Raw genomic sequence first — 114,012 nt, forward strand, 5'->3', positions numbered from 1 at the left:
CCAATCACTAGTGTTCTAGACCCCAATAAATGATCCAAAGATCAGGTTCAAGCCCAGCCCGTTCGTGCTCTCCTTATGCATACAAGGGTGTAAATTGGTTGGTTCTCTCCGATTTCGGTCATGCTTAAGGGCATCAAAACCTAGCTTGAATCGATAAGACCGATTGAAAAAATCCGGATTGAATCGAACGAAGATCCTTACCGAATTAGTTTTAAACTGGGGTATGATGGGACCGACTGAAAATTGGATCACATCAAACCGACCGATATGCAAATCGAAAACTGAACCGAATAAAACCGATAAAAAACATTGAGTATAATGTATTGAAGAGGTGAATTGATTATTCATTGATTTCCATATTAGTGAGAAAATTTCTGATTGCAAGGGAATTGTTATATATTATAACCACTTGCGTATGAAGTTATGAATATGAAAATTGATTTGTAACAATGCTTCCATTGATCTCCTTGTTGACCATACAAAATTAGATGGATAGTCACGTGAATGATTTGATAGTAGAGTTCTTTTTGTGATTTCAATATTAGTTATCTTCTCAATGACTAATTATTCATTGATTTCAATATTAGTTATTTTCTCTTTACAATTAATAATAAATAATGATATGATTTATAACAATGATTGCGCTACAAAATCTATTTATCTATTGATTTCATTATTAGTTTTTTTCCCCGTACAATTTATTCCTCTATGTTCGGATTACAACATGAACACATCAAACCAATTTTCTTATCCATGGTTGTTTACTTGTGTAAACACTGATTTTTTGTCACCCCCTAATTGACGATGATGACAACGGGACATGGACGATGGACGACGCACTCTCCCTCTTTTTAGACCCAAGATACATGACCCATAAGACCAAGAACCATGCTGAACACAAAATGGTCCATTTTAAGCCCAAAAACAAGGAAAAATGGCACTGCGCTCCCACGGCACCGTGGACGCCTTCCCACGACACTGTGGGGATGTGTACCGGATTTCCATGGCGCCATGAGGGGGTATGACATCAGCATGCTGACGTCACCCACGGCGCCATGGAAAAGTACCCCACGGCGCCGTGGACATCTCCACGGCGCCATGGAGGACTTATCCGGCCAGGAGAGAGAAGGGGTCCCTCCCTATAAATAGGAGGGTCCCCTCGCACAGTTCCCAAGGAAGATTGGGTGGAGAGACCCTCCCCAAGTGATTCCTAGCCTCTTTTCCTCCATTTCTCCTCCTCTCATGAGAGTGAGTGCTTGAAGTTTTCTTATGGCGGACAGATCATTCGATTGTCCCTCTGAGTATAGAGCGTTTTGGCTCCTTGGCATTGTTATCCCGTCTGTGCACGGATAACCATCAAAACTCCTTTATTACAGACATTATTCTGTCTGTTTACCTCTCTCCAAATTAGTTGAAAGAGCCGTTACTCTGCCAAGAAAGAATCGGCGTCAGTCCATTCGTCTATCTCCCCTGAGCCAGGGGAATACAACCATACAGGTATAATTACTGCATTTTTGTTGATTCAATGTAGTCCTTTCATATTTCATCATTTTAGTCCGTATTTTTCATATATGTAATGTAGTTTATTATGCTTTAGTTCAATTCATAGCATCTGAATGTAGTTCATAATATCCCCCATCCCCGTAATAAAAAAGATTGAACATTCGTCCTTATGAAGCAACTAACACAGAGAGACCGGCTTCGGCCGGGCGAGGTGGGTGTCTAACACCTTCTCACACTCATAACCTGACCCCTTACCCGAACCTTTGGTCGGACCATATGGAGTCACGTAGTCCGATTCCGCTCACAACGGGTAGGGCTACACTTAATGGGTCCTAGGCCCTAACCCTAGGTGGTGACTTCACATTATATTAGCATATTTTAATGCATGATCCCAATCCCCTATTTATCAATATTATATATTGACAATATTACCATATCCATATACACACATACATCTCACAAAATCCTATGTCGCCATATACCATAAAGGCTGAGGAACCCTCGTCTCGAGGGACCACGATACTTACAGTGGTGACTTCACTGGGGACTTGGTGGACAAATGTCCACCCGAGGTCAAACTCTCTAAATAGGTGCTATCAATAAATGACAGAATGTTCTCTCTAAACTTTTATAATAAAAAAAAAATAATAATAATAATAATAATAAATATATATATATATATATATATATATATATATATATATATATATATATATAATGTACAAAATAAAAAATAAATAAATACAATAATATGTTTGTCTGGCTAACCCCTGTGTGTACTAACCGCATCATGCATAGTGCTCGAAGTGAAATCAAACGGCGAGGGTACTCTCTGTCGTGCCTTTACCCCCGGGGAGGTGAGGCATGTCATACTAAGTACTCTGAGATCGAATGATAGCCGCTTCTTGTACCACTTTTGTGCACACACGCACTGCATGGGAACACTCTTATCCCCGTAGTTAATCGTTGGACCCCATGAGTAGTCATGGGTAATTCGCGGCGAAGCTACAGCCTTTGATATTTACTGTACGAGCTTAGAATCACCAGCGAGGGTATTCACTAGTGTGCTGTGGGATGCTTTAGCCATTCAAAAAAGGCACTAGCATGATTACTCTGAGATTGAGTGACCTACTCTCCAGGTATATTAAAAGAACCACGTACCCGTAATTCACAACCACGAGCGATAGGTATATCGGTTCTGTCAAGGGTGACCTTTTTCTGTCCTAGCAAGCCTACCCCTTACATGCATCATGTAGGAAAATAGACCATAGATGATTAGGGTACGACACAAACTAACCCTTGTTAGCTGTAAGAAAGACCGAGTTTAAGGTCGTTTGATGATTAATCTGGCCTCAATACGAGACGCCGCCCAAAGTGAGGAATTCCATAGTCCTGCGATAGTCCCTCGAAGAAAGATGGGAGCCCACTCTCGTATGATGGATTCCAACATGTCCCCCATAAATGGGGCACCTCGTATTGATTCAAGATATAATCATCAGGAACCTGAAACTCGGCTTTCTTTTTTGTTTGTTTATTTTTCTTTTTTAAATGTTTGGGCGACGATGGCATTTGAAGTATGGTCTGAGAGAACTTCTACAATATCAGAAGCTCCAATGACGACTTCGATTACTTGAGCCAAATAAAATTAAAAAAAAAATGATAAAAATAAAATACCGAAAAAATGTTTAAAATAAAAAAAATATTTTACATACTCAAGTAAATTCCTTGTAACCTGAAATAATTCTCTCTGACTTATGTAAAGCACAATTCACATCAAAAGACTTCTTGTTACCCGCGTGAGCCCGTTATGACAATAGGCTAACCCAAATTGGTCCAATCCAATTCAGAGGTGTTCAGGACTTCCCCTTCTCCACCCAACATCGTGAGGCAGAGTTCGATCAGGCTTTTCCCAGATAGAATCACCATGGATTCGTTAGGCAGTGATCCACCCGAAGTACGATTAGGTCGACAAATGGACCAATTACAGGCTGAGGTGGCAGAGATGAAGCAATTTATGGTGCAAATCTTGCAAACAGTACGAGACATGTCCCAAGGAGGCACAATACCTACTTTCAGGGAGCCGAAGCATGCTCAGCCTATGACTGGCAGAGTAGTCCCGATAGTGTCTAGGTTACCCACCAGGATTATGATGGAGGAAGAAGATGCCGTGATCAATGTAACTCAGGAGTATCTCGAGACTGAAAGGGAGCATATGATGAGGGAGAAAATTGAAAAGCTTGAAATTACTGTCAAGGACACGGTTCACGAGGAGCTTGAAGATAACTTGGTGTTCTTCCTTGAAGGAAAGATACCCGAAGACTTCAAATGGAAATTGGATAAATTTGATGGTTCAGGTGATCCTAAAGCTCACTTCAAAATCTTTGCTACAGTGGCTAAATCTTGGGGCCTCACGAAAAATCAAATGGGGTAGACTTTTCTCTACTCGCTTACTGGACCTGCTTTACGATGGTTGACACAGTTAGATCAGGCACAGACTCAGACTTGGTCAACAGTGCTGAGAGCCTTTACAAAGCAGTATTCATACAACACTGAAGTGGATGTCACACGGAGAGAGTTGGAGACACTAAAGCAAGGCCCTACTAAAGGGTTCTACAATTTCATTATGAGGTTTAGAGAGAAGGCCGTAAAGATGTGGAATCGCTCGACAGAAGCAGAATAGGTGGAGATGATCCTGGAGAATCTGTACGGAGAATATCACGATTGCCTTTACTACCAGGACCTCAAGACTTTTGAAGAACTAATGGCCGTAGGGAAGCGTATTGAAGATAAATTGTTCAGAAAGGTATATGGCCAGTATAGCCACACAATGCAATATCAGAGCCAAAATTCAGAGGTGAATATGACAAATTCAAGACAACGTGAGTTCGCCGATTTGGGTGTGGCTAGGTCTCTTGCATATGCTGAATTGAAGAAGCTGGGACTTCTGGGCACGGTTCCTCCGCGACCGCTCAGGGATCCTCCACCATTTTGGTATGACCCAGATCAATACTGTGACTATCACACTTAAGAAGGGCTCCCCACAGATGAATGCATTGCACTCGGGCCTGCTATCTAAGACCTGCTGGAAGCAGGAAAATTCAAGTCAGGGGCAAAATAACAGTCTGTTAATCAGACAATCAATGCCCTCGAAGAAGAGTTAGAAGGGTTTGATCCCACCTCCTTGATCCAAGGTTTGCCAGTTCCTTTAGAAGAGGTAGTGACAGGTCAAAAGTCTCCATCAATGATGTTCGCCCAGGATGTTTATGAATCCTCTCTTCCTTCAATAACTGATCTGACCAAGCTGAATGGGTTTGAAGGCCATAAAGAGATCAAGGAAAAAGAGGTTTTAGCAGGATTGCAGTATCGGATTGACCTTTTACCTCTCCATCTCCAAGAACAGATCATGCATCAGGTCTTACAATCAAGGAGTGAAGATTGCCTGGATTTGTTTCATGAAATTACTCTCCTCAACCGTGGGAATGACGACCTCCGAGGACTTCCTGTCCATCCAGATTATCCTTTCTTCAATATTTTTGGGATAAGAGACATCTACCAGTTGTCTACCGAAGGCCTTTGTTTCTTTTTGTACCTTTGCGAAAGGTACGTGGTAGCATTTAACTTTCGTATTCCAGAATTGTTGACTTATATGAGCCATGACGAATTGCATCCAGAATTTGTTCCTCCTCGGTCAAACACAATGAAATTTCTTCTTCGGTTTCAGATACAGACTCAATGGCTCGAGCAATTATTCAGTTGTGCAAAATGGAATGTCCTCTATACCCTCCATAACCCATATTGGATACAGGAGTCACGAGAAGAACCAAATGCGAATCTGATCAAGCGTCAACCTCACTGCACCTTTCATTTTGGTACAACATTCAATTTGGTGGATTTCTTTAATAGAGGATACAGAAAGGATGATTGGGAGAAGATAAGGAATCATTTGTGTGAGATTAACGGAGTCCCTAAGGAGCAGATTCCTCCAGGATTATGGAAAAATCCTTTTGATGCTACCACCAATTTTCAAAGAGAATACTTCTTTTACATTGCTAGCCTGCAAAGTGGTAGAATCGCCGAAGAAAGTTTTTCGTATTCCTCCGATGGAACAGGGGCAGACACTGACTAAGGATATCACTATAGTCCGAAGGCGTTAAACTATGATCATTAACTTGATGAGTATCAGTTTTGCTGGCCGACTTAAAATGGATCCAACACTCAGCTCTAGTTGAAAGGGCATTTTTCATGGTACAAACTGCATAGTCCCATGACAAAGCAGTAACAGTACTTCACTCTTGTGTAGACAAGATCGCACTGAAGACATCATTGGGTCTGCATCCCTTAGTTCTTTAGGTCTTTTCATTCAGTCAAATTTTCTTCTGTAAACTCATCTACCGTATATTTTCCATTAGCTGTCAATGAATATGTTCTCTTGTACATCTACTTGTTCTCTTTCTTTTCTCTTTCATCCAAATAATAGTTTATGATGATCTCATGACTGCTAGTTTAAAAAAAAAAAAAAAAAAAATACTACCCTTCTTTCCAATGTCAAAGTCTTGATGGTCTAAGATCTGGAGCTTTTCATACATCTGATCCCCTTCCAACGAGTCGGGAAGTCTGGATGAAGATTTCATCTCATAAAGCTTGTTAAGGGAGGCCCCCTTTGGCCGCTAGTCATCTCAAATAAACCCTGAGACAATAAAATCCGCTAGTCCCCCAATTGTGCCTTAGCCGTTCCCTTTTAAAAAAAAAAAAAAAAAACTCACTTTGGCCCACCCACACCTCATTATCCTTATGTCCTCTTACTCATCAAAATTTCCCATTGGCTTCTAGGGTCTGACCGGAAGAGGTCTCTCGGTGAAGCAAGATGTCACAAGGGCAATACGTTTTCGAAGGATGCAAAAAAAAAAAAAAAAAAAAAAAAAGAAAAGAAAAGAAGAGAGTAGCTCTGTCTCCGCAATCAAAATTGGGCCAATCTAAAAAAGAAAAAAATGAGAGTTCAAAATAAAAGAACAAAAAAAAAAAAAAGAGAGAAAAGGGTTCAAAAAAAAAAAAAAAATGAACGACAGCAAAAAAAAAAAGAGAAAAGAGGAGGCATTGGCTCAAGGCATTGCAAATAATTGGGAGCACTTAAACCATGGGGCAAAAATAGCCACTCTTCCTTCGGAGACAATATTGTCAAAATTATCAGAGTTAAAATTACCAAAGTCTTCAATTGAGACACGAGAGGGATTGCCAAACTTCTTGATTACATTATTAAAAAAGAAGAAATTCCCTAACAAGTTCAATTACCAGAATCTTGGTAAAATTTTGGAAGCAGAAGTGTCGAGTCATGGTTAGACCCTAGGGGCACATTTGAGCCTTTACCATCCTTTGGAACCTAGTCCTAAGCCCCATAACAACCTAGTAAAGCCCTCCCGGGCCAAATGGTGATGAGACTCTCGTCCACAGCTTCGAGCTCACCCGGCTATGATGGAACTTAATCATCAAGGCTTTGACATTAAGGCATCTTTGTCCTGAACTACATTCAACCTGATCCCTATTTGGGGTACGTAGGCAACTTGAAGAAGTAATAATCAAGTTCGGTCCTCCCACATGTACAGTTTTCCATTCATCCATGTACAACTTTTCATTTTTGCTCACTTGCGTCATATCTATCATATTTCTACTTTTTCCCCTTTCTCACTAGTATCCCTCTCTCTTTGATGCAATCTGATGATGTGAAGAAAAAGAAGCACGTCTACCAAGATCATGAAGATTTCTGAAGAAATGATTAGGGGATTAAATGCCAGCAGCATTGTACTCACTCTCCCAACCAGTAAGACGACCAGAATAATTAACTTGTCACTGAGTCAATCTCTATCCAAGATAAGAAGGACAAATGAGCATAAGGAAAAAGGATTTGTTTCCTTGAGGCAATCCACCAGGCAAGAGCATGTGAAATTAAAGGGGCATGTTGTCCATGAGGATCGACTCTCAATCATGAAGAGTCTCAGCCTAAAAGATAAAATGACCGTACAAGCAGAGAAGGATGATACTGTCTGGGATAAACTGCCATGACTCTCCATGAAAGAAGGGAAGAATGACCTATCCACCCATCTTGTTCATACACATTCTCTCAATTTACCCTTTTGACTCGCTTTGTCAAAAATTCACCCCACACCAGTTCGATGTTGGACAAACGATGTTTGACGAGTCTACGTGTGTAACGGGATGAGAATAATATGTCTATGTGGAATTATGCATTACTAGGTCAGAATGTGAATAGCCATAAGTTTTCAAAATAAATTTCTCTCATAAATAAGATTGTTTCTTAAAAAAAAAAAAAAGGGTTTGAGTGAATCTCAGATTTCTCTGCCAAAGTATATTTATGGTAACGTATAATTCTGCACTAAGCTTTTGTGAAGGACAAGTGTTGTGCAACACAAAAATGGAGAATATTTGGTAAGTATCTATGTTTGTATGTGATTACTTTTCACTTGCTTGTATTGATTACTTGCATAGAGTTGTGTTTTCCTTTTTGCATGACATAATTTGCATTAGGACTGTGATTCTCTTTGCATGCCAAAAAAAAAAAAAAAAAGGAAAAAGGATTGCTTGCATAAGATTTTTTTTGTTGCATTTTGGATCATAATGCAAACTACCTGAGTTTTAATGATAGACTTCTTTGCCATTGTCATCATGGATCCGTGTGCATAAGATTGCATTTTCCTTTAAGCATTCCAGTAATCCGATCATGACAGCACTCATGTGCTATCCTATTTTCATCATCATAATGCCCATGCACTACTTGGCATCTAATGGTATACATTTTGGATTGCTTTTTCATTTTCATCATGGCTACACATGCATAGGATTGCATTTTCCTGACCAATGTCTTGATCATATGCCATCTGAATTTTCATTTCCGTTGCACTCGCGTGCAACCTACTCAGCCGATCATGGCAGAATTCATATACAGTCTGGGCTCTGATCATTTAGTTCCATTGGACCCTCGTACTTCTTGCACTCACGTGCAGTTGGACTATCTGATCACTATTGAATTCATGTACAACTCGATCTCCAATGATTTGGCCCCATGTACAATTTGACCAAGTCCTTAACCACTTCTGCACTCATGTGCATTTGGTTTTTTGGATCACTGTTAGTTTGATCTTTCGGTTATACCAGATTCACGTATGGTTTCACACTCTCGTGCAATTTGATCCTTTTGATCCCTGCTATACTCGTGTATAGTTCGATTACCATTTGAATCTTCTGGTCCCAGCTGTACTCGCGTACAAATTGATTGAACCTTTGACCCTATTGAATCCTGCTATGCTTGTGTATAGCTTGATCATTCATTGACTTTTTCAATCCCACTATACTCACGTATAGTTTGATCACTCTGTGACCTTTCTGATCCTTGCTATATTCGTGTATAGTTTGATCATCTCATTAACCTTTCGATCTCTGTTGTACTCGTGTACGGATTGATCCATCATTTGATCCTTCTCGTACTCGCGTACAAGTTAATTGTTGAACTTTCTGACCTTCACTCTACTTGCATGTATAGTTCAATCATACCATGAATCTTTAGTCTTTATTGTACTCATGTGCAAATTGACCCGTCATTCGATCCTCATTGTACTCATGCACAAGATTGATCCAGTATCTGATCCCCCTTGCACTCGTGTGCAAGTTAATCTTTGACATTTCTAATCCTCGCTATACTTATGTATAGTTCAATCATCCCATAAATCTTCGATCTCATTGTACTCGTGTACAAGATTGATCCTTTATATGATCCTCCTTGTACTCGTGTACAAATTAATCATTCAACTTTCTGATCCTCACTATACTCGCGTGTAGTTCGATCATCTTATGAATCTTCAGTCTCTATTGTTCTCGTGTGCAAATTGACCCATCATTTGATCCTCATTGTACTCATGTACAAGATTGATCCATTATCTGATCCTCTTTGTACTCGTGTACAAGATTGATCTATTATCTGATTTTCCTTGTACTCGTGTGCAAGTTAATCATTAACATTTTTTATCTTCACTATACCTGTGTGTAGTTCGATCATCCAGTGAATCTTTGGTCTCCATTGTACTCATGTACAGATTGACCCATCATCCTGATCCTTTTTGTACTCGTGTACAAGATTGACCCATTATCTGATTTTCCTTGTATTCGTGTATAAGTTAATCATTAATATTTTTTTTATCTTCACTATACTCGTGTGTAGATCGATCATCCCATGAATCTTCAGTCTCCATTGTACTCATGTACAGATTGATCCATCATTTGATCCTCATTGTACTCGTGTACAAGATTGATCCATTATCTGATCCTCCTTGTACTCATGTTGTCACACCCCTATCCCGATAAGGGATAGAATACAATATCAGGGTATGATTGGGGTGACACGCGTCATCCCACCTCACCGCCAGGATCTCGATGATGGCCAACTCACAGTCATAAATCAATATTAAAATACAATAATATCGAGTACGAAAGACAAAGGAATATTACATTCCAAGACAGTCGAGTTTGCGAAAGCGTAAATGAAATGATTATAAGATGTTCATTGGCTAATGATAATAAGTAACATAGTTACAAAATTCCTATGACCATCAAGTAGCTACCAAAAAGGTAAAACATAAAAGTTTATACAAAGCACAATGCTCTAAAATAATAATAAAATGGGAACGATCCCAAGTGCAGTACAACCCGTAGGCACAATCATCATGGGCAACCATCGCCATGATCCTCGATCCACGGTCTCTCGGCTCCACAAGAATCATCTGCATCAAAATCTAAAAAGAATATGTACACGGGGGTTAGCTCCACCGAGCTAGTGAGAGAGAAAAGGGGATGCACAATCACACAAACACAAATAGTCCATGGTGCATGCTATTATTAATTCATTTACCACCTAACACACAATGCTAAGTCAATGGGTATATGCTATCGCAATAACTCGGGAAGACATTGTGGATCCTTCCATTCTCACCACAATGCAACCTCAATTATTACTATGGAGCCCGCGCCGGCCGTAGTCATCACCACCTGAGGCAGACCCGATAACCATTACTACCCCCGGCCTGGCCTCTCTAACTCTCCACAGGGGTGCTCGCTACCCAACACCTAAACCCCGTTGGTAAGGGTCGTAGCATAGGAACGAGCCTAACCACGGATATACTACATGAATCCTATCGTGTTGAGAGGTACATCCGGGTGTGTCAACGTCCCATTCCATCTAACACCGGTACCAAGACAACACGGCGCATACAGGCAAGAATGAGATGCAATATACAATTCCACGTAATACGGGGTTCCGGTGCAGTACTTCCCGGCACCGTAACCCAACACAAATCCATATCATCCAAATCATCATCATCGAATAAGAATAAATGCAAATATGCAATCATGCTTGAATGATAATGTCACAATATAATTCATAAATGCATGAATAAGCAATAGTAAACAAGCTCAAACAGTCACCCAAACCCACTCACCAATTACTTCAAATAGAATTTGTATAAACGCAACGATTCCCGCTCAAAATCACTCCATTGCACATATGTTGGCGCCTATAGAAGTGAATAAGAGTGTGAGAGAGTGTAGGGGAGGCCTCATAGAGAAACCCCATAGTTTACATAAGTTATAAGCCTAAAACTGGCATCGGAGGCAACGTCGGACTCAAGCAGGCTTGCCTCCGACCTTGCCTCCGACCTTCCTGCAGCTCGGGACACATCGGAGGCAAACATCGACTCACCAGCGATCTTGCCTCCGATGCAACCCAAGTGTGATTTCAAGGTCTTTAAAAGCCGGGGTTGTCCCATTTGGTTCTCTAAGCCTCAAGGGACAAGGGAGGGGTGTCTTGGAGTCTATTTGGGTCTTAGAAACACCCAACATTCAAAGATTTAAGGGGGTTTAAAGGATCAAAAGCTCAAAAATCCAGATTTGGGGTTTTCTTTGGTGGTTGAAACTTTAGAATCAAATAGATTCAGCAAGAGGTCAAATAGAGGTCTTTATAGGATTGTAATGAAAATAGGAAAGCATCCTATAAGGGGAAACTACACATGACTCGAACTAACCCTTTGGGTTTCAAAAAGAAATCCCCATCTTGGGGCTGCAACCAACGAACCACCCAAGCTCAAACGAGCAAGGGGAAGAGAGAAAAATGGGGGAAAAGGGCACTTGGCTTACCTGGTTTGAGGTACACACGATGTGCCCTCTTTAAAGCTCCAAACCCAGAGCCGTTTCCTTCTTCTTCTTCCCTTCCTTCTCCTTCTTCTCCTCCTTGCCGCCTCCTCTCTTCAAAGCTCTCCTCTCCTTTTCACGATTAGGTTAGGAAAGAAAAGAAAAAGAAAGACTAAGGAATAGTCTTACCCCTCTCTCTCATATAGAAAAATACTTTTATTGGCCTATTTGGATAAGGCCTCATAAGTGTAGGCTAGGTCTGTTTGGATAGGGTCAAACAACCATTCATCCCTACACAAGCTTTAAAATCCTAATTTGGGCCCCAAGGCCCACATAAGGTCAAGTTAATAAAAAGGGGTAAGGGTAGGGTCAAACATGACGGGCACCAATAGTACCTTAGCCATAGGGTCTCACCCACAAGGGTCCTTATTAGCGCATTGGATGTAGGGTCGGAGGCGCCAATAACCTTGCCTCCGATGCGTAGTAGGAAGGTGGTTCCCACCATAAGAGATCAGGGCCTTTGGACCACACTTCGAGGGCTTTGAGAGGGCAGTAAGCACACAATAAAATTTGGTCAACTACTTACCCCTGACACGTCAAGGGGCAACCTCCATGGTCCCGACTAGTTTCCATAGGCAACCTCGTACTATGGTCAATATAGCTGGGTTTGACCACCAATGAGAACAACTCACCGGCATACGTGGCAGTGATAACTACACGTCACGGGGAAGAATTAATAATTAATTATACTCCTGGGGTGCGGGTATAACACATGTACAAACTAATCATTGAACTTTCGGATCCTCTCTATACTCATGTGTAGTTCGATCATCCCATGAATCTTTCGGGCTCCATTATACTCATGTACAAATCGATCCTTTTTAGTCTAAACCCATGGATAATTTATCATCCAAATTATTATTTCATCTGGCCAGTACTGGACTCATGTATGGTTTGATCGTCGTGATCTCTTGACCACTTCTACACTTGTGCATAATTTTGTCATCCAACCATTGTCAAAACTCGTGAATGGCTTATTCCCCAGTAAGCATTTCAGATGAGACTCGTCCCTCACTGAAACCATATCTTTCCCTAGGAACGACTGGAGTGTGTCATTCCACAGGTCAGCAAGATCGGCTATAAGTACGTCATACCATTGTCTTAGATTGACTGAAGAGTGGCTTTCCACGTGCCATCATCGACAAAATGATGTCTATACCATGCGAGCACCTTCTCTGCACCACAATACTTCTTCGGCATAAGGAGGGTCTTACCCCGTAGAACCAAAAAAAAAAAAACCTAAAAGAAAAATATTTTCAAGAAAGGCCCTGAAAAGGGGAAAAACCCTAAATGTTGAGGAAAAGTCCTCATACATAAACTCCAATCATCTATCATGAGTCATATTAACTCTTGTTCAAGATGTTAGCACCAAGATCAATCGAGTCCTCTTGCTCCTAACCAAGATCAATCGAGTCCTCTTGCTCCCAATCAAGATCAATCGAGTCCTCTTGCTCCCAACCAAGATCAATCGAGTCCTCTTGCTCTCAATCAAGATCAATCGAGTCCTCTTGCTCTCAACCAAGATCAATCGAGTCATCTTGCTCCCAATCAAGATGAATCGAGTCCTCTTGCTCCCAATCAAGATCAATCGAGTCTTCTTGCTCCCAATCAAGATCAATCAAGTCCTCTTGCTCCCAGTCAAGATCAATCGAGTCCTCTTGCTCCCAACCAAGATCAATCGAGTCCTCTTGCTCCCAATCAAGATCAATCGAGTCCTCTTGCTCCCAACCAAGATCAATCGAGTCATCTTGCTCCCAATCAAGATCAATCGAGTCCTCTTGCTCCCAACCAAGATCAATCGAGTCCTCTTGCTCCCAATCAAGATCAATTGAGTTCTCATACTCCCAATCAAGATCAATCAAGTCCTCTTGCTCACAATCAAGATCAATCGAGTCCTCTTGCTCCCAATCAAGATCAATCGAGTCCTCTTGCTCCCAATCATGATCAATCGAGTCCTCTTGCTTCCAATCAAGATCAATCGAGTCCTCTTGCTCCCAATCAAGATCAATCGAGTCCTCTTGCTCCCAATCAAGATCAATCGAGTCCTCTCAATCAAGATCAGTCGAGTCCTCTTGCTCCCAATTAAGATCAATCGGTTTATCAAAAGATTTCATCGCAGTTACCCGCCTGTTTGGTAACTCTGGTCGAGCGGTGCCTTATCTAGATCTTAGGTCGAGCGATGCCTTATCACCCTTAAATTTGATCTTTGGGCCGAGTGGTGCCTTATCTAAATCTTCGGTCGAGTGGTGCCTTATCACCCTCAAAATTCTATCCCCAGTGAAATCCCTCAATACTGAATGCTTCGGTCGAGTGGTGCTGTTATACCCGCACCCCAGGAGTATAATTAATTATTAATTCTTCCCCGTGACGTGTAGTTATCACTGCCACGTATGCCGGTGAGTTGTTCTCATTGGTGGTCAAACCCAGCTATATTGACCATAGTACGAGGTTGCCTATGGAAACTAGTCGGACCATGGAGGTTGCCCTTGACGTGTCGTGGGTAAGTAGTTGACCAAATTTTATTGTGTGCTTACTGCCCTCTCAAAGCCCTCGAAGTGTGGTCCAAAGGCCCCGATCTCTTATGGTGGGAACCACCTTCCTACTCGCACGGAGGCAAGGTTATTGGCGCCTCCGACCCTACATCCAATGTCGCTAATAAGGACCCTTGTGGGTGAGACCCTATGGCTAAGGTACTATTGGTGCCCTGTCATGTTTGACCCTACCCTTACCCCTTTTTATTAACTTGACCTTATGTGGGCCTTGGGGCCCAAATTAGGGATTTTAAAGCTTGTGTAGGGATGAATGGTTGTTTGACCCTATCCAAACAGACCCTAGCCTACACTTATGAGGCCTTATCCAAATAGGCCAATAAAAGTGTTTTTCTATATGAGAGAGAGGGGTAAGACTATTCCTTAGTCTTTCTTTTTCTTTTCTTTCCTAACCTAATCGTGAAAAGGAGAGGAGAGCTTTGAAGAGAGGAGGCGGCAAGGAGGAGAAGAAGAAGAAGGAAGGGAAGAAGAAGAAGGAAACGGTCTGTTGGGTTTGGAGCTTTAAAGAGGGCACATCGTGTGTACCTCAAACCAGGTAAGCCAAGTGCCCTTTTCCCCCATTTTCTCTCTTCCCCCTTGCTCGCTTGAGCTTGGGTGGTTCGTTGGTTGCAGCCCCAAGATGGGGATTTCTTTTGAAACCCAAAGGGTTAGTTCGAGTCATGTGTAGTTTCCCTTGTAGGATGCTTTCCTATTTTCATTACAATCCTATAAAGACCTCTATTTGACCTCTTGTGAATCTATTTGATTCTAAAGCTTCAACCACCAAAGAAAACCCCAAATCTGGATTTTTGAGCTTTTGATCCTTTAAACCCCCTTAAATCTTTGAATGTTGGGTGTTTCTAAGACCCAAATAGACTCCAAGACACCCCTCCTTGTCCCTTGAGGCTTAGAGAACCAAATGGGACAACCCCGGGCTTTTAAAGACCTTGAAATCACACTTGGGTTGCATCGAGGCAAGATCTGCGTGAGTCCGATGTTTGCCTCCGATGTGTCCCGAGCCTCGCAGGGAAGGTCGGAGGCAAGGCCTCGGAGGCAAGCTGCGAGTCCGACGTTGCCTCCGATGCGTTTTTAAGGCTTATAACTTATGTAAACTGTGGGGTTTCTCTATGAGGCCTCCCTACACTCTCTCACACTCTTATTCACTTCTATAGGCGCCAACATATGTGCAATGGAGTGATTTTGAGCAGAATCGTTGCGTTTATACAAATTCTATTTGAAGTAATTGGTGAGTGGGTTTGGGTGATCGTTTGAGCTTGTTTACTATTGCTTATTCATGCATTTATGAATTATATTGTGACATTATCATTCAAGCATGATTGCATATTTGCATTTATTCTTATTCGATGATGATGATTTGGATGATATGGATTTGTGTTGGGTTACGTGCCGGAAGTACGGCACCGAACCCCCGTGATTACGTGGAATTGTATATTGCATCTCATTCTTGCCCGTATGCGCGTGTTGTGCCGGTACCGGGTGTTAGATGGAATGGGACGTTGACACACCGGATGTACCTCTCAACACGATAGGATTCATGTAGTATATCCGTGGTTAGGCTCGAGCTCCCTATGCTACGACCCTTACCAACAGGGGTTTAGGTGTTGGGTAGCCGAGCACTGCCCGCCTGTGGAGAGTTAGAGAGGCCGGCCAGGGGGTAGTAATGGTTATCGGGGTCGCCTCGGGTGGTGATGACTACGACCGCGCGGGCTCCATAGTAATAATTGAGGTTGCATTGTGGTGAGAATGGAAGGATCCACAATGTCTTCCCGAGTTATTGCAGTAGCATATACCCATTGACTTAGCATTGTGTGTTAGGTGGTAAATGAATTAATAATAGCATGCACCATGGACTATTTGTGTTTGTGTGATTGTGCATCCCCTTTCTCTCTCACTAGCTCGGTGGAGCTAACCCCGTGTACATATTCTTTTTAGATTTTGATGCGGATGATTACTTGTGGAGCCAGAGACCGTGATCGAGGATCATGGCGATGGTTGCCCATGATGATTGTGCCTACGGGTTGTCGTTATTTGGGATCGTTCCCATTTTATTATTATTTTAGAGCATTGTGCTTTGTATAAACTTTTATGTTTTACCTTTTTGGTAGCTACTTGATGGTCATAGGAATTTTGTAACTATGTTACTTATTATCATTAGCCAATGAACATCTTATAATCATTTCATTTACGCTTTCGCAAACTCTGACCTGTCTTGGAATGTAATATTCCTTTGTCTTTCGTACTCTGATATTATTGTATTTTAATATTGATTTATGACTGTGAGTTGGCCACTGCATCGAGATCCTGGCGGTGAGGTGGGATGACGCGTGTCACCCCAATCATACCCTGATATTGTATTCTATCCCTTATCAGGATAGGGGTGTGACAGGTGCCTTATCACCCTCCAAACTTGATGGTTTCGGTCGAGTGACACCTTATAACCATCCAACTTTGACTTTCGGTCGAGTGGTACCTTATCACCCTCCAAACTTGATGATTTTGGTCGAGTGGCACCTTATAACCATCCAAGTTTGACTTTCGGTCGAGTGGTGCCTTATCACCCTCAAATTTGATCTTAGGGCCGAGTGGTGCCTTATCTAGATCTTCGGTTGAGTGGTGCCTTATCACCCTCCAAACTTGATGGTTTCGGTCGAGTGGCACCTTATAACCATCCAAGTTTGACTTTCGATTGAGTGGTGCCTTATCACCCTCAAATTTGATCTTCGGGCCGAGTGGTGCCTTATTTAGATCTTCGGTTAAGTGGTGCCTTATCACCCTCAAAATTCTATCCCAGTGGAGTCCCTCATATTCGATCTTGTGGGCCGAGTGGTGCCTTATCTAGATCTTTGGTCGAGCGGTGCCTTATCACTCTCAAAAATTGTTTGAGCAATGCTCACAAGATAAAGATTTGGTTCTTCCTAGTTTTTCTTTTGAGGATTATCGAAAGATTTCATTGCGATCAACCGCCTGTTTTTAGCAACTCTACCGCCTTTGAGCAAAGCGTCAGCAGTACATGCTCTTGGTGACAAAATTAGTCAGTCTTTTGTCTTTACCCTTTGGCTGTTGGCACAGGCCTCGGCCAAAGATGGGCAAACTGTAGACATTGATTTTTTGTCACCCCCTAATTGACGATGATGACAACAAGCCATGGACGATGGACGACGCACTCTCCCTCTTTTTAGACCCAAGATAGCTGACCCATAAGACCAAGAACCATGTTGAATACAAAATGACCCATTTTAAGCCCAAAAACAAGAAAAAATGGAATTGCGCTCCCACGGGGCCGTGGACGCCTTCCCACGGTACCATGGGCACCTTCCCACGGCACCATGGGGATGTGTACCGGATTTCTACGGCACCATGAGGGGGTATGACATCAGCCTGCTGACATCACCCACGGTGCCGTGGAAAAGTCCCACACTGCACCGTGGACATCTCCACGGCACCGTGGAGAACTTACCCGGCCAGGAGAGAGAAAGGGTCCCTCCCTATAAATAGGAGGGTCCCCTCCCATATTTCCCAAGGAACATTGGGTGGAGAGACCCTCCCCAGGTGATTCCTAGCCTCTTTTCCTCCCTTTTCACCCTCATTTCTCCTCCTCTCATGAGAGTGTGAGTGCTTGAAGTTTTCTTGTGGCGGACAGATCCTTCGATTGTCCCTCTGAGTATAGAGCATTTTGGCTCCTTGGCATTGTTATCCCGTCTGTGCATGGATAACCATCAAAACTCCTTTATTACAGACATTATTCTGTCTGTTTACCTCTCTCCAAATCACTTGAAAGAGCCGTTACTCTGCCGAGAAAGAATCGACGCCAGTTCATTTGTCTATCTCCCCTGAGCCAGGGGAATACAATCATACAGGTATAATTACTGCATTTTTGTTGATTCAATGTAGTCCTTTCATATTTCATCGTTTTAGTCCGTATTTTTGATATATGTAATGTAGTTTAGTATGCTTTAGTTCAATTCATAGCATCTGAATGTAGTTCATAATATCCCCCATCCCCGTAATAAAAAAGAGAGAACATTCGTCCTTATGAAGCATCTAACACAGGGAGACCTGCTTCGGCCGGGTGAGGTGAGTGTCTAACACCTTCCTACACTCGTAACCTGACCCCTTACCCGAACCTTTGGTCGGACCATATGGAGTCACGTAGCCCGATTTCGCTCACAACGGGTAGGGCTACACTTAATGGGTCCTAGGCCCTAACCCTAGGTGGCGACTTCACATTATATTAGCATATTTTAATGCATGATCCCAATCCCCTATTTATCAATATTATACATTGACAATATTACCATATCCATATACACACATACATCTCACAAAACCCTATGTCGCCATATACCATAAGGGCTGAGGAACCCTCGTCTCGAGGGACCACGATACTTACAACTTATTTGACTTGAAGAAGGTGAATTAAAGTGTTTTCATCAAATCTTTTCTCACTACAACTTAAGAATGTAAAATTTCATTGTGGTTTAAACTCGTAAACAAACTGATCTAAACCGGTATTAACTCGTTATTGAAAAATCGAAACCAACTAAAAATCGATGTTTCTTAACGGTTTGGTTTTTGTCTCACTCATTCTGAGACCAAAACGGTCCAAACCGACCATTTGACACCCCTTTTCATGTTGAATTGGTTTCAATCTGTTACTAGGCTAATCTGAAACCAAATTGTTATGGAAATTTTCAATTTTTCTAAGTTTCGGTTTGATCTGAATTTTTATTTTTGTGTGTGTTATCGATTCGCTCCAATCCGGTTTTGGATTTGCTTGTATACATAAGGAAATCAATGGGAAGATCTTATTTTTGGGGATTTCGATGAATTATCGAGTTATTAATGGTTCGATCTCAATTTTTTATCGAGTTCGATGCGGTTACCAGTATCAATCACCCCAGTTTGATTTTGATAGTTCCGTAAAACCCCAATCTGATATTGGAACTGGTTACTTGTGCATGTTATACCCAAGCAATACCTATCCGCATCTTTATTGTCTCAATTTACCTGCCCGTCAATTTCCTCAATTCCATCTAATAGGAGGCGGAAATGACCACCCTACCCCCTGCCCGAACACACTACCCGGGTGGGGTCCACCTCCCGCTATTAGAGGGAATTGAGGAAATTGACGGGCAGGCAAATTGAAGTGATAATTTTCTATACCTATCCCAGCATTTCATCTTTTCTCATTATTTAATGGTTTGAGGTATCGGTATCGGTTTGGCCGATATGATTGATTTGTATTGGTTTCGACCTACACTAATATCAATTGAATACTGATTTTTTATCAAATTTTTACTCTTTTTTTAAATCCTTAATACCTCGTGTCACTATGCTATTGACCATAGCACCAATTCGGATTGCTATCAGCCCGATACCGATCACTAAATCTGTGATCTCCACTTGCTCAATGGTTTGTCAATGGTTCATAGTTTCAAAAGAATTAACTAAATAACATTCGCAGATCTCAACCGTTTGTCTCTGAAGTCTGAGATTACAGAATGACGAGATAGTAGGACTGCAACAGGGTCGAGTTGGGCCGGGTTTTATAAAATCCTAGCCCAACCTTGAGTTCCCTTACCTGGGCCCAGTCCCGACCCGATCTTGACTCATGGCTTGAAAAATCCAACCTTGACCCGCCCTCATGGTTGGGCCGGGCTGACCCTGATTGGCCCCTGATCATAGGGAGGGGGAAAGAAATGCATGGGTTGGAATGGGCCGGGGAGAAAATGATAAATTTTACGTAAAATAACACTATACTAAAATGTATTATTTCACATACTATCCTCATATATAATATATTATATAACAAAATGTGGCTGACGTTTAAAATTTATAATATATATATAATATCAATATATATTTTATAATATAACTTAAAACAGGGTCGGGCCGTGCCGGGCTAGACTTAGCCTGAGGCCTCAACCCTGGCCTGACCCGACCCTGACTCAAGGCCACAAATTTCCAACCCTGACCCGCCCTTAGGGCCAAATATCTCAACCCAAGCCTGTTGGGCTCAGGGCGGGTTCGGGCCAATAGAGCCAAACTTGCACCCCTACGAGATAGCTGAGGTGTTTTAGCTAAAAAGAAAGTCGAATTGTGGATCTCACGACGGTTATCTCCGTCATTCCTGAAAACTACTCCCATTTATTATTTATCTCTATGGTTCGTGATCTCAGTATCGGTTGGGTCAGATCAGATCGGGATTGGAACGACCAATACGGATTGGGATCGCCTAAACTCGGGCAAATATGACACTTTTGTCACTGTTTTCTTATAAATTTTTTATTTTTTTACATTTTTACCCCTAGCCATACAGCTGGATCGGTCTCGACTGATACCAATCCGATCAGGCCAAAATCGACCGATCCGATCCGGCCAAAATTGACCGATCCAATCCGGCCAAAATCAGTCGATCCGATCCAATACCTCAAACCATGCTTGTCGTGTTTGAAACTTTGAAGAGGAAGGGGCTTTCAAGGAAATTTCCCAAATAACTAGAGTTACTTTTTTTTTTTTTGGTTACCAAAAAAAAAACTAGAGTTACTTTTTGAACGAAATAAGAGAGGAAAATATATTGATGTGTGTGGTTTGTGTGATTTCACTTTCATAAAAAAAAAAAACAAAAGGAATGGAAAATATCGCTTCTTTTTTTTCTTGGTAGGGAAATGTCGCTTTTCACATCAAAGTTTTCGAAAGACCAAACTGAAAATGACGGAAAGCTCCTAAATTCATATTTTAATCATAAAAAAGTCAAGGCTTTTAAATGACATGCCCTGGCTCGAAAGTCTCTGTCTCTTGTGTGTGTGATAGATTGGCCATATTTCATTCGGTGGCTTCATGATCTCTGTGTAAATAAAGCCACTGGTTGTACACACTCCCTCAGCAAAATCTCTGTTTATCAAAAAAGAAAAATGACATTCGGTTCCTCTACAGCGCATCTCGAGTTGCACATCATCCAGCACGTAAGCTCAGGTTAACATGTGGCCAAGATGCTGATCAAATGGCGAGTACAGATGAAGCACATCTGAGAAAAAACCTTTTCTTCATCACATGTGCATCATGCTCAGATGTGCTTCATCTGTCCTCGTTGGTCGATCGACACCCTAGCCACATGTCAACCGAGCTGTCGTGCACGACGATGTGCAACTCGAGGGTGTGGTGCATAGGAGTCGGATCCTCTAAATGATCCTTACAAGAGTATCAATCAGTTCGGTTTTTATCGATTACAGCTATAAAACAATAATAACTCAGTTTTATCCAAATTAAATGGGATCACCATGGATCAATGCCTTCTAATTAGTTTTATTTCAGGTAAGTAATGTCTTTCTTCACTATTTTTTTTAGGATTATTTTATGTTTGCCTTTAGCTCTTTAAGTTCTTTCAATTTGAATCAAATCATTCTTCTGTACTAGAGCATTCAAAGGCCTCCGTTGAATATTGTCATGCATGGTTTTAGTGCATGGTATCAGATCGGCCGTATCAGACAAGTTTGGTCATGATTTCTCTTGAAAAACAAGATTTTTGACTATTTTACCTTTGTACGTACTGTGTCACTAATACAATAACAGCACGATATGGAGATCGGCCACTAACAAACCCGTTACATAATATCGATACCTTAAACCATGTTGTCATGCCACCTAAAATGACTTTTTTATAGCTTATCATATATCACAAAAAATATCAAATCAGTTCTAATATGATTATTCATTACTTTATTCTTCCTAATTTTACCATACATCCATCTCAACATCCTCATCTTCGTTACACTGAGTATATTTACATGAAGCTTCTCAATTGTCCACCATTCCACATAATACTTCATATCGGTTGATTCAAGATATAATATGTATAAATTGAAATCAAATCAAATCGGTTTGGTTTTATTTGGTTCTTATTTGACTTTCATATTTAATTTCATTTGATCCATACCTGTACATGGTATATCGATTCAAGTGGAAATAACCTGCGAAAAAGAATGGAAATAGAATTGTAATCTCGTGAATGTACAAGCACACAATTTTTAAGACAACTCAACAAAGGTAGTTTCACATAAGGGTCTCAATGAGTAACCAGAACCAAATACCGAATCCGGATCTTGACCGAATAACCTAAATCAATTCGGACCCAATTTAATATGGCCAAGTCCTGGGTCTAAAAATGCCTTTATAATTCGGTTTGGTTCAGATCTAGATCTATCCATTAAACCAACAGATCTAATCGAATTCGAACCGAATACCCACCTTAAAAGTTAAATTAAAACCCTAATAATTTATTAGGCTTTGAGTTTTAATGGTTTAAGACTCTAAGTTGACGGTTAATCTCTAGTGCGTTAAAGTATTAGACTCACTTACTCCTTACTCCTTACGTCTTACTAAATATGGATTTCTTTACAATCACGACTTCTTTTGTAACTCCTCAATTCGTCACCTCTTTCTTTTCATGCTCATGAGTCTTGAATAAACACAGTGAAGGCCAAAGGTAGAGCTTGTGGGATCATCCTTCTAGTTCTCTATCTCTTTCTCTCTCCCCATGAGTTTTTTTTGGAAATAGTAACTGAATGTAGTAACCAGATAAGAATCGAATTATAACCAGATCTGAACTGAACTAACCAGTATCGGTTAGAGCATTCAATTCTAGAACTAATTCGAGACTTGATCTGGATCTTGATCCGGATCCCACTGTCACTGCTTGGAACCGAATCAGATTTGAACCGAATATTCGGTTCCGTAATGAATTGACACCTTTCGTTTCACACACAACTCAATAAAGACATGATTGTAAGATAATACACTACAATTATGGACACTTAGTTCGGTTCGATTTGATTCGGATTATACCGATTAAATCTACTCGATTCCATTTAAACAGAACCGAACTATATGAAATTTCACTTTTCAAAATTAAATCGAATCGTTTATTTTTTATTCGATCCTAATTGACTTTAGATACTCGATTTTGATTTTGATTTTGATTTTGATTCTATATTGACATCCTTAAATATATTTTATGAAGAAAATGAAATACCGATTCTTTGTAATTCCTTAATGCCGAGAAGGCTAATTTAGTAATTGCATATTTTCTAGGTACTCTCCTACCCTTCTCCGACAAGTCGCGCAGCTAATGGCAGCTCCCCCATTCTAAAAGAACTGCTATTTAGAAAAACCATTCAAAGAATAACTAAAAGGGTATTACAGTCATTTAACAGTATGGTATAAAAAGTAATTTTAAGGAAAGTAAAGGGGGAACTTTAAATAGAAAAGGAGCCGGGGCCCGGGAGTAACATATTACCAGAGAGGGTGCCCTAATCCTTCACGAATAGGGTTTCCTCGGGTTCTCGCCTCTTGTATTCGATTATATAAAGCTCTCCTCCCCTTCCATTCTCTTCCACGAGGCAGAGTAGAGTTTAGGGTTTCTCGTGTTTTGAATCGTGACTTGAATAAAGGTAACTTGTCCTAGCTTCTTCCTCTTGGTATGTCAATATGCCTAAGCTGTCTGTAATCGATCTGTTTTTGATGGACTCATGTTTTGCTTTACATTAAACTTCTCGATCTACTTAATCAATCGGTATTACTACAAATTTTCGTTTGTTTGAATCTCCTTTATCTTTTTGTTCCAATTTTTATTATTTTAACCTGATCGGAGCTTGTATTTTTTGGTTTGTTGAATTCATGAACTTTCAATAGCGGATGTTTGTTTTAATCTGAAAGAAGCTTTGATATTATTATTTGTTGATTGTTTCTTTTATGGAACATCAGATCTGATAATTTTTTTTTTAATTGGCGACTTTTCATATTTTAATGTATTTTATTTTTTCACAGATTAATTGAATTCTTATGTTTAAACGATTTTGGAATATATTAAAAGATTAGTTTTGATATCTATGATTTTGATTGGACGGATCTCAATGTAAGCCGATCTATATTTTCTGGATGTTTGAGTTTGTTATGAGTTGAATTTATGGAAATAAAATTAAGAATGCCTGTTCTAGCTTTGTTATGAATACTAATGGATTCCTTAATGTTGTGGACGTGCGATGTTTTGCTGACTTATAGATCTGGTATTTTTTTTTGGATGGTACGGGTGTTGTTATTTATTATCAATCCTTTACAGTAGATTTGAAACATGCTACTGCAAATAGGAAGGTTTGGATATTATTTTTAAACTACTTTTTTCTCAACTCGAGGTACGGCAAGCTGATGGCTTTTTATGATTAGTTGAGATTCATGAGCTTTTTTCTTAGTACTTTCTAGGCATGAATTTGTTTTTTTGAGTTTCCTTTCTGCACTGGGTGGCCTGATGATATTGAACTAAATGCTTCAAGCAATTATAAATTTGGACAGTTGGTGATGTTTTTCTTCAATACTTTTGTTTGGTCCTGGCCCCTGTTTGTGACAACCTTTTATGTTAGGTAGGTGACCTGTTGTTTTGATGGGGCCTGATCAAATAATGATTGTTCTCATACCGGGCATGATACAACACATTTCTATTGGATGCTAATTTCCCTCAGCTTAAATAAATGCTGCAATGTTTGTTTTTCCCCTCCTGCCATAAAAACAGGGAAAAAATTTTGCCCCAGCATAAATTTTGTGCATCTTGTCTACTTTTGGGTAGTATGGGTGGAGTTTATTTTAGAGTACGAAAGAGATGGAATCTGCAACGTTTTTCTTATCTGGCATTTGGATTGGTTGATTTGATGGCTTTGTTGTTGACAGTTAGCTGGTTAGGTTTTTCTTTAACTTATCAACCTTCGAATTATTTTCCACATACCTAATGGTGACTAGATATGTCTCTGCTATTTTGTCAGAATTTTTAGTTGGGAGATCTTAAAAGCAACCATAGTGTTAGGCACTTTGGCAGAAGCTGTAATGTGTTGTTACATGTTTTTGCTCGAGTCCTGGAACATACAATTGAGGCGGACTGTATTTACTTTTTTTTTTTAAATATTTGTAATCTTTTTGTTTTTGAACCAGGATATTGGCATGTGGTATTAGGTGAGTGCTTATCAATAGTTTTTGTTTTACTGTGTTGGGTTCTGAAATTTTTTTTGGGTGAACTTGGCAGTTTGCTCTGTTATATTTGCAATCGCCAAAGTGGAGGGTGTCAAGTTTGAAGCTTCTTTTATGTCTGAACGGGCCTCTCTCTATTTGGGATCGGTCGGGCTTCTTGGAGAGTACTGTCCTACGTCAAGAAAAAAGATCAGACACTGCATGCATATCGGGCCTTTTCGGGATTTAACTCATTGTCAGGGTTGCAATTGGATGCAGCCTTCCCCATTGGCTAGCGACCAATTGAGTATTGAAGAAGGAAGTGATCTGCTGAAAAACAAAATTGCTGCAGTTCCAATCATATTCAACTCAAACTTCTGTTCTCTCTAATAGTAGCATTTGTGTTCTGAGAAACAAAGATGGCGCTGCAAAACATTGGTGCTTCAAACAGTGATGATGCATTCTACAGGTATAAGATGCCAAGAATGATAACCAAGATTGAAGGTCGGGGAAATGGCATCAAGACCAATATCGTCAACATGGTAGATATTGCCAAGGCTTTGGCAAGACCTGCTTCTTACACAACAAAGTACTTTGGTTGCGAGCTAGGAGCACAATCCAAATTTGATGAGAAAACCGGTGTTTCCCTGGTGAATGGGGCCCATGATACTCCAAAACTTGCTGGGCTTCTTGAGAACTTCATCAAGAAATATGTTCAGTGCTATGGGTGTGGGAACCCTGAGACAGAGATAGTTATTACCAAGACTCAGATGATCACCCTCAAATGTGCTGCCTGTGGTTATCTCTCTGATGTTGACATGAGGGATAAACTAACAACCTTCATACTTAAGAATCCCCCTGAATCAAAGAAAGGATCCAAGGATAAGAAAGCAATGAGGAGGGCAGAGAAGGAGCGCCTCAAGGAGGGTGAAGCTGCAGATGAGGAGCAGAAGAAACTTAAGAAAGATGTGAAGAAGAAGGTAGCCCCGAAAGATGTAGCTTCCAAGGGAGTCTCAATCAAGAAGAAGACCAGTACATCTGATGAGGATCGATCTTCACCGACTCGCAGCCAACCTGATGAGAATGGAGCTTCCAATGATGAGGATGATGAGGACGATGTGCAGTGGCAGACTGACACTTCTCTTGAGGCGGCTCGTCAGCGTATCCAAGAGCAATTGAGTTCAGTGACAGCTGAGATGGTTATGCTCTCAACAACTGAGGAGAACCCAATAGCAAAAAAAACAGAAGTTGCTAGTAAGAATGGCACGCCAGAATCAGAAGCAAAAGCTGGGCACAAAGGAAATGAGAATGGGACAACTGTTGGGAGTACCCAAGAGACGCTTGTTGAGGAGATCAGAGTGAGTCTGAAGAAAGGATGCACTGTGAGCCAGCTGCAGTCCATATTAGGATCCCTGTCTGGCACGCCCCAAGAGGTCATGAATGCTCTGTTTGAGGCCCTGTTTGAAGGAGTTGGGAAGGGATTTGGCAAAGAGGTGGCCAAGAAGAAGATTTACCTTGCTGCTGCCACAGGTGAAGGATCACAAATGTTTCTGCTGGGTGCAATTGAGGATTTCTGTCGAAAGTCTAGCCCTGAAGTTGTGAAGGAGGTGGCCTTGGCTCTCAAGGCACTATATGACAGCGATGTTCTGGAGGAAGAAACTATAGTGCAGTGGTATCAGGAAGGCTTGGCCGGAGGCAGTACGAAGTCACAAATCTGGAAGAATGTGAAGCCTTTCATCGAGTGGCTCCAGAGCGCAGAATCCGAGTCAGAGGAGGAATGATTTGAGAGACCGGAATCCCCCCCTTTCTATTAGCTTGTTTGCCATCTTCATCGTATATGTTTTCCGTTCTACTAGATAGTGTTGGTGTGTTGTCCTTGGAGTAAGTGTTGGTGTGCTCTAATGAGTTACATTAGTATTTCTACTATTAAAGTTTAGTGTCTGAAATATTGAACTGCCGCTTTTGGATATTGTTGTTACCATGTTGCTCCAAATGGTTCTGCTGTAGTTGTGACCCTTATGTGGGAGGGTTGTGTCATGCATGACATTTGAAGAACATTGTGTACTCTGCTCCCACTTCACACTGAATCATTATCATCTTGGTAAATAAAATTAATGAGTCATATGCATGTTTATTTATGATTTTTTTTTAATATCTTGGTAGGATTTGCCCTTATTTATTTATTTATTTTTTTGTATTATTGTTATGGTATTGGTCACGTCATTTGTTTGTTGGAATGCAGATTCAAAACTATCTGAATCAAGGGAACTCTTGATTAGCTTGATAATAGTGTTCTCTTCCTTTTTTCTTTCGGGGGTGGGGGGGGGGGGGGTGTGGTTTGGTTTGGGTTTGTTGTAGGAAGGCTTTCATTGGATAAGATATAGGTACTTCTCCGTTTAACCTTTGAGAACCAGCATTCAGTAGAGATGTATTCTCAACACACTAAACCATAAATAAAGCAGGGTGAGCGACAACAGTCTTACAGCATATGCATAAGAAGGAAAAGCATAATAAGATCCAAGTTGAGAAATGCCCACAAGGTTAGCTTCGGTTAACTGATGGGAGCCCTTCCATAGACGGTTAGCCTCCATAACACAGCAACAGATATTGAGACAAGGGGAATATCACAGTTAAAGAATTGGGGATTCTGTGGTAAGCTTTTGTTCATTATTCTGTTGCCTTTTGATGCTTGCAGCGGGGTTAGTTGTTCCTCATTTTTCTTCTTTCAAATTCTTTCTTCTGCTCCCATTATTGCATTCCTCGACAATAGCTTCTAGACCTCCACGACATTGTCGCATCAGAATAAAAGCTGTGATAATCATATGATTGGACAGTCAAGCTCTTTCCGCCTTAGATCACAAGCATGCTTACTAAGATAAGTAAACAAAGAAAAACCCCTCATAACATTGGCCCTATCTGAGGCCCTATTACTTGCAATGAAAATAAAAATTGGAGAGTCAAAAGGCAAAGAAAAACAATGGACACAGTAGATATTCTCGGTCCTTAAGATCAGTAATCTCCAAGCAATGGGTTATTGGGTTTTAGGTTAAGGAACCCAAGGTTCTTAACAAAGCTCCAAACTAACTCATACATTGTTACAATAGAGCAAGCAGCTATAAGCTTATGACCGTGACCTTCCAAAGCGAGGCTCAGATTCATTAAAATGTTGAAGGCACCAACCCAAAACGTCAGTCTATATCAAACAAGCGGTTTCCTCGATGGCTCAAATATCTATTAGTTTGGGAGTTGCATTCGTGCTCGACTTTTTGAGTATTGTAAATACTCTCTCACATAAGAGAATGGTTCTGGAAATTCAATTTTGGCGAAAGGTTCGAGCCTTGACAATACAAGGAATATAAGTTCTAAAGCCGTACGATGGAATTGAAAACTAAAACTTTACACAGTGGCCTAGTCTTTGAAAGTGCCTCCCATCCAATAACCAACCAGCCCAGTGCCTAATGCCTATGGCCAAATCCAATTTACCTAATAATCAGGTTAAACGCTGGTGATTACTATAAATTATTAATCGGGTAAGTTAGCCGGTTTGTCAGGCTGCAGGGAGTAGGGTTGAAAATCGTCATCTTTCTCGAACCGTGTGATCTTTCGTGAACGTCCAAGTGTTACGAGATTTAATCTTCACAGATGGACGATGCCATGGTCTTTTGTGATCATCTTCCATGTATGTCTGAGAGTGACTAGGTCCCTACAATTACGGTCTTTTGTGTCTATCGTGCGATCTTTTGAGACCATCTTTCATGCATGTCTGAGAATGACTATCTTGAGTCCCAACAACCACGGTCTTCCATAACTATCATGCAATTTTCTGTGCGATAGTGTTTAATATTGCATGGTTAAGAAGTTGGAAAGTCTTCTAACTTAATATTAATGATTACTTTGCTTCTAACACTTGAGTGAAACTCTTAAACAACTTCATTGACGTTAATTCTTTATTCTTGGTTTTTTTGTCCCGAAAATAAAACTTTGTCCATGAGTGTTGGCATAGGCCACACTCCCAGATAGAAAACTGCTTCCCCTTTTTGTTTGTTTTTGATAGAAGGGGTTCTAGTTGTACCATGTTCATGAACTGATTTGTTTTTTTTGAGAGAAAAAACCCTAGTCGATATCGTAGTGTGGCATGTAACTGCACCTGCGCCCAAGCACAATCGTGCACGAAATGATCGACGAACACCCTGGAAAGACGGAAAAGACTAGGGGCCCACTAGTCATTTAATGCACGACTGTGTCTAGGCGTAGGTACACGCCATTTTGCTGCACCGGCTAGCATTCCTTTTCCTATTTTTTATGAAAAAAAAAAAACAAACTAGAGAGATAACCTAAATACAAGCTTTTACACTATCAAAACCCTTTTACAAACTTTTGATCAAGCCAAAAGTTTTCATCAACATAGAAATATCTAATAGGGAAAATTACATGATTAGCTACTTTTGGGTTTTCATTTACAAAACTGTCCACCCTATGTTTGAGTTAACAAAAATAGATAAAAACAAGTTAAGGTTTACAAAACTGGACAAAATAGTGTCTCTCCCTCCCACACTTATCTTTCTAGGCATTTTTATCCCTGTCATTGCCTTCTCGCCTAGGCATCCTCCATTCCGTGCAACCCTACCCTTGTCCCAGCTACCGCCATTCTCTGCTACCCCAAGTAACAGAGGAACAAAAAAGAGATTTTTTTAGAGGGGAACTGCCGAGGAAGGAAGGAGAGTCACTGTTTTGTCTAGTTTTGTAAAACTAAACTTGTTTTTGTCTATTTTTGTTAACTCAAACATAGGGTGAACAGTGTTGTAAATGAAAACCCAAAAGTAACTAATCATGTAATTTTTCCTATCTAATAAGAGATTAAATACTTTTATGGCCAATCTTGTTGTGTGTGTTAGACAGTCTACAACATCCTAGCAATCCATCCAAACAATCCATCCAAATAGTATTAATGTTGTTAATATACCACTTTGTTCATAGCCCTCTACATCACCCTTATTTATGTGTTCAAATTTTTTTTTTATTTTTATGAAAATGTAATCACACAAACCACACACCAATCCCAAAAGGTTAAACAACTTTTAGGACTGTGGAATGGCGAATATACACAACACACACCCGATGTGGGACTAAACCCACACACCCCTTCTTTTTTTTTGATGAAAGTGTAATCACACAAACCACACACCAATCCCAAAAGGTTAACCAACTTTTAGAACCATAGAATGACGAATATACACAACACACACCATACTCACACACCCGATGTAGGACTAAACCCACACATATGTTCAAACTTTGGTAGCCTAGGTTGGTTGGATTGAGTGGTCCACCAATCCTAATACGTATCAGCTAATATGGTCTGATTTTGACCGAGCCTTGATGATACATATTTATGAGATGTGGTCTTCCATCACATGAACACCTCCTATGATATATTGATTGCACATGGCAAGTTGTGATTCAATAATTACATCTATCTGGATCCTTTAAATGTGTACAAATCCAAAAACAGTTATTTTTATTATCCAAAAAAAAAAAAAAAAAAAAAAACAGTTATTTTGAGAGGGAAGCTTGAGGCAAAATAACCCTATTCCATCACTTAGGTAAGGTTTTTTATTTATTTTTATTATGTATTTTTACCATTGTTCGTATTGATCCACCTATATAAGATTGGCCATGAATCGGGATCACTATCCATCAATACCAATACGAATCGATTGATCCAATATTGATTCCTCAAACCATGGGAAAAAATGAAGGGTGATACCAATTATAAAGTCTGCCTTGATCTATTTTTTTCTTATCGGGGCAAGTTCCCACAATGGGGAAAACTTTAGTAAGCCTCACATGGTTCAATGGCTATAAGATCCATTGAAATCCTGTGTTATCAGATTTTTATTTTTATTTTATTTTTAAAAGTTATTTAATGAAGGAGTAAAACGAGATTTAAAAAAAATTAAAAACCATTTAATCCTTGGGGTGCGTGCCATCCACTCAACCATTCGATATATGCCGGGCGCACTAGCGTGCTGGAGAGGATCCGATTCCAACAAATCCCCTGGCGGCTGGACCTAATCCAACCTGCATCAGTTTAAGAGAAACATCTCATGTGCAGAGAGGCCTTACCTGAGTTATTCGGAGTTAGGACATGGAGTTTGAAATGGAACAAACCTATTTGAAGCTTTACTTCTAAAATTATAAAGGGATACAAATCCGTTTTTATGTTTTTTTTTTTTTTGGGTAGAAGAATACTATTCTGTTCATGAATCCCATTTACTGACATTTACAATTTCAGTCATTGTGACTCCCAAGGTACGCACTAAAATTAATAATGGTCAAGGTCAGCCTCCACATTATTTTTCTCAATTTTCAGTTAAGAAGGAAGGAGGACGAAGCTGGTCCAATCTCCCCTACTCATATATTAATTTCGGAAACCAAATGAATATTTTCTCATTTATGTATCAAGAGCAAGTAGATGCGATTTTTTATTTTATAGGAAACATGGCAGTACGTATTTTCTTGGACTCATGTGTCTAGGTGCAGGAACATTCTTTTACTCTTAAACCAACAAGTAATTATTTGATTTGAAATAATGTTTTTACCATGATCTAACCCAAATTCTTTCTACAAAGTCATACAATTTTTTGGCCAAAGGCTATGATGATGGGAGCCTAACCATTGAATAAGTAGGAGATGGTTAAATTTGAGTTTTCTCTATATTTTTTCTCAAATGTTCTTATTGAATTCACTCCCTTATGCTTTACAAATTTTTTTAAATCCCTACTTGATATTTGCAGACGTCAGATTGATCTAAAATGTAAAATATAGTTAAGTGCTTATATGGACAACATGGTTAACAATTTAACAAATATTAAATTATCACGTGGCATCAATTAAAAGCCTGTTGTAAAGGATTTTGGGTACTTATAGTATAACTCTACTCCCATTTATGTTGGTCAGTCTTCATTTTTTATTTTAATATGTCTTTCAATTTTATTGTCAATAAAAAAAAAAAGAGAGAGAAATATGACTTTTTTTTTTAAAGAATTTTCCCCTCCATTATGGATGTGTAATTCAAAACAGAAAATTAATTGTGTATAGAAAAAAGAGCACATTATCTGTTTTTTAATAAATAAGGAGCACATTATAATGGGTTATTTAATTTCTAGAATATTCTTATTTTTTCCCCCTTTGTATATCGTAATAACCCAAATTAAACAAATCAAAATTTTGTTAAATTGAAGAACAAAAATTTAGTAATAAAAAGGTTTTTGTCATAACCTCTAACCTAGTACTTGAGGACAAACATGGTCGATCCATCTTAGGTAGAATTGCTTTTAATATATATATTGAATTCATTATATATAATCAGAAACTTTTATTTTAAATCTCTTTGTCTGATTACTTTTTATTTAAACATTTCCCTTTGTCTTTAACAATATTGGGTTACTAAAAAACCAAAATCCAACCAACATGTAGGAGAAGGGATTTGTTTGTCACATGGATTGCTCATTCAACTAGCCAACTACTCTCTTCACCAAAAAAAAAAACCAACTAGCTAGCTACTCTAATAATTGGATAGATTAGACAATCTCTTAAAAGAAACTACACATCACATTGGTGGTTTATCAATTGTATGGCCTATATGTATGAGGGTTTCCCTTAAATTTATTTAACGGAAAGCTCACTTTCATTGGTGATAAATTTACCAAAGTGGGCACGATCTAACTGTACCATGTGGAATAATGAGCAACAATCCTGATCATTGGGTATAGAGTAAATATTCAGGATTAGTCACATGTCAAATTTCAAAGTATCATTCAATCAAAATAAACTCATATGCATTGATACACCCCTGGTCTCTTACGTCTTTCTAAAAAGTGCATCTATCATTTCGCACGTAGCTATGTCCGAACACAAATACGTACTGAGGCACATCACCGATTAGCGTTCTTTCTCCCAAGATTTAAATATTAAAACTTGATACTTGATATCGCAGGTGGGATCAGACTTTGTAATTAGTCTTAAGAAATCATGTGTCCAACTTTAACAAAGTCAGAGTTTTTCTTTTTTTTTTTAATGGAAATAAATTTATTGAAGAATGAAAAGGGGGCAAACAAACCTAAAGACAGACAAAAGCAAAGAAAGCTAAAGCCTAGAAAGAGGCTTTAGTCCTAAAAACCATATTGGCGAGGGCAACAAGCCACTCGCTCAACCAAGGGAAATAATAAAATAAGACTACGGGGGATCTGTGAGCCGCACCGAGGGGGTTTTACCCTATTCAATCGTCGGGGGATCTCAACATATACACCAGGCCGATCAAGTGCCACACGGGCCAAAAGAGCCTCCCCCTTTGGTGAAAAGGGAGATGAAATTTTTTGCAACCCCACTCCTAACTCATTTTCAACCTTTCTATGAGAATTTTTTATGGTTTCCACGACCAATCCAACTTCAGTCTGACGTCGTCGACGGTGTGATCCAAGGATAATCGCCTGCTCCACATTCTGATCCCGAACTTGTCGGCGTCGCGACACTTTTGTGAAAGGAGCTTCACCCCCTGCTTCATCACCTTGCTTATTCGTAGCGTGAACCACAACTGCAGTGCTACCATTATCGTAGCTTGTGACAGAAGTTGGTGAAAGAACCATTTTGTTTGACCCTTCCCGGTCAGACCCCAAATCCCACCCAACTTCTTGGTCCAACCCGTCTTGCTCTAAGTTCGCCTCCACCTCCTCTAAGAGTTTATCTTGAGATGATTCACATCCCACAATTTTCTCCCTCATTCCACTATTTTTTTTTTTTTTTTGGTTAAAAGGAGCTTTTATATAGGTAGAATATAGAGCTTACAGCCTGTAGTATGTCATACCAGAAGCATCATTCCTTATTACATTGGAAAGCGCCTCCGGCAGACAATTAATACTAAGATCAAATTCATGAACATGTCGCACGAACCCAGCCAAAAAATCAGCACAAGTATTAATCTCCCTAACATGATGGATGAAGCTACAACTGCGAGACCCATCACGCAATTCACGTATTTCTTCAAGCAACCACAGCACTTCCCAATGGGGTTAAAAACCACCCACAATCATTTGCACCACCACCTGCGAATCAGAACGCACCTGCACCTGCTGTAAATGCAAAGCTCTTGCTTTCAACAACCCTGCCCTAATAGCAAACACAACAAGTTGATTCTTAATTTCCCAATCAAACACTGCCCTCCTTTTACCAGGGTCATTCAAACCCCTAGTATTCCATGCAGCAATATTCATCATTACTGAGGAGGGGGAACAGGGTTAAGCACTGGGTTACCCCGGCCTGGACTACACTCACGTACATGAGGCACATCAGAAACCTCTTCTCCTCCATCACCTAATCCAGCAGTATCACTGTCCTGCAATAGAGCAAACCGATTCACAACTTTGGGTATCTCAGCATTCTTCTCATTAATAATACAGCCTGAGACTGATGCAGCAGGGTTCAAGAAAATTGCCACTGCCACTTCAGGAATGTTGGACACTATATGCTCTTACTCATCTCTCCTTTCCATTGATTTAATATAATTAACCCCCTTACCTTTACCACTAATAAGCTTCGTCTCCTTGGAAGGTTTTTTAACCCCATTATCATTAGTAATGCCACAATCCACATCTCTAATAACCACTGAATTAGATTGCACACTTTGGCCAACAGTTGCAACTGCCCTTGAAGGTGTGACTGTTGATACTTCAACATCCATTTTGGTAGTTTTCACGCTTTGAGTCGCACACGCAGGCTTCGACAACACAACAGGCTCCACCGAGGTTGAAATGCTCATAGGTGGCTTTGCACTAACCTTATTAGTTGGAAAACCATCTCGTTGCTCACCGCGTGGAAGCTCTACTGCCATCTCAGCCACAACAAATGGCACACTGCTCTTCCCTCCTTGAACCGCAATAGCTTTTAAATTCCCTGTAGTGACACTTGGAACCACTCCATTCTTTGAATTAGTAACCGTTGTAACCACCTGACTAGTGCCAGTCGTCGGTGAACCATTCTCTGCAACCTTAGAAGACAACTCCGGCGTATGACGCTTCCCTCTCGCACGACGATTCTTCGGCCTTTGCCATGCATCCTCAACCTGCATGGCCTCATGCATCTGATTGCTACCCTCTTGAACCTTCTCAACAGTAGCAACCGGACAGTTCTTGGCAACATGTCCGTAAACTTTACAAGCACTACATAATGGAGGAATCCAATCGTAGTGAACTGATTGCTCTACCAGTGTCCCATCCTCCTGAGCAATATAAATTGTGGTAGGAAGCCCATCGGCAGCCTTGATTGAGATGCATACCTGCGCAAATGAAAGGCGCTCTCGACGTTCAGTTCTCCTATCAGCACATATCGGGTGTCCAAGGACACTAGCAATGCGACCCAATGCTCGATCACCCCAATAATGGAGGTTGAGTCCATACAACCTCACCCAAAGTGGTAGTTCAGTTTCCACCTTCCTCGAAAGAGAAACATCTGGACTCCATGGGAGAAGGATCAAGGGACGAGAACCCAGTGTCCATGGTCCCTCATCCAGGATCTGTCTACTCAGATCACATCCCTGGAAATTAAAAAACAAACATCCCACTTTCCAATCCAAAAACCTTCACACTGCCAACTTGACTCCACTTATCTCTCACAAATTGTTGCATTGCAGTGAACGAAGGTTTGGGCCCAAAAACATATCCAATCAAGGCTGCCTCCCATCTATCCTTCTCATCCACCAATTCCTCAGCCAAACACTGTGCTACTTGCTTTCCATTAACAACAAAAGGTTCAATATAAGGGATGTCTCCTACATCCTCTCTCACCTTCCCTCCATGAAAAAGACCAGCCCACGATCGCAAACCTCCACTATGGGACCCATTGCCATGATCAGTAACAGACGATGGGGGCGTTGTGGGTCACCGGCCAAGACACTCCGGTACCTCATTCCACTATTGTTTCTTGTGAGAATGGACGTGGGATAAGATCCCCTTGAAATCGCTTCAATCAAGTTAACTTCTCCGAGATTCTCTCCCATAGTTTCCTAAATTGACTAGATATGGTTTGCCACCTGGTGCCTAGCCAACGACTTCGATTTTGAATTTGAATTGGAAATCAAGTTTTTGCCTTGACTCAGAGTATCCTTATCTCTTCGAACCACTGAGTTCATTTGTCCTGAGACTCCTGACTGGTTAGCCACTTAGTTAACTCCATCTTGTTCGATATAGGTTGCACCAGGGATCTGCACTGCCTAGTCCTTAGCCTTTTGACGGACGTCCTCCTCCTTTAGGCGACAGACTAAAATTTGATGCCCAACACGTTTGCAGAAACCACAACGAGACATCCCATGCATCTTTATACACAACTCGCTGTGTAAAAAAGAATTCTTTATTAGTTCCTGACTCCTTACGTTCCACCTGAAACTCTTCTCTGCGAACAAACTTCTCTGATGCATCCACTTCGACTAAAACACGAGCAAAGTGCCCAAGTAGTCCTTGTCTAGTCCGACAATCAAGAGCCACTAGTCGTCCAACTGCTTTTGCCATGGAAAGTAAAACATTTACATGCCAGTACTCCAACGGGAGGTCCAGAAAGCGAATCCACACAAGATTTGTCAAAATCGGCTTCTCATGGATGCTAAAGTCCGGTTTCCAGCTCTGGAACCTGATAATTTGATCTTCGAACTTCACAGGGCTCCGCCTCCATACCTCTGCCATGTCTCCTTCCGATGCAAACTGGAAAGCAACGTTTTCCTAACGGCTGCATAATCACTTGCTGCTTCAAATTCCATTTCTCTCTCGCTTCCTTCCTGAGATTGTCAAGCGAGTTTAGGCGAAAGTTTAAGCGACCAATCAACGTGAACCTGAAATTCTGACAAATACTTTCATAATCTTTCTGGGGAATGACAACACGGGTAATATTTTCCACCTGGATTGGCTCTGGAAGAGAGTCAATCGTAGGCCAAGAAGCCCCTCCCACCGCATTGGCATAAGATGTCTTATGCACCGCCTCCTCAACCTCACTAGATCCCTCAGCCTGAGGCACATCAGCCATCAGCAGTCGGGAGTCTCATACGGGTAGAAACACAACTAATTGAAATTGAAGTAACAGTACTACCAGCAAAGTGAGTTTTTTTTTTTTTTTTTTAATGATAAAAAAGAAATTTATCATAAAAAAAAACCATAACAGAAGTCAAAACAAAGAACAGAACAAAGACGCGTAGAGCATACTAATAACTAAGAAGACACAAAGACTTGCTCTCAGCGCCCAAACGGCCATACCAGGCTCCTTCAAAAAAAAAAAAATAATAATAATAATAATTTTTTCTTTTTTGAAAAATTGGAATGACACATACGTTTTTTTTTTGGTAACGAAAAGACACATACGTGAGTCTCACGTATAGCAGGGGACAAAAATTAATGCAAAACCCAAAACCCACACTCTAATTACATTGGATCCAGTAATCTTTAATAAGTCTCTGTTTGGCACACAGCTTTGGAAGATGGGGGGGGGGGTATGAAGACAAAACCCTTAACATGTGCCTGTGGCCTCGCCCCTCTTGCTGCTAAACCTTGTTTCTTCTTCATTCATAGACTCATTTCGATCGACTCACATAGATATAATGGAAGAGGTTGCTCGTTTATATTAATATTCTTAAATGTCAAAATTAATACTAAAAAATGAAATAGTATGTTTAATGAAAGAGATTTTAAGACGAAAATACACATCGACAATGTTTAGTAAAATTATCAAAATATCATCATCCTCTATCACATGGACTAATCCATGTACTACCATTTGGCAAATAGTAAAGTGTTATACTTCAGTAGACATAGTAACGAAGAAGAAAATTTATAGATTAATTTATAGTTAATTCAATTTTTATTTAAAATTTTGAAATTAAATAATAATCGATTCTATTAAATTTTGAACCGATGAACTGTCACTTCTAAATCATTTAAATTCTATAAGTCGTTAAACCTTTTAAACATGGTAAACTGAAACTAACGGTGAAGACGTGTGTTTTTTTTTTTATAGAAAAGACGTGTGTTGAAACATTAAACGTTTGTACTGTTCATTTGAAAAACAAAAAAAAGTGAGACCGTGGAATGCCCCTGGCCTTGGAATCTTTTTAAGGACCTATTATATATATCGGAATTATCTCAAGATGTACATTATTGGACTACAGGAGACACTTTTTGTCTATCTATAGCGATGAACTTGGCTAAGAATGCCCACAATATGAACTCTGTAACTTCCCATAATGTTTAATATATATATTTTCTACTTTCCATCAAAAAAAAAAAAGTGAGGCCATGTGTTTAAAACTTAAAACATCAAAAGTTGGGGTGCTGTTCTCTGTGCTGCAATGCAGGCTCCGCCCAGGCACATGGGAGTGGGTGCAATGACCACCCAGCCCCCCTAAGTGGCAGGCTCATGTGCCTGAGCGCAGCAGCCTGTGCTGCGGCACAGAGAACATTCACCCTTAAAAGTTTTCAGGAACATGTAAATAAAGAGCGGGAATTGTTTGTTCAACCATATTTTTGTTCCATTCAATTTCTTGAGTGGGGATCATACAAATAGTGGACCTTGAAAAAAAAACTTTCTTCTCAGACTAGGGACCGTTTGCTTTAGGGTGTTATTGAATGGTCTTGGGCTTTAACTTCCATAACATTGTATTGTCCTATGCATATTTACCCTTTTAATGTTCTTTACTAGTCTTCCTCCTCTAATCCATCAAAATCTTATGCATTTATGTTATTGTTATTACATAGGGAAATATAGTTTTCTCCTGTAAACTCAAAAAACCAAAGAATCTCATACCCATTGTAAAATCTCTTTTACCCCAAAGTAGATGAATAAAAGTTTCCCAATCAATGTATTTACTATCGAAATTAATAATAAAAAAAAGACATATGGCACTAAATTAGCATGACACGTCTAGCACATTTTTTTTTCTTTCAACATGTGATATAATTATGAGATAGATGGGTAATTTTTGTAGCTCTCCAATGGTGGGAAGAAAGGAAGAAGATGAATAGGGAAGCTCTGCGATTTCGATTTGCATTTTTTTTTCTTTCTACTTTCTGCATTTTTGGGTTTTCCATCTACTTGGGTTGAGGGGATCTGGTTGCCAAAACGGGTAGAGTTTCATGAAATGGTGCAAACCATTCTTGGCCATTAGATCATTTCGTGCCACGTGTCACACAGTGAAGGTAGCATTGCCGAATTAAAGAATTGGAGAGGATTTTTAATCCTTATTTTGATGTAGTTGAAGGAAAGTAGATCTGATGTAATCTCTGTAACTCTCCAATGGTGGGAAGAAAGGAAGAAGATGAACAGGGAAGCTCTGCGATTTCTTTTTGTGTTTTTTTTCCCCCTATTTGCTGCATTTTTAGGTTTATCATCTACTTGGGTTGAGAGGATCCAATTGCCAAAACGGGTAGAGTTTCATGAAATGCTGTAAACCATTCTTAGCCATTAGATCATTTTGTGCCACATGTCGCACAGTGAAAGTAGCACTGCCAAATCAAAGAATTGGAGAGGACTTTTATAAACGGGTTTATTATTATCAAATCCTCCCACATCGTGGACTGCGTCAGGCATGCCCTTTTAGCCTGTACTTATTTAGTTATTTATCTTCAGTCAAGAGGTTTCCTCTAAACACCTTTCTAGCACAAAGTGGGGTGGTCCTCGAGTTTCTCATCTTTTTTTTGGTGATGCCTGCATGCTATTTTCCAAAGTTGGGAAAAAGAAAAGTTAGGCTCTCATTTTTCTATTATCAGAGCATTACTTAGTTTCTAATTAGGAAGTTAATGTTAGGAAATCGAGCATTCCCTTCAGTCCTTGTTACCTAATTTTGCTTATATTTTAAGTTATATTATAAAATATAGATTGATATAATATATATTATAAACTTCAAACATCACACAAATTTTGTTATATAATATATTATATATGAAGATAATAAGTGATATAATATATTTAATTACAGTGTTATATTATGTAAAATTGATAATTTTTTTCTCGGTCCAACCCAACCCAACCATGCAGCTCCATTCCCTCTCTCTATAATCAAGACCAATCAAGATCAACCCGACCCAACCCTGAAAACAGGGTAAGATTGGATTTTTCAAGAGACTTAGTGTTGAGCTAAGGTTTTAAAAAGACCGGCCCAACCCCCATCCTATTGCAAATTTTGAAAAGAACTGTTAAAAACAAACTATGGACTATGGACTGGGTTTTACGAAAACCTGAATGGGAATTAAATATCAAATATATTTACCGAAATACCCTATTACTGACACTTATCTGACGTGTCATGGACCCATTGTCTTCTTAATATATACTTGTTGTTTTTGTTGACCAGCGAGGGCCACTATCATGATTCATGACCCTTAGAACTACTATACTTGTCATGTTTGTCGGTCTGTATTTTAAGAAGACTTCTCTTTGGTAGTTCGATGCCTTTCCCTGTCATATGGTTGGGTCCACATCGATAACAATTGTACGCTACGTCACAGTAGATCCACTGACAAAACACTTGTTTTCACTCCGATTCAATTTTGACCTTAGGTTAGGAAGTCAACAAATGTACACTCCTCGACCATCAAAAACTATGAAGATGGTTAGGTGGGCCGCAAATCTGTGGGCCCAAACAAAGATTTAATTCGAATTCTAAAAAGACACCCAAGTCCGTCAAACACGGACCCATTTCCCCTGCTATATATGTCTCCTTCTGGTTCTTCAACAGTAAAAGAGTGAAACAAGGATAAGATAGAGTGTTTTCAGTCGACACGGTTATTAGTATTTCCCTTTTAAAACTAACAGTAAAAAAAAATAATAATAATTAATTTCTAAAATTTGCGACAACTTGGCAATAAATCCGTAACGGTGCCAGCTTCTCATTGGTCTCTCCTCTAACATTTTCCCTCTGTCTTCGAATTCTTTCTAACTCTTTCCCGTTTTTCTCTCTAAGCTCGACATCTCAAATTAGGGCAAAGTACCCAAACCCTCCCCTTTTCATCTCCATTTGGACCTGTCTCATGCCTGTGAGACACGCGTACGATTTGCATGAGAGCAGTTCTAAACATGGTGGGACCTGTTAAGCGATTGATTCCAATCTGACGAGAATGTGCACGTCCTCATGTGAGACCGCTCTCATAGGTTTTCTTTTTCCAAATTTAAATTTGAGGTAATTTACGTAATGGCTTCAACTTCTTTTAATTAGAACGCTAACCAAAATCCCAACAATTTCGGAATGAATAAAGGGTAGTTTCGTCACTTACCGACACCGGGACAGCAAACTTATTTAGACGAAGACCCTAGCTCCTTAGCGTCAGATTCGAATATAAGGTTACTCGGTTGATTTCGGATTCCAATCGAATGGTTGTTATTTGATAGGAGTCAATGACCCTAGCTCCTTAGCGTCAGATTCGAAGGGTTTATTTTTGGAGGTGGAAAAAGGGCAAAGTCGTAGTTTTGAGAATATGTGAGGGTTAATTCAATTCGAACACCTCCGCTAAGGCTTCCGTGCCCGTTCTCCGACCCCAAGACGGCACTGTCTAGTCTCTCTTTCGCTCTCTCTCTCTTTCACTTCAATTGCTCTTTGTCTCTCTCTATGTATGTGTGTGAGCTCTTATAAAGTTCCAACACAGAAAGAGCGAAACAACGAAGGGGCATCAGAAATTCATAACAGACCAAACCCCATAATTAAAGCCTCTTTTTATCCCCTTTCTCAATCTCTGTTTCATATCTTTGAGCTCTCAAAGCCCTAAACAATGGCGTCTGGCATAGCCAACATGCTTCGTACTCTGGATCCGAGTATCTGGAAAGCCTGTGCAGGCAACTCCATTGAAATCCCTACCGTCGATTCTAGGGTTTACTACTTCCCCCAAGGTCACGCCGAGCAAGCATCGTCTCCACCGGATTTTTCCTCTCTCACCTGCGCAAAACCCTGTGTGTTATGTCGAATCCTCTCCGTTCGCTTCCTTGCGAATCCTGACACTGATGAGGTTTTCGCTAAGATCCGTCTCCAACCTCTCAATCGATCTTGTCCTCCCGGAATCCACATTATGTCGCCGGTCCGAACAGTTTCGGATGGTGAGAGTGAAGATAAGATTGTTTCGTTTGCGAAGATCCTTACCCCTAGTGATGCCAACAATGGTGGTGGATTTTCAGTGCCAAGGTTTTGTGCGGATTCAATTTTTCCGCCTCTTGATTACAAGGCCGAGCCGCCAGTACAGAATATTGATGTAACAGATGTTCATGGAATGGTATGGGAGTTCAGGCATATTTACAGAGGTACGCCAAGAAGGCACTTGCTGACTACTGGGTGGAGCAAGTTCGTGAACCATAAGAAGCTTGTAGCCGGTGATTCGGTAGTTTTCATGAAGAATCGGAGGGGTGAGCTCTTCGTTGGTGTCAGAAGGACTGCTAGGTTTGCTGGGAGTTTTGATTCTATGCGTTGGAACTGTCAGTATATTGGGGCTTCTGTTGGTGTGAAAGTGGAGGAGTTCGGAAATAGTGAGGGGTTTACCAGGACTGGAAAGGGAAAGGTTTCACCTGAATCAGTGGTGGAAGCGGCAGAATTAGCAGGGGCAGGTATGCCTTTTGAGATTGTTTACTATCCGAAGGCAGGCTCGCCAGATTTCGTGGTGAAGGCAGAGATTGTGGATGAGTCTATGTTTTGGACAACAGGAATGACGACAGCAGGAATGAGGGTGAAGATGTCTCTTGAGACTCAGGATTCATCTAGGATGACATGGTTTCAAGGTACTGTTTCGGCTGCAGTTCAATATTCTGGGCCATGGTATGGCTCACCCTGGCGCATACTTCAGGTATATTTCTCCAGCTTCAAAACCAATATACTGTAATTTCCTTGTATTTATGTGTTGGATCTGTAGTGGTCGGCCTGTTTCAGTCTATAATTTTGTATATTGAATGATGTTTTATGCAATTTTTTTTAGATTGGTAATCCCCTGGTCAGGTAATTTTTTCTGGGGGGAAATGTTAATTGAAAGAGTTGATCGAACTTGAACTGTCTGGTTTAGAAATCTCTTGTGGCGTTGTAAATTTTCTGATAATGCTACAGGTTCAGCCTTCAAAAGACTGCCCATTATCCCTCAAGATATAGGGGTATAGGATAAAATCCGTGTCCTAGTTTTAGGAGATGGAGTAAGAGAGTATTCCTTTAGCTGTACAATTGTATATTTTTTAGCAATGTTGAAGTAGGTCTTTCCATGGTATTTTCGTTGTAATCCTGATATTAAACAGTTAAAAAATGCATTTGAAATTGGATAGGAGGGGATTTGTGGGTAACTACGGAATAATTGTAGCTCCTTTTGTTCTGTATGTGTTTTTGCTTCTTTTAGTTATTCAGTAACTTAAAGTTGTTACCTCTGTTTCAGGTTACATGGGATGAGCCTGAAATTTTGCAAGACTTAGAGAGAGTAAGCCCATGGCAAGTGGAATTAATTGCAACCCCATCATCACTTCAGGCACCATTCCCTCCCACAAAGAGACTTAGAGTTCCTCAAAATCATGATTTGCTTAATGACGGAGAGGAGAGCTTGTATTTTCCTATGGCAGAATTAACTAATTCAGTGATGGGGAACTTGAGTTCATCATTGTTCAATTATAACTCTTTTCCTGCGGGCATGCAGGGAGCCAGGCAAGACTCATATTATGTATCAGGTTTTTCCAATTTCATAGCTAACAATAGCCATCAAATGTATATTGATCATCTGCATGGGAATATGACACCCAAGTCTAGTGTATCCACTGAATTGAATATTGGCAGTACATCACAAAAGTCTAGTGTATCAACCGAATTGAATATTGGCAGTACATCACAATCTGACAACTCATCGCCACATAGTCAAAGTAGTGTGCATTTCTTTGCCGCAGATCTTTCAAGCAATCGTAAATGTAGCTCACCAACAGAATCTGGTTCGAAGTCATTTCGATTGTTTGGCAAGTTAATCCATACAAACCAGCCGGTTGAAAGTAGATTTGATGATGCTGGGTGCTCAGAAGATGATGGTTGTAAAGGGTACAAAGAGAATGAAGTTATCAATAACCCAGTGAACCCTTCATCATTTTCTTGCAACAAGCTGTATAATGGGCTTAATGTTCCATGTCAGAAAGTCTCAACTGTGGAAACATGCTCTTTGTGAAGGGTAGTTTCTATTCATGCAGATGAAAAGTTGTACAGGTATGAGTGATTTTAGGCCTTTTCATGTGTTGACAAGCATACCATTAGTTTATCTTTGCTAAATTCTTGTTGTTTTAGATTTTCTGTGTAATATTATCATGCATTCATACATACATTTATGTATACTGTGCTTCAATAATAAAATTATGTTACATATTTTTGTAGATATATTTTGATCATATATACTGGATTATTAATTAGATTGTTGAATTATATAATTTTTTTTTTTTGCACAATTACCAAATTATGCTGTTGTTACTCCTACCAATACTGTTGTTATGGTGGTGGTAGTTGTAGTTGCTACAGCAGTAGTAGTAATTGTAGTTTGCTACTCTAGATTCTATTCTAGCTTTTGGGAGTGAGGTATATCTGAAACTTCTATTGACCATCCAAATCAGTATGGAGGGAAGGAAATACGAGAAGAGGATGACAAGGCGATGCCCGTTCTTTGTCTCCGGATGACTAAAGGATGGTGCTAGGTTTGAAGGTATAATATTAAAAACCCAGACTTGCAATTGATGTGGTAAATTTCCAAGTGCTGCATGACCTCCTATTAGGGTAATGATATTTTTGGTCCAGAGTCAACGTGTTCATTAGCGCTATCCTTGAGGATATGGCACCTCAAATTCATTATTGGTACGTTATAAATGGAAGTTTGTATGGTAGGAACCCTCTGTTTCTTGTGCCGGGTGCATGAGATGTTTCTTACTCTACATTTTAGTTATCCTAGTGCAAGCATATATGATTGTGATGAAATTTTTTTTTTGAACCAAATGTTATTCTAAAAATGCAACAAGTAAGTATTTTCCTGTGGTATCATCTTTTTTTTTTTTGCTGGTTATTAGTTGCTTGGTCTCACTTTTAACTGCAAAATTAATTTCCTTTCTTAAATGTTGAATGTGGTCTTGAACTGCCTTTTTCTATGTGTACTATCAATATAGTGTACTACCATGAAATTCTTTCAAATGCTAGTGAACATAGATGAATTGAGTGGTCTATTATATTGAATCTATAGATACAAGCTTGTACATTATTTCAAATTTTTTGGGTTTGCATAATTGAAAGGAGAAGGAATTTCATATAAGATCATAAATTATTTCAAAAGTTTTGGGTTGCATAATTGAGATAGGTAGAAAGAAGCTCATGTAATTGTCCAGTTGGTATAATTGCATACAAATGTAACTGTTACCAATCTCTTTAATATTTCTTTTCTCCATCTTTGGTTTCAGGTACTTCTAGACAAGGCAGGAAGCTGACTACTTAACTGAACTTGATTAAGAATTTGACTGAATTGGATTATTTTCCATTGACTGAGGTTGTTTTCCAGCTTCCGTGTTTGAACCTTCTTAGTTTGAGTGACTTTTGTGTTAATTTGGAACCCTATTGAGAATTTAAGATTTTTGGATTTGGTTATCATGCTTTGTTGTGTAGATTTCTTTTATTGTTGGAGTGTAAGAAAAGCCTTGGATTCTTGTTTATTTGTTGTCATCTCTTGCTAACTCTTTTTTTTCTCTGGTGGTAAATGTTGGGAGTCAATACCATACACAAAATCAATTTCAATTGATTCATTGTTATATATTTAGAAAGCCATTTTTGTAATGTGTTAGGTGAAGACCACACTATTTGTTAGGTTGCAGTGGTCCCAAGAGGTCTTGGGATCAACTCTGATGTCTATATTCGTTCCTCTCTCTCTGAGATTGGTATCAACATAGTTTCAGAGCAAGTGAGCATGACATTGATGACAGTTGTCTGATCAAACGTGTGTTGTGTTTGGAGGTTAGACATGCATCTTGCAAGAGGTTTCTCGTATAAGTTAGTCCTCTTCCTTATGGCACACAAGTCATGTTAGAGAGCCGGGGAACATGAAACTTATGATATAGATCCGATCGAAGCATGTGTTGTCTTATGAGATAAGACATGCTTTGTGGTGAGTGTCATTTCACATCATAAGTTAGTCCTCTTCATAGCGCACACTGGTCAGGCATGGTTTAAACTTTGAAGTCATAATTGTATTTGAAAAGGAACTTTTAAAAGGGACGCTTCGATCTCCTACGAGTGTTTCATGTGACTAAGTACTAACCTTTTTCCATGTTTCGTATAAAATGGACTTCGATCAGTTCCGTGTTATCTTAGGCCTTGTGAGGGTGACTCAGGTTGCGTTTGTGTTTTGTATAATATTTTATTCTCACCACAAATTTTATTCTAGCATACGAAAAAGTGAGATGGTAAATCCGATAAGGAATGGTCAGGATGAATCATTATCCATTTTCAGTAGGGATGTAAATGGACATTTGAAAATTTGTATTTGATCCGTATTCGTATCTATTTAGGAGAATCCAAATTCGTCTGAAACTAGTTGGATACGAATATGATAATTTTCCTATCCAATCAATTATTATCTGATTTGTTTAGCAATCCGACGATAATAAAATATCTGATTTGTGTTCTTCTATCTTTTTAAGTTACCTTATTGGATCTTGTTATCTAATTTTATAAATTTATAAGTGAGGATAATGTGGTTCTTTTTGTAGATTTGTTATTAGTTCATATAAATTGTTTTATGCAATGTGATATATGGAATACATATCTATTAAAATAAATACAAGATAAAATCAAAAGTTTGAAAAAAACGTAAGAAAATCAAAGACTGAGAAGAGTAGAAGAAAGGGTAGTTGTTGAACTCTCAAGTCTCAACCTTTAACCCTCATTATAAAAGCGGTAAAGATGTCAACGGATAGTCGAAAATTCGTATTCGATCTGTGTTCATATCCATTTAGGAGAATCTGTATTAAAAAAAGCATTATCCGAAAATTATCTGAATCTGTCCAAAAATCGTTAAGATATTATCCGAATCCATCTGAACATAATCGGATACAAATAAGATACTGCCACTATCTGACCAGATTCGATCTGTTTACATCCCTAATTTTTAGCCTCAAATTGAGTCATTTGCCATTTATGTATTGGCATATGTTTGCGGTACAAACCTATAATCCCAGGATTCGGATCCTCTCCAACGTGCATCGGATGGTTGGGAGCATTCGAACACACCCTTTGTATTTATGGGGATTTCCTATTCAGAAATTTCGGCTCCATCCATTTCAGTGAAATGATACACATGGTTACAAAAATTGAATGTACAAAGGAAAGAAGAGAAATTGCATTGTTCACCACATCCTTAGAAGTCATCAACGTCATCCTAAGGCAGGTTTGAAATGTCAAACCCATTACAAGATTGAGCTGTTTAAATAGTAGAAGAAGACAACTAGGACAAAACATTGGATACAGTTAAAGTTCAGTAATCCAAAGAGATTATGCAAACCAAGAGAGGGTCTTGTTTTACTTTCCTATAAAAGATTTGGTTCCTTTGGGTTCAAAGAAAACAATTCCTTTATTGGGTAGACAGAGTCTCTGGTCAAAATCATTGATGGGGCCGCTAGAAACCAAATTAAATTGAAAAAAAGAAAACATTGAAAAAGTTTTAAGAGAAAAACCATCAAAAGTAAGGATTATTATCTTCTCCAATTCCCTATAGTTCGGCATTGCTATAGTGTTAGTGTGGATGTTTGACATGTGGCAGCTCAGACATCCAACGGTTTGAGCTCATTGATTATGTGTCTGAGGGCACATGATAAAGTGAGCCATTCAAATGAGGGCAACATTTGATATGCATTCTTGGAAAGCATTTTAAGTCAATTTTACATTCTCGGATGATAAAAATAATTATTTTTATCGTTAAAAAATGCAAAATCGACCTAGAATACATTCCAATGACGTATACCAAACACAATTGAGGTGCCCCCCCCCCCCCCCAAGGCCAGCCCATCCATGGACCGAAATAATAGGTGGACCACATTAATTTTCTGATTTGTAAAGTTTCATTGCATAAGCTTGAGAATGGTCAACAAGAAAATAATTCTTTTCTTTGATTACTCAAAAAAACCTGGAAAATACCTATTTAAAGAATCATATATTGCTAGATTAGACAAGAGTAATTAATTAATGGTAATATCACCATAGCTAGCTAGCAACATCGTAGACATGTTGGGCATGGACACAAGCTAATCACCAATTTGAACCTCATAATTACTTTTCCATCTTCTTCAGAAATTATTGCATGAAGAATCAAAATGAGAAACAATGGGAATAAATTTAGGTGGTGATGGGTGGTCATCTTCTCTCTCACAATGTGCAAGAAGAGAACGAAGAATGTCTTTTTTCTTTTCTATTTATAACAAATAACTTTACAAATATACATAACACATTGTGTGACATACTAATAGAAAGAATAACAAAGAATACATGTACAAGTTAGATAAATTAAATCTGTACAAAATCTAGGATCTTTTAACAACTTCTCCTTGTAGTTGACACTTTGCTTGTCTTATTTTGCACTTGAAGATTATCTGACTTGAGGATCGATATCATCCATTGATATAGCATCATCTCTGTTAGTCTTCTCAATTTGAATGGATGAGGAAACCTCATTGCTACATATTGGGCAAACCTGCATATATATAGATTGGTATAACTAGCTTAACACCTTAATTAATAATGAAGCTAGATTTTGAAATAATCAATTAGGTATATATGATTATCCTATATATAGACAAGTACGTAGTAGCCAATCTTAATTACCTTCTTAATTTGAAGCCATTTGCTTATACAATCTGAATGGTAAGGGTGCTCACATGGAAGCATTACAAGTGATTCTCCATCTTCATATTCATCTTGACAAATCACACACCTGCCATACATGTTAATCACTAGTTAGCAACGGCCGATAATGGTGGGGTGGCCTCTTGTGGCTCTTATACTTGATAGTCAGAGCACTCATAGCCGATGTGGGATTATTAACTCAATACTCCCCCTTACGGACAGACCCTTTTGTAGGCTCTGTTTTCATGGGTGAAGCAGGGTCCATCATCAAGCCCAACATATATTCCATATTAAGCTTCCAGTCTTAAAATCAATTGGTTCAAAGTAGGGCTCCTATACTTGATAGTCGGAGCACCCATAGCCGATGTGAGATTATTACCTCAATCAGCCAATATAGTCAAAAATTAATGATATGTTTCTTTATGGGAATCGGCCTGATATGATCGATCGTGATCGACAGTATGAACTACAACCTTGGGTGTTTCCATGAATTTTTGGGCTGGTGTGACAAACTGAGATCAACTTACCGATCTACCACATCTTCCCTCTTCATCAGCTTGCATTTATTCTCATAGGGACGCAGTGAATTAGCAAGCTCGTTGGCTGAGAGTCCTATGTTCACTGTCCCAACAGCTTCTCCAAGCTCAAGTAACTCCTACATTAATCATGTCACCACTTTGTTGAGAAATTAATTAAAATCTATCTTTCCAGTTGATACAAATGTGCAAGATATTTTTACTAACTCACTTCATAGGACATTTCATCTGGGTCGATCTCGTCTTCCTCCATGTCATCGTCGCTGTCACCTTCGTCTTCTTCGTCTTCCTCCTCCGGATATAATATTTCAGCTGCAGAAAGGAAATGATATTATGTAATTTGGGTCTTGGTTATGAACTACCAAACATTAAGAATCATTGAATATAATATAGTCATCACCTTCAAGGTATTCCTCATCACCAACCCCATACCCAGGATCAATTTCAGCATCATCATCATCATCATCATCATATTCTTCTTCTTCATCACTGAATTCATAATTCTCTGTTTCATCCATTATGGGCATCAGAAATTCTCCTTCCTACAAACAAATTAAGAGACCCTATATGATCACAGACAACCCTATTATAAAAAGTAAAGAGAAAGAAAGAAAGAAAGAAGACCTGTTCTTGCAGTGTTATTGCAAAGGTGAGATCTGAATCAATATGGTTGAGTTGCGTGACTGGAACGATCATCCTGTCATTATTAATTACTTGTTTGGCTTCTTCACCATCCATGGATATGACGATGACGATAGATAATCAGTCTTCTTCTTCTTCTTCTTCTTCTTCTTTGATAGGATAGGATAGGATACGACGACAAGAAAAGGTTTTGAAGAAGAAGAAGAAGAGATTATATGAGGAAAGGGCAAAAAAAAAGAGCTGACCCAGATGATAAAATTGAGGTTTCGTGGGTAGGAAGCTAGCTAAGCTAGCTAGATAATCGATGGAAGTGGGTAATGGAGGCTTTCATGCAAAGGAAAGCAGCAAAAGAAAGCCTCTAATCATAACGTACAAGTTTTGACATTCGAAACTGTAATTCAAATTCATGACTAACGTAATACCTTATACGCATCTCTTGCCTTTTGATTGGTCAATCTCCTCCTTCTGCTTCTTCCGTACATGGCGGGCCTTTGAAAAATACGAAAATTTAAGAGGTATTTGTGAACTCAAAGAGCAGGAAATTATTCCAAATTAGAGGCAGCAGGAACATGGCTGCAACCCGGCAGTTGTATTGTCGTTACTTTTCATAACCGTTTTATTTATTAATTTGTCCAACTTGGACTATTGGACTTTTAAGGATTATTTAAACACCCCCTTCCAAAAACAAAAATATAAAAGAATAAAAAAAATCAAGGGATTTCTTACATGTGGGCTAATCAGGAGTCGGTTTTCAAAATATTGTCTAAACCCAAAATCTATTCAAAGAATACAAAATAAACATAGTCTTAAATAATTTTATTTTTTTGATAGAAAGATGCACATTTTATTAAATTTAAGATGTATTACACATTTACACATGGAAGGAGTTGACCATAACTCCAAAATCCATGGATCGGAATTTGATCAAATTGTTGTACACCTAACCAAACAGACCCTTCCTTGCCAAATAGTCAGCAACATTGTTTTTCTCCCTTGGAACATTAGATAAAGTACATGAAATATAATTCAGTTGGTATTCACTGAGTGCTTGAAATTCTACAGTAATGGATCATGAGGATGAGAACTTCTATATTCCATGAATGAAAGAGACATCTGAGGAAGAAATTGTGTCATTTTCCATGGCAATGGAAGTCCGTCCAAATGTTGGCCTAGTTACATTAATGCAGGGAAGGAGGTGTGGGAAGAGAAACGCCATGTGACGGGAACAAGGTTTTAGAACACAGAATCAGGTCCTGGATCGATTTGATTCGATTTCAATCCGATCGTTCAACCAGATTGATCGGCATAATCACACAACAATAACTCAGCCTCATCCCAATTAAATGGGGTAGGCTATATGGATCCTTGCCCTTCAATTATCTCTATTCTAGGTCATAATTGATATAAGGCCTAAGTTATGCATTTCTTTGTTCACCACTTCTCCTATGATATTTTAGGTTTGCCTTGATTCTTTTAATTCCTTCAATCTGAATCAGATCATTACTCCGTACTAGATTAGCCAAAACTCTCCGGAAGTACTCCCAAATCAGCTTTAATATGACCATTCATTACTTTATCTTTTTAGTTTTTCCACCCATTCATCTCAACATCATCATCTCCGCCACATTGAGTTTATCTATATGATTCTTCTTAATTTTCCAAAATCATAACCAGTCATATGACTATTCTATACAAAATTTCTTTAAATTTAAAAAAAATACGTAGATCACACCACTCCGGATGCACCTCTCAACTTTATCTTTCCTATGCTATCATGTCCTCTTTTGGTTCATTATATCATTCATATTGATATGGTGTTTGAAAGTCTAACTCATCTATCGGTGTAGAATCTAAGGGTTGGCTCCGTGGCAGCAAAGTGTAAGCACAATTGGGGATTTTTTTTCTCGCTGCAACTGAATCGGATTGATCCATATGATTCAATTCAGAGGTTAAAGAATTGGGTGGAATCAAAATCAGGGTTGACCGGATCCACCAATTCCAATCCAATTTTTAAATCCATGGGTAACGGAAGAGGAATGCGTGTTCGATTCTTGAGACGTTATTTGTATTTGATAATTCGTATTAGTATATAACCAACACCCTATATTCACCATGATTACTTGTATTGGAAGTTTTTTTTTTTTTTTTCATCTTTATAAACAATTACTTGAATTAAATTATTAGAACATAGAAGATTAGAAGTAGAGGTGGTAATTTCCAACACCACCTCCGGTCCAACACAGCACACGACACGAAATCACGATCTTATGATTGATAGAAATTTGATACGAAACCAAAAAAAAATTTTAATTTGATATGTTAGGGTTGATATGTTATGCCCTTGTACTTATTCTTTTTTATACTTTTCTAAGGTAATAAACTGTGAGGTTTACATTGACAATCTCTCTCCTATTGCGATCAAACGGGTCCTATATATATGATATCATTTTTAATCCGTTGTTGATGTAGTATGTAGATTCCTTCTTATACTGCCTCTGTAAAAAATTCTCCCCCTATTTTAAAACTAAATAATTATTAAAAATTATGTGTATACAAAGAACATTGACGAGTCGTGTGGCTCTCGTTTTCAGACACAAGAGCGTGCAAAATTATCACCTTATCCCTTGTGAAGTAAAAATTTCATCTATGTTGATGCTTCTTTGTGTGTGCTCTCATTGATCGGTTTGATCCTAGTGCTAGTGCAGGGGCCACGCGATCAGGCAGTGATCTCTTGCCTATACGTACATATTTTCAAGTGTATAGTTTACTGGTTTGATATTATATATAGGTAAAAGGCTGGGCACACCGCCCACGTGCCACAAACTAGCTCTCTCTCTCTCTCTCTCTCTCTCTCTCTCTCTTGCCCTTTGAAATGAACCCTGCTCTTCCTGTATGATGCCCCATCCCGTGCCCCCATTGGTATAATCCACTAGTTTGCCGCACGTGGATGGTGTGCCTATCCCTCTCCCTTATATATAATATTTGAGAAATGGTTCTCTTAAGAAGCGACACAAGGAGCGATGATCAAACAGTTACGTAAGTGGGAATAAAGAGATAATTTCATGTGAGGAAAATAGAGATAGAAAGAGAAGGTGCTACTGTACCCTCTATAATATATATGGGTAAAAGCGAGCACATTGGCATTATGCCCAACGTGAGTTTGTCTCTTTCCCACCCCTTATGGAAAGTGACCCTCTGCCTTCCCCATCCCACCCTCTCATTGGGCACAGGTACTAGTTCTAGGAAAACTAGCAGCATGCCCAACACTTTCCTTAAGTATGTAGGGCAAGAGATCGATCGTTGCTTGGTTGTGTAGCCCTACATGAGCACATGGGTCAATGAGAGCACGCATAGGGATATCAACACAGATGGGATTTTTTTTTTCATGAGGAATTAGGCGGTAATTTCTCGCGTTCCTGTGTACGTCAAGGAAAATTTTTCATAATATTTAGTAGAATGTTTTCCTTCACCTATGACGAAGACAATCAACGGTCAAATATGTCAGCCCCATTTGTATGCAGTAGTTCGTACCCAAGGGAGTTTGATTCAACAATGATTAAGGTAGGGAATCAATTCACCATGGTTAAAGGAAACTCGTCCTAATATTTATGCATTGTATATATCTATGCATTTTATAGGAAATGAAGTCATTTGTTATAATTTTAAATTATTTAAAATTTTATATAAAACTATAATATGGTCCAATACAACAATGATATAATGTGTTGTCATAAGCGCGCTGGTAGGAACAAAACCTATAAAAAAAGAGGCAGGGTTAGTATTGGGATACTCTAACAAAATTAAGAAATAATTAGGTGTCGTATTTAATATATATTTTTTAGATTCAAAACACCTATTATGTGTTAGGTCTTTTTGTGGTGTCTCTTCCTTCTCAAAAAGGAACTCAACTCAGATTCACGTACGAGAACATCTTGTATGTTTGCAAGCCATCCAGATAGAATCCACTCCTTTAGATTCCATATGGATGGTTTACAAGAATGTTCTAATCTCAATCGGCCTCCTCAAAAAGGGCGTGTTCCCAAATCCTAATATGAACGAGTAGCTTTTAGCCCTATCATATTCTTTCACAATATATCTATTTTTATTATGCCGATTGAAGTGACTATTGACTTTGATTCTTATTTATACTATAACACAAGACGAATTACTCCATTGGCTTATCTAAAGTAACGACATTGACATAATATGTTGTCATAAGCTCGTAGGAACAAAACCTATTAAAAAAAAAAAAAAAAGATAGATACGTCAAAAGCTTCAGTGCTTATAGAACCCGTTAAATCAAGCTTTTTAACCTATTCCATACTAGGCTGGTCCAATCTAGCATCCATATACTAGAGTGGATCCCGTCAGGCACATAACAGACAACCACGCTTCCGCAATCGTCGTTCTCAACGATTCTCATTCTAGACAACTCTCACTCTGATGGTAGATAACCTTTTCCAAGCAGCTCCACTCGACTTTGAGTTTTTTTTTTTGGTTTGGCGGTTGATAGCCTTTTCTTGATGGTTTTTACTCTACTCTAGATAGCCTTTTTTGTGACTCGAACCCTTTATGTGGTGCCCGATTCTGATACCAATCTGTTATGCACACGGTTGCTTGCCCTGGTAACTCGTGTAGAATAATCCTAACCCCCTTGATCTTTATCAAGGATCAAGTTTGACAACTTCCACTCCTTACCTTTATTCTTCTTTCTACCTATTTTGTGTGGATAAGACAAAGACTAGTTTTCTTCGAGGGAAAACCAACCTCCAATAATTAAGCTAAAGCTTGATTAGTAATTCCTTCATAATCCCCACGTTACAATTCAACACATTAAAAATATAAGGGAAAATTTCACGGACACGGTTCTGTAAGTTAGTGAAATGGCACAGACATATCAAATCTGGTCAAAATATCAACCTACCCCCTGATGTTAATCAGGGTTAGCACCCAAGATGAAATGTCCATTTTAACCTTTTAGTTATTTAAATAAGGGAAAACGATTTCTTCCATCTTCTTCCATCTTCACAATTACTGTTCATCTTCTCTGTTAGAAAAAGCTGCAAGTCATCTCCTCCCTACGGTAAGCCTCTCTCCCGCACTACACACCTTTCCCACACATCGCCACCCTTCTGCTCCTCCCTTTTCTCTCTCTCATACCACACGGCACGGCAAAATCCCGAACAACAAAAAACAGAAGCAAAAAACTTTTAACTGAAATTTTAAACGGGGAAAACCAAAAAAGCAGATTACAGAGAAGCGTAGAAGACAACACAACCAAACCAGAGAGGGAAATGAAAACAGAAAAAAATGACTAAAGCCCTATCTAAAGATTCAAAAACTTGCCAAGCTGGTTACGGTGCTTTAAGGGAAGATCAAAACCCTTCTGGCCTCCATTGACTTAACTTAACGCTGCTCAAGTCCTAAGTCCTAAGTCCTAAGTCCGTCCTATCACCGCTGGAGGCTGTAGCGTTTACTAGCCTTAACGTGCAAAGGCGAAACTTTTAGAAACCCTAAGATGAACCTCTAAGATTCCTTTTCCTTCCATTCTAGCCGAATCTTCAAGCTTTGGAACCTTAATTTCTTCACTCTTTTTGGTCTGTCTTGGTCTGTTTTAGCCGGAGAAGATAGTCAAAAATTTTCAATTTATCGACGCCTACGCCTTAGGTTCCTTCTCCTATTTTTGCTACTGAGTTCATTACTCTGTTTTTTCTTTGTCTCAGCTCTTACCCGTGTGGTAGAAGGGAAACCAAGCCAAATGGTCTTTTCTTTGGAATTTCTCAATGACTGAGATCCTTCATTAATGATTGTTCTCTTGATAGTTTTCTCAATTATTGTACTCTACTGAAAGCCAAAAGCTGAAGAAAAAAAAAACTTTTGAAAGGTTGTATTCAGAGTGCCTTTCTTTGGTCCATCTTCCAACGTAAAAGCCAGCAAAATCCTGATCTGTACCAGATTTCATGGCAGACTCAGACAATGACTCCGACGGTCCGAATAACAGCAACGCCAACAACGGAATTCTCTCCGAAAGAGCAAGATCGTTTCCTTCCCATAGCTAACGTGAGCAGGATCATAAAGAAGGCACTCCCTGCCAACGCTAAAATTTCCAAAGACGCCAAGGAGACCGTTCAGGAGTGCGTGTCGAAGTTCATAAGTTTCATCACCGGAGAAGCTTCAGATAAGTGCCAGAGAGAGAAGAGGAAGACCATTAATGGCGATGATCTACTATGGGCCATGACTACTCTGGGATTCGAAGAGTATGTGGAGCCCTTGAAGATTTATCTCCAGAAGTTCCGGGAGATGGAAGGAGAGAAGAGTTCCATGGGTCGTATAGGTGAGAAGACGGCTCTGGTGATTCAAGTGACGGAGGATCAGCCGTCGGTGGCAATGGCAGTGTTGTAAATCCGGGGAGTGGGAGTGATCGTTACAACGATGGAGGTGGAATGTACGGTGGTGTGGTGGCAGCGACGGCGGAAGGCAAAATGTGGTTCATTTCTACATTTAGATGTAAGGGTATTATGGGGAGTTCATCCTATGATAAGGGTATTTTTATCATTTAAAAAATTTAACAACGACTTAATTGCACAGACCTAACGGAGTGGACTAAGTTGAAATAAAATCATAAAATAAGAGGTGTTTGTGATATTTTGATAAGATTTGGTATTTCTATGCCATTTCACTAACTTGCAGGGGGTGTCTATGAAATTTGCCCTAAATGTAATAACCACCCCCAAACCCCATGCCTACAAACACTCCGATATACTCAACCACTTCTTCCTAATTAAAGGATAAGCTGCTACCTCACCCCATTATTAACACTCGACGGTAACACATCCCCATTACACGCCTAAGACTTGGAGTCATCAATTTATCTAAAGACTTATTCAAACTAGAAATACTCTCACTCCCCTACAAGTTAGGATCCAACATACTAATTACCCGTTACAAGAGTTTCCATGCATAAGACTCCCCAATATCCTAAAAGCTAGGGACTACCACGCATGTATCAAAATTTCATAATCTAATCCCATCAGATACCCCATTTTGTATTAGCACAATAAGTGCCAAACATATTTAGATTGAAATCAAAACTTATCTTGACGAGATTATGAAATTGTATTTTTCCCTTGTAAGGGTTTTTTGTTACTATCAAAAAATTAATAGCCACTTATTGGGGTTACAAGACATGTACATAGTCGATCCAGGGCTTGCCCTGGTGGTTCGCTACTCCTTTGGGAGAACTGCGTCAGGCGCTTGATTGGTGGTTCAAGTCTCCTTAGCGACACCTAGTCCACATTTAATTGCTTTCCAAGAAGTGGAGCCTTTGGGTACCATATTTGACCCCTTATGGGTCCCCTCATTGCCTCCTTGTAGGGTCCTGTTGAGGTTGATGGTCGGTGGACCCTTGAATTCCAACCATCTGATTTTAACATTGTCTATTTCTCGGATCGTCTCAATGACACCTGATGTGGTGGTGTTGGGTTGCAGTGGGGGTAGCAGCGGGTTGGATTGGGTTGCAGCAGGTGGTGGGGCCAGTGGGGTTGCAGAGGAGGAAGAAGAAGAAGGAGGAGGAGGAGGAGGAGGGATGGTGATATGGTGATGTGATGGGTCCCATTAAGGGTAAAATTGAAAAAATAAAAAAATTAAATAATTAGGTTAATTATAATCTGTTTTAGATACCTCAAACACAATATGTGAAACATTGAATACTTAAATTATAATTTGTTAAAACATTAGCTACTCTAGGTTCCATTTATCCAATATCAAAAAGGAAAAAGCAAAATGGTCTTTTTGTCTTTTATGGAAAGAAGAAAAAACTGTATTATCCAAGAAAAAAAACTAATAGAATTAGTATTCAAGGGTATGAATGTAATTTTTTAAAATCTCAGGAATGATAGATGTAAATTTTCCAAAAAAAATTTATGAAAAAAAATTAAAAACTGTATTATCCAAGAAAAAAGAACTAACAGAGTTAGTATTCAAGGGTATGAATATAATTATTTGAAACCTCAGGGATGATAGACGTAATTTTTTCAAAAAAAAAAAAAAAAAAAACGCAACCTAAATTAGGTATCTTGTCCCATCATTCAAAATGCTCTCCCACCCTCATAAAAGTCTTTCTACAAGGACGATGAACCTGGCCTACAATGAAGGCTAGGTTGGGATGGGCCCCAATGAACCCAACTCTAATTCGAGCTCAATGTCCCTTAGAGATATCGACAGCACTGAATATAGAAAATATATATATATATTTTTTGGTTAAGATATACAGAATATCGAGTCAAGTCGAATGCCAAAGTCACAATCGGTTCAGTGTTAGACCGGTGGTTCGGACATTCCCCAAAATCGCATCCAGGTGCAGCCTCTCCAGCCTCTGATAAGTTGTAATCGCTACGCCAAAACCCGAACCCTCTCTGCAGATCCTTCTCTCTCTCTCTCTAAAGGTCTAGGGTTAGGGTTTCTGCTTTATTCTATGGATCCTGCGTCTGCAACCTACGGCAAATCGACTTTCCGTCATCTCTTTTTCAGACTCCGTTGTCGGTGTACCTGTTGCTGTTACTGTTGTTCTCAGCTCTGAATTTATGTCCTAAAGATAGGGTTTTTTTTATATCTTAATTTTTTGAGTAAATTTTGGTGGGTTAAGGTTTAGTTTGTGCATTTTGAGATTTAATTCAATTATGGATCTGTCGCACGCACAATCGGGTCTTTCGTTAGGACTTCACCCATCCCACCCCTTGCCTGTGGTGCCACGGGCTCCAATTGCTGATGATTCAATCACATTACAAATTGATTCGAGTTTCCGTGATCCATCGCATTCGGTTCCATCGATTCCATTACAATTGCTTGAGCAACAACCCGAGAATCGGGAGAATGAAGCAGAGGTTGATAGGGAGAAGGAAAAAGAGGATGAACAGAGGGAAGAGGAGGAATTCAGTCTCCTGGGTCATCCCATGTGTTTGAAGAGGCGAAGAGATTCGGATTCGTCGACATCGTCATCTTTGTTGAATCCTTCGAAGTGGTTTTCGATTGAACAGGGGCTTGAAATGAGGAGGGCCGCGGTACGGGCTTGGGGGAATCAGCCACTCTGTGTTGCTGATCCTGATATTCATGAAATTATGGAGAAGGAGAAGCAGAGACAATTCAAAGGAATTGAACTGATTGCTTCTGAGAATTTCGTCTGCCGGGCTGTGATGGAAGCTCTTGGTAGCCATTTAACGAACAAATACTCTGAAGGAATGCCCGGTGCGAGGTATTATGGTGGTAACCAATACATTGATCAGATCGAATTGCTTTGTTGGGAGCGAGCTTTGGCTGCTTTCCATCTTGACCCTGAGCATTGGGGAGTAAATGTTCAGCCATATTCGTGTACGTCAGCTAATTTTGCAGTCTACACAGGTCTTCTTCTTCCTAAGGATCGGATCATGGGATTAGATTCCCCATCAGGAGGGCACTTGAGCCATGGCTACTATACCCCAAGTGGGAAGAAGGTCTCTGGTGCATCGATCTTCTTTGAGAGTCTTCCATATAAGGTGAACCCGCATACGGGTTACATTGATTATGATAAGCTTGAGGGGAGGGCGCTCGATTATAGGCCCAAGATCCTTATTTGTGGTGGGAGCTCGTACCCTCGTGAGTGGGATTATGCAAGGTTCAGACAGATTTCGGATAAGTGTGGAGCAGTGTTGATGTGTGATATGGCTCATATCAGTGGTCTTGTTGCGGCAAAGGTGTGTATGTTACTTGCTATGTTGTGTTTTAAGTCCTGAAAATTATGTATTCTTGTAACTTCTCATGTACTATTGCTCCAGTTCCCCCCCCCCCCCCCTTAATGATGTCAACTATATCTTTTGATGTTCCTTAATTTTGTACAGATAAAGCTAGTTTGTAAATATGTTTGGTCTAAACGATTTTTAATTTATGGGCTGGAGATAAAATTGATTTTATTTCTGTTTTTGTGTACATTATGACCCTCCCCAGACCTCGCAATGGTGGGAGCCTCGTGCACTTGTTACGCCCTTTTTAGTTCGGTTTGTGGCATCATAGTTGCAATTTTCTTCTTTCATTCTTCTTTTAGTTGAAAACACAAATAGGCATTTCTAATCCGAAATTCACTGTTTTTTAGCCATTGTGCGGTAAAAAGGAGTCTCCCAGTTTCAGTATTGAACAAGAATGAGACTCATGTCACTGGAGCCTATACAGAAAAAAGAAATATTTATTCTGACAATGTTTCCAAAAGCTTCTGCACAATTATTGTTATTCTTTCAGTATATCTTCCTTGGGATGGTATACTTGTGCAATGAGTCCTCGATGTGCTTTTACAATTCCTATTTGCGGTGGGCCTATTTCTTCTCTTACTCACAAAATATTCAGTTGAAGACACTGAAGAGTTTTCAGTGTTTGACTTTTTATGTAAATGACATACTGACATGGGTATGTTATTCAAACATTTAAGCGTTTTTCTCAGAGCCTTTTTTAGTATATTATAAATCAAAGCCTGTAAATATTTTGCATGCATTTTATCTTCTTTTGTTTGGGAGTGGTAAATAATGAAAGAGTAACACAATATTTAAACTTCGGTATGTTTTGGTTTGATTATTGGGTCTTATAAAATTGATGAAAATTCCTTTTATGTTTGTAACGATCAATTTAGTTGCTTGTGCTTGAGATCAGAGAGACTCTTAGTTTTCTTCATGCTATTTTTGGATTCTTGGAATCAGGTTCTTTTAGACTAATGTGTTCTGCTGCGTCCTAGATTTTTTTCCTCTTTAGTTGCTCTACTTTTTTTTGCAATGTTTTATTTTTATAATGCGCCATTGCTGCTGTGTGTGATGGGTAATTTTTTTTTCTCTAGCATGCTCTTGAACCTTTCCTCTTCTATGCTATATAGGAAAGGTTTATCATTACCATGGATTTCTAGGATAATATTGGTTGTAGAGGAACCTTTCTTTAATTTTTTATAATGACCATGCTTTGTTTTTTGTGTCTGGATGTGCCTTCTACAGGAATGTATAAGCCCGTTCGATTACTGTGATATTGTTACCTCCACAACTCACAAAAATCTCAGAGGTCCTCGTGGAGGTATAATATTTTATAGGAAAGGAAAAAAGCTGAGGAAGCGTGGCAGTGGTGGTCTTCTGAGTCATGGAGATGATAGTGACCAATATGATTTTGAGGAAAGAATAAACTTTGCTGTTTTCCCATCATTGCAAGGTGGACCTCACAATAATCATATAGCTGCACTTGCAATAGCCTTAAAACAAGTGGCTACTCCCGAATACAAAGCATATATACAACAGGTAAAAAAAAATGCCCAGGCTTTAGCATGTGCGTTGCTGAGAAGAAAATGCAGATTGGTCACTGGAGGAACAGACAACCATTTGTTACTTTGGGATCTAAGATTTATGGGGTTAACAGGTAGTCCATAATTCTCTCTCATCATTAATGGGTACTCTTTTCTTTATTATTCCATAATGTTACTTATCCCCCCCCTCCCCCCACCCCCCACAAAAGAAATAAAAGTAAAAATAAGGAGCAACTTCCATAATTTTCCAGGTTCACATCTGTATATTATTCCTGTTCCATGTGGATCTTGGTTTTAGATATGGGTTCACTTGTAGATCCAATTCAGGTTTTAGCTGGCCTAAGTTGGATTGTTCTTGGATCTGGTATGGGTAATGTTCATTTGTTTCTGGACTTGGATCCTGATCTGTATAGATCTTATCCAGATCCGACTTTTAGCCTTTATCTTAAGGTCTGGAGCTTACCTTTCTTGATCATGCAGGCCTTTGGGATAGGAGAAGTATGATGTAGAGGTATCCAGATCCTACTTGTAGCAGGTGTCAGATGCAGCCTTTATCTTAAGGTCTGGAGCTTACCTTTCTTGATCATGCAGGCCTTTGGAATAGGAGAAGTGTGATGTAGAGGTATCCAGATCCGACTTGTAGCAGGTGTTAGATGCACAGCCTTTATCTTAAGGTCTGGAGAGAGCGAGAGTTTCTTCTCTGCAATTTTCTTGCATTTTTTGATCATGTACTATATCTGAAGTGGGAGTCATAGTTTTAATCTGATTTAAAGAAAGTCATGCAGACTGTCAATTTGTTGAATACCTGTTTTGGAATATTCAATCATTGGTGGGGTGCTCCTAGATGCATTATGGTTCAGGATTTTCCATTTTTGTTGGTGAGAGAAGATGGTCAAAGAATTGGTAACAATGAGGGTCAACATGACTGTTGTTCGTGACCAAGAAGTCTACTGAGGTTGTTTGAAGTTTTTGACCGTGACATTCTCATGTGAAGTCATTTAATGATGGCCAATATGATCATCTTTTAGAAGAAGTGGAGAAGATTTTGACTGCAGTCCAGAAAACATAAATGCCATTTCGTGCCTTTTGTTGGATATGATATTAAATTAGTCATAACTTTGACAAGGAACATTTTATGCCAGTTGGGTTGGCATTTTTCAAGTAGTTTGAATTCAATATTTTAATGATGGATCCTTCATGTTTGTCTTTTCTTTTCCTATTAGGGAAGGTAGAATCAGAAATAACCCATATAGGTGATGAGAGGGGAAGGTGTTTGAGATGCTTTGGCACAACTAGATGCAGTAGGGGAGGTAATGATGTACTGTGAATTGGAGGTGTTAAAAGGATGGAGGGTAAGGATGGCTTGGTTGAAGTGGTGACAAAATGATACGAGGCTTAAGAGTTAATAGCAGCCAGCCTTGGAATGGAGGAATGGGATTTGTGTAACTTACCCAGTTTGGTTGGGCCAATATTTAGTGACTGAGTTTAGTTTGGCATTCATCATATAACTAAATTTGAGGAAAGTACTCTTCATGAAAAAGGGGAATGGCAGAATCAGTAAGAAGTTTTTATCAGCTGTAGAAGACTATACAGTAAAGTGTCATCAGAGTAGATGTGCAGTTTATGTCTACTTCTTTGAATTCATGCAAAAGAAGGTGAACAAGGATATAAGATTAGATGACTAGGTTTGATGGTGTCATTATATGTTTGCTGGGTTTTAGAGTGATGTCTCAACTAGGTGCTGAGAATTTCTCTGTTGGTTGATGCTTGCTCTTCTTCTTTTTTTTTGTTGGGGGGGGGGGGGTTGGGTGTTGGGGGGGGCAGGGGCGGTGAGGGGGTTGGTTGATGCTTTCAAGTAATGTAGTCCTAGATTGGTAGGAGACCAACTAGGAGCAATCAACCAAGATCTGTTATGAACAGGTGAATCGGCTAGTTCAAAAATGGGGTTTCTGGCAAAATTAGGATTAGGGTTTGATGTATGGGTTATGTCAAGTTGAGGTAGGGGAGTCTATCAGTGAAGGTTCTGAGATGTTTTGGTGGATGGAAGTGTGTAAACTTGAATAGGCAGCAAGTTAGGGTTAGGGTTTCGGGTTTTTAGAAAGAGGAAAAGATGGATTTCTAGGGTTTAGCTGGACAAAAGTTGACCAAACATGAATGGTTTTCTTAGGAGAGTATGAGGGATAATCGGTCAGATCTGTAGATTATTCTGACGGTTGGTTTGGGCTGGGGAAATTAGGGTTTGGTTATGGAAGGGTTGAGAAAAAGAGAGCTAGGGTTTTAATGGAAGATGGTGTCTGGGCTTAGGATCGAGTGTTCCCTAGTGGTAGCCTGGTAGGAGAATATGTGATCAAAATTTGGGGTTTTGTGGATGGGTGGTTAGATCTGGTTTAGTTATTGATGTTGTAAAAGTGAAAATTAAAAGGGGGATTGTTAAGGTTTGGTGGTTTAGATGATTAGAAGAAGAAAGGTTGGAGATGGGGTGATTCAAATTTACTATAGTTGCAGAATTCCCTTGGCAGCAACTTGTTTGAAGATGAAACTTGAATAAAAATTGAATGGAGAAGAATAGCAGCAAAAAGTTTTTCATTAATCAAAATTCGTGTTCAATACTTGCCCCCACCCCCCTTACAACCTCATATAAAACTCTAAAAAATAGACTCCTACACTAAAAAGGGAAGGCTTAACCCAATCCTTAATCTATTAGGTAACTTAATCTGACTAGGAAACTGAAATAAGACTCAAAACAGAGTCCTAATCCAGCCCCATTAAAAGAAAATTGTTAAAAGAAAACTGCTAAAATCACTTAAATTGAACCATTGGTTGAACTGGTTCAATTTATGAACAAAAACACCAAAATAAAACTGAGTATGGAACTAAAACAACTAATCCCGTACGCAACGTAATTACCCATAGTTTTGGCCATAAAAGTGGCCTATTACATTGAACCATTGGATCAAAGGCCCAACATGTATACAACCCAACCCTAGACCTATTCCCATCAAAATAAGCCTCAATTGGTCATGTATCTGCATCATCAAGTGTACAACATATTGATGTTAATTATAGAAGGATCTCTGTAAGATATGATGCTATGATTGTATGGCCTATGTTTTGGGGAGGTGTTACTTTGTATTGGACGACGTGATGCTGTTTAAACTTAAACGTACTACATGAGTATACTTCCTATTTTTTGGTTTATTTTGTTTACATGGATACCTCTTTCATTTAGTTCTATGAATATAGATCCAATGTTCACAATCATCCAAGGATTTTAAATGAGGCTCATTCAATTACTTATTGTTTATGGTATCTTATTCATGAATTAGTCGGACATGTGGATTAATGCCAGATTGTTGTCTTGGAAATTCATTCCGCTTGTCCATGTCATTAGTGTCGCTTTCTAATGGCATGCTAAATGAGCTTATCAATGACTAAATACTCATACTACTTTTGGTTTTTTAACATGGTAATGTGGATATCAGGCAAAATTCATCTGTCTGTTTAGATCTGGAAAGCTAGGACTGTCTAAACATAATATGTACTGATGTAAATATGCTTGTGTCCGGACACTTCAGAATGTTATCTACACCTATGCCTGATATATGGACACTGTTTTTTATGCCAACATGACATGAAAAGACCTCTTCCTCTTCTTACTACTACACCTATCTTTATAAAAGTTAATAATTATCACCACCCTTACAGTGTATAAAAAGAATTTGGTTCCTTTTGAAGTACTTGTGGAATTATTTATATGACATTCAAATCATTGAAACCCTTAAAAGGCAATGTAAATTCTTGAATACTCTCAAATGCAAAGTTTTAAAACTTGTGATTGTGATCTGAATTAGGCATAGGTGACCCCAATCTGGATTGGCCACTCTAATCTGATCCTAGATTATCTGGGTGCAAACAATTCATATCCATGCTAAATTTTTTTAATAAATTTGGTAGTGATATTGGAGTGCTGAATCTGTGTTTGGTTAATCCAGCTATTACGATACCCTAATACTACAAACCGTGTCACACTGTGCCCTGCCATGTGTCTGTCTCTCTCCCCACTCCCTGGAAAACATCCCCTGCCCCTCCTGTCCCCTGCTCCCCATTGGTGCATGCCACTACCTCCTGCAAGCGAGCGGCGTAAATTATTAGTATGGTAGCCTGATATTTTTTCCAATGAGGAATGTCCTGACCTTTCTGTTTCTCAATTTGATAGGTAAAAGCTATGAAAAGGTCTGTGAGGTGTGCCACATTACTGTCAATAAAAGTGCTATATTTGGTGATAGTGGTACGATTTCTCCAGGAGGTGTGAGGATTGGTACGTAAAAGCTTAACCCATGTTCCATTTTGCCACCACCTCTGAAGAGCTTGTGGCCATGGTAAATGTTGCTATATTTATGGTTTCTGTTCATCTTTTTTTTGTTTTGGTTTTTCAGGTACTCCTGCCATGACAACAAGAGGTTGTCTAGAGGCTGATTTTGAGACAATAGCTGACTTTCTCATTCGGGCTGCACAAATAGCAAGTATTGTGCAGAGGGAGCATGGGAAATTGCAGAGGGATTTTCTCAAGGGTCTCCAGAACAACAAGGATATTGTTGAGCTTCGGAGCCGAGTTGAAGCTTTTGCATCTCAGTTTGCAATGCCAGGATTTGACATGTGATGTGTTTAGGAGGGAAAATATTGCTATTAATTTTTTATATAATTTTTTTGTGACAGATATCAGAAGAGTCTCATTCAATGGGAAAAAGATGCTGTATAATATGTTTCAGTGTATAGCTCATCTGTATGGCTCTGCATCTGGTAACCTGCGAGTACATACACTATGAGTGAAGGAAAAAGATAAAACAAAGCAAGATCATAAATACCTCTTTCAAATCAAGGCTGAGAAATTAACTTTCTATTTTTCACTTGCAGGTACATTTTTTTCACTTCATTAGTTCATACAGGAAGCCAATGAACATGAAAAGATTATTTTTCTGCTTTCCCATCTTCAAATTTTGTTTTGATCGTTGAAATGCCCCCAGCATTTAGACTGGGATATGATCATCCTTTCCCATCAGAGGAGGGATGATTTCATCAGTGTGGATCGGTTATTCCCAACAAAATTTCCAGAAAATTTGCTTTTATTTATTAATCCTTTTTGTATCATTTTCCTTTGGTGGGGGGGGGGGGGGTTGGTTTGGTTTGGTTTTAATTGTATATAACTAGGAAGATATCTAATTGAGTGAGAACATGAATTTAGCCACACAATTTGATAGGCTAAAGATTATATAAAGGGTTGCAGTAAAATCGTGTGGATGGATAGAAAGTGATAAGATGTCAAGATTAGTGGTCCAATTAAATCATATGCATAATTTTTTATTACACGTTTCCCTTTGTACTTTTAGCTATTCTGTTTATGGATTGTTGTGAGGTTTGTTTTGGCCTAGTTGTACACTAATTTGGGCATATGGGATAATGCCATGTGGCCATTATTAATCTTTCTTTCTTTCTTTCTTTCTTTTGTTTTTATACTGTAATGTCTAAAGGGTATCTTTGGACTGGCATCAAGTTTGGATATGTAAAGTAAAGGGTGATGTGAACCATGCATTTCTGAAAATATATATTTTGGAAAGTTTTATCTTTCAAACTAGATTTTGAAAGCTCTATGCCACTTTGTTTTTTGAAAGCTCTATACCACTTCGCCAACTTCCACTTTGATTGAAATTACATAAGCAAGGGACTTTCGGGGTCTACTTTTACCAAAATTTCAGCTTTAGTTGATAGGGCACGTGGTGGCTCCAACCCTCCATGCCCCTAAACTTTTTTCATTACCTTTTACAATTCAACGTGTTATATGTTAAATCTTGAAATATTAAAAGATGGGGTGTTGTTCTCTGCGTCGCAGCGCAGGTTAGGTTCAGGCACATGGGGTTGCTACAATGATCATCCTGTCCTCTCTGCATAGGTTGTCCATGTGTTTGGGCACAGCCTGCGCTGCGACACAGAGAACATTCTCCCAAAAAAGATATATAATTTAAGGAGAAGATAGACACATCGCGTGGGATGAAACATCAGACATGAGGGTCATGGGGTCATTTTGAAAGGAGAAAGAGAGATAGAAACAGCGGGTGTTAGCTTGTAGCACACGGGAAGCGTACCCAACCTTTTCCCTATAGTTCATTAGATATTAACTCATTATGAACATAAATTATTGTGTTTTTTTTTTTATATTTATAATAAATCTTAACATATGGTTGGTTCGACATGGATGTCAGCTTGGTTAGTGAACGGAACCGAAAAATGAAATCAGAACTGGATCGAATAGAATTTGGTTACTATTTGAAATTGGGGAACAAAATCGAGGTGGGATTTGGTTATTTTTTGGTTCCAGCATAGGAATTGACAGTTAAAATTGAAACTGAACCGACTTTGGGTACCAATTTATTATAGTATGTTACTAAGTTTGAATTAATGGTTAGCATGACGACATTCCAAGAAGCAACTTCCTATGGTATGGGATGGTCTCCTATTGATGAACACTCGAAAGAAAGTAATTTTACCTCTCCAAAATGGAACCATCATAGTATTTTTTTTGAATTCCTCTCTCTAAAAAGAAATATCGATCATCTAGTGATAGGGATCTGATGTATCCGATTTCTCTCTTTCTTCAATGGAAGGAAAAAAGTCACCTCCATTGTAGAGCCGTATGCAATGCGCAAAAAATGCATTATATCTTTTTGGCTTTCCCTTCTTGGTATATTATAATATATTAAACTAATATTAGCATTACATTTTATAATATAATATTCTAGTACAATATATTGTACTCTGTATATAGTATCAAGTACCAGAATTGGAACCGAATAGAAACTGGAACAAAACAGGTTCAGTATGAGTCGATTTTCAGAATTGAGGTGAGACTCGGTCCGATTGTAGATCACACCGACACTTCCTAGAATTGAACCAGGTTGAACTGAACCGAATACCTAGTTGTGGACCGATTTACACCCTTACTAGTCCACATCACCTTTGACACATGTGCAAGTGTTGGTCCAAAGCACCGGTCAATTTAGATGATGATGCATAGGAAAAAGACGTTCAACAAACGATGAGCTATATGATTATGTTTGGCTAAAATTTGATACATGGCCTATAACCCCAATCTATATGGTTCTTCTTTATTCAATGGTCTTTATAAGATATATAAAATTGCAATAGCAAAGGAGATGCTTTTAAAATCATAATTCAATTAAAATAAGGATAATATTTTTGGTGCAGGAAAATACATCCATCTAGGGTTAAAAATATTCTGTCATTTATAATACAAAGTTGATAATACCTCTATTCTTCCCTAATACCCTTTAGACATCAGCCGATCGAATCATGGTTTTAGTGCAAGGTATTAGAATTGGAAATGGAAACACGCAAAATCGATATGATGCCAATACGGTATCGACAAAATTACTCATGAATTTTATTAAAAAATGAGTTTTCTGACCATTTTACCCCTTGTATGTACCATGCTATCGATACGGTATCGGTATTGGTGACTAGCAAAACCGGTACATATCGCTCGGACGATACGATACTGATACTTAGAACCATGATCCGAACCCCTCAGTCGTGGTAAAAAAGGCTTCCTTGAAATAATAGTAAGCTTGAATCCTAATTCAAACCTAAATTGCACTTGAACCAGATCTCACACCACGAGATATAGATATATTTTCTTAATTTTGGCCTTGTGAATAAAATTTTACTCATGCTTTGATAATATTTTCACAAACTATAGAGCAAATAATTGGTACCATATGGTAGGTAATATTTCAATTTTTACCATATATTTGAAGCAAAAAACTCACCTCACCATGAATGAGGTTTTCCTCTTGTTTTTTTTGAATGGCCCCAACTGTTAAAATTTCCACAAAGGATTGGTCTTTTTAGACAATTAATACCAAAATTTGAATGACTGTTAAATACATGTAGAGTTTTGGAAAATTCATAGGATTTACGTGGGAGTAATTTGGGAAATTGTGTTTCTTTGTTTTCCCTGTAAATTGACAGTGATGAGGGTTATTAGCGTTACTACAACAATTCGTTGTAAACACAAAGAGACATGAAGAAACAAGCTTGTAACACTACCTCCATTTTTAGCGAAACTACTCTCATCTCTCTATATTATGGATCAGTTGTATTAATCCAATTCCAGATCAATACTGTATTTCTTTATAAAATATAAACAACCACAACTTTACTATATCAATCAATCCATATTAGTTCGGTTTTTATTAGTATCAGGTCTGGCCAATACCGATATTGATACATACCAATCCTTAGAACTGTGGTACAATCATGGATTTAGTGCGCGGTATTGGATTGACACATTTTACCTTATTTTTTTTTTATTCAAAAATGTCAGTTTTTTTTTGATAGTTTTACCCTTAATCCATACCATTCTACCGATACAGGATTGGCCTGTACCGATATTGATACAAATTGCCTAATACGGCCGATCCGATACCGATGCCTTAAACCATGGGTACAATCCATTACCCCAAATTAACCATTAATCAGACAAATAGTAATCATAATATGGTTGAATGGTGAGGAGAACTGAAGGCCAGTGATGACAAAGCTATGATAACTGTACTGCGAGGATCAATCAAAGTGTTTGAATATATAGAGCCAGGCAGGCAGAGAGGCTGTTGGCAATTGGGAATTGGTCACTTGCAATTTATATAATAATCCAGTGATTATTTTATCAATTTTTTTTCCATTACCCAAAACCTCAAAGTCTCAATACTTTCCAGCTTTCTGACACTTATTTTTCCTAATAAATCTCTATTCTTTTGGATAATTTTCTGAAACTTGAAAGACAACTCTGAAATGCATCAATGCCTTATGAAAGATGAAAATTATGACACTGGAAGAAGCTGCATAAAGTGAACCAATTTGATGTATCAGCAACAAAAGATCTTAAAAGAATAAACTGAAAAATCTAAAAAATTAAAAAAAAAAAAAAAACCTAAATAGGTGAGTCAGGGTGAGGAACTTTCATTATCAATTCCATTGCTTTCAAAGTAACCGAATCAGACAAAAGCTTACACAAGAAAAAGAAATGCACTCCTAAATTTAAAGCAAACCCAGGAATCTGCAGTCCCTAGTCCTCTTCTTTTCATGATTATTTCACAAAAGAAATGAGTAGCCATTTACTTGGACAAACAAACAACTATGAAAGTTCCCACCCAACCAAAAGAAAAAAACAAGGAAAGAAATTAGAAGATTTTGAGTAAAGAAATGGCCAAACCAAAAAGAGCAAAGCAGAAGAGGAGGAGAGGAAGAAGAAGAAGAAGAAGAAGAAGTGAAGAACAGGGAAGAGGGAAAAAAAGGATTTTTCTAACTTCTTCATTACTATTCAAAATCTCTCATATTTTGATACATTCTAATAATCTAATATGGGATTTGTGTCTAAATGTCTGGTTTTGTAACAATATAATCTCAGAAGACAAGAAACTTCCTTTCCTTTTCTTTCTTTTTCAAACATAATATTATCATATTTCTTTTTACAAAGGAGAAAGAAGAAAGCCGCCGTTTTTTCCTGTTGGGGGAGAATGAGAGGAGAGTTGAGACTAGTTGAGAGGGAGGGATACTTTGGCTTTCCATTGAAGCTTCTATCTTATCTGATGTTTGTTCTTTCTTCTTCTCTGTTTCTCTTGGACAGTGATGTTTCCTTCCTTAAAAGTCATACCCACATTCTTTTAATTTATTTAATATTCTCTTTCTCGAAAATTTCTCACCTTCAAGATTTGTTCTTCATCAATAAAGCTCACCTCAAAATCTTCAACTGTAGTAGATGCAAAAAGAGAACACTAGAAAAAACGTACAAGCAAAAAATAAAGAAAACTACTGCTTCACTAAACATATCAACCACCCCAACAACTACTGCTTCTCTACCCTTTTCTATTTAAACAGTCTTCTCTCTCTCTCTTCTCTCTCTCTCTCTCTCTGTCTCTACAGTCTCTATCTGTTACTGCAAATGTCTGAAAGCTTCTTCCTTCCTTCAACAATCTCATCAAAGAAATCATCAAGCTGCGCAATGATGCTTTCAACTCCCGATCTCAACACCCCAAAACAACCCTTCAAGTCCTCCACCCTTTCACTTAGTCCTACTTCAGATTCACACTCTCCAAGTCCTCCCTGGGTAGCCATCATCTCCAGTTCTGCTCTTACCTCATCCATGGCTACCCTTGCCCTCCTGAACTCGTACAGAAGAATTCCAGGTCGCCCATCGATCCGATTGATCTCAGCTGCGACTCTCTGCTGCAACCTTGCCATGGACACCATGAAAGCCGATCCAAAGAACAAGCAGCCCTCGTATCCTCCTCTTCTGAAGCTCGATTCAGGCCAACAATATACCAATCCGCAGAGCAAGATCATCAGAAGAAGTGAGCTCACGTTTCTCATTGCATAGAGAACACCACGAAACCCATTGAACCCATTGAGCCTGGATTCAATTGAGACCTTCTCATCGAACCTGAGAGACAGGGGTTGGATTCTATTTTCCATTAAAGCTCTGTTCTCCTCTTCCAAACCCACAACTTCTCTGCGACTTCCAGAGATTGCCCTGATTACCTGAATCATCAAAAATTAAGAAAAGAAACCAAATTCATTGCTTTTAATCAGAAAATAAATAAACAAAAAAAAGCAGGGAATTCTGGATTTGGGTTCTCTTCTTTTAAGATTGTGATTGACCTGTCGATATAACTGTGGGTTCAGATTGCGATGGGCATCGAGGGTTGAAGCAATCTCAGCTCCTGAAGAATAGTAATTCTCCATGCCTGAGATTCCTGACTTGAGGACATGGCAGGCGTCCCAAAGCCTTGAGCTTTCATCCATGTACTCATCCAGCCATTTCTCTCCCACAGGTAGATGAAGCTTCTGAACCAAAATGGTTAATTGGGTATGGAAAGATCGAAGCAAGGAAAGAACCCTTTGAAGGAATTGAATTGACATGAAGTTGTTGGAGAGGAAAGAACGTTCGAGATCATCAATTCCACGCGTGAGAAAGGAATAGAAGCCATTGACAGAGGTGGATGAAGGATCCATCATAAGAAAGTAAAGGAGAGGACTAAGGTATAGAAGAAAAGGTGACAAAGGAGAGATATTTAAATTGAAAGAACAAAGAAGAAGCAGAACAAGATGAGAAGGAAGGAGATCGAGGAGAAGAATATCAATAAGGGAATGAATTAAAAGCTCAGGTTTCCATGAAAGAAAAGAATGGTTGGGAGCAATGATGGGTGTTTCCTATAGAGGGGAAAGGATGATTGGGAATCTGCCAGTTTCATTGTTTAATGGGCATAGAGAGTGGAGAAAAATAAAATTAAGAACCAAATAAAATGGGAAAACAAAATTCAAGCCTAATAGTAACACAATTTTCATGGGTCTTCTTCAACTTTCTTGTCTTTCTTTCTTACCTATTCAACCCTTGTTTCTCTTTCTGTGTTTCTTTCCTCTTAAACCCCTCTAAAGAGCTCTGTAGGAACAAAGGAAAGGGAAAAGAAAAGAAAAGAGGAGAGACACACACACACACAAAGAGATTGAAATGGGTGGGTGGTAGTGACTAGAGAGTACAGTAGTATCTCTTTATACATTCTTTGCTTCTTTATATATGATGTGTGCTTGTAAAAATTGTTAACTTTGTTTATTTTGGGTGAAGTAAGTTTGACTGTGTTGACTGAGATTCTCCTTCTTATTCTTCCATTATCCCATTCCATTTAGATTTGAGAGTTTCTCCCTTTGATTAAGTGCTCTTCCTTCCTCTTTTTCTTCCTCGAGCAACTGACTTGGTTCCTTTGTTTTCCCTCCCCTTGTATTAGATTATTTTATTCTAGTTTGATTCTTTAAAGTGGGGAATGAAGGAATGATGGGGTTCCTTGTATGGAGATCTATATCTTCTTACAATGCAGAAAATTCGTCTTTTTATGGTCTCTCCAAAACATTTTATTTTGATATAATAATATATTTTGTTTCTCATGGAACACATGATGCTCCCTACAACCCTTACAGTGCACAAAACCCACTAAGTCAATGATCCATACCACTCAATTAGTGGGGCCATCTCTTGGATGATTCATGGTCTTGGTCCACAAATCAAAACGGTCTGATCTTGAAAGAAAAAAACTTTGGTGGTTGCAAGAGAATTATAATAAAAGGCTCCATATTACTAAGTGGTTTATATGGGGTCTCCTCTCATCTTGGGGTTTACTCATAAAATTTTCTTTTAATAATCTCATCTATGCTTCTGATGGATATGTTTACATTCATTTAATAGGGGAGCACTATCCATGACACTCCTTGTGAGTTGTGACCACCACCCATTTCCTCTCTTTCTCAATTTCAAATCTTATTAGTGGCAGTGTTAATTTGTACTGTTTCTTGGTGGAAGAGAAGTGGGGAAAGGATAAGGGGTGGAAGGGGGGGGGGGAGATGTGTTAACTATCTTATTCCTAAGTTATTATTGTATCTTATTTTTGTTTTGTATAGTGCTCGTGGGTTTTTGAAGAATGAGACATTTGAGAGAGTATGTTGGTCTTTTGAGATCTCATGGGAAAGTGAACCAAATTCTATTTATTTAACTTATTCCTCTGCCTCATATTATTTTCATCTATTTTCGTTTGGGTACCATCCATGCATGGGTTCTAAGTATCGGTATTTTATCGGCCGATACGTATCGGTTTTGCTAATCACTGATATTGATACCATGTCGATATCGTATTGATAGCAGGTATGAACAAGGGGTAAAATGGTTAGAAAACTCATTTTTAAGGAATTTCAGGAGTAATTTTATCCGATACAGCCCGTATCGAGATCATATCAGTTTTGCGTGTTGTCGATACCCGTTCCGTGCACTATAACCATGCATCCATGTGTCTTCCATACCATAACAACAGACTATCAACATCCTCATCCATTGCATAAATATTTTATATAAAAAATAAAGAAATAAGTCGATGAGTTATGCATTGACACCCCTAAGCCTTCAAATCTTTATTTCCTCTGGTTCCATGCCTGGTTCAGTTCCTCAGTTCTTCTAACAATGGGGGTTGGACTGATAATCCTACCTTTGCTTGAACACTCTGTTCGGGTGGGGTCCACCATCCCTTATTAGAGAAATTCGAATCAACTACCCACATGGGGACGGGTGGAGACAAATTCGACTCCTCCATGGGGCATGGGTCCCACACCCCCATGGACAGTTTAGATCTTTCCCCGCCTGTCCCCATGTGGGTAGCAGATCTGAACTCTTTCTTATTAGAGGAACTGAGGAAGTGGGTGGACAATGCCATTTTAAGGTAAAAAAAAATTCATCCTTAAGATTTTTTTGGTAATATATTTCTTGTAAAATGTGTTTCAAGGAAAAACAAAAGATTAATTTTTTTTTTCTTTCACCAAAGTGATAAGTGAATATCTTTTTTTTTTTTGGGTAGAAAATAACTTCATTGACCAACAAAGTCCTTACAAGCAGTGGCATCTTTAACATAGAGATTGAGAAGCCATTGAGAGGTAACTGGCCAATCAATCGGGGACTCATCCGAAAGGGCCAACTTGGCCAAGGTGTCTGCAGCTGCATTAGACGACCTCGAAATGAAACAAAACAAATAAGAAACAAAGGATCCTTGAAGTTGAAGGATATCAAAACCTACACTGTTGATCTCCAACTCAAAACACTTGGAATTGATTTGGTCAATCAGGCTAACACAGTTCGATTCCACCACAATATAAGAAAACTTATGCTTAGCCGCTAGAAGAAGACCTGCTCTGATGGAAATAGCTTATGCACAAATGCTAGAGATGCACTCAAAACCCGAAGAAAAAGCATGAAGAAGTGTCCCTCGATGGTCCCACACTGATAAGTGATAAGTGAATATCTTAATTAAGCCATGATATTTGTCCTTTGTATTACACTGAGGAAGGGTGTAAATTAATACAAAGGATGCAATATAGTTAATGATGTACGTATTGCCTTTCCTTCTCACATTAGGAGGGAAACCCACTTGCCTTTAATGTCGGTGTTAAAAGTAACTCAACCTCTTCTTTTTCAACTAAAAATAGAAAGGCGGTGGAACAAGTCACTGAACTATGAATTCCTACCAATTACGTATAGTCTCTCTTCCCTTTCTTTCCTTGTTTTTTAAAGGAAAGCGTAGGTAGGTGCTCTCTTTTGTGTTCTTCCAACGAACGTGAGTTGCAACATGATGATACTCCATCTGATTAGTGGGGAATCTTCATGTATGTGAACGAATGTGAACAGACGAAATCCAATCTGTGAGAATATTTCATTTGAATGGCTGTGAGTAGTTCACGTGCGATCACATACGTGAAGATTCACCGACTGTGAATTGGTAACTGTTAAGGAAAAAAGAGAGATTAATTGCACCAATTATGGACTGATTAAAACTTCACCAGAAAACACCAATGTTATTTGAAACCTTAAACATTGAACTAGAACATGCGGTTTTCTATGAGCATGGATCACGCCCTTGTACAGGTACAGTCCAAGGCCCACTAGACCATTCACATGGAATCCACTGTGAGATCCACAGAAGGATTGGATTCCATGTGAGTGGTCCTGGATAGTGTCCTTGTACAATTACCGTTCAAGGCCCACCCCACCCGTCCCCCCTCCTCCCCCTAAAAAAAAAAAAAAAAAAAAAAGAAAAAAAAATAAAATCAAAGAATCAGTTAAGAGGAAATAGATAACATGTTTGGTGACCACTTGTTTGGACTTGTATGGCAGTCGCAAGGTATATGAATGCACACATTACCTCAAAAGGGTATTTTCCTCTGTAAAAAAAATTCAAGAAACTATAGTTGCATCATATGGGTAAAAATAATAGAGTAAGTATTCAGTGGAAGCCACTCATAGGACAACAAAAACCCCTTGGCATGAATGAATATATCTAGGGCTGCAATAGGGTTGGGTTGGGTCGGGCTTTATAAAACCCCAGCCCAATCCTAAGTCCCCTTAGCTAGGCTCAAGCCCGGCCCAACTCTGACTTGAGATCTGGAAAATACAACCCTGACCTGCCCTCAGGGTCGAGCCAGGATGACCCTGGTTGGCCATGATCATGGAGTGGAGGAAGGGAGAGATGCATGGACTGGACTAAGTTGGGCAGTGTCGGAAAAAAAATTATTAATTTTACATAAAATAACACTATAATAAAATATATTATCACTTATTATCTTCATATATAATATATTATATAACAAAATATGTGCGATATTTAAAGTTTATAATATATACAGTGTATCAATATATATTTTATAGTATACCTTAAAATAGGGTCGGGCTGGGCTGGACCGGGCTCAGCCCGAGGCCTCAACCCTTACTCAGAGCCAGAAATTTTCAGCCCTGACCTACCCTCATGGTCAGGTATTTCAGCCCAATACCTATTCAGGCTTAGGGCGAGCCAGGGTAGGTTTGGTCTGACAAGGCCAAACTTGCAATCCCTAAATATATCATTCATCCGTGTCCATTGATCTCTACAAAATGGACAGGTTCATCATGGCATGATTTTTGCCTACTATGCTTGGTTATACCTTAATTACTTAAGAATACTTTTTCTAGGGGGACATTTATATGGCCAAATGTTCTCTGTGTTGGGGGCACAGAATGAGCTCAGACACATGGGGTGGGCAAAATGACCACCCTACCCCCTTGAATGATCGAAATGACCGTCCCATATGTCTGGGTGCAGCCTGCGCTCCCAAGAAGAGAACAATCACCCTTATTTTTTCTCTCATTAATGATCTTAGATGGCCCATAGTTATATCGATCTCAACCAATATTGATATTGATATCCATCTTATCAGATGGTTTTATTTTCAATTTTTTTTTTTGTAAACAGAGCCTTTATTTTCAATAAAAAAATATTCTTAGAAAGATTTGTACTCAATAAAAACCGTTCCATTGATATATAGGGCAGGTACTATATCGGTATATAGATAAGCCGATATAGCCAATCTGATATCAATATTTATATCTATGGTTGATCCAATCTCAGAAATGGGAAAGAGATTAAGGAACAAATGTTTCAATTTTTTTTCTTTCAAAATTTTACTGATTAGAATAATAGATTAATGTCGGACATTATCAGATGAGGCTCAGGGGATACAAGCGTGCTTGCTTTGATGAAGACTGTCCTTTTAGAGGGACTTGGGGAACTGGACCGGGCAGGGAAATGGAACAGATAATTTTCCCCTTTTTATGGTTAAAGGTAGGGGTGTCAAAAAAACCGGCCAGCCCTAACCTGCCCTGAGCCCGGACAGGGCTAGGCCGAGCCTGTGTTTAATATAGGGTCGGGCAGGGTTTATTGTTTTCCTGGCCCTGGCAGGGCCGGGCCTGGGTTGGGGCCTTGACCCTGGCAAGGCCAGCCCGACCCTGTATTATATAGTATATATTTATATAATATCTTAATTGTGGCCCCTACTTCAATGGTTGAGGTTGTTATTATGACCAAGTGGTAATAGGTTCAAGCCACGGTACAGACTTTGCTTAATTTCACCTATATTTTTTTTATAGTCTGGGCTTTATTAAGTGGGATGTGATTGGGCATTTTTAGTTTTAAAACTCAATGGGCCAAGAAAATCAGGGTCAATCAGGGCCGGGCCGAGCTTGGAAAAACCCTGCCAGGGTCGGGCCAGGTTGAGGGTATGCTTGACCCTGGCAGGGCCGGGCTGGGCTCTGGTTTAGTTTATGGCTCCTAGGGTTGGGCTAGGGTTTAGGGCAAGCCCGGCCCAGCCCGACCCGTTGACACCACTAGTTTTATTTTTTTTGGTAATAGAGCATCTATTGAAGTAAGTGCAAAGAGCATGTGGTAGAAGGATTACACATCTCCTGTAACCACGGAGTGGATAACGGCCAAACTGTCAAACACACCGTAGACAGGGCCTTCCTAGCTAGAGCATCGACAACAACATTTGCCTCTCTAGGAATAAAACTGAAAGTACATTCAAAAAAATAAGAGGCGATGTGAAGTATGTCTTGTATCACAGGTTGTATCACCAGTGGGGCAATCTTGCTTGCATCGGTAAGGTATGTTATAACTTGCAGACTATCAGACTCCACCTTGACAAATTCCACCCCTTCAGAGATTGCTTCAAGGAGACCGATCCGAACTGCAATTGCTTCTCCTATAGCGATGGTGTCGAAACTGCTAATATCGGATTTGGCGAACACCAGGGATCCACAGTGATCCCTAATAACAAGGCCAACACCACATATACTGTGGTCTGGTGACCAAGAAGCATCAGTACACAGAGAGTGGAAAGGTCATATAGGCAGCTTCCATAATTGAATTCCTTCCTGATTAATTGGCGCCTTGTCCTTCTGTAGATGGGCTTGTGGCGTGTTAAGGCATCCAAGGTACTCGTTATGAGCCTTAATAGCCGCTTGAATAACAGCTTCAGGGGTCATTTGTCTTTGGCCCATCACCAATGCATTCCGAGCCAACCATAAGGACCATGCTATGAATGAGCACAAGCAGCTCAGGTCCCTGAATCTCTTCTTCCCCATCGATTTCCAGGGTAACCAACCTTGTATCCACGTTTGAATCATGAAATCCTCTGACTCCGAAACACGAAAAGCTAAAGGGCTGCCAAACCAAACTGCTTTCGCAAACGGGCAATGCAAAATAATGTGCTCTGGGCTCTCAATGCTTGTTCCACAGTGCATACACTAAGGGTCAATGTTGACATGCCGGAGTTGAAAACCTTCCCCAGTTGCAAATCCCGCTGCTGCAGCTCTCCATAGAAATGTTTTAATTTTCGGCATCGTATGACACCCCCAAATGGTCTTCCAGACGATCGATGGCGTTGACGCCCACCTGCTAACTCTTGAAGTGCCAGGATTGTTCAACTGAGGAACCAGTTTGAGATTACACTAAAGGAAATAGGCCGACTTTACAGAATATCGGCCATCTCTAGTTAAAGGCTGACAAACAGATGTTGTGCTGAGAAAATTATCTCCTCTAGTTTCTTGCCCAGCCCAGTTCCCCAATGTCTCTAATAAGGGGGGTGGACCTCATCCAAACAGAGTGTTCGGGCAAGGGTGGAATGGTCATTGCGCCTCCCTTGTTAGGGCCGGGTTGGGCTTGGGTTTAGTTTATGGCTCCTAGGTTGTGCTACGGTTTAGGGAAAGCCCGGCCCAGCCCAGCCCGGCCCGTTGACACCCCTAGTTAAAGGCTGACAAATAGATGTTGTGCTGAGAAAATTATCTCCTCCAGTTTCTTGCCCAGCCCAGTTCCCCAATGCCTCTAATAAGGGGGGTGGACCTCATCCAGGCGGAGTGTTCGGGCAAGGGTGGAATGGTCATTGTGCCTCCCTTGTTAGGGACATTGGGGAATTGGGTTGGATAGGGAACTGGAGGGGATAAAGATCCTGCTGTGTTGTGCCCTGCTTGAACCTATCTCTCCCCCTCCCCTACGAAAATTGACCCCCTACCCAACCTTCCCGCACAGCAGCTCCAAGAAAACCAGTGGCATGCCTAATCCTCTTTCTCTTTTTATTTACCTGTCTATATTATTAAAATTTTGGAAAACATGGGCAAGATGATAACGTGAACTACCTTCATTGTGTATTCATTTGTCCCTTTATAGAGTTAATTTGTAAGACCCTCCCCCTTTCTCTCTCTCTCTCCGGAAACTACCTCCCCAACACCCCCACACACAAACGAGTTCATCCTACCCCAAGCTCCCGTATGAAGTATAAAATGCTAACTACAACAAACAACCTCTAATTTTCTTTCTTTTTCACCTTCCACTTTCTTTTCTCTGTTTTGTTTTTGAAGGCTCCCAAACACACACAGGTGCACAAGGGAGGGGTGCTCTCTCTTTCTCATCTCTCCTTGTTTCTCTCTTCTCTTTCTTTCATTCTTTTTTTCTTTTTCTCTCTTCCTTTTACTCTCTCAGTTCCTTCTCTCTCTCTCTCTCTCTCTCTCTTAAATCCCAAACCCAAAAATTGCTCTCTCTCTCTCTCTCTCTCTTAAATCGTAACCCCAAAAGTAGAGCAATTTCCATAAAAATAAATCTCCAAAATAGTAAATGAAAATCTTCGTTTTGAAGATTTTAAGTCCCACTTCAAGCTTGATCTTTCAACTCCTTGAAAATCTCCTATCAAACTTCTCTTCCTCCTCTTCACGATTTTCCTCCATTCCCCTCTCTCACAAAATCATTTTTCTCACTTCCTCTCCTCAAGCTCGGCTCCCACTCTCCGCTTTCTCTTACTTTCCTAAAAAATCAGCAAACAAAAGAAAAAGAAAAGATATATGCTCAATCGGGGTTTTTTATCCTATTTTCCTAGATGAAATTTCACTCTTACCCTTGGTGACCTCCCTCCTAGCCCAACCCATGCACATGCACTTAGTTTGACTATGATACCCTTCCCAAAAATTACAGTCCTAGCCTTGACCCATTTATTTCCATGAAACCAAGTTGACTAAGGTGAGTTTACCTTAATACCCTTTGACTCACCCCCTTTTTACCATGTACACCAACCAATGATCCACCCTCCATTTGGAATCTATCTTTTCAAGTGGCAGCCCCACTACCACATAAGCATTCTTGTCACATCCTCCCCTCCATGTGGCATCCATGCACATGCCACCTAGGATGACACATGTCCCAATCACATTTCATGTATTTGTATTTTCTTCTTTGCCCTTGACTCCTACGATGACATGTGTCATCCATGTCATCAGGTGGGACTCACTTATAGGTGATAAATAAAATGTTTTAAAATTCTTTTACATACAATGCTATTGATAGAGCTTACCACTTATTTGTACAAACAAATGGGCTAAACTACTAATTTATTAAATTCTCTTTTACCCAAAAACATTTTATTAATTTTTAAAACTAAATTGTTGTATGCTAGTATTCATCACCTAACACATTTTCAAATGAGAAAATCACCGAAGGTTTGTAAATAAAATTACCTTAAGGTTTCGTACGGGATCCGGGATCAAAACGATCAACACTTGACGACTATGAAAAACATGTCTTAAGATTTCTAGGGAAAATCGTGGTGTTACACATTGGTCTATCCAAATTTGATGATGCTTCTCCAAGTTCAAATTCATGATGGGGAATTTCCCAATATTGTTTCTATGAAATCACAATTTGGAAAGTAAATTGATTTCAAGAATTGTTCCTAGTGAAACATTGGATCAGTACTAAAGAGTCTCCACGCTATTTTGGAAAGCAAAGCCTTGTAGGAAATCACAATTTGAGAAGTTACACGCTTTAAGACCTTCTGGAACCAAAATGGAACTAGACCGGGTCACTCAAACTCAATCCAATAATTATACAACAATAGAGGTTTAAACGCGTTCATGAATCATAATATTGAGGGGAATTTTGTTCAATCCATGATTCTTCAAACCCTATTCTTTACCCCCAAAAAAAAAAAAATGTTCTTCAAACCCTATTTACCATTATTTAAAATAAAAAAAAAAAAAACTTGGAAACGCTCAAATTTTTATGGCAAAATCTTAATCTCTGGTTGGTTAGGGAGGTGAATATGCATATCTAAATCCAATGAATGGTTAAGGATGCTTTTCATCACTATGAGAATGAATATTATCACTAATCCATTTCTTCCCCTCCAAGTCCTATAAGGGTAACTAACTACCTACTTAGCCTAGCTAGCCTCCAATCAAATCTTCGGATGACACATCAATCCCATCTGAGGGTGCCACATGTGTTTTCAAAGATATGTAAATCCCTAATTAATTACCATATCCTCTCCTAATTCATCTCTATTAAAGGGCAGGATAATATTGCCTCTAATTAGCTCTCTTCCAACTCTTATAGTTAGTAATAGTAATGAAGCAAGGAGAAGTAGGAGAGTACTCCAACTCACAATCTACTTCAGCAACAAAATTACCTGGTGAAATCCTCTATGCATGAGATTCTAACTCATGTAGCTCTCGATATATGATCTTCTTCAGCGATGCAGATGGGTTTGTAGAGATTGGAATGCTCTCACATATATATGACTCCACATTCAGACGCCTCCATTGTCAGAGGACACAATCAGTTTCTGGTTACCTCATTCAGCATATTACGTACCAAGAAAAGATTACACACCAGCTTTGTTTGCTCCATTGCATCATCATCATCTCTCGACTTTATGCCACAGATATACCCTTTAATTAGAACCTCTTCTTATCATGCACAAGGTCTGGTTTGCTGTGTGAGTGAAGCCGATTACGTCGCGGGCGCAAAGAGGTAGGTATTAATTGCTCCTTTTATTAATTTTATCTCTTTTGGTGTAATGGTAAAGGCTGTTCCATTGTGACCAAGTGGTCATGACTCATTACAGGTTCGATTGTTTGAACCTGAAAACAGCCAATCTACGAAAGCAAAGTAGTGGTAAGACTGCATACATACATTATGATTGATTTATGACCTTCGTGGCGGGAGCCTCATGCACTTGATACGCCCTTTTTTTGTTGAAGGTGTTGGCATTTTTACGTACTAATCCAATTTCATCATCAATCAGGTACTATGTGTGCAAGCCTGTTACGCAGCAATGGACAGAAATTCTAAATCCAAATAAATCCTAATAATGATAATAATTTCCCAGGGAGAATGGGCTTAGTGGTAGTGAAATCAAATCCCTTGCATTACAAGATTGTTTGATTCTCACCCTCCCATTATTGTGAGATATTTGATTCCAAGAACTGGGCATGGAGGAGGCCACGTATTCCGAAATTCGGAGGTTTTTTTGCATGCTTCTTTTCACTGGTTAACCTCTTTTAGTAACCAAAACCAAAAACAAATATTTGCTTTCGATGTTTATAAAGAGAATTAAGGTTTATCATGTTGCCTCAATCACAATCACAATCACAATCACAAAAGGAAGTAGAAGTTGACAAAATTTTAGTAGATTGTGATGGGCATCTTGGGCTGATATGCACTCGTAAACTTAAGGAGATGAATGAATTGTGGTCATGGATTGAGCTTTGGGTTATGGAGGATTACATTAAAGAGACATGGAAAAAGAAATACAGTTTGAGCTTGGAACCACTAAACCGGATGGATTGTGGGTGGTGTACGGTATTCTATATTGGGAATGGACACATTAATGGATAGTATTTTGGTGACGAATTTTAACGAGTTGATTTGGTACATGGAGTTCCAACCAAAATGATGAAGCTTGAAAATCCAACTTTTATTTTACAGAGTTTTATTCATCCATTTATTTCCGATTATGTACCTTGTAATCTAGGGCCAAAACTGAATCCAATAGAATAAAGAAAAATAATATAGCTCTTGCACTTGAAAATATACAACGTCTGTTTCTCTTTCCTTGGGGTCTTTTTATTTGTATTATGACCGAGTTCGGCATTCTACTTAAATAGTAGACACACGTGATAAAAAAAGAGAATACTAAAAATTTGAGCCATAGAATTTCTCAATTCTGACACAAGGTCCTTCTTTGATCGAATAAGTACATTAGATCTGATAAAATGATTTTGGCGTATCCAGAATAATACCAATCCAACTCACAAAAGGTATGTTCCTACTATTTTGAAATGATCAAAGATCGCCGAAGTAATGTCTAAACCCAATGATTCAAAGCAACGATTGTTATTACTTCTTGGGTCGTAATTGTTATCTTATTAGGTTCAGCTGCTGTAGCTGTTCGGAATCCACAAACCATTCTGCCCGATGGTCATAATTTCTTTGAATATGTCCTTCTCATTTTAGCCAACTTAGTCATACGTGTTTGTCTTAGATGCTAATTCGAGTTGGTTATTTATATAGATGATTCTTCTAACCACGTTCATTGAACATGCCACTGGCTTTCTTGGAGCTGTTGTACCCAATAGAGAGGGTGGGAAAGAAGGGCAGGGGGTTAGGCAAGGCACAACACAAGGCACAACACAGCAGGATCTTTATCCCCTCCAATTCCCTGCCCAACCCAATTCCCCAGTGTCGCTAACAAGGGGGGGCACAATGACCACTCCACCCCTGCCCAAACACTCTGCCTGGGTGGGGTCCAACCCCCCTTATTAGAGGCACTGGGAACAGGGCTGGGCAGGAAACTGGAGGAGATAATTTTCTCAACACAACACCTGTTTGTCAACCTTTAACCATAAAAAGGGGAAAATTATCTGCTCCATTTCCCTGCCTAGGGATGTGCACGGCACAGCCCAACCCTTGGATGCCCCCCTGGGCAATTCCTAGGCGCTGAGCTCCCGAGAGAGGAGCCGGATCCGGATAAGACTGAGTTGTTGTATTATTATTATGATGCATATCTTTAAATTATCCGAAGAAGCTCCTGGCGGCAGGAGGTGATGGGAGAAGGAATTATATTCTCCACATTGTAGCTATAGAAACTCCATAGTGGAAAGGGGTGGCCACAGCATGTGCATACTCTGGGACTAGGTTGCCCATCTCAGCGTCCAGATGTGAATCATTTAAGCCAGAAATTCACTGCTGCAAGCCTGGACTTCGAAAGGCTAGTCTAAGAATTACAATAAAAGTGTAACTAGAGAAGGCCATAACCGAACAATCTAATGCAGCAGCTACTTTCAGTTATATAGAGGATTGAAAGACAGAGACCCATTTAGCTGATATATGAAAATCCCAAACAGTGCCTAATATTCTCAGAGAATACTCTGGGACCAATCTACACATCCTGGCATCTGACCTTTCACTACTTACAGATTTGCGGAGGGAAATTCCACCCAAAACGTGGCGCTTCCCAAATTGGCTTTGTTAAAATATTTTCAATTCAGCATTGCCTATTGGATAAAACAAGATTGCATCCGATTGATCCCTGATCTCCCAAGAAAATTATCCTGCCAGATAGGAGATAACAAGAGAAGATATTTTTCTACATTCATAACATGCTAGACCGGTGCGGCACCTGGTTCAAAAGAAACACAACATGCTTTAACTACTGACTTTCACTTTCTTGCGAGCCAAAAAGCGTTCTTTTGCTGCAGCAAGTGCATCCTCAGTTCTTTTATGATGGTCTTGCTTTGCTTGATCAGACGATGGGCTTTTGGCTGCATCATTGTCTGGTGGGGAAGAATCAAGCCCTGACCCTGGCTTCCCATCCAAAGGTTCCAACTTTTCCTCAGAGATAGTAGCAGTGTCAACTTGATCCTGCTCTGCCTCCTTGCCATTGATTGAAGGCGGCACTGTCATTGTAAGGCCATCTTTCTCTGAAGTGTAGCCGGTAGTATTTTCTTCCTGCTTCTCTGCCTTCCCAGATTCAGTAGTTTTGCCACCACCAAAAGCCACATTCTTTGAGAGGTTGAAGTAGAAATCACTCATATCACTCTTCTTCGTAACCTGCAATGATGGTGCAAAATGAATATACTAGTTGTTAGCAAGTGCAAATGGCTCAGTAATTAGACACATTAATTGCTGAAGACAGTACTGAAACCAAAAAAGAGAGTGGACCTTGGTGCAACAGTAAGGTTGCTCCATTGTGACCAAGTGGTCACGGGTTTGAGTCTCAGGAAACGGCCTTTCCGCGAAGCAGGGGTAAGGCTGCGTACATTGTGACCCTCCCCATACCCCATAGTGGTGGGAACCTCTTGCACCGGGTATGCCCTTTTTTTTGTACTAAAACCAAAAAAATCTAAAAACCAAAATAAATTATCTAATGATAAAACTTGGTGTACAAAGGAAGGATGGCCAATTGTACAACACATAGGACCCCATTTTAATCAAGAGTTTCAAAATGGATTGTCACCATCTAATCATTCAAATTCAATAAAATCTATGGCATGTCATATACGTAGCCTTCCCTATTTCTAGCAAGGCAATTTAACAAATATATGAGACGACATTTGAGTGTCGATGTCAGCTCAACGGAGTGGGTATGGGCAAGGTACTAAAACTCGGAACTCGGTACCAACTCGGTCCCTTGAAAAACCGAGTCGAGTCTAGTCGAGATCTCGGCAAGATCTCGTCGAGTTGGTGCATTTTTTTCCGACTCGAAGCCTCAACTCGGTGGGTTTTAGACCTAGTTTGGGTCTGAAACTTGCTATTCAGCCTACTTTAGGCTATTTAAACACAATGACACTATCAGATTTTGCAAAAACAAAGTTGAAATAGGAGTTATGTACCAGTCAAACTTAATTTTATGTGCACGAATACTGTCAAAATCACTCTGAATGAAAATATTTTCTTGGACATCAAAACAAATGAATATTTTACCGCATTTTTGGTTTTTAGCAATGTTTTACTATATTAAGATTTATGGAATTTTTAGATTTCAGAAAAACCTCAACATTAGAAAGTTGAAAATTACACCTACCGCCGAAAATCCAGTTTTTGTTCTTGAATTAGGGGGTTGACTTTTTTTCCTTTTGGAATTTTATTTTTTAACTATTTTTATTGGATTCAAATAGGGGGTATTTGCTTATTTATGAATAATATCTCAAGTAAATGAAATGAAATCATTTACTTAAATGATATTAGGCATAAATAAGTGTCTGTCTTAGTTCCTGGCCTAAATAAGTGTCTGTATACCAAGATTTTCCACCAAGATCTCAAGATCTTCCACTCATATAAAGGAATTTGGGTCGAGATTCTCGAGATCTCGAGAACACGGCGAGATCTCGAGATCTCGGTCGAGTTGTTGCACTTTTGCAACTCGTATGCCAACTCGTCTCGGTTTCTCAAAAAACTGAGAAACTCGCCGAGATCTCGCGAGTTCTTGAACTATGTGTATGGTAGGTGTGTTTAGGAATCATTCGGGGAAAAAAAATTCTGACACAATAGGCAGAACTGACCATTACTGCAGAGCTCAAGGCAATTATCAAGGGCCTGGAGATCTCTAATAAAACTGCTTGGCAGGATGCTATAATTGAACGTGATTCCAAGAAAGTGATTAGCTGGTCACAGGCTCGTTTGGATGGTTCTTTGGGATATTCAAACCTTATTAGGAAGGCCTGGCCCCTTTGCTCCCAAGGAAAATTTCTCTTGGAGATTCTGCCGGCCAACTCTTTAGCAGAAGTGTAAGAAACCTAATGGGGAATTGTTAGACAATACTCATGGCTTTGGCCTTTTGCTGCTGTATATTATGCTTATCCTTTCTTGATGTGGACCCCGGGGTTTGGAAACCTTGGGTTCATTTATGGGCCCACACAAGTGTAAGTGACACAGGAGAGAAACCAGTGATACTTTTGTAAATTTCAGAAAATTTATGAGCTTTCCTGAAAGGGTAGTCAGGGTAAATCCAGAATTGAAGTTAAAGATGGAAGGGTAATTCTGGGATTAGAATCAGGTAGGGGATAAATTAAAACAAAATTCAAAACAAGGGTTTCTGTGTAAATAAAAGAAGTCAGCCCTTATATGTAAATTTGGGAAACTTGTCTTCTTCTACCTCACGTTAAAACCAAGAACACAATAAAAACCAGCGGTAGACCAACTCCCTAAATTAGTATGTAACTTTCTAAGACTCAACCAAACAAGAATTGAACGTCACCAAAAGAATCGCCAGCCTTAGTGAACAGAACTAGTCCATAATATATTATTTTAATGGGGACGAGAATGGTGCAATAAACAGTTGTAGGGAAATTCCAGAAAAATCAGAGCAGGTTATTAAAACAGTAATAAACAGAAATAGAAACTAGTAAATAGGGATAGAATCTACTAAAGAGTGATGCCAGAAGTATAGATGCCAAGTTTCAGACCTAACCAATAACTAACAGAGAAGATACAAACAAAATAGCAGTCCCAAACTTGTTTCAGAAACAGGGGTACCGCCTGTATTAAGAGAGTGAGAACAGCAGCAAGATTAATCCAGAAAAAGAGAGGACGACGAGAGGATCAGAGAGGAAAATTAGAAGAAAGGAGTGTTTAGACCCGATTCGAAGAGAGGGAGATCCGGGCACATAGCTCTGGGCAGCACCGGTAAGCACTTCTTTCAATTTCAATCAAAACAATCCAACATCAATCGTTGGGTACAGCCAAGTATTTAAAGAGAAATCAACTCCTAATCCTACCTTGAAACTGAAATAGAGTTCGACTATATTGGAATCAAAACTGAAACAAACTCGAGCTCTAACTCTACATACGACTCTATCAAGAATAAATTGTTAAAAAAATTACAAATTTTAACTCAAAAAGATAAATCCTAATTCCTACACATAACTGCATCATTTCTGTTGATCATAGGGTCCATGCCTCATGTTTTGGTGACGAAACAACCTTGTAGAAGGTGATATTTGGGGATGACTAACATGTGTTTGTATGTGAAAAGACTAATCAATCCCATAAGCATTTTGGCATCAAAGAGGGCTATTCTTCGTGTATAAAAGAATCAAGGAGAAAAAGAAAATGGATGTCTCAAAGTCTAATTGGAAAGCTTCAGCAGGACCCAAGATGAAGAAACCAAGTCTTGGAAGCATCTTGAAGAAGACTCCATTAGACATAGAATTTTGTTATTTATTTTGCAATCCTAGTAATCCTATGATGTATCTCACAATTTTAGAGTCCACTAAAAGCCACTAAAGACCTTATTGTTTAATTCATCAACTTAGGTGGCTAGAAATTTGGGTTAAAATCTGTCCAGACGGCACTTTTGTAGTCTTCGTCCATCAGCATCCTGACAGAGACGTCCGCTGACAAAGACAAGACACATGCACCCTGGCAAAGATGTCCGATGAAAACTAGAAAATATGCCAAGTCTTTTGTCTTACGTCAATGTAAATAGGGAGATGGCCGCATCCTTGGACAAAGTACAAACATCTGCATGGCTATGCAGACGCCCGGCCAATGTTAGGTTGGATCTCTGAGTCATCCGCAACAAGCTGCAGGCATTTGCACTCTTAAGGAGATGCCAGGGTGATCACACGGACACGGATCCAGAGACTTTGACTCTCAGACATGTTCCAAGTCCCTCAGTCTGATGCAGGAGCAATTGATTGGCTAGACCGGACTGACCCAATTTGGCAGCCCAGGTCTAGACACAACCAACCATGCACCAACCAGTCTTTGCGTGGACCAGCCAAGTACCAGCCACTCTATATGTGTGGAGCATCTGCTGGCTAAAACCAGCCCCTTCTGGCCCTTGATATTCTCAAGAAATATATAGTAGGATTGAGTCTTTTATATTTTCTAGAAACTAGTCTTTTCGTATTCCTAGGTGTATTAATGTGTCTTTTCATTTTCCTAGGCTTAGTTAATGAGTTGATTTCTTTTTTCTAGGTGCTTTAATTGGCCTTTTCAGTTTTCAAGTTGGGTCTTTTAAGTTTTCTATGTAGGAGTCCAAGAGTTTGTGTTAAGTAATCAATTTTACTTGGTATTAGTTTCTAGGTGAGTAACTAGTTTAGAATAGTGTGTTAGTCATTAATGTTTCTTGGTTTTAGTTTTTAGGAGTTATTAAGTCCAAAAGTCATTTTTTTCTTTAAATAGCCATGTATCCAACCTTTTGTAACATGTTGAAATGAATTATTGAATGAAACAAAAGTTGGACCCTTGGTGGCCAGACCTGCGTTGAAGCAGTCCCCTCTCCCTCCCTCACACTTTTGGTGAGTCTTTTCCCTTCCCCTCTCCCCAACGTTTTCTCTTCTTTCTCTCCCCCTCTCAATCTCATCTCTTCTCCTCTCTCTCAAGATATGCCCTCTCATCTACTGTCTCTTCTTCTCTCTCCATCCAAGATCAGAATCTGATCTTGAAACCTTGTCTTCTCCCTTTATCCTATCCCTAACCTCCCTATAAACTAGATCTGCCCTCTCTATTACAGATCTGAACCTTCCACCTGCGTCACAGTCTAGCAAAAGTCCGCGATCCTACGCAGACGTCTACATACTTGTACGGACACCTACATGTAAAAAATTCCAACGAATATAATTTTAACCGTTGGATATCCAATGGCTATTTTTTGGACCGTTGGAGGTCAGCAGAAGTCTGCGTTACTTGAGCGGTCGTCTGTGTGGTGCTTTTCCAAACACCTTTAGCCTATAAAAAGAGGTCTTTTGGACATTCAAACAACAAATGTTAAAACACTATTTATGAGCTTTAACCAAGTTCATTTAATCTTTGGGCTTTTACTTTGCTATTTCACCTTCATAGAGGCTCTAATTTTTGTAGAAGTGTTGTTTCCCTTGTATGGAGGTTTAGGCCACACAAGAAGTGTCACTTAGTGACATTGTCATTGTTTAGGTGTGATTCTTGAAAAAAGTTGTAAGGGTTTAATTGCTACCTAGGAAAGCAATTGAGAGTAGTGGAAATCCAATAGCTTGTGTAGCATTGGTAGTGGAGATAAGGAAGTTGCCTGAACCACTTTAAAATCTCTCTTTTGAATCTTTTTCCCCTTCTTCTTGAGTGTGGATGTGTGTTCAAAACTTAGTAGCTTCTGCATTTATCCTTAAGAAAAGATTTTGTACTCTGTTTTTAGTCTTTCAATCTTAGTAATCCCAATTCACCACCTTCTTGGGAGCTTTATCATAACAAGTGGTATTAGAGTCTAGCTCTCTTTTGTAAAGGATCTAATCAATCCAAAGAGTGAGATTGCATCCCAACTTGTTTTGGTCAAAGTGAAGGTTTTTCCACCACCCTGTCCTTCAGCTTTCAACTGGCAGAACTTCAACTATTGGAAGACAACAATGATGGTGTTCCTTCAGTCTCTTGACTGCGACAGCTGGGACAACATCAAATTTGGGTATGAAGTACCCACCGACAACATTGGAGGAATGAACATGCCAAAGCAAAAGTCCAAGTGGACTAATGAGAGAAAGGTCGCCACCCTAAACTCGAAGGCACTCAATGCTCTCTTCTTCGTTTAGAGTTCAACAAGGTGTCAATCTACAAGATGACAAAAGAGGCATGGAAGGCACTGAAGATAGCACATAAAAGTATATCAAAGATTAGGTCTTCAAAATCCGTGTTTTAGTTCATTCCTATAAATAGTTTAAAAAGAATGACGATGCGATTATCAGTGTAATGTACTAAGTTCACTGTAATCAACGAGCTTAAATTGTTGGGTAGGTTTGCCTATCGGTGGAACTAGTTAGTTGTTACCAATAATCTAAAGTCCCTACCCAAAAGGTGGGAGCCTAAGGTTACGGCCATTGAAGAAGCTGAGCATCTTGCAAAGCTATCTCTAGAGGAGCTACTTGGCTCCCTCCTTACCCATGAGATGGTGATTGGTAGGGTTAAGGATAAAAAGAAAGATATTGCACTCGAGGCTTCTTCATCAGATAATGAACAGGGTAGTGATAGTGACATAGCCCTAATGACCGGAAAGCAGAATAGATTTTTAAAGTTGATAGAGGAAAAGGTAAGGGTAGAGCTTTATCAAAAAGTACTCAATGTTAAATTGTAAGAAATTTATTTGGCCACATGACTAATGAACGCAACGTGAAGAAACCCAATTTTGAGAAATTTGAGAAGCATAGAAGAAAGAAAAATGCTATGTCCTCCACATGAGACGAAATGGAAGGAAGTGAGTCTGCAATGAAGAATGTCACATGTGTTTTGTTGGCTTGCTTAATCCCCAATGACATTGAAGCTAGTTAACCATGAGGCAACTGATGATCCCTCATTTGAGGAATTATTGTATTTAAGGAGTTGCATTCGGAGTATTAAAGAATTGTCAAAAGTATGAGGACTTGAAATCCAAAACCTCTTACCATATTCTCCGAAAATGATTCCTTGAAAGACTTGGTAGAGAACTTGTGAGCTAAAAATAGTGAATTGATAAAATCAAATGAAGAACTCACTAATGGTTTAGATGTTATGACCATATATGTTCTTATGTAGTTCTTAAAAAAAGTCATGTTTTTGAAAAATCCACTAGAAATTTTTTTCACAAGTCATATACATGTATGCCTAATGTTAAATGTTATGGCTGTGGAAGAAGGAAACATCTAAGATTTCAGTGTAACAAAAAGACTAACAAAACTCGACTCAACCCAAAATCAGTACCAAAAAGTTTTTTAAATATTTGCACAATAAAGATCATCAAGAAAGGAATAAGGAAGTGTTGGGGACCACAAGTCACGGTGAGGACAGTAAAGGGAGTCAAAGGTATCGTGTTGTAAAGTTGTTGGGACTTCACCAATCTCACCTAGCTTTTCACTTCTCTTATTACTTGCATGTGTTAGATATATGGGCCAGAATACCATGGGGGTATTCTGGACTTTTTCCCTGTTATTTTATTGTTTTTGTATATGTGGTTTAGTCCCACATTGCTCATGTACAGATTTTACTATTTTATTATTCTTATAAATAAGAAGATGCTTGGGATGAATTGATCATCCAAGCATTCAGCCTAATTCTGGTCTGTTAACATGGTATCAGAGCAGATCTCGAATTAGGGACCCCCCCCTCTCTTCCATTCTCGATTTCAGTTCCTTCTTTCCTTTTTTTTCCTTCTCGACTTCTTCCTTCTCTTCTCTTGCTCTTCATTCTCGCACTAGGGCTGCACTAATGAGGTGATCTACAAGATCTAGTTGCTGCTCTCCATTACCTCTTTTCTATGGTGTGATTTTCTGCTCGATAGGGATTATTACCTGTCTGCGATATTTGGCTTCTTCAGTTTTTTGGGGATTGTTTCCATCTCTGCTACAAGGGACCACTCCTATTTGAAGACCAAGAACTGCAGCAGGCCTTCTCTTTTATATCTGTTCCTATCATCAGATCTGTTCAAGACCCCCTGAGATCGATTTTTCACAAAAAACAAGATTTTTTCTAAAACCCTGACAACCATTGATCTAGGGGCTGGTGAGTTCTATTGACTCCGATTTTTTGAAGGCTGGTTCTCTACTTATACAGACACACTCGACCTTGGTTGGGGCTGCAACAACTCAGTTTTTTGGCATCTTACATCCTTTATCGATTTCAGCATTTCAGGGTTTTCTCAAAACCCTGACCAATATCGATCTAGGGTTTGCAGATTTCTGTTGCGGCTGATTTTTGGCAGGGTGATTCAGCATTACTAGAGGACCATTCCATCCTATTTTCAGCTCCATCTGCAGTGTTTTTGCTCTCCTTCTCCCCTACATCGATTTCAGCACTTTCAGGGTTTTTTAAACTCTGTAAGAATCGATCCAAGGGATTCACTTTGCTGCTGTTGCTGCTATTTGGAGATTAATATTCTATCATTACCGGAGGGCTCTCCTCCAGTTTTCGGCCCTTAACTTGCAGGCTTTCGTGGGGTTCTCTTCATAACAACCCCTCTCTGTGATTTGGGCTTCTCTACTGCTCTCATGGGTGACTCAGTGGATTCGACTGCTACTTCTGTTGGTGATGGACACAGCAAATCAGATTATCATAACTTTACTCCTAATCTAATCAAGTTGGATGGCACTAATTACTTGCTTTGGTCTAGGTCAGCTTCCTTTGCCATTGTTGGTCGTGGCCTTACTGGTCATATTACTGGCACCAGTGTTATGCCAACTGAGATTGGAGCTGCTCAAGATAAGTGGCTGGCCAACAATGGAATTCTCATGTCCTACCTCATCGGCTCTATGACTACAGAACTGCAGTATAATTTTCTTCTTCTTGACACAACCTCGGAGATTTGGGCATGCTTGCAAGGAAACCTACGGGCAGTTTGGCAACGATGCCAAGGTCTATGAACTCAGGAAGAAGGTCCTTCACACTACTCAAGGAGAATTGACAGTCTCTAAATATTATGCTACTTTACGTAGCCTTTGGCAGCAGTTGGCTCACTTTTCTGACTTTCACCCAAGTTCTGCTGCTGATATTGCCTCCTATAAGAAGCATGTGGACAAGATTAGGGTCTACGATTTTTTGGCTGGCTTAAATGTGGAGTACGATCAGATTCGTGTTCAAGTGTTGGGCCATAAGCCTTTTCCCACACTTGAACAATCTTATGCCTTGGTGTCCTCTGAGGAGAACCGTCGGGCTGCCATGCTGCACCCCCCTATTACTGACAAATCAGCTCTCAAGGCTGCTGCCCCTGCCACTCCTGCACCTAGTAGCACTGCTTCTCTTGGTGATTCTACCACAGGGACTGTCGTTTGTGAGCACTGTCACAAACCCTATCACACCAAGGAGAAGTGCTGGAAACTTCATGGGAAACCTGTTGACTTTGAAGCTAAAAGGGCTGCCAAGACAAAGACAAAGACAAAGACAAAGACCAAGGCCCATCAGTCTGAAACTGTTACTGCAGCCCCTGCTACTGACACTGGTCTATCCCAGGATGATCTACAGGCATTCCTACGTATGCTCAGGTCTTCCGCTGCTGCTGCCTCTACTACATCAGCTCCTGCCAGTACGTCTGCTCCCTCAGGTTCACACTTTGCCCGGTCAGGTATTGCATTTAGGGGTCATTGTGCTTTTGTAGCTTCCCATCCTTAGATCATAGATTCCGGACCTACAGATCATATGACCGGTTCTTCTAGCTTGTTTCACAGATATTCCCCCACTTCTAGGAAAGACAAGGTCAAGGTGGCTGATGGTTCCCTTTCTTCCATTTCTGGAAAAGGACTCATCAACTGCACTTCTTCTCTTCCCTTGTCTTCTGTTTTACACATTCCTAACTTTACTACTAACCTTCTTTCTATTAGTAGTATTACTCGTGATCTTAACTGCAAAGTCTCTTTCTTTCCATCTCATTGTGGAATCTGGGAAGACGATTGGATTGGGTAAAGTGCACGGTGGGCTGTACCTGCTTGATGACGGTTGCTTCTCTCCACCACCGTTGCCTTCTCCGCTACACCAGAACTCCATGGTCTCTTCTGAACTCTACCAGTGGCACTCTAGGTTAGGTCACCCCCTTTTAGGAATTTTAGCACATTTATTTCCTAATTTGGTCACCCTTCATACTAAGGATGACTTTTTTTATGAGGCTTGTGTTCTGGCCAAACAGACACGTTCAACTTATCCAATTTCAAATAAAAGGAGTTCTTCTTGTTTTCAATTAGTGCATTCTGATGTTTGGGGCCCCAGTCGTAAAGCATCTATTTCTGGTCATCGTTGGTTTGTCTTTTTCATTGATTGTCATTCTAGGCATACTTGGGTGTATCTATTACACACAAAGAATCAGGTTTTCTCATGTTTTCAGCATTTTCATAAAATGGTACAAACTCAGTTCCAGGCTACTCTCAAAGTATTGAGAAGTGATAATGGAACAGAATACACAGAATCCCAATTTAAAAAATATTTAGCTGCTCATGGCATCCTTCATCAAACTAGTTGTGTTGATACCCCCGCCCAGAATGGTGTGGCAGAAAGGAAAAATCGCCATTTATTAGAAATGGCCAGGGCTTTGATGTTTGCGAGAAATGTACCCTCTCAATATTGGGGGGATGCAGTTCTCACTGCGGCCTATCTAATCAATAGGCTACCTTCCAGGGTGCTTGATTCCCGTAGCCCCTCTGATGTTTTGAGGGGGAATTCCTCATTTATTGTACCTCCCAAGGTATTTGGTTGTGTGTGCTATGCTCGAGATACTAGATCTCCGGGCAAGCTTGAACCTCGGGGGCTCCGTTGTATTTTCTTGGGTTATTCTCCGACCCAGAAAGGATATAAGTGTTACCATCCCCCTTCCCGCCGTACCATGGTTAGTATGGATGTTGTTTTCCAAGAGTCCCTTTCTTACTATTCTTCGCCACCTCTTCAGGGGGAGAGTTCTAGCGAAGATGTGTCTTTTGAGATTCCTCTACCTGAGGTTCCTCAGGCTGCTGTCCAACCTTCTTTACCACCACCCACGGCTGCTGCTGCTGCCCAGCCTCCTTTAACACCCACGGTTGCTTCCCAGCCGCCTTTAGATGTTGTCCATCCTACTTTGGTTGATGCCCAACACCCTCTGGCTGTTCCTCCCTCACCTGATGGGAATCCTTTACAGGGGGAGACCATTGAAAGTAGTGTTGTTAATGTTCCTATCCAGGGGGAGCTGACTCCAGTCCGGAGAACTATTGGTGAATTTCAAAAGAGAATTGACAACTCCAACATAATCACCTATACAAGGGACAGATCCAACAGAGGGCAGCTAGAACCCATTGTAGCACCAGTACCCATCCAATTGCCGGCTCCAAACCCGGATCCTACATCTCTTGGTAATCCCCCTTCTTCAAACCTACCTATTGCACATCACAAAGGTACTAGGACTTGCACTTTGCATCCCATATCTCGTTTTGTTTCTTATAGCTCTCTCTCTCCCTCTTTTCGTGCGTTTGTATCTTCTCTTTCCTCTATCTCGATTCCTAACAATTGGCAGGAAACATCTACAGATGGAAAGTGGAAGGCAGCAATGTTGGAAGAAATGAGGGCACTACATAAAAATAATATGTGGGATCTTGTGGCTCTTCCTCCAGGGAAAAAACCAGTGGGATGTAAATGGGTCTTTGTGGTCAAACAGAAGGCGGATGGTTCGGTGGATAGGTATAAGGCACGCCTGGTTGCAAAGGGGTTCACTCAGACTTATGGGGTTGACTATCAGGAGACCTTTGCACCAGTGGCAAAGCCCAACACCGTCAGGGTGTTATTATCTTGTGCTGCAAATCTTGGGTGGGATCTCCAGCAGTTAGATGTGAAGAATGCCTTCCTTCATGGGGAGCTTAAGGAGGAGGTATATATGGACATTCCACCCGGCTTCTCTGATGACAAGACTAGGGGCAATGTCTGTAAATTGAAGCGTGCTCTTTATGGGTTGAAGCAGTCACCTAGGGCCTAGTTTGGCAGATTTCATAAGGCTATGATTTCAGCAGGTTACAAGCAGAGCAATGCTGATCACACCTTGTTTATCAGACGAGTTGGTGACAAGGTTACTCTTCTCATAGTCTATATGGATGATATTGTGGTCACTGGCAATGATGATGCTACAATCAGGGATTTGAAGCTTCTCCTTGGCCGTGAGTTTGAGGTCAAAGATCTTGGTCCTCTAAAATATTTTCTAGGGATAGAAGTTGCTCGATCTTCAAAGGGCATCTTTCTTTCTCAACGAAAATATGTCCTTGATCTATTGACTGAGACAGGGCTGCTAGGTTGTCATCCTTCAGATACTCCTATGGAAGCTACTACAAAACTAAGGGAGAAAGAGGGTGAGCCTGTTGACAAGGGTGGTTATCAGTGGTTAGTGGGTAAACTGATCTATCTTTCCCACACACGACCTAACATAGCAGTTGCTATAAGTTTGGTGAGCCAGTTCATGCATGATCCCTATTCCTCACATATGGATGCAGTCCATCGTATTTTGAGGTATTTGAAGTCTGCTCCAGGAAAGGGAATTCTTCTATCTCCCAATGGTCATCTTAAGATTGAGGCTTATACTGATGCCGATTGGGCTGGTTCTGCCGACAGGAAATCTATCTCTAGCTATTGTTCCTTTGTGGGTGGGAACCTTGTCACATGGCGTAGTAAAAAGCAGAATGTTGTGGCAAGGTCCAGTGCTGAAGCCGAGTTTCGTGCAATGGCACAAGGCATTTGTGAACTTCTATGGCTCAGAGGATTATTGCAGGATATCGGTGTTGCTGTCCACCTTCCCATGATGACAATAAAGCTGCCATTAGCATTGCTCACAACCCTTTCCAGCGTGATCGCATTGAACACGTGGAGGTTGACCGACATTTCATCAAGGAGAAGCTTGAAGCCGGCCTCATTTGTGTTCCCTTTGTGAAATCTACTGATCAATTGGATGATGTGTTCACTAAAGGAATGAGTAGCAAGCTGTTTCATCCTATCTTAGTCAAGTTGGGCATGCATGATATATATGCTCCAACTTGAGGGGGAGTGTTAGATATATGGGCCAGAATACCGTGGGGGTATTCTGGACTTTTTCCCTGTTATTTTATTGTTTTTGTATATGTGGTTTAGTCCCACATTGCTCATGTACAGATTTTACTATTTTATTATTCTTATAAATAAGAAGGTGCTTGGGATGAATTGATCATCCAAGCATTCAGCCTAATTCTGGTCTGTTAACAGCATGTTTAGAGTAGGAATTGTAGTGCATGCTACCATAGTTTCTTCATTCTTGTTCTCTATTTGTTTATGTTCTATGTCACTTGTTTAGTATTTTAAGGTAGGTAAATTTGTGTGTAGATCTATATTGTATGATTGTTTGCACTCTCTTTTTTTCCCACTTGTGTATTTTATGTGTGATGTTTGCGTTGGGCATGCTCTGTTTCAGCAAAAACAGAGTCTGCTCTAAAATTTTTAGTGCAGACATCCACATATTAAATCAAGTCACACGGACAACCACTCAGCACACAATTTTGAATTATTGGCGCATCACTATCACCTTCGTTTATCGCTTCTGCAGTCTTTTCACCTTCCCACTCATTCTTATCTAGTAAATCTCTCCCTCGCATCAATTTTCACTACCTCATTATCCGTCCTAGTGTAATCAAAGTTACACACCCTATACTCAGTCTCCGTTCTACTTATCTTAAAACCTTTTGATTCCAAGGTTGATCTCCATAACTCCAACTTGGTGTTTATCCCAGCTTTTGTCTCATCCACCAAAACAATTTCATCACCAAAAAGCATACACCAAGGAACCTCATCTTGAATGTCTCTACTTAAATCATCCATGATAAGCGCAAACAAATAAGATCTTAAAGTTCATCCTTGTGTAACCCAATTGTAAATGGGATTCACCACCTAGACCCCCCCCAACAGTTCCTATCCTTGTTACCGGCTTACCGCACCACCATGCATATCTTTAATTATGTTCACATATTTACTTGAAACACTTCTCTTCTCTAGTACTCACCAACTATGTATGATTAACAGCAGCTTAAAAAACTCAGAAATCAACTTTAATCCAAATCTTCATAACTAGCTACATAGAAAAGGGAAATAAAGAAAATAAATCTTAATTTTCTAGAACTGAAACCAAAAAGTAGACTTAGAACTTGACTCAAACTCTAGTTCTAATAACATACCCAATCTCTAAATAATAATATTTAAATTTAAATTACAAAACTATCTCTATTGGGCTCGACCAAGACTAGCACCTGCATCACGCCTTGTTAACACTCCATGAGTTTACGTTTATTTATGTTTATTCCTTTGTTTTATGATTAATATGCTAATATTATATCATATGCTTTGTTTAGGGAAAAAGTTCTCTGTCCGGGAGTGTGGCCTACGCCAACACTCCCATGAGTCTAGCTCTCTCCTCCCCATGTGAAAAGACACCTTTGTCCCCTTGTTTTAAGGAGGAGAGAGATAGACACATGGGAGTGCTGGCGTAGGCCACACTCCCGTACAGAAAACTGCTTCCCCTTTGTTTATTATATATCAGTTTTCTCATATTAGGCCATTACTAGCATAATCATATCATGTTGCATGGATATGGATTCTATGTTGCATGTAAATATAGTCATATTATCTTTACAATATTACATATAATCATTAATGCATGCCTAGGGCACCTAGGCAACAGCTAGGTGGGTGCCTTCATCACCTAAGCACCCCTCCAACGCCTTGGGTTGCCTAGTTGCCTTGACAACTATGCACATACATCAACAAATCCACAAAGTTTCACATTATTTAGCACACATGGTTACACGTAGCTCCAATTAAATGTAAGAAGACAATGATATGTGTACATACAATAAGACAATTTACATGTCTGCAACAGAGTACCTTACACTGCTCAATAGAGTTTTGCATAAAGAGATCAAACAAGGATGAACATGTAAAAAACACTTACATCGTCCTTTTCTTCACGAAGTTCACGCAACCGGTCTTCCTCCAACCATTTTGCCTGTTCTGCGAGTTTCTTTTTATAAGCACTAGTGACAAACTTATCCTTGCCTGCATAAAGGTGGTCGTCTTTGCTTCTCTCCTTTACAAGTTTCTTCTCATATATTATCTCATGTACCCGTTCTCGTTCTTTAGCTTTCTCTATAAGCGTATGAATATATTTTGGCTGTGACAAAAAGGTGACAAGTGTATCAAGACAGATAACTACAAGCTCCATTCAAAACAATGAACCTCGCTGTTTCCTCTTCCTTACCACCTAAACAGCATCAATTGCCAAAATAAAGATTTTATATTTGGAATTTAGATGCAATAAGGTTCATATCTCCTTCACCTGGATATGGAAAGGAACTCATAGCAAGAATGTTCACATAATGGCAAGAGCATTTTACATAATTGTCTTTCATAAAATAAACTGACAAAACATTAAGCTCACTGTTGACAAAATCAGAGTTCAACGTATTATTCTCTATTCGGTTTGTCCTTAGAGAATATCTCAACAGTTGATATATAGCAAGAAACTTGTGTATTAAATTTTCAACCAATGTAATGCAACAAGCTCGTGAGTATTAACGTAGGAAAAGAAGAATGGAATCCATATATACATCAGAATGATCAATCACTATTGACCATCTAAAGGCACAAGATACAGTATTAACTAGTTGTGGACCAGAATTCATTTAGCTAGGCCACAAGTACTTGGGAGGAAGGAATTTTTGCATTCAGTATTATATAAATGAGTAAACGTTTGCATCTAGTTGTCTTTATTCCGTTTAGTATACTCACAGTAGAAATGAAATACTGGGAGATGTTGCCCATCTACCTGAAGTCAAAAATAGCTCAATTTTGACTAGCATGGATAAAGTTTATATTTGCTCTCTCAGAGGAATCAGTCCAGAAACTCAAAGAGAGTATTTCTCTTGCCAGTTGATCCCTAGAAAAGGATTCTTAAACCTGAAATGGATTGGATGTCAAATCTGAGAGGATTATGGCAAACCAATGAGGTTTTGACCCAATCCAATCTGATAAAGAGTTAACCGACCAGTAAAGGATCTACATATTCAGTGATGCCTTGATCTGATCCAATCGTCATCAAGTATCCACCTACAAAATTTTTATCAACATTACATATATAATAATTAAATTTTATCCTTCTATAATTTTTCAAGACTTATTTTCCTGTTTAGGTGGGCTGAAGATATCCTCTAATCACTTTTGCTTTATTTTTGTCGAAACTGTATATTATTGATGCAGCAGCTCTCTGTTGGTTTGAGAAAACATACCCAATTTGGAAGCATTTTATCCTTCTATAATTTTTCAAGACTTATTTTCCTGTTTAGGTGGGCTGAAGATATCCTCTAATCACTTTTGCTTTATTTTTGTCGAAACTGTATATTATTGATGCAGCAGCTCTCTGTTGGTTTGAGAAAACATACCCAATTTGGAAGCCTAGGCGCAAAAGAAGGTTTATTTAGGCATAGGAAAATGTTGGTTGGTTATGACATAAGTTAGGCCTTTTGTTCTTAATGGTTATTTAAGCAGGCCTAACTTATAAGGTTGTATTTTATTTTTTTTGGGAGGGGGTGGGGAATTTTTTGTAAAGGCTTCTTCTGTTTGTAACCTTCCACAGATTTTGTAACCATACTTTTTGTCTTTATAGATTTGATATGTCAATTAACCAAAGTGATTAAATATGTTAATTTGCACAAACCCTGATCCTTTCCCAACTCATGCCCGCCAATGTCTTTGCACACCACGGCTTCGCCCTCAAAACCCTCACCCACTGCTTCTTCACTACCCCAACCCCGGCTCCAACTTACTATGTATTCATTACAGAAATCACCAGACTTCGAACCGATCGAGCACCAAGAATGCCTCATCTTGGTTGGATTTCCATCGAATTGGAGCCAGACTTCTCATCGAACCTGCATCTTCTGTATTTTAAATAATCCATCAAAAATGGAACAAAAATCAAACGAATCCTCCATAGTGCTCTCAGTGCTCTCAAGCTTGAGAGGGCCATCATCATAAATACCAATACAGGTCAAAAGGATGATTGAAGAAGTAGTATTCAGGTTTGGTTCACCTGGAAGAGATACAGATTAGGCACAGAGAGGATAGGAAAATGTGCAGTACCTGAGGATCCTTAGATGGATCAGATTTGGTCGCAGCAGACCTGGGTGCCATTGAATCTGCAACGCAGTGACAATGCGGAAGGAAGAATCGAGGACGAGGCTTAAGAATTTGGCAGGTCGGACTTGAAAAGAGTGAAAAACACTAACCTACCATTGGACTTGGAGAGTTGGAGGGATGTGGAGGAGATTGGGGAAGAGAAACAAACAGAGCAAAGGCACCAAGGCGAGCTCCGTCCCAGAAACAAAAATTTGGCGGAAAACCAGAAAAGAGAATGGTGAAGAACACCATTCAAAGCATCTGCTCTCTCTATTCTTTCTCACCCTTCCTTTCCCAATGTGTAGTTATGCATTTATCTTTGATGCGTACTTTTTTTTTCTTCAGTTGTCTTCGTAGCATTTTTTTATCCTGGGAAACAATGTCTTTCATGAGTTTGATTAATAGAGAGAAGAAGCGTGAGTTCGTTCACTGCTGAGTTTACCTCATTCAGAGGAATCAGAGGGTTTTCATCTGAAACCCAACTAGAGTTCTGCGGACATGGTAAGACTGATGAACCCCTCTAGATCCTTTATTCACGGATTTGCAAACCCCACCCTCCCCACTGCTGTGAGCCTCATTTTGGTTGGATATCCATCATTAGATTTACACCTGTCTGGTTCGTCGCACAGCAAAAGCTTCTGTTGAGAAGAAGACATGAAGTTGTGGCTTCAGTTAAGCCACCCATGTTTTTGTGGCTTTGGCTCAAGTTGAGTCTTTATCCAAGCTAAGCCTAAACCAAAGCAAAAGTGAAATATCTATCTTCTCCCTGATTTTAAATTGCTAAAAAGAGGGAGACAAGGGTTAGAAAAGAGAGGTTACAAAATCTAGTGTAACCACCTCAGTTACAAACAGATTAACCTTTTGAAAAATATAAAGATTCAGTTAAGGGGCATATTTAGGTGTTGGTGGGTTTATTTACAAGAGTGGATCCTAATTAGTTACTGGTTTAATTTGTCTTTTAGAAAAGTAAGAGTTTGAATCTAAATAAGAAAATTGGGTTCCGTGATATTACCCCACAAATTTTCATGTTCTTCTTTTCAGTTTTCTGATTTGTTTCCCCATTCTACAAATCTTTATCCGTTTTCTCTTCTATCCTGGGCTCTTCTTTTGTGTTTCAAAATCTCTTCGCCGCTAACTCAAACACTATTTCAGCTATTAAGAAATTTACCACAAATCACATTGGGTTGATTGGAGTGGTCTATAGGTCTAACAAATCAGATCAACTAAAACTCTAAAACAGCAAGGTTCATAGTTGTCACAGTGTTTAGGCGACCCAAGCGTTGGAGGGAGCCTGGATGTGAGGCAATGCCTTGACAACAATTAATCAGGTGCCTAGCGCACTTGGTAGCTAGTGGTGCGTAAAGGCCCTTTGCTATCGGGAGGTCTTGAGTTCAAGTCTCCTGGTTCACATCCTACATCCCTCCCTACCTATCCAAAAAAAAAAAAAAAACTATTAATCAGGCCACCCTTAGCTCCACTCAGTATGTCCATCTGAGCTAGGGCTTAATCTGGTTTGAGAATTTTTCAAAGAATCCCTGTTGTTTTCTGTTGCCTCTTAATCAATTCTATAGGTTTCAATTGCCTCAGACCTAAATTGAATATCACTATGAAAGAGTGATTTGTTAGACTACTGGTTAGGATCAAGAGAAGCCGTTGCTTAGTGCAATGGTAAAAGCTCGACGTACCGGAGCAAAGATGCTCACTTGAGTCTGATGGCCACCACTTCCTGCAAAAATTGCCAAAGAGAAGTGACTCTAATGATCTAATCCACCTGTACTAAGAGCCTGAAAAAGTAGACTCGTACCTGGTTATAACCCTTTATTTGAATTGGAGCAGGGGTGATCCAATTCAAATCAGACCTGTTGACAGATACTACTGGTGGGGAAGAATTGAGATTAATAAGCCTTCATTTCTGATTTTCAGGTCCTGTAGACACCCAAGTCCACCCCAACTAAATAGAACAATTCTAAATTCCTTTAAAGCTGAACCAAATTAACAAGAGTCTAATGCGAATTTAATGATTTCGAGCTATTTAAACCACAAAAACGAGGAACTAGGAATGTTCAAATCATACTCTCACATCAAGAATTGAATATGAAGAAACCAACTATTACAAACACATGTTGCAATACAACAATTAAAATTCATCCTATGCAGCTCAAAAAAAAAAGTCCCAGTGCACGAGGCTCCCACTACTGCAGGATCTGGGAGGGGCAAATGTACGTAGCCTTATCCCCACTTCACAAAGAGGCTGTTTCCATGTTTCGAACCCGCAACCCGGAGGTTGCAATAGCACAACTTAACCGTTGCGCCTATGGAGCTCAAATTGCACTAAAAACCGAAAGCTCCAATAACATATAACCAAGAGCTTGAAACTAAACAACTACCTTGATTTCAATGTCCCAGGGTCTCCTTTTGTAGTGTGTCCTAATTAGCCTCTATATACTCTTCTGCACTATTCTTTACTCCTAATAGAAATAGAAACACCACAACTCCCTAACGACTATACTCATTATTACAGTTTGAAATTTAAATCATCTTAGATGATTAAAAAATTAAATAAAATGCATCTTGCTTTGACAAAGAATTAGCCTCCCACACTTCAATGCCACCAACCTCACAGGAGTGTCTTAAAAGAACTAGTAGAACCAACTTCCTGGAGATGCAGCCGAATCACAATCATGTTTATTAAGAGAAATATGACAATTTCAACCGTAGTCTCCCGTAATAAATACCTGATCTAGCCTCAGATTCGTAGTACCAAGATTCCAAAAGGACCTATGCCCCTACTTCTCTTACAACTCAAAAGAAAGTCATATAATTAAAATTACTGCCTTCATATGTATAGGAAGCTTCTGACACGTTGATGCTCCCACATAAACTTGGAATTGTCTTGCATCGGAAAATATATAGACAACGTAATATATCTGATTTTTTTCCTATGTTAAAACCAGATCTTAATTTTCTATTCTAGAATTCATTGCAATGAATCTTGAAGTCCATGAGCCCTTAATTTGGGAATGAGTACACTGACAGTAAGCTGTGAATCTAAGGAGAAGAACATTTTTGAGGAAGGGGTGAGCAGCAAAGGAAAGTCAAAGCATATTTGTATGATTTAAAAACACCAATATGGTAAGGAACCTTTAGAAGAAATGAATAAAGAATCATGAAACTTGAGAAACATGAGGCAAAATCTTTACTTGCTTCAACTAAGATCAAGTAATGCATATGGAGTTAGGAGAGAGACAAAATTGCGATTTTACCTCACACTTGAACAAAACATAATTAAATTTTCTAAGCGAAATATCCATTGTTGGCAACCAATTTAGGAAACAAATATTCGAATGTTAATATGAGATCAACATATTGGAAATTCAAGTACCTTTCTCTCTTGGCGATCTTGTGCAACAGGGCGGGCAATCTTCGCTTTCATTGCATCATATGCGCCATCATAGTCAAAGATTGAGGGATCCTCCTCCAAGGCTTTCTTGTGCTGCTCTTCAACCTTCAAAAGTGAATACAAGAAATAGATAAATGAACAAAATATTCAACACGGAGAAAAAGTGGGGAGAGAGAGAGAGTGAGAATGTTTTCGAGGGCTTACTCACATCCTTGAGTGACTTGTTCTTGCTAGCATGCCGAGCAATCTCCTTTTCAACGTCATCTTCATCATCATCACGGAATCCAGGAGGGGGGATGGGAGGTCTTGTTGGCTGCTTCTTCTGCTGTGATGGCAGAACTCTAAGCTGCAAACCATACTTTTTCATTTTATTTTCTTCTTCTTCAAATCCAGTGGTAGCTGAGAATTGGAAGATAATGATAATGAGAAATCATTTACATAATTTAAAGCGTGAAAAGTCATTGTATGAACTCAAAGCAGATTGGGTAAAAATAAAAAAACATATTTCATGAAATGAAAATAATCACTAGAGTTTCATACAGTTTAAATGGTAAGCAACTATACATGGTCTCTAGGGTTTGTCCAATTAGGATAAATAAATATAAGATTCGTAAATGACACTATTTTTATTCAATATTAATTTCAAGGAAACCAAAAGTTTCGGATGTCTCCAGGGCTCCAGGCTATGTTACCCAGATACACCCAGATACAGATACGGCAACCACCCCGCCGAATTGCGTCCATGGCTTTGGATACGGATTCCACTATGGATTGGTTGCAGCACTGATTCTGTCTCTCTTTCAAAAATAAGAACTCAGTTGCAACAGAGAGGTTTGCAGATGGAGGAGAAAGGACTAAGAAGAAGAAGAAACAGAGGAGGAGAAAGGTAGGGAGAGGGGAAGGACGGAAAAAAAGAGAGATGAGACATGGCGGTGGAACTTACCGGGATAGAGAGATTCTCTTGGGATACACGGCGTCGCCGGGTGGAATTTGCCGCTTCTATTCTCGCATTGATCACTAATCAGGCTGCTTCAGCTCGAGAACGCAGTTTCAGTTCTCAGATTAACGCCTGTACTAACCGACTTTTTCTAACAGCAACGTCTCCCTCGTCAAAACCTTGTTAATTAGTTTAGGAAAATTACAGGATACCTACGGGTAAGGGTGTCAATGAGTAACCAGGAACCAAATACCGAATCCAGATACTGATCGAATAACTTAAACCGATTTGGATCGAATTTAATATGATTAAGGAGAAATTGCTATCTCTATCCTACATTTAGCCTCTACATTTAGCCTATATTTATTAAAACTATCATCTCTTAAACTTCTTTTCTGAAACTATCTTGTTTTTACACTTTTACATCTCCTCTTCTTCTATTTTTTAACTGTTTTTGTTATTAAAATAATAAAAAAATGAAAGCACTCATCCGCTTCTCTCTCCTATTTTTTACTCCATTCGTTTCTTTTTGTTTTTTCTTCAATCTTTCTATTTAATTAATTTTTTATTCAACATTTCATCCTCATTGTTCTTCTTCGAACAGATCATGGTTTTAAGTATCAATATCGTATCACCCGTATTGGGTGATACGTATCGATTTAGCTAGTCAGCGATACCTTGCTGGTACCGGTATCGATAGCACGGTACAAACAAGGGGTAAAATGGTCAGAAAACTCATTTTTTAAGAAGATTTAGATGTAATTTTGTTCGATACAGCCGATACCGTATCGGTATCATGTCGATTTTGTATGTCATCGATACCTGTTTTCGATTCTATGCACTAAACCATGGAACAGATCGACTCTCTTCAAAACACCCCATTTCTCTCTTTTCCTCTTTTTTATTGAATTTACCTTTCTGTATTTTTTATTTTTATTAACCTACAATGCGATTCTCGAGTCGTCACTCCTCTTCTCCCTCTTCACATTCGCAGAAGCAAAAGGCAACCCTCCCTCTCCATTACAATTGATCTCTAGACGACCATCTTCATCCCTCCTCAACCTCGCAGCCATGGGATAGAACGGTACAAAATCAATCATCGGATTGTCTCTGCCTTCTTGGCGATTTCAGTTGAGAATCCATGAAAGATGGATTGGTTTCAAAGAGAACACACCCATAACGGAGACAAAGGAGAAGAACTGGATCACAGTGAGGATCAGGTCGATTTGTTTGAAGAAGAATGATGAGATGAAATGTTGAGTAAAAAATTAATTAAATAAAAAAAGTTGAAGAAAAAAATCGAATAGAGTAGAAAACAGGGAGTAAAGAATAGTGCAGAAGAGTATATAGAGGCTAATTAGGACACACTACAAAAGGAGACCCTGGGACATTGAAATCAAGGTAGTTGTTTAGTTTCAAGCTCTTGGTTATATGTTATTGGAGCTTTTGGTTTTTAGTGCAATTTGAGCTTGTAATGACTCTGGTTTTCAATGATTCTTCTTTCAACCAAAAAAAAAAAAAGGTAGTTTTTTAGTTTCAAGCTCTTGGTTATATGTTATTGGAGCTTTTGGTTTTTAGTGCAATTTGAGCTCCATAGGCGCAACGGTTAAGTTGAGTTATTGCAACCTCCGGGATGCGGGTTCGAAACATGGAAACAGTCTCTTTGTGAAGTGGGGATAAGGCTACGTACATTTGCCCCTCCCAGATCCTGCAGTAGTGGGAGCCTCGTGCACTGAGACTTTTTTTTTTGAGCTGCATAGGATGAATTTTAATTGTTGTATTGCAACATGTGTTTGTAATAGTTGGTTTCTTCATATTCAATTCTTGATGTGAGAGTATGATTTGAACATTCCTAGTTCCTCGTTTTTGTGGTTTAAATAGCTCGAAATCATTAAATACGCATTAGACTCTTGTTAATTTGGTTCAGCTTTAAAGGAATTTAGAATTGTTCTATTTAGTTGGGGTGGACTTGGGTGTCTACAGGACCTGAAAATCAGAAATGAAGGCTTATTAATCTCAATTCTTCCCCACCAGTAGTATCTGTCAACAGGTCTGATTTGAATTGGATCACCCCTGCTCCAATTCAAATAAAGGGTTATAACCAGGTACGAGTCTACTTTTTCAGGCTCTTAGTACAGGTGGCTTAGATCATTAGAGTCACTTCTCTTTGGCAATTTTTGCAGGAAGTGGTGGCCATCAGACTCAAGTGAGCATCTTTGCTCCGGTACGTCGAGCTTTTGCCATTGCACTAAGCAACGGCTCCTCTTGATCCTAACCAGTAGTCTAACAAATCACTCTTTCATAGTGATATTCAATTTTGGTCTGAGGCAATGGAAACCTATAGAATTGATTAAGAGGCAACAGAAAACAACAGGAATTCTTTGAAAAATTCTGAAACCAGATTAAGCCCTAGCTCAGATGGACATACTGAGTGGAGCCAAGGGTGGCCTGATTAATAGTTGTCAAGGCATTGCCTCACATCCAAGCCCCCTCCAACGCTTGGGTCGCCTAAACACTGTGACAACCATGATCCTTGCTGTTTTAGACTTTTAGTTGATCTGATTTGTTAGACCTATAGACCACTCCAATCAACCCAATGTGATTTGTGGTAAATTTCTTAATAGCTGAAATAGTATTTGAGTTAGCGGCAAAGAGATTTTGAAACACAAAAGAAGAGCCCAGGATAGAAGAGAACGGATAAAGATTTGTAGAATGGGGAAACAAATCAGAAAACTGAAAAGAAGAACATGAAAATTTGTTGGGTAATATCACAGAACCCAATTTTCTTATTTAGATTCAAACTCTTACTTTTCTAAAAGACAACTTAAACCAGTAACTAATTAGGATCCACTCTTGTAAATAAACCCACCAACACCTAAATATGCCCCCTAACTGAATCTTTATATTTTACAAAAGGTTAATCTGTTTGTAACTGAGGTGGTTACAATAGATTTTGTAACCTCTCTTTCCTAACCCTAGTCTCCCTCTTTTGAGCAATTTAAAATCAGGGAGAAGATAGATATTTCACTTTTGCTTTGGTTTAGGCTTAGCTTGGATAAAGACTCAACTTGAGCCAAAGCCACAAAAACATGGGTGGCTTAACTGAAGCCACAACTTCATGTCTTCTTCTCAACAGAAGCTTTTGCTGTGCGACGAACCAGACAGGTGTAAATCTAATGATGGATATCCAACCAAAATGAGGCTCACAGCAGTGGGGAGGGTGAAGTTTGCAAATCCGTGAATAAAGGATCTAGAGGGGTTCATCAGTCTTACCATGTCCGCAGAACTCTAGTTGGGTTTCAGATGAAAACCCTCTGATTCCTCTGAATGAGGTAAACTCAGCAGTGAACGAACTCAAGCTTCTTCTCTCTATTAATCAAACTCATGAAAGATATTGTTTCCCAGGATAAAAAAATGCTACGAAGACAACTGAAGAAAAAAAAAGTACGCATCAAAGATAAATGCATAACTACACATTGGGAAAGGAAGGGTGAGAAAGAATAGAGAGAGCAGATGCAGAACACCATTCTCTTGCGCTTTCGCTGCCGCTTCCGGTAGGCCTCATCATTCGCGTGAACGATATCCATGTAAATGTATATCTACAATAATACCTTTTTTAAATTAGGACAAAACTCAACACACCAAAATCCATAAATAGAAAGGCATCTATGTTGCGGTCCATTTGATGCATATACATATAAATATACAAGACATAGGTATCTTAAAAAGACAAAAATAAACCACATCAGGTTCAAGAATATCTGGCTCAACCTGACGTGGACTAAGTTGCACCACTGGATCCAAGATTCCCACAAAAACCAAAATAGAGACATGACATACACAAGACTTACATATCTACCGATGAACTAAGCCCACACTGAACAGCTAAGCAACTATAACTACTATCCATTCTATTATGAGTAACCTTTCAGCGCACAAACAACAAATATTAGTCACAGATTTCAACTCTCAATCAGGATCGGATTTGGATTTGTCTAGTGGTTTTCCCCAATTTCTGAAGGTAACAAATTAAAGTGTCATGGTTAGAAAAACATAAGAAAATAAAACGAGTCTCAAGGGTCAAATCGGTTTTGACACCCACATTTAATGGGTCCTACTAATTCATAATCTTATTTTAACCCTTATGGGAACATAATATGGACCATCAAAAAAAGAAAGGAAGGTGCTTGATTGAACTTTTAGGACGCTGACCCTTCGAGTGACTTGTGAGTCTAGGTGTATTCAACCCTGTGATATATATCTAGTACTCTACAACTCCTTTTATAACTCTTCATAATTGAGGAGATGATCCAATCTTAGATGTTGAATGTGATCTAGATCGATCAGCATTCTGCACTAAGAGGGCCATGATGACTGGAACCCTACAGCACATGTGTCTCAAAGAACTTTAGTGGTCAACTATATGTCATGAAACATAATAAACAAGTTGTATTGAGGAAGAGAGAGGTGATGATGGGTTGTTACAAGTTACAACCATGAATATGGTGCATATGAAAAGGAAACAAGCAAGAAAGAAAAGCAACCCATAGTGATGATGCCTTTGATGGCTGGTGAGATTATGGCTTCTAAACTAACCTCTCTCTCTCTCTCTCTCTCCCTTTTTATCCTGTCATCAACTTTTAGAAAAGTTGTTAACTAATGTCGATCATCATGCCTGTTGATCATGTAAATAATGTGGTAAATGGGGTAATCCTCCACTGTGTGAAATATCTGAAGCACCCTCCCAATGGCATCCACTGGTTGGTTGAAAAGAGCAATATGCAGGTAAAGAAAAGATAAGAATGGATGCAATTAACATCATCTAGCAACAAGAACAAAGACAAGGCCACACGGGTAATATTCACTAGTAAGTATCATTCCTTCCTAGCATGGATGGATTTTGAGGAATTAATAAATACAGTTTCAACTTTCAGCTATTGGTCTCTAGGTATAGGCTCTTCTGTGGCTAGCTAAACGGGAATTACCGTAAAAAGGCTATTTTACCTTTCTAGTTCCTAGAAAGAAAGGTAAATTCCACATGTAAATTTTTTTTTATTGAATCGTTTTATGGTGAAAAACAAATGTAATCCAAGGTAAACATTTATATCATTAAATGGATCTTATTTTACTGGCGTGAAACAAGTAGCAACAAAGTAAATTTTACAGAAAATTGTCATCTAATTTATGGAGAACAGAATTTTTCCCTTATCTTTTGTTTCTAGAGATCGTTTCAGTGAAGAATGCAAAAGATAGAGAGCTGGTTTTTACTTGTTATGACATTGATGTAAAAAGAATAGATGGACCTCTAGAAGCTCTTAGGACTCGGTTCAGGTTCAGGATTCCATCTGGATGGCTTGCAAGCGTACGAAAACATTCTCATCTGTGAAACTGAACCAGCCTCAAGCTCATAAACCAACCACTCCCCCCCCCCCCACCCCGAAAAAAAAAAGTAAAAAGAAAAGAATAGATGGACCCTTTTCAGATATGGTTGGCAGTAAAATATGACTTGAAATAGAACTGAATGGCAAAATGGGAATGCATATATAGCAAATCCCATTTAGTTGGTACAAGGTTTAATTGTATTGAGATAATCTTGCTATTTACTCTTCATAGCTAATTATTTCATCTTTTCAAAAGAATGAGGTAGTGCCTGAAGATAGTTTATCAAACACCGTTCAACTTGTTATCAAACTAAAACCCCTGTTTTTTTCTGTTTCTTTCCCAATTTTGCCCAGGTTTTTTTCCCTCAAGACGGAAAAACAAAAGGATTGCAGGACAAGAGATCGAAGAAAGAACCAATAATGCAACTGGATTGGGGTGAAGAACATGGCTTATTACTCCATTGCAGGAGATTATGCATATAGACATGGAGATAACGTGCATTAAGTTTGATGTAGGACATGCTCTCGCAACTTTGATCACATTTTCTTAAGGAGAGCAAGTAGAGATGAACTAATGGGTAAAGTTATTTTGTGCACAGCATCTGTTCCTTCAACACCATGAAATTAATGACAGACTTTCTTACTTGCCCATATTATTTGCAATTTAATTTAAGTAGACAGCAGTACACATATAAATAGATTGGAAAGGTTGAAGAACAATCTGCATTCCCATGTCAGAGCAGACTCACAAAGAGAAGAAATTTACATGGTGTGAAGGCTGAAAGCTTCACAACACGCAAGGAATGCCAAGTTGTAAGAGAAACAAACAAGAACGAGAAGAAAGAAAAAGCAAAAAAGATATAATTTGCTTGACAGGGGGATTTTAAACCCTAGGCCACTAAACGTAAGAATGCCCTATTTCAGAATAATAATACTAAAAAGAAGAAGAAAGGAAAGGATATAGAGAAGCAGGAATCAGAGAGGGGGTTTTAAACCCTAGGTCACTAAGGCTGTATGAATGCATTATTTCAGAATAATAAGAAAGAGATGAAGGAGATGCAGACCTCAAATGTCGAAGATGAGTTGAAGGAGGCGCAGATGCCTAGCAGATTGTAACGTTAGGCTTAGAAGACGATGGAGATGCAGATCGCTTTTCCCTTCGTTAACAAAGGTAGCAGGCGGTAGAAGATGATGGAGATTGCAGCCTTGCTTCTCTTCTTGGGGAGGAAACACTACTTGCAGGAAGAAGATCCTACAAAATGAACATATTTGAAAAACTATTTTAAGAGAGATAGAGAGAGATAGAGAGCAGAGAGATAGAGAGACGGACAGAGAGAGCAGAGAGAGACGGTCATAGAATGATAGAGAGATTGAGAGCGAGAAAGAGGGAGGAAATACCTGCAAACGATCTTCGAACGAAGCTATTCCAGGTCTCTTCGACGGAGCTCTTCCATGTCTCTTCGAACGCAACTCTTCTAGGTTTCAGATTTTCCCCGATTTTTTTTTTTATTCTCAAGATTCATGCCCTTTTATACCCAATCTCAAAAATTTTGTTTCAATATAGATTTCACCTCATGAGGTGAAATCTCAAGATTTCATTTTTTTTACCCTAAAATGATGGATCTTTAGATTTAGTAAATCCTTGGAAGGTAATTCACTTTTTCAACCAAACGGTTCTTTTAAATCAGATTCATGTATTTAGAAAATTACATCCTAAAGAATTAGGCAACCAAACGCGGTGTTAAAGACTCAGACTCACTTACTCGTTAG

General features: G+C 39.4%; 6 protein-coding genes and 1 pseudogene across 11 annotated transcripts; 4 read left to right on the top strand and 3 right to left on the bottom strand.

The window, feature by feature from the left end:
• Positions 1-23,611: 23,611 nt before the first annotated feature.
• Positions 23,612-42,225, top strand: LOC122661451 (eukaryotic translation initiation factor 5-like). 2 transcript variants are annotated; one of them, XM_043856837.1, is made up of 4 exons: positions 23,612-23,749; positions 25,369-27,080; positions 40,716-40,719; positions 42,212-42,225. In XM_043856837.1, exon 2 carries the CDS (start codon positions 25,712-25,714, stop codon positions 27,071-27,073), a length of 1,362 nt encoding a protein of 453 aa, XP_043712772.1. In that variant the 5' UTR covers positions 23,612-23,749; positions 25,369-25,711; the 3' UTR covers positions 27,074-27,080; positions 40,716-40,719; positions 42,212-42,225. The 2 variants fall into 2 exon arrangements, with proteins under 2 accessions (XP_043712772.1, XP_043712771.1); XM_043856836.1 differs by lacking the exons at positions 40,716-40,719; positions 42,212-42,225 and having other exon boundaries at positions 25,369-27,116.
• LOC122661449 (auxin response factor 17-like) lies at positions 41,923-45,900 on the top strand. Of its 3 annotated transcripts, none has more exons than XM_043856835.1 (4): positions 41,923-43,147; positions 43,718-44,112; positions 44,158-44,523; positions 45,753-45,900. In XM_043856835.1, the coding sequence occupies exons 1-3, from the start codon at positions 42,089-42,091 to the stop codon at positions 44,483-44,485; spliced, it is 1,782 nt and encodes a 593-aa protein (XP_043712770.1). In that variant the 5' UTR covers positions 41,923-42,088; the 3' UTR covers positions 44,486-44,523; positions 45,753-45,900. The 3 variants fall into 3 exon arrangements, with proteins under 3 accessions (XP_043712770.1, XP_043712769.1, XP_043712768.1); XM_043856834.1 differs by having other exon boundaries at positions 43,718-44,073; positions 44,119-44,523; XM_043856833.1 differs by having other exon boundaries at positions 43,718-44,523.
• A 3,011-nt stretch (positions 45,901-48,911) lies between these two features.
• LOC122662336 (E3 ubiquitin-protein ligase BIG BROTHER-like) lies at positions 48,912-50,507 on the bottom strand. The gene is made up of 6 exons (XM_043857939.1): positions 50,343-50,507; positions 50,119-50,207; positions 49,930-50,030; positions 49,710-49,837; positions 49,162-49,270; positions 48,912-49,030 (listed from the first exon to the last, which is right to left on the bottom strand). The coding sequence occupies exons 3-6, from the start codon at positions 49,969-49,971 to the stop codon at positions 48,926-48,928; spliced, it is 384 nt and encodes a 127-aa protein (XP_043713874.1). The 5' UTR covers positions 49,972-50,030; positions 50,119-50,207; positions 50,343-50,507; the 3' UTR covers positions 48,912-48,925.
• A 2,676-nt stretch (positions 50,508-53,183) lies between these two features.
• Positions 53,184-73,205, bottom strand: LOC122661681. Of its 2 annotated transcripts, XM_043857160.1 has the most exons (4): positions 72,394-73,205; positions 71,657-72,273; positions 70,429-70,443; positions 53,184-53,219 (listed from the first exon to the last, which is right to left on the bottom strand). In XM_043857160.1, exons 1-2 carry the CDS (start codon positions 72,748-72,750, stop codon positions 71,662-71,664), a joined length of 969 nt encoding a protein of 322 aa, XP_043713095.1. In that variant the 5' UTR covers positions 72,751-73,205; the 3' UTR covers positions 53,184-53,219; positions 70,429-70,443; positions 71,657-71,661. The 2 variants fall into 2 exon arrangements, with proteins under 2 accessions (XP_043713095.1, XP_043713094.1); XM_043857159.1 differs by lacking the exons at positions 53,184-53,219; positions 70,429-70,443 and having other exon boundaries at positions 71,404-72,273.
• Positions 56,321-56,920, top strand: LOC122663374 (annotated as a pseudogene).
• On the top strand, positions 58,785-66,500 carry LOC122661680 (serine hydroxymethyltransferase 7-like). Its single transcript, XM_043857158.1, has 4 exons — positions 58,785-60,088; positions 61,364-61,775; positions 65,879-65,980; positions 66,099-66,500. Exons 1-4 carry the CDS (start codon positions 59,039-59,041, stop codon positions 66,320-66,322), a joined length of 1,788 nt encoding a protein of 595 aa, XP_043713093.1. The 5' UTR covers positions 58,785-59,038; the 3' UTR covers positions 66,323-66,500.
• Positions 73,206-85,120: 11,915 nt separating the features above from the next.
• Positions 85,121-106,340, bottom strand: LOC122660984 (nuclear speckle splicing regulatory protein 1-like). 2 transcript variants are annotated; one of them, XM_043856259.1, is made up of 5 exons: positions 106,133-106,340; positions 105,907-106,029; positions 100,303-100,521; positions 85,593-86,009; positions 85,121-85,137 (listed from the first exon to the last, which is right to left on the bottom strand). In XM_043856259.1, the coding sequence occupies exons 1-4, from the start codon at positions 106,289-106,291 to the stop codon at positions 85,605-85,607; spliced, it is 906 nt and encodes a 301-aa protein (XP_043712194.1). In that variant the 5' UTR covers positions 106,292-106,340; the 3' UTR covers positions 85,121-85,137; positions 85,593-85,604. The 2 variants fall into 2 exon arrangements, with proteins under 2 accessions (XP_043712194.1, XP_043712193.1); XM_043856258.1 differs by lacking the exon at positions 85,121-85,137 and having other exon boundaries at positions 85,568-86,009.
• Between the last annotated feature and the right edge of the window lie 7,672 nt (positions 106,341-114,012).

The sequence above is a fragment of the Telopea speciosissima genome, chromosome 5 (assembly GCF_018873765.1).
Source record: "Telopea speciosissima isolate NSW1024214 ecotype Mountain lineage chromosome 5, Tspe_v1, whole genome shotgun sequence".
In the NCBI taxonomy this organism is placed as follows: domain Eukaryota; kingdom Viridiplantae; phylum Streptophyta; class Magnoliopsida; order Proteales; family Proteaceae; genus Telopea; species Telopea speciosissima.

Excerpts from the sequence above, each read along its gene's own strand:
- LOC122661451 (XM_043856837.1), top strand. The coding sequence starts at position 25,712 with ATGGCGCTGCAAAACATTGGTGCTTCAAACAGTGATGATGCATTCTAC.
- LOC122661449 (XM_043856833.1), top strand. The coding sequence starts at position 42,089 with ATGGCGTCTGGCATAGCCAACATGCTTCGTACTCTGGATCCGAGTATC. Across the intron at positions 43,148-43,717 it reads CACCCTGGCGCATACTTCAG|GTTACATGGGATGAGCCTGA; the intron begins GTATATTTCTCC and ends CCTCTGTTTCAG.
- LOC122662336 (XM_043857939.1), bottom strand. The coding sequence starts at position 49,971 with ATGGAGGAAGACGAGATCGACCCAGATGAAATGTCCTATGAA. Across the intron at positions 49,838-49,929 it reads CAGATGAAATGTCCTATGAA|GAGTTACTTGAGCTTGGAGA; the intron begins GTGAGTTAGTAA and ends TGATTAATGTAG. Across the intron at positions 49,271-49,709 it reads AGGGAAGATGTGGTAGATCG|GTGTGTGATTTGTCAAGATG; the intron begins GTAAGTTGATCT and ends CATGTATGGCAG.
- LOC122661680 (XM_043857158.1), top strand. The coding sequence starts at position 59,039 with ATGGATCTGTCGCACGCACAATCGGGTCTTTCGTTAGGACTTCACCCA. Across the intron at positions 61,776-65,878 it reads AAGATTTATGGGGTTAACAG|GTAAAAGCTATGAAAAGGTC; the intron begins GTAGTCCATAAT and ends TCAATTTGATAG. Across the intron at positions 65,981-66,098 it reads TCCAGGAGGTGTGAGGATTG|GTACTCCTGCCATGACAACA; the intron begins GTACGTAAAAGC and ends TTGGTTTTTCAG.
- LOC122661681 (XM_043857160.1), bottom strand. The coding sequence starts at position 72,750 with ATGATGGATCCTTCATCCACCTCTGTCAATGGCTTCTATTCCTTTCTC. Across the intron at positions 72,274-72,393 it reads ACCCACAGTTATATCGACAG|GTAATCAGGGCAATCTCTGG; the intron begins GTCAATCACAAT and ends TTGATGATTCAG.
- LOC122660984 (XM_043856259.1), bottom strand. The coding sequence starts at position 106,291 with ATGAAAAAGTATGGTTTGCAGCTTAGAGTTCTGCCATCACAGCAGAAG. Across the intron at positions 106,030-106,132 it reads AGAACAAGTCACTCAAGGAT|GTTGAAGAGCAGCACAAGAA; the intron begins GTGAGTAAGCCC and ends TCACTTTTGAAG. Across the intron at positions 100,522-105,906 it reads AAGATCGCCAAGAGAGAAAG|CCAAAATATATTCATACGCT; the intron begins GTACTTGAATTT and ends TTTTTGTCACAG.